This window comes from Heterodontus francisci, chromosome 13, assembly GCF_036365525.1.
Source record: "Heterodontus francisci isolate sHetFra1 chromosome 13, sHetFra1.hap1, whole genome shotgun sequence".
Lineage (NCBI taxonomy): Eukaryota > Metazoa > Chordata > Chondrichthyes > Heterodontiformes > Heterodontidae > Heterodontus > Heterodontus francisci.
The window spans coordinates 115,836,091-115,980,269 of record NC_090383.1 but is presented as its reverse complement, the minus strand read 5'-3'; the positions used below and the strand labels follow the sequence as shown (position 1 = coordinate 115,980,269).

The 144,179-nt window shown below is 44.9% G+C and overlaps 1 long non-coding RNA gene across 1 annotated transcript; it reads left to right on the top strand.

Moving 5' to 3' along the window:
* The first annotated feature begins 24,471 nt into the window (after window positions 1-24,471).
* On the top strand, window positions 24,472-64,111 carry LOC137376155 (uncharacterized). Its single transcript, XR_010976137.1, has 3 exons — window positions 24,472-24,539; window positions 53,510-53,725; window positions 63,841-64,111. It is a non-coding gene; the product is annotated as an uncharacterized lncRNA (long non-coding RNA).
* The last annotated feature ends 80,068 nt before the right edge of the window (window positions 64,112-144,179 follow it).

Here is a 144,179-nt window from a genome sequence, read left to right as displayed (position 1 = left end):
ACTCTGGTGAGACCGCACCTGGAGTATTGCGTGCAGTTCTGGTCACCGCATTATAGGAAGGATGTGGAAGCTATGGAAAGGGTGCAGAGGAGATTTACTAGGATGTTGCCTGGTATGGAGGGAAGGTCTTACGAGGAAAGGCTGAGGGACTTGAGGTTGTTTTCGTTGGAGAGAAGGAGGAGGAGAGGTGACTTAATAGAGACATATAAGATAATCAGAGGGTTAGATAGGGTGGATAGTGAGCGTCTTTTTCCTCGGATGGTGACGGCAAACACGAGGGGACATAGCTTCAAGTTGAGGGGTGATAGATATCGGACAGATGTGAGAGGTAGTTTCTTTACTCAGAGAGTAGTAAGGGCGTGGAACGCCCTGCCTGCAGCAGTAGTAGATTCGCCAACTTTAAGGGCATTTAAGTGGACAGTGGATGGACACATGGATGAAAATGGAATAGTGTAGGTCAAATGGTTTCACAGGTCGGCGCAACATCGAGGGCCGAAGGGCCTGTACTGCGCTGTAATGTTCTAAATTCTAAATTCTAAATCTTAACGAGGAGGAAGAATCTCCATTTAGCATCTCGACAGTGCCTCCAACAATGCAGCACTCCCTCAGTGCTGCACTGGGGTGTCAGGCTAGATTAGATGCCCAGGTCATAGAATGGGCCTTACCTTTGCAATCTTTGATTCAGAGGCAAGAGCACCACCAACAGAGGCAAATTGACTCTAGCTAAGCACCTCCTCTGCACTGAGTTCACTAACTTGATATAATTGACCATATTAGGGTCACTGTAATAGGTCTTACCACTCCTGGGCTTCAGAGGGTGTTGGAGAGAGTGAAATTGTAGGTTCTCATTCAATAAATTGAATAAATAAATAACCTGCCAACTGGGCTGACCGATCCTTTGTCCCCTTCACCGTCAGGTCAGGCTACCTGAAGGTACTGGGGATATGGTTCGGAAGGGGCTGGGGCATGCGCCAAAACCTGGAAGGAGTGAGTAGTCAGGGTACACCACAAACTGAGTATGTGGGAGCAGCCATCCCTCTCCATTGTGGGTAGGAACCTGGTCATCAGGTGCGAGGCGCTCACGTTGTTAATGTACGTGGCGCAGGTCTGGCCCATACCCCACTCCTGAGCCATGGTGGTCACCCGAACCATCTTCCACTTTATCTGGAGATCCAAAATGGACCGGGTCCAGAGGGACACGATGATCAAACCTCTGGATAAAGGGGAAAAAACATACCCAACGTCGCCCTTATCCTGATGGCCACCTTTGTGTGTGGCTGCATCAAGCTGTGCGTGGAAGCCCCGCACACAAACACCAAGTGTCACTACGTGCTGAGGTTCTATCTGTCCCCGGTGTTGTGAAGGATGGGCCTGGTCACATTGCCACGGAACGCTCCATCCAGTTGGACCATGCCGTACCACCTATCCTTTGTGGAAAGGTTTGTGCAGAAAAACACCTTTGACCACCAATCCATCAGGCAGCGGTCTACACAGAATGTCCTCAAGGCCCTACGGGAAAAGGAGATGGTGGATCCTGTCGGATGGTTCCCCGAGCAGACCGCCAAAGTCATTTGGCAGAATGGCTCATCACCAGAACTTTCAAACAAGCACCAAGACGTAGCTTGGCTGATGGTGAGAAGGGCCCTCCCCGTCAGATCCTTCCTGCACGCCTGGAATCTCAACGCCTCCGCACACTGCCCTCGAGGTGGCTGTGGCGGCGAAGAGACGATTGCCCACCTCCTTCTGGAACGTGCCTTTGCAAAGCAGGTGTGGAAAGAGATGCAGTGGTTTTTATCGAGGTTCATCCCGAGCAGCTCTGCAACACAGGAGTCTGTGCTCTACGGGCTGTTCCCAGGGACGCAGACCGAAATAAACATCAACTGCTGCTGGAGGACCATTAACTCGGTGAAAGACGCTCTTTGGTCTGCCCAAAACCTGCTGGTCTTCCAGTGTAAAGAGTTGTCCATGACCGAGTGTTGCAGACTGGCACATTCCAAGGTCCAGGACTATGTGCCGAGGGACGTACTAAAACATTGGGCAGCCGCTGCGAAGGCTCAATGGAGAAAGACCACAGTGTAAGATCTTTCCGCCATAGTGAACTGAGCGGCTGGAACCTGTGTAAAACCCCTTGGGTTGCATGCACCAAAATATGGTTTTGCTGTGTAATACAAATGTACATTGCATGTAAAATGGAATGGAAGGGTTGTGAGACAACTCACGTTCTGTATCGAAGAAAACTGATTTCTTTTGCACTTTCTGGAATGTCAACTCGGAACTGTTTTGTAATGTATCTTTTACAGATTTTTATGAATAAAGTAAATGTTTGGAAAAAAACCAACCTGCCAGCAGTCACCGTCTAGCTTGGATTAGTTGATACTCTGAGAAGGTTGTGGGTTCAAGTCTCAAAGCCTTAAGCACATTGCCTAGGCTGATATTTTAGAACAATATTGAGAGAGTATTGGAGGCTCTGTCTCTCAGATACATATCAAATAGAAGCTCTATCTGTCTGTATAAGTGGCAATTAAAGATCCCATGGCACTATTAGAGTTGGCCTGACTGGCATTTATCTTTATTATTATTTTTTTATTTTGAGATGAAGCACTGAAACAGGCCCTTCGGCCCACCGAGTCTGTGCCGACCAACAACCACCCATTTATACTAACTCTACAGTAATTCCATATTCCCTACCACTTACCTACACTAGGGGCAATTTACAATGGCCAATTTACCTATCAACCTGCAAGTCTTTGGCTGTGGGAGGAAACCGGAGCACCCGGAGAAAACCCACGCAGTCACAGAGAGAACTTGCAAACTCCACACAGGCAGTACCCAGAATTGAACCCAGGTCGCTGGAGCTGTGAGGCTGCGGTGCTAACCACTATGCCACTAACACAGATTAGCTCGTCATTTTATCTCATTGCTGTTTGTGGAAGCTTGCTGTGCTCAAACTAGCTGCCTCTTTCCGACTTCATAAAGAAAGAATGGCTTGCATTTGTATAGCACCTTTCACAACCACAGGCGCTTTACAGCCAATTAAGTACTTTTGAAGTGGAGTCACTGTTGTAATGTAGGAAACGGAGCAGCCAATTTGCGCACAGCAAGCTCCCACCAACAGCTATGTGATAATGAGCAGATAATCTGTTTTTGTGATGCTGACTGAGCAATAAATATTGGCCAGGACACCGGGGAAAACTCCCCTGCTCTTCTTCGAAATAGTGCCATGGGATATTTTACATCCACCCGAGAGGGCAGATGGAGCCTTGGTTTGATGTATCATCCGAAAGACAGCACCTCCAATAGTGCAGCACTCCCTCAGTGCTGCCTTGGAGTGTTAGCCTTGATTTCTGTGCTCAAGTCTTTGGAGTCAGACTTAAACTTTTTTGCAACCTTCTGGCTTCGAGGCGAGAGTGCTACCGACTGAGGCACAGCTGAGAGAGCAGTACATTACAATAGCAACTGCACTGCATTCATTGGCGGTGAAGTGCTTTGGGATGTCCTGTTGGAAGTGTATGCAGCTCAGGTCTGAGCCTTCAGGAAAGGAGGGGAGCAAATCAGAGAGGGATTTCAAACTGGAAAAAAGAACAGGACCGTCTGTAAATGGAATTTTTTTTAAAGCTTAATAGAAGGATTCTATAAGGACACAAACCCATCATTTTATGCATTGCTCTCATTCACACTCCTTTGATGTTTAGCTGTCCTTTTTATTGCATTTTTCTTCAACTGCTTTGAGGTTGTTGCGATGTTAATAATGCAGCTAATTACACGAGACACACAGATGTCAGATGTGGGGATGGGGAAGGAAGGGTGGTTCAATGGGAAATTCTGTGATCTTTTGTGACTTTCACAACAATGGTGACAGTCACCAGGGTCAGCTCAGGCAGAACTTAATGGGCCAGCCTAATAGCATGGAGCACCAAATCACAGACAATTTCAGCACAAAAGGAGGCCATTCTGCCTCTTTACTGGGGCAATCCAAAACTAATCTCAAACATCTGCGCTTCCCCCTCCACCCCCTTCCCGCATTAGCCCCATATAGAAATTACATGCAAATTTACATACAAACGTACAAATTAGGAGCAGGGGTAGGTCACTCGGCCCTTCGAGCTTGCTCTGCCATTCAGTAAGAGCATGACTGATCAGATTGTAACCTCAGCTCTGCATTCCCACCTACCCCCAATAACCGTTCACCCCCTTGCTTATCAAGAATCTATCTATCTCTGTCTTGAAAATATTCAAAAACTCTGTTTCCACCTGCCTTTTCAGGAAGGGAGTTCCAAAGACTCACGACCCTCTGAGAGAAATTTTTTTTCCCCTCATTTCTGGCTTAAATGGGCGACCCCTTATTTTTAAACAGTTACCCCTAGTTCTAGATTCTCCCACAAGGGGAAACATCCTTTCCACATCCACCCTGTCAAGACCCCTCAGGATCTTATATGTTTCAATCAAGTCGCCTCTTACTCTTCTAAACTCCAGTCTCACCTTGGCAGTGTGCGGTAGGGAACCTATTGCAATTTTAACTAGAGGGCAGGAGGAAGTTCATACTGCAACACTTTCATGGCTGGTGTCTGTATTTGAATTCAAGGGAAATTGGGAGAGAAGCCCAATCGAGGTTGCTGGTGTGTTTCTCATTATTCCCAGATTCGTTATCACCACGTCGAGGCACCAAGCAGAGCCCAGGACTTCCCCCACAAGAGCAACAAGAAAGGTCAGTTGGGAGCAGAAGCGTGACCCCAGGGCTACTCATGCACACCGTCGGCCATCTGGTTTCACGTTAGTATTGGTGGAGGCCTGTGGCAGGAAGCCTGCACACCGTCTCATTTTTGTTTTATTCGTTCATGTGAGCTTCTTGGACAAGGCCAGCATTTATTTCCCATCCCTAATTGCCCGTGAGAAGGTGGTGGTGAGCTGCCATCTTGAACCGCTGCAGTCCATGTGGTGTAGGTGCACCCACAGTGCTGTTAGGAAGGGAGTTCCAGGATTTTGACCCAGCGACAGTGAAAGAACGGCGATATACTTGCAAGTCGGGATGGTGTGTGACTTGGAGGGGAACTTGCAGGAAACATTACAGCACAGAAGACCATTCGACCCATCGTGTCTGTGCTGGCTCTCCTAAGGAGCAATTCACATACTGCCACTCCCCTGCCCTCTCCCCACATCCCTGCACATTCCTCCTCTTCAGATATTCGGACTACATTCTGACTGATCTGTGGACATTCACTCCAAGGTCCCTCACTTCCTCTACACCTCTCAGTATTCTCCCATTTATTGTGTAATCATTTGTCATGCTTGACCTCCCCAAATGCATCACCTCACACTTCTTCAGGTTGAATTCCATTTGCCACTTTTCTGCCCACCTGACTAATCCATTGATATCTTACTGCAGTCTACAGCTATCCTCCTCACTATCAACCACACAGGCAATTTTTGTGTTGTCTGCATACTTTTTGATCATGCCTCTTACATTTAAATCCAAATCATTAATATTTGTCACAAAAAGCAGGGGACTTAGTACTGAGCCCTGCGGAACCCCACAAAAACACCCATCAACAATTACCTTTTGTTTCCTGCCACTGAGCCAATTTTGTATCTAGCTTTCTACATTCCCCAATCTTCCCTTAACAAATCTATGCTGACTGTCCGTGATTACTCCGTGTGTTGTGTTGCTGGATATATTATGTATGCCTGATTTATCTCAGCGCAATGCAGATATCACACTAGTATTAAATCACCAACTGGTTAATTTACTGTAAAATATCTCAGCACTCACTAGATCTCAGTACTATGTCTTCTCAGGACAGTCTGTGTTCAGTAGAACATTTTAGGTCTTTCTCTTTTTAGTTTCAGTTTCAAACTCTTCAGCTCCACCTGTTGGCTTGAGCAAACACACACAGTGAACACAGATAAGACTAATACAATCAAACCCAGGTCAATCAAACACTACACCATGCCTTTCTAAGTGACAGTTTGTCCTGTCTCTCAGAATTGATTCCAATAATTTGCCCACTACCAAGGTAAGACTGACTGGCCTGTAGTTATTCAGTCTATCCCGAGCTCCCTTTTTAAACAAAGGTAAGTTAGCAGTCCTCCAATTCTCCAGCACCACACCTGCGGTTGCAGATTTGGAAGGTGCTGTCGAAGGAGCATTGGTGAATTGCTGCAGTGCATTTTGTAGATGGTACACGCTGTGTGTCGGTGGTGGAGGGAGTGACTGTTTATCGGGTAGATCGGGTGCCAATCAAGCAGCTGCTTTGTCCTGGATGCTGTTGAGCTTCTTGAGTGTTGTTGGAGCTATACTCATCCAAGCAAGTGGAGAGTATTCCATCAGACTCCTGACTTGTGCCTTGTAGATGGTGGACAGGCTTTGGGGAGTCAGGAGGTAAATTGCACGCTGCAGAATTCTTAGCCTCTGACCTGCTCTTGTAGTCACAGTGTTTATATGGCTGGTCCAATTAATTTTCCAGTCAATGATAACCCCCAGTATATTGATGGTGAGGGTTCAGTGATGGTAATGTCTTTGAATGTCCAGGGAGATGGTTAGACCCGCTCTTGTTCGAGATGGTCAGTACCTGGTACTTGTATGACACAAATGTACTTGATACTGATCAGCCCAAATCTGGATGTTGTCCAGGTCTTGCTGCATGCAGGCATGGACTTCTTCAGTATCTGAGGAGTTGCAAATGGAGGAAAATCAATGGCAATAAATAAGAATTTCTAGACTGTCTGGGGAAGGGGGACACTAGTAGCTGAAATATTGGAGTCCTGTATTGATGCTTGCAGAGCAGGTGTAATCTCCATTAAATTGGTAATTCTGTTTAAGAATACTCTGGGATTACTGTATCCTGTCTAATTGGTACTCTGCTTGCTTTTTGTAAACACACAGATAGCATAAACCAATTGTAAAGTGAGTGCTCGAAGGTGGAGTGTACATTTTCCAGCCTCCAGAGTTGCTGCCTTTGTGTAATGTATTTATTAGTCTCTCTCTTTCTCTTTGGCCTCCTTGTCTCGAGAGACAATGGGTAAGCACCTAGAGGTGGTCAGTGGTTTGTGGAGCAGTGCCTGGAGTGGCTATAAAGGCCAATTCTAGAGTGACAGACTCTTACACAGGTGTTGCAGATAAAATTGGTTGTCGGGGCTGGTACACAGTTGGCTCTCCCTTACACTTCTGTCTTTTTTCCTGCCAACTGCTAAGTCTCTTCGACTCGCCACTCTTTAGCCCCGCCTTTATGGCTGTCCGCCAGCTCTGGCGATCGCTGGCAACTGACTCCCACGACTTGTGGTCAATGTCACAGGACTTCATGTCACGTTTGCAGACGTCATTAAAGCAGAGGCATGGACGGCCGATGGGTCTGATACCAGTGACGAGCTCGCTGTACAATGCGTCCTTGGGGATCCTGCCATCTTCCATGCGGCTCACATGGCCAAGCCATCTCAAGCACCGCTGGCTCAGTAGGGTGTATATGCTGGGGATGTTGGCCACCTCGAGGTCTTCTGCGTTGGAGATACGGTCCTGCCACCTGATGCCAAGGATTCTCTGGAGGCAGCGAAGATGGAATGAGTTGAGACATCGCTCTTGGCTGACATACATTGTCCAGGCCTCACTGCCGTAGAGCAAGGTACTGAGGACACAAGTTTGAAACACTCAGACTTTTGTGTTGTCAATGCACCATTTTCCCACACCCTCTTGGCCGGTATGTCTCCAGAAAAGATGTATGTACACATTACATGGGCTGGGGGCTTTGAACCCATTTGCCTCAGTTGAGTGAATTTCAACAGATATCATCAAATGCTGCAGATGAAAGCGTCATTTCAAAGAGAAGGAAGAAAGCAAAGTTGACAATACTCAGTCTTTCACTTGACCAATCATCTCCCTTTTCCACTAAAATGAAGATACTCAGGGTTCCAGTGAGCCCCTGTTAACAAAAAATAGGGGAACCAACAAAGCTCAGTTTATGCAATGGGAGTAAGTCCACACTTTTCCAATACTCACCATGCACTTATATACTGATGGACGGTTAATCACACACACCATTGCTATCCTCAGCTCACACTAATAGACAGCTGCAGGGACAATCACATGCCTGGAGAACTCCCAACTCTTCTTTGAAGAGTACCATGAGTTTATTTATGCCTACCTGAGCAGATAGACGGGGCCTCGGCTTAATATCGCATCTGAATGGGCAAACCCCTGATAATGCAACATTCCCTCAATACTGCATTGAATTGTCAACCTAGATTCTGTGCCCGGGTTCTGGAGTGGAGCTTGAATTCTCTATAACTCCTTGAACATTTCCCTACTCTGAAATGTCTCTGTTAAATTGGAAACATCAGTTTTATTCAACTTGGGCCAACTTGGATTCAGATCTTTATTCTGTCCAATTTTTACGACCAAGTGTTGCCATTGCCAGTTCCCTTCATTGCCAAGACAAGAACTCTACAGATGTAGAATTTTTCCAAATTCAGCTATTCAGTTTTTAACCCATGTGCCAGTCTAATGGGGACATGCATTTGCAGACAGTCTAATGTAAGGCACACGATTTCCCATCAGTCAGGAAAAATAACTTTCTGTTCATTAAGAAACAGCTTATCCAGAAGGCTGGTTGTTTATTTAGCCCATGGGAGGCATTGAATACCTCAGAAATGTATTTCCTAAAGTTATTAATTGAAGGGGTAGGAAGTCAAAGGGAACAATATTCTGTTGAAATCTATCTAATAGTATATATGAATATTGCTTGAATGTGCTGTTCAGCAGAATCATACCGTCTTGGTATCTGTACTCCTCTGATTCTGGCCTTTTCAGCATCCCCACTTTTAATCTCTCCACCATTGGTGGCCATGCTTTCAGCTGCCAAGATCCTAAGCTCTGCAATTCCCTCTCTAAATCTCTCCGCCTCTCTATCCTCCTTTAAAGCTCTCTATTATTACGTTAAAGGTTTCATTTAAATACAAGTTATTGTTGTTGGGTTCCCTCTGGAGCTACTTATTTATTTATTTAGAGATACAGCACTGAAACAGGCCCTTCGGCCCACCGAGTCTGTGCCGACCAACAACCACCCATTTATATTAATCCACATTCATCCCATATTCCCTACCACCTCTCCACCATTCTCCTACCACCAACCTACACTAGGGGCAATTTACAATGGCCAATTTACCTAACAACCTGCAAGTCTTTGGCTGTGGGAGGAAACCGGAGCACCCGGCGGAAACCCACGCAGTCACAGGGAGAACTTGCAAACGCCGCACAGGCAGTACCCAGAACGGAACCCGGGTTGCTGGAGCTGTGAGGCTGCGGTGCTAACCACTGCGCCACTGTGCCGCCCCTCTTGTTCTTGTTCTTATTCTTGTAAATCTCTTTGCACCCTCTCAAGGACCCTCACATCCTTCCTAAAATGTGACCAGAACTGGATGCAATTCTCTAGTTGGGACCTAACCAGAGCTTTATAAAGATTCAGCATAACTTCCCTGCTTTTGTATTCAATACCTCTATTTCGGAAGCCCAAGATCCTATATGCTTTGCTAACCACATCTCTCAACATGTCCTGCCACCTTCCAAATTGCACATGTACCCCAGGTCCCTCTGTTCCTGCTCACTCTTTGGAATTGTGCCATTAAGTCATAGAGAGACTATTGCCTCACCCTATACCCCCTGCCAAAATGCATCACCTCGCACTCATCTGTGTTAAATTCCATCTGCCACTTGTCAGCCCACTCTGCTATCCTATGTCCTGTTGCAGGCAGCTCGTATCATCCCAACTGTTTGCCACTCCTCCCAGTGTGGTGTCATCGGCTGTCTTCCAAGATCCAAGTCATTCATATATCGCAAAGCCAGCAGTGGTCCGAGCACTGACCCTTAGGGAACACCACTATCTACCATCCTCCAGTCTGAAAAATAACCATTTACCACTCATCTCTGTTTCCTATCATTTGGCCAATTTCGTATTCATGTTGCCGCTGTCCTTTTATTCCATGGGCTTCAGCTTTGCTGACAAGCCTATTACGTGGTACTTTATCAAATGCCTTTTGGAACTGCATGTACACCACATAAACTGCATTATCCTCATCAACCCTCTCTTTTACCTGATCAAAAAACTCAATCGTTGATTAAACACAATTTGCCTTTCACAAATCCATGCTGGCTGTCCTTAATTAATCCACACTTGTCCAAGTAACTGTGAATTTTGCCCCAGATTATCGTTTCTAAAAGCTTCTAGTGACATCATTGATGAGAAAGCTAAAAAAAAGGAAGGCTGCTTATAGTGACACCATTTTCCCTGCTTGAATGAAGATGATTGGGCAAACATCCTGTCAATCACTCCTGGAGACCCCACTGCTGTAAGTGACCGGGATTGATTTTATGCAATAATTTGCTTTATGTATCTATTCTACACTCACTGCATTTTGCTGTAGAAATCATCCTACTTTTACCAGGAGACATTGCTATAGCTTCAGCCATGAGTTCTGTTTGCTGTAGTTTGTAAAGACTATGTTTGAATAGACACTGTAGACTAGTTGTTGTAGTGCGCTGTTTAAACAGGTTCTTATGAGTAAATGGACTTACACAATTACATAGAATTATGTTATTTAGGCAAGGTGCAGCTGACACTTTGCATAAGGCATCATCTCAAATAGAAATCAGATGAATAACTAACTAACTGAAATGCTGATGGTGTCAGCTTTCGAACGAGAGGTTATACCAATGGAGATTATTTTTAGGAACACCTCCATTCAGTCAGCAATCAGGGCCCTGAGCTTCCGGTTGCTTGTCATTTTAATTCTCCGCCACTCTCCCTCTCTGACCTCGGCCTCCTACAATGAAGTTCAACAGAAGCTCAAGGAATAGACTTTACCTTTCGATGAGGCACTTTAAAATCTTCCAGGCTCAGCATTGAGTTCAACAAATTCAGATCATAACCACTGCCCCCATTTTTTCAGACAGCAGTTATAGAGAGATACAGCACCGAAACAGGCCCTTCGGCCCACCAAGTCTGCACCAATTTATACTAATCCTACATGAATCCCATTTTCCCTCTCACATCCCCACCTTCCCTCAATTCTCCTACTACCTGCCTACAGGGGCAATTTTTATAATGGCCAATTTACCTATCAACCTGAAAGTCTTTGGCATGTGGGAGGAAACTGGAGCTCCCGGAGGAAACCCACACAGTCACAGGGAGAACTTGCAAACTCCACACAGGCAGTACCCAGAACCAAACCCGGGTCGCTGGAGCTGTGAGGCTGCGGTGCTAACCACTGTGCCACTGTGCTGCCAAGTTGCTGGCACTGATTCTGCTTTTGCCATTTTCACATCTCACAGAATCACAGAATAATACAGTGCAGAAGTGGCCCTTTGGCCCATCGAGTCTGCACCGATACATTAAAGACACCTGACCTGTCTACCTAATCCCATTTGCCAGCACTTGGCCCATAGCCTTGAATCTTATGACGTGCCAAGTGCTCATCCAGGTACTTTTTAAAGGATGTGAGGCAACCTGCCTCTACCACCCTCCCAGGCAGGGCATTCCAGACCGTCACCACCCTCTGAGTAAAAAGGTTCTTCCTCAAATCCCCCTTAAACCTCCAGCCCCTCACCTTAAACTTGTGACCCCTCGTAGCTGACCCTTCAACTAAGGGGAACAGCTGCTCCCTATCCACCCTGTCCATGCCCCTCATAATCATGTACACCTCGATAAGGTCACCCCACAGTCTTCTCTGCTCCAGCGAAAACAACCCAAGCTTATCCAACCTCTCTTCATAGCTGAAATGTTCCATCCCAGGCAACATCCTGGTGAATCGCCTCTGCACCCCCTCCAATGCAATCACATCCTTCCTATAATGTGGTGACCAGAATTGCACACAGTACTCCAGCTGTGGCCTTACCAAAGTTCTATACAACTCCAACATGACCTCCCTGCTTTTGTAATCATTGCCTCGATTGATAAAGGCAAGTGTCCCATATGCCTTTTTCACCACCCTGTTAACCTGCCCTTCTGCCTTCAGAGATCTATGGACAAACACGCCAAGGTCCCTTTGTTCCTCGGAACTTCCCAGTGTCAGGCCATTCATTGAATACTTCCGTGTCACATTACTCCTTCTAAAGTGTATCACCTCACACTTTTCAGCGTTAAATTCCATCTGCCACTTTTCTGCCCATTTGACCATCCCGTCTATATCTTCCTGTAACCTGAGACACTCCATCTCACTGTTAACCACTCGGTCAATCTTTGTGTCATCCGCGAACTTACTGATCCTACCCCCCACATAGTCGTTTATATAAATGACAAACAATAGGGGACCCAGCACAGATCCCTGTGGTACGCCACTGGACACTGGCTTCCAGTCACTAAAACAGCCGTCTGTCATCACTCTCTGTCTCCTTCAGCTAAGCCAATTTTGAATCCACCTTATCAAGTTATCTTGTATCCCATGTGCATTTGCTTTCTTGATAAGTCTCCCATGTGGGACCTTGTCAAAGGCTTTGCTGAAATCCATGTAAACTACATCAACTGCACTACCCTCATCTACACACCTGGTCACATGCTCAAAAAATTCAATCAAATTTGTTAGGCATGACCTCCCTCTGATAAAGCCATGCTGACTATTCCTAATCAAATTTCGCATCTCCAAGTGGTGATAGATTCTCTCCTTCAGAATTTTCTCCAATAGTTTCCCTACCACTGACGTGAGACTCACTGGTCTGTAGTTCCCTGGCTTATCTCTACAACCTTTCTTAAATAGTGGGACCACATTAGCTGTTCTCCAGTCATCTGGCACCTCCCCCGTGGCCAGAGAGGAATTAAAAATTAGGGTCAGAGCCCCTGCAATCTCCACCCTCACCTCCCACAGCATCCTGGGACACAAATCGTCCAGACCTAGAGATTTGTCCACTTTTAAGCCTTCCAAAACCTCCAATTGTCCCTATGACAATTTGCTCAAGAACCTCACAGTCTCTCTTTCTGAATTCCATATCTACATCCTCATTCTCTTGGGTGAAGACAGATGTGAAGTATTCATTCAACACCCTACCAATGTCCTCTGGCTCCACCCACAAATTTCCCCTTTGGTCCCTAATGGGTCCTACTCTTTCCCTGGTTATCCTCTTCCCATTGATATACTTATAGAATATCTTGGGATTTTCCCTAGTTTTACCAGCCAGAGCTTTCTCATATCCCCTCTTTGCTCTCCTAATTGCTTTCTTAAGCTCCATCCTACACTTTCTGTACTCCACTAATGTTTCCATTGATTTGCTCTCCTTGTATTTGCTAAAAACCTCTCTTTTCCTTCTCATTATACCTTGAATGTTTCTGGTCATCCATGGTTCTCTGGGCTTGTTGCTCCTACCTATTACTCTAGAGGGAACATGTTGGGCCTGTACACTCCCCCCCCACCATTTCCTTTTTGAATGCCCCCCACTGCTCTTCTGTAGATTTCCCGACAAGTAACTCTTTCCAGTCTACCTTGGCCAGATCCTGCCTTATTTTACTAAAATTTGCTCTCCCCCAATCCAAAACCTTTTTTTGCAACTTGTCTATTTCTTTCTCCATAACAAGCTTAAATTGTACTATGTTATGGTCACTATCACCAAAATGCGCCCCCACCAACACATCAACCACCTGTCCAGCTTCATTCCCCAGAATTAGGTCCAGCACTGCACCCTTGCTTGTTGGATCCTCTACATATTGAGCTAAAAAGTTCTCCTGTATGCATTTTAAGAACTCCACTCCATCTAAGCCCTTAACACGATGACTATCCCAATTAATGTTGGGAAAGTTGAAATCACCTAATATAATTACCCTATTATTTTTACACATCTCTGCAAATTGTGCACATATTTGCTCCTCAATTTCCCGCTGACTATCTGAGGGTCTATAACAAACACCTAGCAATGTGGCTGTCCCTTTTTTATTCCTAAACTCTACCCATAAAGCTTCATTTGATGCCCCCTCCAAGATATCATCTCTCCTTACTGCAGTAACTGACTCCTTAACTAATATTGCAACACCCCCTCCTCTTTTACCCCCTCCTCTGTCTCACCTGAAGATTCTATATCCCGGGATATTGAGCTGCCAATCCTGCCCCTCCCTCAACCATGTCTCCATGATGGCTACTATCTGTTTCTTAACTTGTTCCATTACCAGACCCTTTTGCCTTGCACTGTCAACCTATTTGTATTTAATCTCTCCTGCCTTTCACCCTATCACAGACCTTCCCTTTTGTTCCTTCCCTCTGTCCCTCTTTCCCTGCCTCCGTATTTGCTTTAAACTTGTGTCATGCTAGGCCCTTACCTGCCAAGAATGAGGCATATTGATTTTGTCATGAACATTGATTTTAAACTGTTACTGGAGTGAAGAAAGGACTTATTAAACAGATCAGCCATGGCTGGAAAAGACATTTGCATATTAACAGACAGTGCTTGGAAGGACAAAGGACCATTCCCTGACACATTCAACCCACAATGGACCTTGATCACCAGGTATTGTGTGTAAGAGGAGCATTTCAGAGACTGCTAAGGTGATACAATCCAAGACGTGGTCAGACCAGTTAATCACATGACTAACCTGCTTGGCAACCTGGGTTTTCTGAATTGTACAAACAGTTTGTACAGAGAGTGTCTGTTTGCTCCTGGACTGAGAAGATCTCTCCTGTCTGCTCCCATCTCTTTCTCACAAGGCTCTGAATTCACTGAAGACACATGAAACCCAAAACAGAAAAATCTCCTACAGTGACCAAGGTTTGAGAAGAATACTGCGCCCCAACGAAAAGCAAGATCTATCTACAATCAAGGACTCTATAGTGAGCTTGAAGAAACATAACAAAAACTTTTCAGATAGTGCTTCAAACTTTTACACTTTATTTTTCTTCTGCTCTTTTCTGTCTCCATTTGCATGTGTGTATCACGTATGCATGCGAGCATGGGCATGTCGTGTATCCGTAGACGTCAACCAAATTAGAGTTTAAGTTTAATAAATTTCAACTTTTCTTCTTTAAACCCAAGAAAGCCTGTTTGTGCTAGTTTCTTTGCCATATAATTGGAAAGCAGTGAACAAGGATTCATCAAGGAGAAGCTAAAAACAGCGTGTTTAAAATTAAGCCCTGTTATAGTAAGACCAGGTGAAGGCAGAGAGGGAACCCTAGACACCTTTCTCAGCTGGTTGTAACACCTGTCCTAGCTCTAACATTTTCCAGTTCTGATGAAACATTAACTCTGTTTTTCTCTCCACAGGTGCTGCCTGACCAGCTGAGTATTTCCAGTATTTTCTGTTTTTACTTCCGATTTCCAGCATCTGCAGTATTTTGTTTTGGGTTAAACCAAGGTTCTGTCTTCCCCCTCAGATCGATGTAAAAGATCCCACGGCAGTATTCGAAAAAGTGCAGGGAGGTACTAGCGTCCTGGCAAACCAACATCAATAAAATGGATTATCTGATGGGAGCTTGCTGTGCACAAATTGGCTGCTGTGCTTCCCTGCATAACAACAGTGACCACAATTCAAAAATACTTCATTGGCTGTGATGAACTTTCAGATGTGCTGGGATTGTAAAAGCTGCTAGTTCAGCACAGGCACGATGGGCCAAATGGCCTTCCTCTCTGCTGTATCATGCTATGATTCTGTAACTTTCTTTCTTTCCTCTGTGTTTGATGGTGTTGGAATGGAAATTGGAAGAATTCCCTGCTCTTCTTCCAATAATGCCACAAGATACTTAATATTCAGGAACTGCCTCAGTTTAACATATCATCTGAAGGATATCACACTCCATAATTACCGCTTCCTCAGTTGTGCACTGAAGCTTCAGCCTAGATGGTGTACAAAAGTTCAGGAGCTCCAACCTACTGCCTCCTAATCAAGGAGCAAGTCAAGCCAGGCTAACACTAACGAAGAAGTATCTTAATCTGGAGCCAACTCACCCTGCAGAATTTACATTCTTTCTAACCAATTACGATCTTAACAAATATTTTAAATGTTAAATCAAAGGCAGAAATCCAAACTATAATTGAAACCAGACCGATGGGTGTCGAGTTTTATACAGTAGGAGGGAGTGCTTCAATCTTTCAAAGGAGGGACAGACCAAGCAGACTTTGAAATTATGTCATATCGCACCGCCAGCTAGTCTAACTCAAAACTGTGGAACTCCTGACCTACCTTGGTCTTTCCTTAATGGGGTAGACCTTGCGCTTTTTGTAATGGTGTAAAATGAGTGATAGCAAGTTGGCAGCTCAGTTTACATCTCTCCTGATTTTATAATTCAGACTGAAGTCAGTGGAATAAAAACCCGGGGTCGGGGGATGTGAAACAGGCTGATGATTCATTATCACCATTCTTACACAGTTGTTTTACACAAAGTTACAACCTCCCCGAATCATTCCACAATCTACAGGCTTTTAAGATCCAAATTGGATAAGCACCCGAAGAGCAAAAATTTGTAGGGTTAAAGGGAAAAGACAGTGGAGTGCAGATTGCAAGCAGAGTGTGGAGATATGAGTTTGGTGAGTGGGGAGTTCAGTGAAGAGGGGAGGAGGTGCTCCTTTTTTCTAATTTTTACACCCTCCAGTATTTGGTTCTTACTTCGGTGCAGTGGAAGGAGCTGTTTGGTGAGTAACTGGTAAGCTTATAATAAATAGTCTGTAAATTTAAGGTACAGCGGAGCAGCTCTGCCGAGTGGAATGTACAGCCTGTAGCATGTGGGAAGTCATGGATGCACCCCGTGTCCTAGACAAACACATCTGCAGGAAGTATCACCAGCTGCACAGGTTTGAGCTCCGGTTTCGGAACTCGAGCGGCGGCTGGAGTCACTATGGTGCACTCGCAAGGCAGAGAACTACGTGGATACCATGTTTAGGGAGGTGGTCACACCGCAGGTTAGGAGCATGCAGGCAGATAGGGAATGGGTGACTGCCAGGCAGTCTAAGAGAACCAGGCAGGTAGTGCAGGAGTCCCCTGAGATGATAGCACTCACTAATCAGTTTTTCATTTTGGATACTGGTGAGGGTGAGGGTTCCTCAGAGGAGTGCAGTCAGAGCCAAGTTTGTGATACCACAGGTGGCTCAGCTGCACAGGAGGGGAGGAAGAGGAGTGGAAGAGCAATAGGAATAGGGGATACATTAGTCAGGGGATCAGACAGGCGTTTCTGCAGCAGTAAACGTGACTCCAGGATGGTGTGTTGCCTCCCTGGTGCCAGGGTCAAGTATGTCACGGAGCGGCTACAGGGCATTCTTCTGGGGGAGGTGAACAGCCAGAAGTCATGGTCCATGTTTGCACCAATGACATAGGTAAGAAGGGGTCCATCTCCGACACTTCCCTTCCCTTCCTCGACTTCTCTATCTCCATTTCTGTGGATAGGCTGTCTACTAATATCCATTATAGGCCCACAGCTACCTCGACTACGCTTCTTCACACCCTGCCTCCTGTAAGGACTCCATTTCATTCTCCCAGTTTCTCCATCTCCGACGCATCTGCTCTGATGATGCTACCTTCCATGACGGTGCTTCTGATATGTCTTCCTTTTTTCTCAACTGAGGATTCCCCCCTACTGTGGTTGACAGGACCCTCAACTGTGTCCGGCCCATTTCCCGCACCTCTACCCTCACCCCTTCCCCTCCCTCCCAGAACCATGACAGGGTTCCCCTTGTCCTCACTTTCCACCCCATCAGCCTCCATATCCAAAGGATCATCCTCCGCCATTTCCGCCACCTCCAGCGTGATGCCACTACCAAACGCATCTTCCCCTCCCTTCCCCTGTCAGCATTCCGAAGGGATCGTTCCCTCCATGACACCCTGGTCCACTCCTCCATTACCCCTACCACCTCATCCCCTTCCCATGGCACCTTCCCCTGCAATCGCAGGAGGTGTAATAGCTGCCCATTTACCTCCCCTCTCCTCACTATCCCAGGCCCCAAACACTCCTTTCAGGTGAAGCAGCGATTTACTTGTACTTCTTTCAATGTATTATACTGTATTCGCTGCTCACAATGTGGTCTCCTCTACATTGGGGAGACCAAATGCAGACAGGTGACCGCTTTGCGGAACACCTCCACTCAGTCCGTGCGCAGGACCCGAGCTTCCGGTTGCTTGCCATTTCAACACTCCCCCCTGCTCTCATGCTCACATCTCTGTCCTGGGCTTGCTGCAGTGTTCCAGTGAACATCAACGCAAGCTCAAGTAACAGCATCTCATTTACCGATTAGGCACACTACAGCCTGCCGGACTGAACATTGAGTTCAATAATTTCAGAGCATGATGGACCCCCCATTTTACTTTTATTTTTAGTTATATTTTTCTTTTTCCTTTTTTAAATATTTTTTGTGTTTATTTTATTTTATTTCATCTTAGTTTGTTCAGTTTGCTTACCCACTTTTTTTTCATGTTTGTACTTGCGGCTGTTCAATTTTCAGTCCGTTAACACCCTATCTGTACTAATACTTTGTCTTTCAACACACCATTAACATATTGTTTGCCTTTGCTCCACGATCTTCTGGTCAGCTATTCTGTGACCTTGTCCTATCTACGCCTTCTCCTTTGTTATCTCTTGCCCCACCCCCGCTTTACTTGCTTATAATCTTTTACATTTCTAATAAACTCTGCTTCTCTTTCCACAAATGCTGCCAGACCTGCTGAGTATTTCCAGCATTTCTTGTTTTTATTTCAGATTTCCAGCATCCGCAGTATTTTGCTTTTAGGTAAGAAGGGGGATGAGGGCCTGAAAGCAGATTTTAGGGAGCTAGGAAGGAGATTAAAAAACAGGACCTCAAAAGCAGTAATTTCAGGATTACTCCCAGTCCCACGTTCGAGTGAGCATAAGAATAGGAGAATTGAGCAATTGAGGGCATAAGATTTCTGAGGCATTGGGACCGGTTCTGGGTCAGGTGAGACCTGTACAAGATGGACGGGTTGCATCTTAGCAGGACCCGGACGACTATCCTCGCAGGGAGATTTGGTAGTGCTGTTGGGGAGGGTTTAAACTAGATTGGCAAGGGGATGGAAACCTGAGAGAGAGTTCAGATTGGAGGGAAGCAAAACTGGTAACTTCTCAGGGGTGTGGGAACCAGGAGCAAATATCAGAGAGGAATACCAAAGAGCACAGAATTCTGGGGGAGATAGATAGATTGAGAGTAGGGAATCATAAGTTATTAGGTGGGGTCAGAGTAAGGGAGAAAGTAATAAAGTCTAAATCAGGGTTAACGTGCATGTATGTGAATGCACCGAGTGTGGTTAATAAGATTGGTGAGTTATAGGCGCAAATTACCATGTGGAAATATAATGTTGTGGCTATAACAGAGACCTAGCTCAAAGAAGGGCAGGACTGGGTGTTAAATATTCCTGGATACAAGCTCTTCAGGAAAGATAGGAAAGGGAAAAAAGGGGGAGGGATGGCAGTATTGATTAAGGAGAGCATTGCAGTGCTGGAGAAAAAGGATGTCCTGGAGGGGTCGAGGACAGAATCAATTTGGCTAGAGCTAAGGAACAAAAAAAGTGCAGTTACATTGCCTGGTGTTGTCTATTAGCCACCAGCTAGTGGGAAGGAAATGAAGGAACAAATTTGCAAGGAAATTACAGAGAGGTGCAAAGATTATAGGATAGTTATAATGGGGGACTTTAATTATCCAAACATAGACTGGGATAACAGTAGTGTAAAGGGCAGTGAGGGGCAAGAGTTCCCAGACTGTGCTTAGGAAAATTTTCTACAGCACTATGTTGCTAGTCCAATGAGAAAGGAAGCACTGTTACACCAGGTTCTTGGGAACGAGGTGGGCCAAGTGGATCAAGTATCAGTAGGAGAGCATTTAGGGGATAGTGATCATTGTATCAAAAGGTTTAGCCTGACTATGGAAAATGACAAAGAACAACCCAGAGTAAGAATAATTAACTGGGGGAAGGCCAACGTCAGTGGGGTAAGAATGGAGCTGGGGCGAATAAATTGGAGTAAAAGGTTGGCAGGAAAAATAGTAGCTGAACAATGGGCACCTTCAAAGAAGAGCTAGTTCGGGTACAGTCAAGGTATGGTCCCTCGAAGGGGAAAGGTTGGGCAAACAAATCCAGAGCTCCCTGGATGACAAATGAGGTAGAGGTTAAGATAAAGAAGAAAAAGTGTGCTTATGACAGATGCCAGGTAGAAAATACTATTGAGAACCAGGCTGAATATAGAGGGCCCAGAGGGGAAGTGAAAAAGCAAATAAGAGAAGCAAAGAGAGAGCATGAAAAGAGACTGGCAGCTAACATTAAAGGGAATCCCAAAGTTTTCTATAGACATTAAATAGTAAAAGGGTGGTAAAAAGAGGAGTGGGGCCAATTAGGGACCATAAAGAGGATTGACACATGGAGGCAGAGGGCATAGCTGAGATACTAAATGAATACTTTGCATCTGTCTTTATCGAGGAAGAAGATACAACCCAGGTAATGGTGAAAGAGGATGTAATTCAGACACTAGAAGGGTTTAAAATTGATAAAGAGGATGTATTAGATAGGCTGTCTGTACTTAAAGTGGATAAAGCACCAGGGCCGGATGAGATGCATCCAAGGATACTGAGGGAAGTGAGGGTGAAAATCGCAGAGGCACTGGCCATAATTTTTCAGTCTTCCTTAGACTCAGGGGTGGTGCCAGAGGACTGGAGAATTGCAAATGTTACACCCATTTTCAAAAAGGATGTAATGGTAAGCCCAGCAACTACAGGCCAGTCAGTTTAACTTCGATGATGGGGAAACGTCTAGAAAAAATAATTTGGGACAAAATTAATAGTCACATGGACAAATGTGGGTTAATTAAGGAAAGCCAGCATGGATTTCTTAAGGGAAAATCATGTTTAACTAACTTGCCGGAGTTTTTTGAGGAGATAACAGAGAGGGTTGATGAGAGCAATGCTGTTGATGTGGTGTACATGGACTGTCAAAAGACATTTGATACAGTGCCACACAACAGACTTGTGAGCAAAGTTATAGCTCATGGAATAAAAATGACAGTAGCAACATGGATACAAAATTGGCTGAGTAACAGGAAACAAAGAGTATTGGTTAATGGATGTTTTTCGGGCTGGAGGAAGGTTTGTAGTGGAGTTCCGCAGGGGTCAATGTTGGGACCCTTGTGTTTCCTGATATATATTAATAACCTAGACCTTGGTGTACAAGGCACAATTTCAAAGTTTGCAGATGATACAAAACTTGGAAGCATTGCAAACTGTGAGGAGGATAGTGTAGAACTCCAAAAGGACATAGACAAGTTGGTGGAATGGGCAGACAGGTGGCAGATGAAGTTCAATGCACAGAAATGTGAAGTGATTCATTTGGTAGGAAGAACATGGAGAGACAATATAGAATAAAGGGTACAATTCTAAAGAGGGTGCAGGAGCAGAGGGACCTGGGTGTATATGTGCATAAGTCATTAAAGGTAGCAGGACAGGTTGAGAGAGCAGTTAATAAAGCATACAGTATCCTGGGCTTTATTAATAGGGGCATAGAGTACAAGAGCAAGGAGGTTATGTTGAACTTGGATAAGACACTAGTTTGGCCTCAGCTGGAGTATTACGTCCAACTCTGGGCCCCGCACTTTAGGAAAAACATGAGGGCATTGGAGAGAGTACAGAAAAGATTCACAAGAATGATTCCAGGGATAAGGAATTTCAGTTATGAAGATAGATTGGAGAAGTTAGGACTGTTTTCCTTGAAGAAGAGAAGGCTGAGAGGTGATTTGATAGAGGTATTCAAAATCATGAGGGGTCTGGACAGAGTAGATAGAGAGAAACTGTTCCCACTCGTGAAAGGATCAAGAACAAGAGGGCACAGATTTAAAGTAATTGGTAAGAGAAGCAAAAGTGACATGAGGAAAAACTTTTTCACGCTGAGAGTGGTTAAGGTCTGGAATGCGCTGCCTGAGAACGTGGTGGAGGCAGGTTTAATTGAAGCATTCAAAAGGGAATTAGACAGTTATGTGAAAAGGAAGAATGTGCAGGGTTATGGAGAGAAGGTGGGAGAAAGGAACTGAGTGAATTGCTCCTTCAGAGAACCGGTGCAGACACGATGGGCCGAATGGCCTCCTTCTGCACTGTAACAATTCTGTGATTCTGTGAGTGGAATGAGCTGAGTTGCTCTTGCACAGAACTGGCACAGGCACAACCAGCTGACTGGACTCCTTCTGTGCTATAACCATTCTATGATTCTATGAAATTTGGTGTTGCCGAACCACTATTTTCTGATTTATCTTGTCTCATCCATGCCTTTGTTACCCCTTGATTTGACAATTCCAATGCACTCCTTGCTGGCCTTCCACATTCTACCCTTCATAAAATTCGAGGTCATCCAAAACTCTGCTACCAATGTCTTTACCTACACCAAGTCTCATTCACTTGTCACCCGTGTGCTCTCTGTTCCATATAGGTTCTTGGATAAGTAGTGACTTGATTTTAAAATTCTCATCCTGGTTTTCAAATTCCTCCATGGCCTCACCCCTCCCTATCTCCTCCAGCCCTACAACCCTCTGAGATATCTGCGCTCATCTAATTCTGGCCTCTTGAGCATCCCCAATTTTAGTCACTCTACCGTTTGTATCCCTGCCTTCAACTGCCAAGGCCCTAAGCTCTGGAATTCCCTCCCTAAACCTCTCTGGTTATCTACCTCCCTTTTTCCTTTTAGTCGTGGCTCAGTTGATAGCACTCTCACCTCTAAGTCACAAGGTTCCAAGTCCAAGTCCCATTCCAGGTCATGAATGCAACAATCAAGGCTGATACTTTAGTGTAGTACTGAGGGAGTGCTGCACTGTGAGCGATATTGTCTTTCAGTAAGATGTTCGGGTGCATATAAAAGATCCCATGGTGCTAATTTGAACAAGAACAGTGGAGTTAGCCTTGGTGCCCTTGGCCAATATTTATCCTTCAGTCAACATCACAAAACAGATTATCTGGTCATTACCACATTGCTGTTTGTGGGAGCTTGCTGTGCACAAATTGGCTGCCGCATTTCCTGCATTACAACAGTGACTACACTTCAAAAAGTACTTAATTGGTGGTAAAGCGGTTTGAGACATCTGGTGGTTGTGAAAGGTGCTATATAAATGCAAGTCTTACTTTTTTTTAAGACGCTCCTTAAAAGCTACTTCTTTAACCAAGCTTTTGGCCATCTCCCCAAAGATCACTTACTGTGGCTCAGTCTCTAATTTTGCTTTATAATGCTCCAATGAAGCACCTCGAGACATTCTATTACATCAAAGGTGCTATATAAATATAAATTGTTGTTGTTGTTGTCTCCTCTCCTAATCTCTCCACCAATCAATTGTGATATCCTTGGGCCTATAAGTGAAAACAAAATTACCACAGTGTGAGGAAGGTTCCACCATAATTAACTGCTTGATTGCTTTTGCGTTAGACCATCCTTATCTTTATTATGTAGACATGCATTGATGGCCCACATGTAAATCTATTGTTAACACATCCTATTCAAATTGGGATGGCATGATGTGATGGTAACACGAACAGTCAGAGATTATTATGGGTTTTTTTTCAGGTTTACAAAAGACCCTGCAGGGATAAATGAGTTATGAAGACCTCTCAACAGGTAGATGAACCTTAGTAATCACTCCTCCTCGGGAAGCTGTTCTGCTTGTTATATGGGCTCTTATGCTCTTCATTCACTTTAAACTAATTTGGAAACTGTTGATTTACACTCAAACAACTGTTATCTTAAAAAGGCAAGCTGCCATTCTTGCGCAGAAAGAGAAGCCACAAAAATTAGCTCAGGATACAAACCTTAAAAGAGATGTATGATTTTTATCATTGGCCAAGTCACACAGAGTCATGACCCTGTTATTTAGACTTGTAATTGTCAACAGGAATCCCTGAAATATTACTCATTCACGATGCTGGCACACGGAAACATGCAGATATTGTTGTTTTTGTATCTTCACGCTCTTCACTCTTAGCATAGTGTGCAGTAATGGAAGGATTGGCAGGCTGATTAACAGCCTGACAGGCCGCAAGGTGAACCCTCCTTCCATATAAAATTGAGGCCCCATCTGGCCTCTCAGGTGGATGCAAACGATCCCATGACACTGTTCGAAGGAGAGTAGGGGAGCTCTCCCCACCTCTCCCCCGACCACCCACCACTCACGCCACCTCCTCCCTCCCCTCTGCAATATCCTGGCCAATATCTATTCCCTCAAACAACACCTGACAACAGATTATCTGGTTATTTCACTGCTGTTAGTGGAACCTTGCTGTGTGCAAATTGGTTGCAGTGTTTCCTACATTGCGACAGTGACTACACTTCTAAAGCTTTTTGGGGCATCCTGGCGATGTGAAAGGCACCATATAAATGCATGTTCTTTCTTTTTCTTTCTTTAAGCGAGTTTTATATCTGGTATAATGAAGTGTTTGTGTCACCGGCCCCTGATGCTGGAAGATGCTGGAAGAACAACAGATCTTCTCAGCAACTACCCTCGGTTGCTTGAGGTTGGGGTTTCCGCTGACTATCCGAGACCAACGTGGCGGAAAGACACCACGAAAGCCAACATAGAAATGGCTGAACACTTTACCGCTCTGAACTCCATATGATCTGTTCTCACAGGTAAGATGTCCCTATGTTCTTAAGATCTTGCCTTGGCTCAATTGGTGGCACTCTCCTGTACAAGTAAGAAAATTGTGAGGTTAGGCGGATGATCTAGGCCGGTATTTCAGCGTAGTATTGAGAGAGTGCTGCACTGCCAGAGGTGCTGTCCTTTGGGTGAGCTGGTAAATCATGGTCCTGTCAGCCTGAAAGATACACTGGGGAGATGGTGGGGTTAATTTGGAAGCGATGGGAACAAATGGGCCGAAGAACCTCCTTCATCTGAATTTATCCTTTGTTAGGCATTTAAGCTCATTGATTTAACAGCTAGACCAGATGCAATAGTTCTGAAAGCAGCCATAATAATATATAGGTTGTAACACAAATCTTCCTTTTATGTTGCTTTGTATGGCCTGCAGGCAGCAGTCTACCTAAGACCCGTCTGAATGACATCCCGAATGCCTGTTAATTTAATTCACAGCAGCCGGCATTTGTGTGCTTAGTAATCTTTGAGGACACATATATTACAATAGCGACAGAAACATTTAATTACACGTTTCAATCCTTATGGATTTCATTTTCCTCTCTTCCTACATCAACCTGGACAGTCAGGGAGACTAAACATTGCAAGTGCAGTAATTTATGTCCGGGGAGCTGCAACACAACAGATCAGGTTTGCACACTAACAGATTATTGTTAACACATATGTCTTCAGAGATTACTAACTGCATACACAGGCTTACTGCAAGCATAGATCTGTTGGTAGCATTCTCACCTCTGGTCCTTCACCAGGACCTGAGTACATAAACTACATTGACACTCGAGCCATGTATTGACAGACATTGTATTCCTTAGACATGGCCCTTGTTACCTCTTCCAACGGGTGTTAAAGATCCCACTGTGCTACCTAAAGAAGAGCAAGACGTTCTCCCAGTCCAGGCCTCCTTCCCCTCCCTCAATCAGCACCACTAACCAAGAGGTTGACTAATCATTCACTTCACTCACTGTTTGTGGGTCAGAATGGTTGCAGCATTTGCCTAAAGAAATGGTCTGTTATACAGCGGAGTTATGCAAGTCAGGTGTTGGAGGAACCTTCTCAGATGTGAGGGCAACATTCAATCCTGGAATGGTCTCGGGCTTTATAAATAGTTCATTCTACTGTGAATTCAATGAATGTTTTGTGTTTTATCAATTTTGCCAACAGTCCAGTTTTGCATTGTCGATGAGTTCCTTACCTGCCTGTTGAGCTGAGCTCCGCCCCACTGGACTACCGACTGCTTCTTATGAGTGAAAGCTGGAATGAAGAATGTGTACACTCAATAATTGATAGTGGGAATGGAGTTGAATTACAGAAGAGGCAGGTAGCTCATTCATTTAGTAAGGGCCTATGACAGTGTTCATAACATAATTACACATGACTGTACCGCACAGTTTTTCTTCCTACCCTTTCCCTACTCCTTGCTGGGGTCAAACTCCGTACATGGAGTTAAATCGCAGGTCAACCATGATCTCATTGAATGGCAGAACAGGATCGAGGGGCTGAATGGCCTTCTCCCGATCCTATGTTCCTATAATCGCACCATCAGATATGGTATGGAGCAGAGAAATGTGTTAAATTTCCCCATGCTCACTGATCGTAGTTACGATTGTAACTAATTCATCCCAGATCAGTATTGAACCTGCGATATTCCTCATCTGTAGGCGTCAGCTACTCAACACCAACTTGCATTTATATAGCACCTTTGACATAGAAGAAAAATTCCCATGCTGCTCCACAGGAACGTAATGAGACAAAATCTGGCACTGAGGCACATAAGGAGATATTAGGACAGGCGCCCAAAAGTGTGGTCAAGGAGGTAGGTTTTAAGGTGGAGAGGAGGAGAATTTTATTAAGGGAATTCCAGAGCTCAGGACCCAGAGAACTGACGGCGTGGCCGCCAATGGTGGAGCAAAGGAAGTAGGCAACGTAAAACGCTCACTGCCTTAACCAGCTGAGCTATTGGGGGAAACCATATCATTCCCCTTTTGTTTGGAAAGCAACTGAAGGCAGTCCTGTGTGTCAGTAGTTTCGGTCCTGATACTGTTCCATATGTACATTTACAGCACTGTTGTGTCTTGGTTTTAATATCCTTTGAAACCGCAGCCTTCTGCTGGAGGCAAACCATGCAGAAGCACTTAATTGCTGAACCACGCAGCACTACATGAGGAACTGTTTTGTTGGTATGGGCTGCATGATGCAGTGTAGTACACGTTACATTGCAAATGCCCAGAGGATGTGTAATATGAGTAATCAGTGGCCTTCTTAACAACAGAACTACAAAGCATTTACGTCAATTGTGGCAAGTGAGGTTGCAGTGTAACTGAAAATTGAATTGGGTGGGGAGACGTAGCCAAATGTTGCCTTAAATTAAGAGTTCAAGGGAAGCTCCCTCATGGGCTTAGCGCTGTTCCAAGTCTGTACATGCCAGGAAGTCCCAAGTTTCCTGATCTCCGCTGGGAGAGGCTACAAATGCTCTCAGCATTTCCAGCCATGGGAGAGGGAATAACTTGAGTGTGGGCAGGCTACTTAACTAGTATTGTAAGGCAGCCCTCACCCAATGCCAGTATGAGTTCCTTCTAGCAGGCGATCGTTAGCGAGCAATCAGTCGTGGGAATACTGAGTGGCTGTTCTCCCCTCATCCTTAGCACTGGTGTGCTAAAGCTAATTGTAGATCCTTGGTTCAGGTCAAACAACACAGCACACAGCAGTGATCAAGCCTCAGGCATGTGTGGCTCCGTAGGATATCAGGCAGGACACTTCTGAACTGAGCTACTGTGGGAGTTAGACTTTGTCACAGAACTGACTCAATGAAAATCTATCAGCTGTGGCTCAGTGTGTAACACATTCACCTTTGAGTCTGAAGGTCATGGGGTCAAGTCCCACTCCACAGACTTGAATGCAAAGTCTAAACTGACATCTTGGTGCAATTCTGATGTGCTGTCTTCGGGCTGAGATGTTAAACTGAAGCCCTGTCTATTCTCTCAGGTGAATACTGACAATTCCAATACACTATTTCAAAGATGAGCAGGAAAGGTGTCCTGGCCAATATTTATCCCTCAACCAACATCACAAAAACAGATTATCTGGTCATTATCCCATTGCTGTCTGTGGGAGCTTGCTGTGTGCAAATTGGCTCCTGCATTTCCTACATTACAACAGTGGCAACTTGTCAAAAGTACTTCATTGGGTGTAAAGTGGTCTGGGATGTCCTGACATTGTGAAAGTTGCGATATAAATGCAAGTTCTTTCTTTCTTTTAAAAGTCAAGATGTAGTAAACTCGAATAAAAACAAGAAATGCTGGAAATATTCAGCAGGTCTGGCAGCATCTGTGGAGAGAGAAGCAGAGTTACCGTTTCAGGTCAGTGACCTTTCTTCAGAACTCACTGCAGAAAACTCACCTTGACCCAAATGCTGCAAGCACATGGGCCAGATACTACCATTTTCTGGCCAAAAGCATTTGAATAAGGTCCAGCAGTTGAATTCAGTCAGGGCCTCGAACAATGGTCCTGAAGAATGGTCACTCGGCTGAGACACCAGATGGCAGTCAGCACTCATCAAACCCACTCCAACGTGGGTCAGTGTGTCCACCAGAGGCAAGGGGAAAATCATAGGACAGAAAAAAATGCAGCTGTTTGTGAAAAGGACTGAAGGTGTTGTGGGAAAAATTCTCTTACAATCAAGTCTTCCTGACATCGGGATGCGCGCAACAGAGCGAATACATGCGGGGAACTCAGGTATGGAGCTCATCGTGCTCAAATTCTTAACCCGTGTGTAATCATGTGGGCCCAAAATCACAAACCGCACTCAAATTCCAGAGACAACCCTCTTGTCAGGCAAAGCTCTGTGCCGTAAAATGTGGAGCAGTAGCATTTCCCTCAGTCCTCCCACTCTTACAGCTGACCTACCCCTTCTTCAGTTTAGGGCCTTGGTATAACATCTCAGCCAAAAGGCAGCACCTCAGTACTGTGCTGAGGTGTCAGCTTAGATCTTGTGCACAAGTCTCTGGAGTGCAACTTAAACCTAGGACGCTCAGATTCACAGGCAAGTGTGTTACCCACTGAGCCAAGGCCGACACTGATAATAGGCTTTCATTGTGTCAGTTCTGCAACAAAGTTTAACTCCTGTGGTAGCTCAGTTCAGAAGTGTACTGCCTGATACCCTATTGAAGCATACGTGTCTGAGGCCTGATCACTGCTCAGTGCTTTGTTTTGTGCCTATGTTACAATGGATTGTGACACTGAATGGAGCGTAGTGGATTGATATAAATGCTAATGTATATTACAAAGCTTCTGAACACAGCCACCATGTAGTACGCAGGACAGGCCATTCGGCCCATCTGATCCATGTTAGTATTTATGCTCCACACGAGCCTCCTCCCACCCTTCCTCATCTCACCCTATCAGCATAGTCTTCTATTCAAGAAGTTCTCCCCAGTGTCCTGGCCAATATTTATCACACAATCAACATCACAAAAAACGGATTATCTGGTCATTATCACATTACTGTTTGTGGGAGCTTGCTGTGCACCAGTTAGCTGCCACATTTCCCACATTACAACAGCAACTACACTTCAAAAGTACTTAATTGGCTGTAAAGCGATTTGGGACATCTGGTTGTCGGGAAAGGCGCTATATAAATGAAAGTCTTCTTTTTTCTTTTCTCCCTCATGTATTTAATTAACTTCCCCTTAAATGCATTATGCTGTTTGCCTCAACCAGTCCATGTACGATCATATATCAGCCTTTGGCTGAAAGCTGTTTAACTACAAGGCATGCTGTTGTTTGAGTGCCAGGACCCTGGGCACAGCCACCATAATGTTCACTCACTGTCCACCAGCCCCCCAACTTCCACCATTTGCTGGGAGTTGGCCATAATTAATTGCTCATGGTGAACTCTTGGTCCACATTTAGATCTTGTGTACAGATCAATGCTGTGGCCAACATTTATAAACAGAAGGACTCTTAGGAGCACGAACATTACCTTTGGCCACATGTATGACACCTACATCAGCTCCCAGTTCAGCAATTTTAAAATTCTCATCCTTGTTTTCAAATCCCTCCATGGCCTCACCCCTCCCTATCTCTGTAATCTCCTCCAGTCCCACAACCCTCCAAGGTCTCTGCATTCCTCTAATTCTGCCCTCTTGCACATCCCTGATTTCAATCGCTCCACCACTGGCGGCCCTAAGCTCAGGAATTCCCTCCCTAAACCTTTCTGCCTCTCTACATCCCTCTCCTCCTTTAAGATGCTCCCTAAAAACCTACCTTTTTGACCAAGCTTTTGGTCAGCTCCCCTAATATCTCCCTATGTGACTCGGTGTCAAATATTTGTTTGATTACGCCCGTGTGAAGTGCCCTGGGGTGTTTCACTATGTTAAAGGTGCTATATAAATGCAAGTTGTTGTCGTGTGGAAGCATCAAGAGACTCCAAGCCAGGCAACTGTGAGATCCACACAGGTAGGGATTCTGTTTACCCGTCTGGGTTCTCTCCCTGTACCGACACACCCCACTTAGCTAAGGCTAAAGATATTAAAAGATACGACAGAGCAGTATTTACTTCAAGACACAAGGGAAGACTTTTCATTTTGACATTTCTGGTGCAGAACCACACCCGAAAATTTGTTACAGATGGAAAATCACTGGCTGGCTAGGGCCACACAATTTCCCAAAATCTCATATTTCTGGACTAGCAATACACAGGCTTGGACTAATAATCGTGATGAGAAACTGAGTTCAAATTTGAGAAGTTGGATTCAGTTAGGGAAAATAATCTGGAAATAAAATGCTGGTCTCAATAAAAGTGACCATGAAACAATTGGATTGTTGGGAGAATCCAGCTAGTTGACTAACGTTCTTTAGGGAAGGAAACCTTACCCAGTCTGGCTGATATGTGACTCCAGCCCCACACCAATGTGATTGACTCCTAATAGCCTCGCGTAGCGGGCCAGACACAGCTGTATCAAACCGCTACACATCAGTTCATGACGAATGGCCCACCACCATCATCTCAGGGAAACTGAGGATGGGCAATAAATGTTGACCTTGCCAGCAGCACCCACATTCCGAGATTCACTTTTTTTTTTAGAAGATACACACAGCCAAGAACCTCCAAATATTCTCAGGGGTGCTTCCTAGAGTTTAACCAGCTAAGCCTTTTTTTTTAATCCTTTCATGGATGTGGGCATCACTGGCAAGGCCAACATTTATTGCCCAAAACTAATTGCCCTTGAGAACTGAATGGCTTGCCTAGGCACAAAGCTCTGGAATTCCCTCCCTACACCTCTCTGCCTCACTTTCCATCTTTAGGACTCTCCTTAAAACCTTTGCCTTTGACCAAGCCTTTGGCCATCTGCCCTAATATTGCCTTGTGTGGCTCAGTTTTGCTTTATAATGCTCCTGTGAAGTGCCTTGGGATGTTTTATTACGTTAAAGATGTTATATAAAATTGTTGTTGTTATATTTGTACCCTTTGTGAATAGTCTGTTTTGTCAAGTTCCTTGATCTCTGGAGTTTTGATTAATTTTGGGGACCATGGAAGATTTGTGCAGGTCTTTCCCTCAGAAGCTTAGATGGGTGAGTAAATTGTTCGGAGGCCTTTCTGACACCAAGTCCCTTGAGGCAGCACAGCCTCACCATCTCCTGTTGTGCAAATGATAAGGCGTGGTTCACAATTAAACCACCTAGGACTGACGGGAGTAACCTAGGTGGAAGGAGATAGAAGTTACTGGCCAAGGATCAGCAGTGAGGATTCCATAGGGTAGATTTTTAGCTTTGTCACCTGGGCAGCCACAGAAAGCTCTGGCGAGACAGGTCCGCACACCTCCTGTAGAAGCCTCCATCCCCTCTTGAAATTGCTTCCATACATTTCAGTAGAACTGGAACAACTCAGCTTGGAACTTCTCCACTAGATCTTGCTCTCCGCACCAAGGTCTTCACACCAAAGGATCTAAACCCAAAGAACTTTCCTTGAATCAAAGCACCAATTCTGACAGTGAGCCACATGCCAACTCACCTGCTGTGTATTTCCAGTAACTTTATTCTCGTTCTCCTCTTCCACTGCTCACTGTTTCACTTTTTTGTCAATCTGACTTTCTTCCAAACTCCATGTCTCCCTTCCTTCACCATTATACCAATAGTATCCAACAGAGGGAGCTGTTGCCTTACAGACCACATGTCCCCGGGCCAATTTTCCTGACATTTGCCTCCCCCTCCCCTTCACCTGACGGGAATTACCATTTTCTTGGGACCAAATATTAGGTAAGAGGGGCGGAAATCACCTGCCGAATTCTGGGAACTTTCCCAAGAGAATGTGGGCTGGGCCTACTCCCTCCATGGGCAAAAGGCCACCCCAGCTGCAGAAATGAGGTGCATGGGATGACCTCCCACCTGCTTCATCACTGGCACCCAGTGAAACATGGCGCTATGGCCCGTCCTCACAAATCCTGCCAGACTTACAGTGCTGGGCACAGGCTATGACTCCGAGTGGTCTGGAGGATTATTGCACATACCAGTCTACCCTGTAAGTTTACAGGAAAATTTGCTGAGCGAGGCAGGAGATATTTTTATGCTTTTGGGAATTGTTTGTTGGGAATTGTGAGTGTGTGTGTGTTAGTGCTTGGGCGTAAGTTGAAAACAGGTATGGGGCCCCCGACCCCCAACACCCCTGGTTGAATTGCACTGAAGTGTCAGCCAAGATTTTTGTACTGAAGTCTTTGAAGTGGGGCTTGAACCCATAGCCTCCTGACTCAGCGAGGAGAGGGGAGAAAATTGTGAAAGAATTAGCACATAGCCTAGAAATTGAATTCTGTCCAAATTAGGACTCGATCCTGATGCAGCACATACTGTTCCTGCTTGATAAACCCATTGACAAGAAGATGGAAAATTGGTCCCTTTTTTCTTATGCGAGACAGACGGGCTGCGGGTGCCAGAGGCAGTTCACCAGTCCTCAAGGGGGTGGGGGTGTGTGGCAGGGGTGGGGGGGGTGGCGGCAAGTAGTGGCTGACAGCAGCCGACAGATTTAACATGGAGGAAGGGGGAGCAATCCTTCTTCCCCCCGACTTCACAACAATATAGATAAGAAAGGCCAAACTTAGCTCTCTGGTAGCAGCCCTTTTAGGCATTGCTGCTTTCGGCTGTCAAACGCCTGCAGAAACTGACTGCAGCACATACAAATTTTGCAAAGTGAGAGTGTGGGGGGTGGGGGGGGGCCTCAGAATAGGTGGTAGCCCCTCCATTTGCACATGCAAAGCCCCAGTGCCTGTTTCAGGTGTGAGCCATAGACCCCTTTACTAATAGCGCAGGCAACAGATGTCCAGCAAGGAATGTGCATGTTCACAGCAATCACTTTTCACCTGTTACATACACGTGGTACAATCCGATCTCTAGGCCGAAGCAATAAGCAAACTTTTCTGCAAATGAACAGAAAAGATTTACGAGTATGTTCCAGCTATGAGGATAGATGGGAGAAGTTGGGCTGTTCTGGAAGAGAAGGTTGAGAGGAGATTTGATAGAGGTGTTCACAATCATGAGGGGTCTGGACAAAGTAGGTAGGGAGAAACTGTTCCCATTGGCAGAAGAACTGAGAACCAGAGGACACCGATTTAAGGTGATTGGCAAAAGAACCAAAGGCAGCATGAGGAAAAACCTTTTTACGCAGCGAGTGGTTAGGATCTGGAATGCACGGCCTGAGAGTGTGGTGGAGGCTACAGCATGGCTACCTGACCCGAACGCAGCGGGACCCGATGACGTGTATTGGGTTCTGGTCAGGTCGGGTCACTCTTCCGGGTCCGGCATTCGGGCTTGGGTCGGGTCGGACTGGGTCGGACACAGTGACAGCCAGGACATCAAGGCGGGGAACACTCCGCACTGGTCTGCAGTGAGCAATTCCATCCAAGGTAGAGCACAACCTCTTCAATAAAGTTGATTTTATTCCGGTGGTCAGGTCGGGTCAGGTCGGGTCGGGGGACGGGAAAAACTGAAAGGACTCGGGCCGGGTCGAGCTCGGGATCGGATGGGGTTCTGTCGAGCTTGGGTCGGGTTTCATTTGCAGACCCGAGCAGACCTCTGGTCGAGGCAGATTCAATCATGGCTTTCAAAAGAGAATTGGATAATTATCTGAAGAGAAAAAAATTGCAGGGCTACAGGGAAAATGCGGTGTGGTGGGGGGGAGTGGGCTTAGCTGAGTTATACCTGCAGAGATCCGGCACGGACATGATGGGCCGAATGGCCTCCTTCTGAGAGGTAATCATTCTATGATTCTATAATTAACGGAAGACTTTTGAAGGGAGGGAGAGAGAAGGGGCTTGGTAAGGGAGAGAGCATGACTACCCAAGGCTTCACCACTAATAGCGGAGCAATGGGCAGCGAAGTTTGAGAGTTTGAAGAAAGAGGGGTGAGTGTGAGGATAAAGGCTTGAAGAAGATTGCAGGCCTAAGGTGATGTGTAAATGGTTATTAAGATTTAGACCTCACTGTGCTGAGGAACCAGGAGCTAAAGCAGGTCAGTAAGAATGCAGGTGATAGGATTGCGTGGGTTAGTGTGGGATAGGTTACTACTGAGGTGTCCTGGGTGAGTGGGGTTTGTGAAGTGGAGTTTGCGATGTGGGTGAGGAGAATGTTGAAGAAGTTAAGCCACAAAGTGACATGACCACAGAACCACAAAAGGCATTGTAACGCTGTGGAAATTTGCAGGGCAAGGTGCCGTGAGCAACAATTTAGCAAAATTTCACAACAGCTTTCTATCATTCTCTCTCAGTTTGAAAATAATTTCTTGTGGTGCCTAATCTCTATTGAGGCTTGTTAATTTTGTATAGTAATTACTCTGTACTCACAGGTCAAATTAATTAACTTGCTGACATAGAATCTCACAGCTCAGAAGGAGGCCATTCAGCCCATCGTGCTATGCCAACTCTTTGAATGAGCTGTCCGATTAATCCCACTCCCCTGCTCTTTCCCCACAGCCCTGCAAGTCTTTCCTTTTCAAATATTTCTCCAATTTTGTTTTGAAAGTTACTATCAACTCTGCTTCCACCAGCCTTTCAGGCAGCGCATTCCAGGTCATATGAACATATGAACTAGGAGCAGCAGTCGGCCATTCTGCCCCTCGAGCCTGCTCTGCCATTCCAAAAGATCATGGCTGATCGGTTTGGGACACAACTCCACTTTCCACCTACCCCCGATACCCTTTGTCTCCCTTGTTTATCAAGAATCTGTCGACCTCTGCCTTAAAAACATTCAGCGATCCTGCCTCCACCGCCCTCCGGGGAAGAGAGTTCCACAGACTCACAACCCTCTGAGAGAAAAAAATTCTCCTCATCTCTGTCTTATTTTTAAACTGTGCCCCCTAGTTTTAGTCGCTCCCACAAGAGGAAACATCCTTTCCAAATCCACCCTTTCATGTCCCCTCAGGATCTTATATGTTTCAATAAGATCTCTCATCCTTCTAAACTCCAATTAATTCCAGCCCAACTTGTTCAACCTTTCCTCGTATCATAAGTGAGTCACAACAATGCATAAGAAAATAGTCTCCTCATCTCACTCCTAGTTCTTTTGGCATTTCCATCTCCCACCAGGCTGGGATTATACCTTGTCAAATTTCTCCAGTTTCCAGTTCCCACATTCAATTATGTGAATCTTTTTTCACAACTTCGCACTTTAAGTCCAAGAATCATATTCACTGCACCTTCCTGAACCCTCTCTGTATAATGCAGACAGGGGTGGTGGTCATTGTCTGTCTGAAACAAGAGTGGTCTAAATTCCACACAACACATTCCAAGCGTGGCCTTGCCAATCAACCTCACAAAGTTGGGATAACTTGTTTTGACATATAATCAAATGCCCTGAAGATGAATCCTGATATTTGGATAACCTTACTGATAACTAGTGTTCCACTGACTGGAGATTCTGCTAAAACAATCAGCATTCATTTGCAAATCCCTGTCCACTTGTGCCTTTGTTAATGAATCGCTGATTGGTGGGGACCACATGAAATCTTGTATTTCATTTCAATTTTGTGTATGTATTCCTTGTTTAAAATTTCAGTTGTGGCTTTGGAACACAGGAACAGGAGAAGGTCATTCAGCCCTTCAAACCCTGTTGTGCCATTCAGTTAGATTGGGCCACCTTTAATATGAACATAGGAAATAGGAGCAGGAGTAGGCCAATAGATCATGGCTGATCATCTAACTCAATGCCATTTGCCCACACTATCCCCATACCCCTTGACATCTTAATATCTAGAAATCTATCGATCTCGATCTTGAACATACTCAATGACTGAGCCTCCACAGCCCTCTGGGGTAGAGAATTCCACAGATTCACCATCCTCTGTGTGAAGAAATTCCTCCTCATCTCAGTCCTAAATGGCCTACCTCTTATTCTGAGACTGCATCCCCTGGTTCTGGGCCTCCCCTGGCCAGGGGAAGCATCTACCCTGTTGAGCCCTGTAAGAATTTTGTATGCTTCAATGAGATTACCTCTCAAAGCTGTAAACTCCAGTGAATGTAAGCCCAGTCTCCTCAATCTCTCTTCAGAGGACAATCCCACCATCCCAGTGATCAGTCTGGTGAACCTTCATTGCATTCCCTCTATGGCAAGTATATCCTTCCTTAGGTAAGCAGAGCAAAACTATACACAATATTCCAGGCATGGTCTTACCAAGGCTCTATACAATTGCAGCAAAATGACTTTACTCCTGTACTCAGATCCTCTTGCAACAAAGGCCAACATTCCATTTGTTTTCCTAATTGCTTGCTGCACCTGCATGTTAGCTTTCATAGAACATAGAACAGTACAGCACAGTACAGGCCCTTCGGCCCACGATGTTGTGCCGAACATTTAACCTACTCTAATATCAAACTAACTACCTACCCTTCATTCTACTATCATCCATGTACCTAACCAAGAGTCGCTTAAATGTCCCTAATGTATCTGCTTCTACTACCACCGCTGGCAGCGCATTCCACGCACCCACCACTCTCTGTGTAAAGAACCTACCTCTGACATCTCCCCGAAACCTTCCTCCAATCACCTTAAAATTATGCCCCCTGGTGATAGCCCTTTCCACCCTGGGAAAAAGTCTCTGGCTATCCACTCTATCTATGCCTCTCATCATCTTGTACCCCTCTATCAAGTCACCTCTCATCCTTCTTCGCTCCAATGAGAAAAGCCCTAGCTCCCTCAACCTTTCTTCATAAGACATGCCCTCCAGTCCAGGCAGCATCCTGGTAAATCTCCTCTGCACCCTCTCTAAAGCTTCCACATCCTTCCTATAATGAGGCGACCAGAACTGAACACAATATTCCAAGTGTGGTCGAACCAGGGCCTTATAGAGCTGCAGCATAACTTCGCGGCTCTTAAACTCAATTCCCCTGTTAATGAAAGCCAACACACCATACGCCTTTCAGTGACTTATGAACAAGGAACATTTAGCCTTTCTGTCATGAAGAAGCACTTGATAGAGGGGAGAGAAGACTGCATGGACATTGCCAGTGTGAGGAGATGTACTGGTTGATGTTGTGCTCCATTTTGTGCTCCTCCTACCAAATTGATTTGTATAGTTGCAGATCTACCCAATCTCGCACACACTGGCCATATCCAACAACAATAACCATGCTGACAACAGCAGCAACCTGCATTTATATATCTCCTGTCACCTAAAGGCACCTATTTCACTGTTCCTTCAGTGTCGCTGGGTCAAAAACCCAGAACTCCCTCCCTAACAGCACTGTGGGTGTACCTACACCACATGGACTGCAAGACGGCATCTCACCACCACCTGCTCAAGGGCAATTAAGGATGGGCAATAAATGTTGGCCTTGCCAGCAATGCCCACATCCCATGAAGGAAAAAAAGCATGTGACAAGGTGCACCACTGATGGGTGATATGGAAAACAGACACGCGTGAAAATTCACCAGCCCCTGTTTTTGGGTCCACTATCGGTGGTGTGTGGGCAGCCCACGCCCTAATTGGGCTTTAACTCTCCTTCAAATTTTTGACAAGTTGCCTGCACTGCTCATGCCTGCACAGGCAGCTCATTCTTTTACTTAGCAGAATATACTGGGGCAGTTATCTCACCAGCAGTGACCTGAAGGTACGTTTCAGGAAATGGGGGTGCAGGGGGTGAGGGGGTGGTAAGGACGATCGTAACAACTGTGGAGTCTGGACAGACAATATTTATGGGTCCTTGTGCCCTCTTGAGCCTGTATTGTGCCTGTAATTTCTACCCCACTGAACTGGATGGGAGAGGAGAGGAGGGGTGAGCAAAGGCTTACGGGATTGGCATTGCCACATTTCCACAAGTGCTGCTCCGATCCAAAGATAGCACCACCACCCCTCCCACCGCCTACCTCCATGTACATAAGTTTCAGGTCATCCCTTCACTTTCTCTTCCACCTTGATCTCCCTCCCTTCCTGCACTGACTCACTCAGTTCCTTTGAACACGATCACTCCCCCTTTGAGCTGTCATCTGGCCACACAGCTCTGCATCGTCAGAAAAGTTATTTCTGTAACTCCCCTCCTCCTCCATGTTGTTTATGAGCAGTGCGACCTGCAGGGTCCCTGGAACAGACCCCTGCAGATTGTCACCAGTCACTGCCCCTCCTGATGGAGCATCATCCATTTATCTCTCTTCACAGGAGCAACTGACTCATATCCCCCATGAGCACAACAAAAAAAAGGAGCCTTAACCTTTCACAAAGGTGAGTCACTCCCTTTTGACAAGCCAGACGTGATTCTTTGCTCTGAAGGAAATATTGTACCAGGGTCTCACCTGGTCTCTCGCCTCTTTCGCACTGAACGCTTTAATTTTCTTGCTTTCTTCTCCTCCATTTCCTGTGACTGGCTCAAAATACATCATGCTCTTCTTGTTTCATTATTTGCCAAGGCAAAAAATAGTGTGTCATCTGTCCAAACAGCAGGTACGACCCAGTTTGACAAGTATCAGCACTAATGATGGCTGCCAGGCATAAGGCAGCCACCGTTCCCATTACACCAGATCACCATAACAACCCATCCAACCAATTAAAGGGGCCACTGTATGCCAGCAAACCATCTCACAGCTTTGACTTACATTAAGACAGCCCTAATCCTGTTGAGAAATAGAAAATAAGCAGAAGATGCATTTATATAGCTCCAGTCTCAGGACAGCCCAAAGTGCTTGACAGCCAATGAAATATTTTTTGAAATGTGGTCACTGTTGTAATGTAGGAAACTCAGCAGCCGATTTGCACACAGCAAGATCCCACAAACAGCAATGTGATAAACCCAGATTATCTCTTTTTAGGTGTTGGTTGAGGGATAAAATATTAGCCATGGACACTTCTGCTTTTCTTCAAAATAGTACTATGGGCTGTCTTCATAGCGTCACAGAGAGATACAGCACTGAAATAGGCCCTTCGGCCCACCGAGTCTGTGCCGACCATCAACCACCCATTTATACTAATCCTTCATTAATCCCATATTCCCTACCACATCCCCACCTTCCCTTTTGTATTCATATGAGGAGGCAGATTTACAAGAACACAAGAAATAGGAGCAGGAGTAGACCATACGGCCCATTGAGCCTGCTCCGCCATTCAATACGATCATGGCTGATCTTGGGTTTCAATTCCACTCTCCTGCCCGCTTCCCATATCCCTTGATTCCCTGCAAGAACAAAAATCTGTCTATCCCAGCATTAAATATATTCAATGATGGAGCATCCACAACCCTCTGGGGTAGAGAATTCCAAAGATTCACAACCCTTTGAGTGAAGTAAATTATCCTCATCTCAGTCCTGAATGATTGATCCTTTATCTTGAGACTGTGTCCCCGTGTTCTAGATTCCCTGACCAGTGGGAACAATCTCTCAGCTTCTACCCTATCAAGCCCTTTCGGAATCTTGTATGTCTCAATTAGATCATCTCTCATTCTTCTAAACTCCAGAGAATATAGGCCCAATTTACTCAGCCTCTCATCATAGAACAACCCCTTCATCGCAGGGACCAATTGACTAAATCTTCACTGTACTGCCTCCAGTGCAAGTATATTCTTTCTTAAATGTGGAGACCAAAACTGCACACAGTATTCCAGGTGCAGTCTCACCAAAGCCCTGTACAATTGTAGTAAGACTTCTTTATTCCTGTACTCCAATCCCCTTGCAATAAAGGCCAACACGCCATTTGCCTTCCTAATAGCCTGCTGCGCTTGCATGTAAACTTTGTGCATTCCTTTTACGAGTACATCCAAGTCTCTCTGAGCATCAACATTTACCAGTTTCACACCTTTTAACAAATATTCTGCTTTTCTATTTTTATGACCAAAGTGTATAACTTCACACTCCCCTACATTATACTCCATTTGCCATCTTTTTGCCCATTCACTTAACCTGTCTATATCTCTTTGAAGCCTCTCTACATCCTCCCCGCAGCTTACCTTTCCACCGAGCTTTGCAACATCAGCAAACTTAGATACATTACTCTCTGTCTCTTCATCCAAGTCATTAATATAGCGTGTGAATAGCTGAGGCCCCAGCACTGATCCTTGCGGCACCCCACTATTCAATGCCTGCCAACTTGAAAATGCCCCATTTATGCCCACTTCTGCTTCCTGTCTATTAACCAATCCTGTAACATGCTAATACATTACCCCCAACTCTACGAGCCCTTATCTTGCCTATCAATCTTTTATGTGGCACCTTATCGAATGCGTTTTGGAAATCCAGGTATACAACACCTACTGGTTCCCCTTTATCGACCCTACTAGTTACATCCTCAAAAAATTCTAATGAATTTGCCAAACAGGATCTCCCTTTAGTAAAACCATGCTGACTTGTTCTAATCATACTATGCTTTACCAAGTGCAATGTTAAGACTTCTTTAATAATAGTTTCCAGCATCTTCCCAATGACTGATGTTAGGCTAATGGGCCTGCTGTTTTCTCTCTACCTCCTTTCTTGAAAAGCGGTGTAACATTTGCCAACTTCCAATCTGATGGGACATTCCTGAATCTAAGGAATTCTGGAAAATCATAGCCAGCGCATCCACTGTCTCTGCAGCTATCTCTTTTAGAACCCTAGGATGTAGGCCATCTGGTCTCAGACATATTTGTCAGATTTTAGTCCCTCAAGTTTCTCCAATACCTTTTCTCTGCTGATATCAATTTCCTTAATTTTCTCACTCTTTTTAGCCCCTAGGTTACTGCCTATTTCTGGTATGGAACTTGTGTCTTCTACTGTGAAGACAGACACAAAATATTTGTTCAATGCCTCTGCCATTTCCTCATTCTCCATGATGATTTCTCCTGTCTCTGTCTCTAAAGAACCAATGTCTACTTTAGCTACATTCTTCCTTTTTATGTACTTACAAAAACTCTTACAATCTGTTTTTATATTGCTGGCGAGTTTAGTCTCATTCTATTTTTCCCTTTTTATCAACGTTTTGGTGGCCCTTTGCTGGTTTCTATAACAATCCCAATCCTCAGACTTGCTACTATTTTTTGCAACATTTTTTAAGCCTGTTCTTTTAGTCTAATACTCTACTTAACTTCCTGAGTGAGCCACGGATGGGTCTGTATTGACGCGTTTTTGTTTTTGAACGGAACGTACTTTTGTTGAACCCTTTGAATTGTTTCTTTAAATATTTCCCACTGTTCATTTACCACCAGACCTTCCAAGTTCTCCCCTCATACCTTTGTAATTGGTTTTGTTTAAGTTTAAAATTGAAATGTGTCATTTTCAAACTCAATATGAAATTCAATAGTATTATGATCACTATTTCCCAGTGGATCTTTTACTATGACATTGCTAATTAACGCTGTTTCATTACACAATATGAGACCTAAGATAGCTTTATCCCTAGTTGGTTCTACAATGTAATGCTCCAAGAAACTGTCACAAAAACATTCCACAAATTCATCTTCTAGACCACTGTTGCCAATTTGATTGTCCCAGTCTATATGCAGATTAAAGTCCCCCACAATTAATACATTACCTTTGTTACAAGCTCCAATAATTTCCCATTTAATGTTCTGTACAATAATAACAACTACTGTTAAGGGACTGTAAACTACTCCCACCAGTGTTTTCTGACTCCTGCTATTCCTAATTTCCACCCAAACTGATTCTACTTCATGATCTTCTGAGGCCATATCCCTTCTTATTAATGTCCTTATGTCATCCTTTACTGTCAGGGCTACCCCTCCTCCTTTGCCATTCTGTCTGTCTGTCCGAAATATTGTGTACCCTGGAATATTCATTTCCCAACCTTGATCTCCTTGTAACCATGTCTTGGTAATGGCAATTAGATCTAGATCATTTACCTCTATTTGTGCCACTAGTTCATCTATCTTATTACAGATGCTTCGTGCATTCAGATTTAGGAACTTTAATTTCATTTTTTTACCTCTATTCCCTGAAATCACCTTATTTGCTGATGTACATATTTTGTTAAACTCTCTGTCCCTTTCTGTCCCATTCTGTTGGCATTTACCCACATCATTATCCTGCTCCGATGCCCTGACCTCTCTCTTTGGATTTCTAAGTTTCCCTTGACCCAAACCCTCCCCCCACCACCACTCTGAGTTGGTTTAATGTCTCATCCAGAAGATGACACCTCCAACAGTGAAGCACTCCCTCAGTACTGGGCTGAACTGTCAGCCTGAATTATGTATCCTAGTCTCTGACGCGGGACTTCTTGCCTCAGTGGCAAGAGCACAACGGACTGAGTCATGGCTAACACCAACTGTACCTCAGCTCACAGTAATGCTGGTTCACTGTGATATTGGATAGTGGGAAAGGGGCGGAAAGCAGAGAGGAGTTCAGAATTTCTTCACTAATGCTAATTATTGTGCAAAAACGTTGCACTCATGGGGCAGGTTGGAACAAAAGCAGCAATGTCACAATCAGATGATAAAGTCTGTGTCAAGTCCTCCCCCTTCACAAAAGACTGTCATCATCTTCATTATATCTGAAAGTTGTTTTTTCTTTTGTTTTTAATTGAACAAAGGAATTTTGCAGGGCTATGAGGAAAGAGCAGGGGCTAGGTGGGACTAATTAGCTCTTTCAAAGAGCTAGCACAGGCACAATGGGCCAAGTGGTTGCCTCAGGTCTATAAGATCGTATCAATGAATTATTTTGAGGAGGTTGAATTGGTTGAGTGTGCAGTTCCTTCTGCACTAGCTCAACATATTAACTGGATTCCATATGTCGGGACAGCTGTTCCATTAGTCTCTATTGATGTAGCTCTGAATTGTCAGAAACAGGCACTAACCACTCCTTGGAGTCTCTCCTCAATTATTTACTTGTTCCTTTAACATTCATTCTGAAGCCAAGCCCATTTTTAAAGCTCTCTCTCCCATCTGTGTTGAGAAAGGTTACGACAGTGCAGGGCAGCGAGAACACCACTTTTTTATCAGTGTTACACCAGTTAACTAGTATGTCAACACAAATAACTCCTTGACTGTGTCCTGCAAAGGAGGCAGGTTGAGTCACAGGGTTACCACCCCGACAACACTCCCAATCTTCCTGGAATCTTGAATAGATGGAGAAAACGAATCAGAGCCACCTTATTATGCCAAAAAGGCGACAGTGCCCATGAATAGGACCCATCCTGCTATAGGTTGAGGTGTTAGCAACAGAATTAATACCGAGGTGCTTTGAACCCTCAAAGTCTTAATTGAAGTTCTCACTGGAAGTAGTTTCACAGCCTGGCTTGTTTACCCCATGTTCCAGATTTACCAGGACATTGCATGGGCCGCCTCTTATACGCCCCATTCAACGTTCAGCTCCTATTGTGGAACTGAATATCTGCGGGACAGCTGATACAGAACTTGTGGGTCCTTCTTCGAAATAGTGCTGTGGGATCTTTTACCTGAGAGGGTAGACGGTGCCTCGGTTTATTGTCTCATCTGAAAGACTGCACCCCAAACAGTGCAGCACTCCCTCTGTACTGCCCTGGAGGACAGCTTCGATTTTGTCTCATTTACCCTGGGGAGGGGAAACTGCTCCTCAGTGATATCCAGCATCCTCTGCTGTAACTGCCCATTTGTAGGTGAGGGGTAAAGACTTATTTTGTAACCTCCTCCAGCCCTACAATCCCTGAGATCTCAGCTCTCCTCAAATTCTGGCCTCTGGTGCAGACCTAATTTTAATCGCTCCTCGCTAGGTGGCCGTGCCTTCAGCTTGGAAGAATATTATGAAGGATCTTTGTCACAAATGGACACAGTCTGACTTTGAACTAATCAGCAACACTGCAGCCACTTCAAGTGAAATCCGTTAGCAAAGAAAAGGTTGTGCAAATGTTTGAGGAGTTTCTGTGTTGCCTGTTGAGTTTTCATACAGTGACTAGTGACTAATATTGGTCCTTTTTAAATATTTATTTGTCAAAAACAGAAGTAGTATGTTATTGTTTTAAGCTCTAAGCTCTGGAATTCCCTGTCTAAACCTCTCCGCCTCTCTGACCTCTCTTTCCTCCTTGAAGATGATCCTGAAAACATATCTGTTTGACCAAGCTTTTGGTCATCTGTCTCATTATCTCCCTATGTGACTCCTGTGAAGCACATTGGGATGTTTTACCATGTTAAAGGTTCTATACAAATGAAAGTTGTGGTTGTTATTATAGATTCTGGTTCAGCTGTGATCAAATGGCTTGCCTATGTCCATTATCATGGAGCTTTGGTGAGGCACTATGGACTATGCAGCACCTATGGAATCATCTTTCGGGGGAATTGGTAGGGGGGAATTGACAAAACAATAACTTACAGTTGTTGTTTAGAGGGATAAGTACAGACTAGGTGGGGAAATGCTCAATGGGCACCATGGAAGTCATTTTCACTTTGTCACATGAGTGGTGTTGTGGCAGAATGGATTGCATGCCCATTGTAGAACCCACTCAATTTTTTCTTTCCCTTTGATTTTAATATCGGGCTGCTTCTACAACTGGGCGTGTGATCCACTCAGACAAGTCGGCACCCAAGTGGTGAACGTGAAAGATCCCCCCGCCACCCACCCCCCCTCCCCGTTAACCCCGTGTCTTGTGTGAAGCTGAGATGGGGGTTGGAGTTTCCTGCAGAATGTTGTAGGCTGGGGTTGAGCAGGGAAGATTTAAGGATGGTTGAGTCTCACGGTCTGGTGCTTGATAAACTTTGGGGAATTAGAAAGTTTTATGTAGAACTCCCCTCGGGCGCTTAAACTGGATCAAGTTCATGATAGGGCTGATGGTGCATGCTCTTAAAGAGCCAAACACACACAAACAAACAGACACACACGACTGCAATGGGTTATATTCTCTGGAGTTTAGAAGAATGAGAAGAGATCACATTGAAACATATAAAATTCGACAGAGTAGACGCTGAGAGGCTGTTTCCCCAGGCTGCAGAGTCTAAATCTAGTGGGTAACAGTTTCAGAATAAGGGGTCAGCCATTTAGAATCGAGATGACGGGAAATTTCTTCCTTCAAAGGGTTGTGAATCTTTGGAATTCTCTACCCTAGAGAGCTGTGAATACTCAGTCGATGAGGCAAGGCTCTGATTAATAGATTTTTGAGCACTGAGGGACATTGGGATAGGGTGGGAAAGTAGAGTTGATGTAGAAGTTGAGCCATGATCTTGTTGAATAGTGGAGCAGGCTTGAGGGGCTGTATGGCCCTATTTCTTATGTTCAAACATGCCCACACAAACATGCACAAAGAAACAAAAACGTACACGCACAAAGCCGCACAAACAAACAAAAAAAGCACACACAAACGCACTTAAAATATCAAGATTCTTTAGGATTCCTTAAGTTAATGATTGCACCCAGTTCCCGGGACATCAATTCCTCAGAGTTAATGTTGGGCCCAATTTGAACTCAGTGTAAGTGAATACGTTTTGAGTACGTTAAAGTAATGTCTCTGATATCCGACTTTCACTATTTAAGCATAAAGTACCAACTACCCCTGCTCAACAGAAACAGGGGAAAGTGAACAGAAACAAAGGGCTGGATTTTGCGGGGCTCCTGACATTGGGCTCCATGGCAGGGGAAGGGGCTGAAGATCGTTCCAGCAGCAGCTCACCAAGGAGCCAAATGCCAGGAGGGCTGGGCCCGATCTTCCCGGTGGTGGTGAGGCTCTGTGGCCACTCCCCCACCGCTGAGTGACGGGACCTGGATTTAAATATGTCAATTAATTAAATGAATAAATTGAACTACACTTACCTGCCATCTTACCAGCCCACCGCGATCTTCAGAGTGGCGGCCGCAACTTCTGTCTGGGGAAAGCAGGCGCCACGCTAATGGGGAAGGGGGGAATATAACATTTTTAGTGCGGGGAGGAACGGGGTCAAATCATCGTCAATAGAGTAGGGAATGGTGGGAAGGGGTGAACTGTGAACTTTGTACAGTTTGTGGGGGGAAGGTCATATTTGTAAGGTAAGTCTTTTGGAGGGAGAAAGGGCAGACACTTAATTTTAATGTTATTGGGGGGGTGGGAAAGGGACGTCAGAAAATTGATTTCAACAGTGTGGGGGCGGGGGGGGGGGGGTGTGGTTCCCTTTAAAAATTTTAATTAGCCAGCAGGGCTGGCTGTCCTTTAAAAATGGCTCCAGCAGCTGTGCACAGGCAGCTGACCCCATTTCCAGCGTCGGAAAGCACGCCCCCTCCACATGATTGGGGGGGGGGGGGGGTTGGGCCAACTGGGATATTTAAATGAGCCGCCATGCGGTAGATCGCTTAAAATCCAGACCAAAGTTGTCAGTAGATTAATTAATTGCTGGGGCTGTGCATTGGTCCTCAGTGTCAGTGGTCTGGGATGGTGGGAGGTGGGGGAATCAGCCATGACTCCTGCTCCTGTCCAGTGAAACTATGCTGGACAGTGCATGTATGTGGATACCAGCCTCCTGTGGTTGAGTAGACTGCTGAGACTCTCATTGTTTTGGCTTGCACTTGGAACATGGTCACTTGGATGAGGGCGCAGAGGGCGTCCAGCTATATCCAGGCGAGAGGTAGCGGCTGAGATTAGTTGGAGAAAGGGGTGTGTGTACTGATGGTCGGACCATCTCTTTAAGCTGTCTGAACGCTAGGCTGATGGGTCAGGACCTCACTGGATTGCCTGTTTCTGCTTTCTGGCAATCATATGATATGTTTCCTTGATACAAATGACCTTTTATCCTTCAAGCAAAAAAAAATCCACTGAAAGAGAGAGAGAGAGAGAAAAACAAGATCTGCATTCCCAAGGCAGGGCCAACACATTCTGCTGAACACTGTAACAGACCAGTTCTATTTATAGAGCTACGTGCTGACAGTGTTCTCTAGAAACTCTGAGCAACAAATACCAAACATCAGCAAATACCGATGATGGTACATAACCATGTTTCTCCTCTTTCCTTCCTTCAAGGCAATTAACTTTCCGCAGAGGGGAACCTACCCCCTCCACTGCGCTCACCCGAACACCATTCTCTTGATCAATAACCACTCTTCAAGTCTAAGCCTAGAGAGTGAGCGTGAGCAGGCTATTCGATGGGGGAAGGCGACACAGCCTTTACCAATCCTGTCCTCAACTGATGCCCCTACTTGTGCATGTCCGAGCAAGTAGCCTGGTATGAGCAGCAACAAGGAATCTGGCTGATTTCCAGCACACGCCAGCATAGGGCGGCCGAGGTTAAGTGCAGCCTCCCTCATTGCCATTGATGTGATTAAATAGAAAAGAAAATTATTTGTATATTAGTGGATCACACCTGTTTCTTCTGGTAAGTCAGAGGAAATGTTGTTCCAGAAGGATAGGAGAACTACACCATGAAAGGCACCGTGTATTATTCTGCCGCTAAAAGGGTAGCTGAGTGAAGCTCGGTGCGTCCATTTGCAGTCAAAAGAGAGAAATTCTACTCTCTTCCTCGGGCTAATTAGAAGCTGATTGGTCAGTATAGAGACTGAAGCCAATTAGAGGCTGATTTTTTAATTTATTATTGGGATGTGGGCATCACTGGCCAGGCCAGCGTTTATTGCCCATCCCTAATTGCCCTTGAGAAGGTGGTGGTGAGCTGCCTTCTTGAACCGCTGCAGTCCATGTGGGGTAGGTACACCCACAGTGCTGTTAGGAAGGGAGTTCCAGGATTTTGACCCAGCGACAGTGAAGGAACGGTGATTTAATTCCAAGTCAGGATAGCAAGTGGCTTGGAGGGCAAATTGCAGGTGGTGGTGTTTCTATGCATCTGCTGCTCTTGTCCTAGTTTGTAGAGGTCGCGGGTTTGGAAGGTGCTGTCTAAGGAGCCTTGGTGCATTGCTGCAGTGCATCTTGTAGATAGTACACACTGCTGCCACTGTGCGTCGGTGGTGGAGGGAGTGAATGTTTATGGATGGGGTCTCAATCAAGCAGACAGCTTTGTCCTGGATGGTGCCAGGCTTCTTGAGTGTTGTTGGAGCTGCACCCATACAGGCAAGTGGAGAGAATTCCATCACACTCCTGACTTATGCCTTGTAGATGTTGGACAGGCTTTGTGGAGTCAGGAAGTGAGTTACTCACCACAGGATTCCTAGCCTCTGACCTGCTCTTGTAGCCACGGTATTTATATGGCTACTCCAGTTCAGTTTCTGGTCAATGGTAACCCCCAAGAAGTTGATAGTGGGGGATTCAGTGATCATAATGCCATTGAATGTCAAGGGGAGATGGTTAGATTCTCTCTTGTTGGAGATGGTCATTGCCTGGCACTTGTGTGGCGCGAATGTTACTTGCTACTTATCAGCCTAAGCCGGTATATTGTCCAAGTCTTGCTGCATTTCTACACTGACTGCTTCAGTATCTGAGGAGTCACGAATGGTGCTGAACATTGTGCAATCATCAGTGAACATCCCCACTTCTGATCTTATGATTGAAGGAAGGCTATTGATGAAGCAGCTGTAGATGATTGGGCCTAGGACACTACCTTGAAGAACTCCTGCAGTGATGTCCTGGAACTGAGATGATTAACCTCCAACAACCACAACCATCTCCCTTTGCGCTAGGTATGACTCCAACCAGTGGAGCGTTTTCCCCCTGATTCCCATTGACTCCAGTTTTGCTAGGGCTCCTTGATGCCGTACTCGGTCAAATATTGGTCAGTATAGATCCTCAGGTCAATTATCGGCCAAGTGGTTAGAAGAGATTTTCAGGTCTGTTGTAGGATGACTTTAAGGAGCTGTAAGTGAAGATCACTGGAGGAAGTGCAACTATTCTACCAATCCATATACTGAAGGGCATGTATCTAAAGAAATGGGAATCTATGGTGCAACCCACCATGGCTAGGCCGACTACAATGGTTCTACAATCAAGTGCATTGGAATGATGACCTTACAGTGCAGCTATGGGAGCTCCAAATGGCTACCACAAATTTTTTATATTGTAGAAACAACTGGACCACCTGAGGTAGGACTTCCAATATGCCAAAGTCTATGAATTGTCACAATACATGAATTCAGTAATGCACCGAAATACCCAAGTTGAGTGTATCGGGTCGGTCCATGTAAGGGATGACACAAAGTCTGGGAGTCTTGACACGAAGTGACGATATGACCAAGATTCTCTCCTCGGACTTCCGTTCGTTGCAGCACAAGTGCCAGATAATGACCATCTCAAACATGAGAGAATCCCACCATCTCCCCTCGATGTTCAAGGAATTACAATCGCTGAATCCCCCATATCAACATCCTAGGGGTTACCATTGACCAGAAATTGAACTGGACCAGCCACATAAATACTATGGCTACAACAGAAGATCAGAGGCTGGGAATTCTGTGGTGAGTAACTCACCTCCTGACTCCCCAAAGCCTGTCCACCATCTACAAGGTACAAGTCAGAAATGTGACGGAATACTGTCCACTTGCCTGGATGGTTGCAGCTCCAACAACATACAAGAAGCTCGACACCATCCAGGACAAAGCAGTCCACTTGATTGACACCCCATCCACCACATTCAACACTCACTTCTTTCACCACCGACAGTGGCAGCAGTGAGTACATCTACAAGATGCATTGCAGCAACGCACCAAAGTTCCTCCAACAGCGCCTTCCAAACCCGCGACCTCTACCGCCTAGAAGGACAAGGGCAGCAGATGCACGGGAACACTACCACCTGCAGGTTCCCCAAGTCACATACCACCCTGACTTGGAACTATATCACCGTTCCTTCACTGTCGCTGGGTGAAAATCCTGGAACTCCCTTCCTAACAGCACTGTGGGTGTACCTACCCCACATGGACTGCAATGGTTCAAGAAGGCAACTCACCACCTTCTCAAGGGCAATTAGGGATGGGAAATAAAATGCTGGCCTAGCCAGAGATGCCCAGATGCTATGAACGAGTAACAAATAAGCAAGTACCCAGAGGCCAGAGGGATTGCTGGTGATTGGTGATGTTGCTGGTCATCATTTTCAAAGCTTTCCAAACAAAGGAAGGGGTCCACAATAACCAGATTGGAGCGAATAAGCAAACCTCCTTTACATTTTAGGGAGTTGTTATGAACAGATGAAGAGGGGTCGAAAGGCTCCCCTCTTGTCCCTCTCCTTGTTTGACTGCAACAGGGTTTATTTCTTTTTAACAGTGGAAAAGCTTACCAATTCAGTGAGTGTTTAACCCTTTATGTGCTATGATCATAAAAGAACCAAACGGTTTTCTTGAGTTTAAACAAGAGGTTAGTTTATTGTACTTAAAAATCAAAACCCGATCTGAGTAAAAATAATAAACTACACTCAGACTTTCACGCACACACATGAGAATCACACACACAGACAAATAGGTTACAGAGTGAAGAAGGATTGTTTTGTTAGAGTCAAGAACAAATAAAAGAATGTACAGTCTGTGGAGTCTGGTAATTCAGTTGTCTTCCAGCTGAACGCGTTGTCCTGAAGTTTCTGGCTGGTAGAGGTGGCCACCTGGTTCAGGGTTTTCTTGGAGACAGTGATGTAGATGGCTTTCTCCTCCAGGGTCTCTGTCTGCAGGAATGATAGACTTGGATGTCTTGCAGCCTGCAGACAATGTTCAAGCTTACAGCATTGCCTGGAGAGAGAAGCAGACAAACAGACCACTTGGGTCACGCACTGGTTAAACTCAGGTGCATGTCTGATGCATCCAAAAGAACTCCAAGTTTTCAGAAAGATAGAGAGACCGTCACATGATTGTCCAAGTGTATTCTCTTTTGCACTTTAATGAGATCCAAGTTTAAGAATTCCAATCTCTCTCAGGTCTTATTGTTTCAATGTTTACCCTTTGAAATTCATCTCCACTAATGTTAATGTTCCAAGATGGCTTTGAATGACTTGCTAACAAAGGTGGTACCAGGTCGCTCATTCACTACTCAAGCCATTGTTCTGGATGAGGGCTATTCAGACATGCGTCTCCACCTTGATACTTGGAATGTGAGGTATTTCAATGTAAATTGCAGTGCCCATCTTAGCTGCTTTCTTTGTAAAAGTTGAATTTAGGTTTCCAACTGATGAATTTTAAAAAATCACCATTCAGAATAGCACGTTCATGACAGAGCGTCAAATTTGTAAATAACATTTTGTTTTAATCATGTATATTTAGTCCAAACCGTAACATCGTTGTTTATTGTACATATGTTTTTATCTTTGGAAAAAAGGGGGATAGTGTGGGACAACCTTAAGAGCAGACCACCTTAAGGAGCTGCAAATAATGATCACCGGAGGAAGTGATGTCATGTTACACATGACAAGTCAGTTGTGGTGGAGTTCCACAGAGCAAGACATGTTTAGATGTGGCTCCTAGAGTAACTGTGTGTATAGATATACATATGTGTATATACATATGTGTATATATATATATATATATACATAATAGATGTCACAGTTAAAGTATAATAAAACCCACATTTACTTTGAACATGATTTGTAGTCCTGTGAGTCTTACAATAGATTACACACCAAAGGATCAAGTAATATTACAAGGTCAATTAGGAATCAGGCCCTGACATCTTTGAGAATGTATATGCCTTCCTCTGGTCCATATGTCCCAGCAGATGCTGAGGTTCACCAGAATCCAGACATACTCTCATTTCTCTGTTTGTAACGTGACATAGAAATTTTGCAACAGAAACTGAAAGTGCTGGACAAACTCAGCAGGTCTGGCAGCATCTGTGGAGAGAGAAACAGAGTTAACATTTCAAATCCAGTAGCCTTTTGTCAGAACTGGAAGAAATCAGAGATTTAACAGTTTTCAAATGTGTATCGAGTCAGGGAAAGGTGGGGGGAGGTGTGGGGAAGAGAGGAAAGAACAAAAAGGAAGGTCTGTTATAGGGTGGAAGACAGGAGAGATTAAATGACAAAAGGGATGATGGTGCAAGGCAAAAGGCGATGGTAATGGGTCAAGTAAAGAAATTAAGGGGAAAAGAATTGCAGGGATGTGGGGAAAGAGCAGGGGAACGGGACTAACGGGTTTGCTCTTCAAAAGAGCTGGCGCAGACTTAATGGGCCAAATGGCCTCCTTCTACGCGATACTGCTCTATGATTCTATGAAAAGTTGGGTCGAGAGGAGCTATAAATGACAACAGCAGAACCATTACCAACAACTGCTTTCCAAAATATGGGAGCAATGGTTATGAGCTAAAGTTATTGAAATCAGTATTGAGTCCAGAAGGCTGTAAAGTGTCTGACTGAAAGATGAGCTGCTGTTCTCCAAGCCGCTATTAAAATTTGCAAATGTGGCAGGAATGGAAAGTGTGATCCAGTCAGTTGTAAGCCTGCCACAGAAATTTGCATATATAAATTCAAGGTGACTGACATGATAGTTTTCTTTTGCTCATTAGCAACAATGTGAGCACTCCCCTCTGCCCTTGCACAGAATGACGTCCCTCGTCACAGCAACAAATACTTATATAGCGCCTTTAACATAATAAAATATCCCAAGGCACTTGACAGGCACATTATTAGGCAAAATTAAACACCCAGCCACATAAGGTGATATTGGGGCAGATGGCCAAATGCTTGGTCAAAGAGGTAGATTATAAGGAGCGTTTTAAAGGATGAAAGAGAGATAGAGACACAGAGAGGTTTAGGGAGGGAATTCCAGAGCTTAGGGCCCAAGCAACTAAAGGCACAGCCGACAATAATGGGAGTGATTAAAATCGGGAATGTTCAAGAGGCCAGAATTCGAGAACTGAGATAGGGAAGGGCGAAGCCATGGTGGGATTTGAAAATAAGGATGAGAGTTTTAAAACCAAGGTATTGCTGGACTGGGAGCCACACTCTGAGCTGCCTACTGAAGTGGCATTTTCTCTGTACCCACCATCCTGTGCCATGCTCCCAGTCTCGTGACACTCAGCGTTGTCCCAGGGGTGTGCTGGCTGGTAGTTTTGACTATTTCCCCTCTCCCAGCCCTCCATGGATTTATCAGTTCCATATTAGTGACAGTAGCATCGATGCTGAAGGGCAGTCCTGCCTAGTTAGTGAGGCAATTCATCGTGCTTTCCCTCAAGTGTGAGAAATCCTTAACTTCAGCAGGCTTCCAGTGACTTCCAACAGTCTTTGACATTGCAGAAGGATTTCTTGGAATATCTCATCATTATTGTGGAGCCTGCAAAGTTGCTTGTAGGGTTTTAAAGGGGCAATACCTCCAAAGAAAAATAAAATTGGCATTTTTTTACATTTCAGGAAGAAGTGCGACGACAACTTGTATTTTTATGTTGGCCTTTTGCATCTCAGGACAAGTGAGAAAGATCCAACATCAGAAATTGGCGCTGCTACCTGACCACACGCATCAAGAGCACAGAACTGACATATCTGGCAAGGTGGAATATAAAATAGGAAAGGCATTCTCCATGATGTTTATTTTGCCCTGAGGAGCATAGTGGCTTTCCACAGTGAATGCAAGATAGGTTCATAAGGAGCTGTTCACAGTAATTAGGGAGATAGCAACATTGAACCAAAGGCTATCGGATTTAATAAGGGGCCATTTGGGGGTGGATTTGCTCTTTCAGGAAGTAAATTATCTCATTCTCCCTTTTTTTTTATTTACAGTGACACTGTTTATGGATTAAAATTGTCAATACCATAAATTTGTGTCTGCTGAGCTAAGGATGGACCAATTCGCCAGAGGAATCCTCAAACAGGTGTTGAAGAGTCCAGACCTAAAAGACGAACTTTTATCTCTTTGGTGTAGTACATGGTGATCCCTGGTACAGAGTGCTTAAATCTCCGGCATGAAGCTTGAACCCACAACTTTCTGACTCAGAGGTGAGACGACTACCCATCTTGGGATATTGTACTCTATTAAAGGTGCTATATAGATGCAAGTTGTTGTTGTAGAGTAGACCAGCCTGACTAAATCAACCAATTAGCATGGTTTTTGAACAGTATTGTATCCAGAAGCAAGGGATAGAGTTTCCATGCAACCGGCAAAACTGGGCTGTACGAACTATCACTGGGATGGTGTATTAATCTTCCTACTGGTAGGGTCAGTCATTCTTGAGGATCTCCACTCTTCCAACTTTTCCAACCAACATTGCCAATTATTTCCTCCACTGCAGGCTTGATCCATGACCAAATCAAGGAGTCTTTTTTTTTTATATCCATTTCCGGGATGTGAGCATCGCTGGCCAGGCCAACATTTGTTGCTCTTCCCTAATTGCCCGTGAGAAGGTGGTGGTGAGCTGCCTTCTTGAACTGCTGCAGTCCATGTGGTGTGGGTACACCCAGTGCTGTTAGGAAGGGAATTCCAGGATCTTGATGAATGAACAGTGACATATTTCCAAGTCAGGATGGTGTGTGACTTGGAGGGGAACTCAGAGGTGATGATGTTCCCATGTGTCTGCTACCTTTATACTGTCGAAGAAGCCTTGGCAAGTTGGTGCAGTGCATCCTGTAGATAGCACACACTGCTGCCACATTTGGAAGCATTTGTAGTGTGACTGGAGTGACATTCAGGATTCAGCAGATTAGCACTCTGATCTTTCCCCACTTGGAGATGATTTCAAATCACAGACTACTGGGAGCAGCCTGTACTTCCTCTCTCGCTGCCAATTTAAGTATCCAAGAGTTTAATTTTGTGAGGTCCTGCATGGCATTGAGGCCCACTAGCAGTGAGAAGTTGGAAAAACAACAACTTGCATTTATTTAGCGCCTCTAACATAGTGAAACATCCCGAAGTGCTTCACAGAGGCATAATGAAACAAAATTTGACATCGAGCCACTTAAAGAGAAATTGAGGTAGGTTTAAAGAGGCATCTTAAAGATGAAGTGTGAGGTGGAGACGTTTAGGGAGCAAATTCCAGAGCTTAGGGATTCAGCAGCTGAAGACACGGCCATCAATGGTGGATTAAAATCAGGGATGCACAAGAGGCCAGAATTGGAGAGGTGCAGAGATCTCGAAGGTTTGTAGGGCTGGAGGAGGTTAAAGAGATAGGGAGGGGCGAGGGGCCGTGCTCTGCATTTTTCTATATTTATCACAATACCTGCACATTATTTCTGTTGCTGTACATTAAACAAACATTCTTTGCGGTGAGAGCACACTATTTCCCTGGGTACCTGGCACTGTCTTTCAGATATTATGGCAGGGATCAGCATTTAGGCGGCATCCCTGCAGAGTGTTTAAGCCCTATCTCTGACCTATCTCCAAACCTCGTGCAGTGACCCACCCCTCTCAGATGAGAGGAGTCTGCACGGTATTAAAGCAATTCCCAGTGTAGTTCATTCAATCCAATTGACACTAAATGGTACATATTACCCCAGACAGGCATTAGAATGACCGAAAACAAAAACACACTGGTGTGATGGGGGGGGAGCTCTGCTGAGACTGGGCTTAAGGCACATTGTTGATACACAGTACAGGGTGTATTATTTTGCATCTTACCACACAGTGCCTGACCTGGGAGTGCTTGTCTCAGAGTTGGTGTCACAATGTTCTATTCTGTAACACAGACATCACTGATCAGCACAAGGACTGATTTCGAACACGTACAAGTTCTGCTCTAAGACTGCCTCTAACAAGCAACATTACAGCATAAAATCCCCAGCGATGCAGGAATGATTCAGAGGCACCAACAAGTGTGCAGGCATCTCCCTCTAAAATATTCAGGGTTATGCAACCGTTCCTTTAGAAATAAAAGGGCCAGTTTTCCACTTATTATAAACATATACATCACCAGAATTGAAAATACATCAACTTCATAATTTATAAAAAAAATTACCTCTTATCTACGCCTTCTCTGTTCCATTTGAAACAGTCCTAGTATCTGAAGACTCAAAAGGTATAAAGAACTTGCATTTATATAGCGCCTTTCACAATGTCAGGACATTGCATAGTGCTTTATAACAATAAGGACAACTTGCATTTATATAGCATCTTTAACGTAATGTAATGGCGCTTCACAGGAGAGAGTATCAGACACAATTTGACACCGAACCACATCAGGAGATATTAAGCCAGGTGACCAAAAGCATAGTCAAAGAGGTAGGTTTTAAGAAGCGCCTTAAAGGAGGTAAGGGAGGTAAAGAGGTTTAGGGAGGGAATTCCAGAGCTCAGGTCTTAGGCAGCGGAAGGCACAGTTGCCAATGGTGGAATGAAATTCAGGGAATGCAGAAGAAGCAGTGCAGATATCTCAGAGGGTTGTAGTTATGGACAAAGTTACAGAGTTAGGGAGGGGGGTGAGGCCATGGAGGGATTTGAACAGGAGGGTAAGAATTTTAACACTGAGGTGTTTCCTATGAGGGAGCCACTGTAGGTAAATGAGCACAGGGATGATGAGTGAGTGGAACATTGTGTGAGTTCAGTAGAGTTTTAGATGAGCACAGGTTTACTGAAGGTGGAAGGTGAGAAGCCAGCCAGGTAGCTTTGGAAAAATCTTTTTGAACCTATGCCGTCTGCTCAATTAGGACTTAATGTCCTTTCTATAATAGAGCATCTATAATGGACACAGTACAATACCCTGTGACCTAACCTTTGCCTTGCTCAAATATATCACTACCTCTTTTACTTTTGTATTCTATTGTTTATAAAACCCCAAAATGCTGTAACCATTGTCAGGTCTCACTGTAACACTTTCTTGATAATGCTCCTATCGCTATTTTTTTCATTCATTCACAGTGTGTAGGTACATAGGTAACCTATGTGTGGAGGCGAAAGATGTTGGTATGGTTCTTAATACTACTTTGCATCTGTCTTCACAAAAGAGGGGGACGATGCAGATATTGTAGTTAAGGAGGAAGAGTGTGAAGTATTGGATGTGATAAACATAGGGAGAGAGGAAGTATTAATGGGATTAGCATCCTTGAAAGTTGATAAATCACCAGGGCCGGATGAAATGTACCCCAGGCTGTTAAAAGAAGCAAGAGAGGAACTAGCAGAAGGTCTGACCATCATTTTCCAGTTCTCACTGGATACAGGTGTGGTGCCGGAGGATTGGAGAATTGCTAACCTTGTACCTTTGTTTAAAAAGGGAGGGAAGGATAGACCGAATAATTACAGGCCAGTCAGCCTAACCTCAGTAGTGGGAAAATTATTGGAATCTATTCTGAGAGACAGGATAAACTGTCACTTAGAAAGACACAGGTTAGTCAAGGATAGTCAGCATGGATTTGTTAAGGGGAGATCTTGATTGACCAACTCGACCACATTTTTGAAGAAGTAACAAGGAAGATAGATGAGGGTAGTGCAGTTGATGTGATAGACTTGGATTTTAGCAAGACTTTTGACAAGGTCCCACATGGCAAACTGGTTAAAAAAAAAAATCCTATGGGATCCAGGGAATTGCAGCAAGGTGGATACAAAATTCGCTCAGTGGCAGGAAAGAAAGGGGAATTGTTGACAGGAGTTTTAGCGACGTTAGTGCTGTTTCCAGTGGCGTTCCACAGGGCTCAGTACTGGGACCCCTGCTTTTTGTGGTATCTATTAACGATTTGGACATAAATATAGGGGGCATGATCAAGAAGTTTGCAGATGACACAAAGATTGGTCATGTGGTAGATAGCGAAGAGGATAGCTGTAGGCTGCAGGAAGATATTGATGGTCTGGTCAGATGAGCAGAAAAGTGGCAAATGGAATTCAACTTGGAGAAGTGTGAGGCGATACATTTGAGGAGGTCAAACAAGGCAAAGGAATTTACAATTAATGGGAAAATACTGAGAAGTGTAGAGGAAGTGAGGGAGCTTAGAGTGAATGTCCACAGATCCCTGAAGGTACCAGGACAGGTTGATAAGCTGCTTAAGAAGGCATATGGAATCCTTTCCTTTATTAGCTGAGGTAAAGAATATAAGAGCAAGGAGGTTATGCTGGAACTATATAGGTCATTGGTTAGGCCACAACATGAGTACTGTGTGTAGTTCTGGTCAGCTCATTACAGAAAGAATGCAATTGCAATAGAGAGGGTACAGAGAAGATTAACAAGGATCCACAAACGGGACTGTCCCGGCAGACCCATTGTGTCAGCCTGCTCCTGCCCAACTGAACTTATTTCTTCCTATCTAGACTCTATCTTTTCTCCGCTGGTGCAGTCTCTTCCCACCTACATCCGTGACTCTTCTGACGCCCTACGTCATTTTGACAATTTCCAGTTTCCTGGTCCCAACCGCCTCCTCTTCACTATGGACGTCCAATCGCTCTACACCTCCATCCCCCACCAGGATGGTTTGAGGGCTCTCCGCTTCTTCCTGGAACAGAGGCCCAACCAGTCCCCATCCACCACCACCCTCCTCCGCCTGGCTGAACTTGTTCTCACATTGAACAACTTCTCCTTCAACTCCACGCACTTCCTTCAAGTAAAAGGTGTCGCTATGGGTACCCGCATGGGTCCTAGTTATGCCTGTCTTTTTGTGGGATATGTCGAGCATTCTTTGTTCCAGTCCTACTCAGGCCCCCTCCCCCAACTCTTTTTCCGGTACATTGATGACTGTATCGGTGCCGTTTCCTGCTCCCGCCCCGAACTCGAAAACTTTATCAACTTTGCTTCCAATTTCCACCCTTCTCTCACCTTTACATGGTCCATCTCTGACACTTCCCTTCCCTTCCTCGACTTCTCTGTCTCCATCTCTGGGGATAGGTTGTCTACCAATATCCATTATAAGCCCACTGACTCCCACAGCTACCTCGACTACACTTCTTCACACCCTACCTCCTGTAAGGACTCCATTCCATTCTTCCAGTTTCTCCGTCTCCGACGCATCTGCTCTGATGATGCTACCTTCCATGACGGTGCTTCTGATATGACCTCCTTTTTCCTCAACCGAGGATTTCCCCCCACTGTGGTTGACAGGGCCCTCAACCGTGTCCGACCCATTCCCCGCACCTCTACCCTCACCCCTTCCCTTCCCTCCCAGAACCGTGACAGGGTTCCCCTTGTCCTCACTTTTCATCCCACCAGCCTCCATATCCAAAGGATCATCCTCCGCCATTTTCGCCACCTCCAGCGTGATGCCACTACCAGTCGCATCTTCCCCTCCCTTCCCCTGTCAGCATTCCGAAGGGATCGTTCCCTCCGTGACACCCTGGTCCACTCCTCCATTACCCCCACCACCTCGTCCCCGTCCCAGGGCACCTTCCCTTGCAATCGCAGGAGGTGTAATACCTGCCCATTTACCTCCTCTCTCCTCACTATCCCAGGCCCCAAACACTCCTTTCAGGTGAAGCAGCGATTTACTTGTACTTCTTTCAATGTAGTATACTGTATTCGCTGCTCACAGTGTGGTCTCCTCTACATTGGGGAGACCAAGCGCAGACTGGGTGACCGCTTTGCGGAACATCTCCGCTCAGTCCGCAAGCAGGACCCTGAGCTTCCGGTTGCTTGCCATTTCAACACTCCCCCCTGCTCTCATGCTCACATCTCTGTCCTGGGATTGCTGCAGTGTTCCAGTGAACATCAACGCAAGCTCGAGGAACAGCATCTCATCTACCGATTAGGCACACTACAGCCTGCCGGACTGAACATTGAGTTCAATAATTTCAGAGCATGACAGCCCCCCACTTTACTTTCATTTTTAGTCATTTTTAGTTATTTTTTCTTCCTTTTTTTTGCATTCCTTTCTACATTTTTTGCATTTATTTCATTTCATCTTAGTTTGTTCAGTTTGCTTACCCACTGTTTTTTTCAGGTTGTTTTTCTTCAGGTTTGCACTTGCTGATGTTCTATATTCAGTATATTCACACTTAATCTGTACTAATGCTTTGTCTTTCAAAACACCATTAACATATTGTTTGCCTTTGCTGTGTGACCTTTTGGTCAGCTATGTGGCCTGGTCCAATCTGCACCTTCTCCTTTGTTATCTCTTGCCCAACCCCCACCTCACTTGTTTATAATCTGTGACTTTTCTAATATTTGTCAGTTCCGAAGAAGGGTCACTGACCCGAAACGTTAACTCTGCTTCTCTTTCTCCAGATGCTGCCAGACCTGCTGAGTGAATCCAGCATTTCTTGTTTTTGTTTAACAAGGATGTTGCCAGGACTGGAAAAATGCAGCTATGAGGAAAGATTGGATAGGCTGGGGTTGTTCTACTTGGAACAGAAAAGGCTGAGAGGAGATCTGATTGAAATGTACAAAATTTTAAGGGGCCTGGTTAGAGTGGAGGTGAAGGGTCTATTCACCTTAGCAGAGAAGTCAGTGATGGGGGGGCATAGATTTATAGTGATTGGTAGAAAAATTAGAGGGGAGATGAGGAAAAGGTTTTTCACCCAGAGGGTGGTGATGGTCTGGAATTCACTGCCTGAAAGGGTAGTTGAAGCAGAGACCCTCAACTCATTTAAAAAGGAGTCTGGATATGCATCTCAAGTGCTGTAATCTGCAGGGCTACGGACCAAATACCGGAAGGCGGGATTAGAATAGGTGGATCGTTTTTCAGCCGGCACAGGCACGATGCGCCGTGGCCTCTTTCAGTGCCTTAACATGCTATGATTCTATGTGAATGTCAATGGCAAGGCCAACATTTATTGCCCATCCCTAATTGCCCTTGAGAAGGTGGCAGTGAGGCACCTTATTGAAAACAGCTGAGTGACTTGCTAGGCCATTGCAGACGGCAGTTAAGAGTCAACCACATTGCTGTGGGTCTGGAGTCACATATAGGCCCAACTGGGTAAGGACAGCAGATTTCCTTCCCCAAAGGACACTAGTGAACCAGGTGGATTTTTAATGACAATCCAGTAGTTTCATGGTCACCATTACTGATTCTAGCATTTCAATTTCAGATTTATTTAATTAGTTGAAGTTAAATTCCTAGCTGCCATGGTGGGATTAGAAGTCATGTCTCTGGATCATCAGTCCAGGCCTCAGTATTACTAGTCCAGTAACGTAACCACTATGATATAAGAACAAAGAACAAAGAACTGTACAGCACAGGAACAGGCCATTCGGCCCTCCAAGCCTGCGCCGATCTTTGATGCCTGCCTAAACTAAAACCTTCTGCACTTCCGGGGACCATATCCCTCTATTCCCTTCCTATTCATGTATTTGTCAAGATGCCTATTAAATGTCATTATCGTACCTGCTTCCACCACCTCCCCCGGCAGCAAGTTCCAGGCACTCACCACCCTCTGTGTAAAGAACTTGCCTCGCACATCCCCTCTAAACTTTGCCCCTCTCACCTTAAACCTATGTCCCCTAGTAACTGACTCTTCCACCCTGGGAAAAAGCTTCTGACTATCCACTCTGTCCATGCCGCTCATAACTTTGTAAACCTCTATCATGTCACCCCTCCACCTCCGTCGTTCCAGTGAAAACAATCCGAGTTTATCCAACCTCTCCTCATCGCTAATGCCCTCCAGACCAGGCAACATCCTGGTAAACCTCTTCTGTACCCTCTCCAAAGCCTCCACGTCCTTCTGGTAGTGTGGCGACCAGAATTGCACGCAATATTCTAAGTGTGGCCTAACTAAAGTTCTGTACAGCAGAATCTCCCCTGACTCATCTACGAGCAACACCACGGGAGGTCATCGCAGCGTACGTACTCGTATCTCATATGCAGCAGTGTGCCCGTAATGTGAGGTGGTTGGGATTCCTGGTCAGTAGAAATCATACATGGCAACGGTTCAAGAACATTTGAACAAACAAGGCACCCAGCAACCGTGTCATATTATGATTACAATAACAAATCAGATCTGTTGGATGACAGCAGCATGGAATCAGCAGTACTTTGCACTCAGCACTTCTTCCTGGTTTATTTATAGCAGCTGTTGACAATTTCTTTTTCCACGTAAACAGTGAGCCTTAAAAGGAGTGATACGAAACAGATGACATGTTTAGCTTGTTCAGACAATGAAGCTTTAAATAACCATGTTCGCAATTCCTGCCTAGGTAGAATGGCCCTTAGCTGTTCCTGGGAATGTGTTACTTTTGACATTGTTCACTACTCAGTGAATGGGGTTATGCTTTTTCTTTGTCTTTTCCTCCACCCCTGCTGGAGTTGAGTCATACTGCTGTGTAGTTCCAGTCAGCCTCCAGTACCTTGCCTAAGCAGCTGTTTATCATGTAACAACATTAGATAAGAGTGTTGTCAGCCCATTTGACCATGAGAACCCTATTCTGTCCCTCTCTTGGCATACGCACTCACACAAGTTGACACACACTCAGTCACACAACTCAATCACACGCAAACCCACTCATCCCCACTCTGATACACACACACGCTCTCTCCAGGGTGGGGGTTACGGTCGTCATTGATTAGAAAGTCCACTGATTTCTCCCTCCTTCGCCAACACGGCACAAATGCCAGTGAACTCAGCCCAGACAACAACTTGCAATTATATAGCGCCTTTAACATAGTAAATCATCCCCCGGCGGTTCACAGGAGCGTTTTCAAACGAAATTTGACGATGAACCACATAAGGAGATATTAGGGAAGATGGTCAAAAGCTTGGTTAAAGAGGTAGATTTTAAGGGGGGAGGTGAAAAGCCAGCCAAGAGCGTGTTGGAATAGTGAGGTCTAGAGGTAACAAAGGCATGGATGAGGGCTTCAGCAGCAGATGAGCTAAGGCAGGGATGAAGATGGGCGATGTTACTGAGGCAGATGGAGGTGGTCCTAGTGATGGAGTATATATGTGTTTGGAAGCTTGTCTCGGGGTCAAATACTATACCAAGGTTGCAAACAGTCAGGAGATTAAACCTGGGGCTTTCCCTTTTGAAAGTAGGGTGCAAAGTTGTAACGCCTAAAGGGCAGTGGGTTTCGCTCTCCCAGACTCTCAGATTGTAAACAGGGAGCCAGAGGCTCTAAAAATGCAGATTTGGTTGCAATTTTTAACACCTGGAAAAAAAGGAAGGCCCAGGTGGTTTTGCTATGGTCAGATTGTGAGAATTGTAAAAGGCAAACGACTATTGAGTTTTGAGCAGGATAAATCCAAAAGGCTTTTCTGGGTCTAGAGACAGGCTGAAAGGAAGACCAACAGAGCTGCACAGCAAAAATGAGAAAGAGAAAGAGAGAGAGAAAAACAGCTGCTCTCAGATCACCAATACAGCAAAAGGCAGCTAAGGTTTGAACCCAGTTTGAAAGTCGAGGCTTGCAGAGGAGAAAAGACTAACGGGGTTACCCGAGATTGCCTTATTAATGGAAGTCCAGTCGAATGTGCTCGGAAGAAGCAAGCAAAGAGGACATTGGCTTTGAGAGGAACACTGGGAGATCCAACCCACTGCAGCTGGGAGGAGTTTGGGATTTTTAAGTGCAAGGATACCTTTTCTGCTGAGAACACTGTGTATTGTATAAATATGCTGTGGGGTTTTGGGGTTTGTTAATAATTTAATGGGAAATACCTTTCTCTGTAATTTAGTGTATTAGCTACCTACTAAATACTGTTAAGTTAATGTCGATTTTTAGTTTAGTTGTTATAGTCAAATTCTTAAAACTTGAAATCTTGTGTGATTCTTTAATCAGTATGGGGAGTTCATCTCTCTTGTTTTAAAGCTAATGGTCTCAACTAAAGTTGCAACACAAGTGAAAGCGGGGAGGGTGGGAAGAAGAACAAAAGGGAAGGTCTGTGATAGGGTGGAGGGCAGGAGAGATTAAATGACAAAAAATGTCATGGTGTTAGCCAAAGGGAGCGGTAATGAAACAAGTAATGAAACAAAAGATGTGTCCAGAGGAGGCAAAAATGGCAAGATGTTGAATAGCTCCCATCTGAAAGCAAAGGAAAGGAAATAAGACAGAAACAAGAGAGTAAAAAAAAACAGTAAAGAAAAAGAAAACAAATGGCGACAGAGGTTATGATCTAAAATTGTTCAACTCAATGTCGAATCCAGAAGGCTGTAAAGTGCCCAGTTGAATGATGAGGTGCTGTTCATCGAGCTTGCTTTGAGAACTTGGGAACTTACCTTAGTTTGATTGACTTCCCTAAATTGTCTTTCAAATCACCAATAAAAAGAAAATCTTCCACATTTCAGATGAAATTCTTCAGAGTAACTCACCTCCCGACTCCCCAAAGCCTGTCCACCATCTACGAGGCACAAGTCAGGAGTGTGATGGAAAGCTCGCCACTTGCCTCGATGAGTGTGGCTCCAACAACACTCAAGAAGCTCAACACCATCCAGGACAAATCAGTCCACTTGATCAGCACCCCATCCACAACCTTAAACATTCACCCATTCCAAACCGACACACAGTGGCAGCAGAATGTATCATCTACAAGATGCACTTGCAACTCGCCAAGTCTCCTTCGACAGCACCTTCCAAAGCCACAACCTCTACCACCAAGAAGGGCAAGGGCAGCAGGCGCATGGAAACACCACCAGTTCCCTTCCAAGTCACACACCATCCTGACTTGGAACTATATCACCGTTCCTTCGCTGTCACTGGATCAAAATCCTGGAACTCCCTCCCTAACAGCACTGTCAGTATACCTACCCCACATGGACTGCAGCGGGTCAAGAAGGCGGTTCGCCACCAACTTCCCAAGGACAATTAGGGATAGGGCAATAAATGCTGGCCTTTCCTGCGATGCTCACATCCCTCAAATGAATTTTACAAAGTGAGAGATATTAAAGGTACACACTTTTCACCCACTATCACACAACAGGGTCTCCCTAGTGAAGTACCGCATTAGTAAATAAAAGAAAAAAAGAATGTTTGTATTTGTATATCGCCTTTCACAATCTCAGGACATTCAAAAGTGCTTTATAACCAATGAGACATTTTTATTGAAGGGTAGTCACTGTTGTAATGTATCAGACCTCTGCAATCCTATCCCAATGCGACATAGGAACTTCAGAGACATTATAGGGAAAGGGAGAATGCAGGGTTTTTTTCTCTCCAAAGATTCTACAATGCTACTTTTCTTCTCTTATGAAGTTTTACAATTTGAAACATTTAATCTGTTTGCTGTCACTGTCTGATTATTTAGATTGCAAAGCACTTGATCAAAGGCTCAGAAACCATGGAAACCGGCCTACCATTTTTAGGCTGCAGCTCAGCCAGGGCCCTCAACTATTTGTACCTGTCAAGGAAGCTAGTTTCTCCTTGTGTTAATTGTTGCACACACTGAAATCATGTCTTTCCCCCTCGCTGTGTGATTTATTAAAGCACAATTAGACCGTCATTAATATATGCTCACTGATTAACAAAATGCCTTACCAAACAGCTGCTTTAATTAAATCAAACAATTACCATTTCAATATTCCAAAATAATTTTGATGAACATCCTTTTTACCCAGACTAATGAAATATGTCCTTGAGATGACATCGGTGGCAGATATATAATCATCTTCATTCTTCATTCCTGAGACAACATGTGAATCATTTGCATGGCTTCCTGTAGGACAGCTATCAGAGTTAGCATTGAAAATCATTTCCAAATTTCTGCCTCCTCACCTGAAGGTACTGACTGATGCTGGGCTACAATTCCATGCCCCTCCGTTGTCCGACCACTAACGCCTACAAATATAATTCCTCATGTGGAATCCTAAACATTAATGTTAGCTATTCAACAGTGAAGGCAACTAAGGCTAACCTTCTCCAAATTCACACACAGAGAGTATGCAGCAGGTGTCTTCAGTCGTCTGGGCCCTAAGCTCTGGAATTCCCTTCCCAAACCTCTCCACCTCTCACTCCTCCTTTAAGATGCTTCTTAAAATCTACCAAGCATTTGATCCCCTGTTCTAATTGTTCTTTGGCTTGGTGTCAATTTTATGTCTGATTATGGTCCTGTGAAGCACCTTGGGATGTTTTATTACATTAAAAGGTGCTATATAAATGCAAGTTGTTGTTGTTGCTGAGTGACTGGTCAGTTTTTCGGAGCAGGAACCCTAGCTGTTTTCACGCCGTGGGTTAATGAGACCCTTGTGGTTGAATCAGCTGCTGCTACAGGTGGGGTCAAGCTCAGCACAAACAAAGAGAGAACCTCGTACCTTCCTGGTACTGACTGGGTCAGTTCAACACTGGAGAGTGCATTTACTGACTGAGGCAGCAGGGGAACAATATCAGTTTAAAAGAAGATTATATTTTGGGGTAACAGTGTTAATGTGTCTAAACTCAGCACCATGTAGCAGGGATTGGGTTGATCAGGTCCTTTAGGGTCAGGGTGAGCAGAGACTGCAGCATCTCCAATCCGAGGGGATGGTCACACTTGGCCAACGTCTAGCAAGGTCATTGTTGGCAGGCAGGGAACACATTGTGCACCTGCCCTCTTGGCCATAAGGGTGGAATAATCAACTTCAAGTTCCCCTCCAAATCACAAACTACCCTGCCTTGCGCATATAACCACTGCCCCTTTCCTCAGTGCTGGGTCATAACTTGGGAGCACACCATCAGCACACAGACTGCAAGAAGCCCGACTACCACCTTCTCAGGGCAACTAGAGATGGGCAGTAAATGTAGCCCGTGTCAGAATCATCCACAATACCAAGAATAATTTTCCTTCAGAGGCCAAGGAGGCAAAGGAAAATTATAGGGAAAAAAAAGTGGATTAGATGAAACATTGGCTTTTCATGTCCGGAAGTATGGTTCAAATACAGCTCAAACTGTTGGATCTGAAGTTTTTTTGGCTACTGTCCATAAGAGATCGTCTTGGGCAGGCTTAAGCCAATTCCTAAAGGTTTACAAAAAAAAAAGCACGATAATTCAGCACTAATTTGGCATTAAATTGTCAATCTCACTTGGAGGAGCTAAAGGTGACTCACGTGTGAAGAAATTGCTCATTAAGGGGTGCTTTCAAAGTTTGCTATACCTGACAAGATGACAGGTGACCTGAGAAAAGAAAGGGCATGATTCCTTAACAGTAACATCCCTCAACTTGCTGTCAATTAACAGGCCAGAAATGGAGAGTATGCAACCCCAAGGAAAAAAAAGCCAAGTTAAATTAAGACTCTGTATTCTTCACTTTAATTTTGAACCAACCTAAACAGTCTTCTTTTAATCTAATCTAGCTGGCCCACTGTGGCATTGCTCACAGATAATATAACAATTATAAAAGAAGAAATAATAACAAAAGGACAATTAAAATTGGGATAAGGCCACTGGAGCATATGCCAGATAAACTCAAGCAATAACAAATAGATGGTCAAAGTGTTGAATAATTACTTTGCCTCAAGTTTTACTGAATATGGTAAAACAACATTCCAATAAAGGCTAAGCTTAAAAAGATTGTTAATACAGTGGGATAGAAAGAGAGAAAATAGTTGACAAACTAGCAAAGCTAAAAAAAGAGGATGAAATCCCAGGTCCAAATAGTATACACCCACACACACTCATGGAAACTAGGGAGGAACTGGTAGAGGCACTAGTTTATATGTGAAAGGCTGAGATGAGGCAGATGAAATGGGAGGAGGCTCATGTAGAGTATAAACACCAGCACAGACTAGTTGGGCCAAATGGCCTGTTCCTGCACTGTATAGTCCATGATTTCTATGTAAGGTAGAGTCATGTCTGGAGCATGATTGTGAAGTTAAACTGCCAAGAGGGAGCTTCAGTTTAATAAAGGCAAAGTGCTGCAGATGCTGGAAGTCTGAAATAAAACCAATAAAGTGCTAGAAATACTCAGCAGGTCTGGGAGCATCTGTGGAGAGAGAGAAGCAATTCATTATTCTGTCATTTAACACCCTCTCTGCACTAACGCTTTGTATTTCACCACACCATTGACACTCTCTTTGTCTTTGCCCCATGACCTCCTCGTCAGTTATTCTCTGTGACCCTCTGTCCTATCAACACCTTCCCTTTTGTTCTCTTTTGCCCCACCCCCGCTTTATTTGCTTAAAAACTATTACATTTCTAACCGTTGCCTGTTCTGATGAAAAGTCACTGACCTGAAACATTAACTCTGCTTCTTTCTCCACAGATGCTGCCCAACCTGCTAAGCATTTCCAGCACTTTTTTGAGCTTTAGTTTAACCTGGCCTGTGTCTTCAATTCACAGCCCAGGTGCTGCCCGTGGAAAGCTGATCTAATCAGGCACATGCTGGGGGGTCTATTGCTGACTAATTAAAGCAGGAGGTTTCTGTAGATTGGGAGCTTGCTAATCCTTGACACCTGCTTTAGCAGAGATGGCAGCTATCAAGGCCAGAAATGTCAGCAGGAAATGACCCTTGACCCTTTAATGCGTGACATCTGAGGTTGATGGATAGACACTAGATGTAATTCTGTCTATCTATCATACCTATAGATATCGAGAGATTGATTCAGTTCTGAGTGAAATTGTGTCTGTCATGGTGAAATGCACAGGAACTGGGAAACAGTTTTATATTTGCCTGAGTCATAAGTGCAGAATCATTGTTCTTCTTCATACACAACACATTGTAACTGCAGCAGCCTGAGGCAAATATAGACCAAATGGGACAATGGGCAGACAAATTATGTCCTATCTTTAGCATGGAGAAGAGGTAGGGTACAGCAGTGTCGTGGCTGTGTTTTTGGGCACATAATTCTATAGCCCAGAAGTTCAATTCCCACCACTGGAAATTTCAGAGTTTGAATTCAGTCTTTAAAAAGTCTGGAAATAAAGAGCTGATACCAGCACATGTATCTATCCATGACAGTATCAGCAGGAGTGACCACCATATAGTCCTTGTGGAGACCAATTCCTACTTTGCCAGAGGACATTCCCCATTGTGTTGTGTTGGACGACAACCATGCGAAGTGGGAAAGATTCAGAATTGATCTAGTAGCTCACAACTGGGCATCCATGAGGTGCTGTGGGCCATCAGCAACAGAAGAATTATATAACGCCACAATATGTGGCCTCATGTTCCTCACTCCTCCATCACCATCAAGCCACATGACTCTTGAATCATAGAATGGTCACAGCGCAGAAAGAGGCCATTTGGCCCATCATGTCCAGGCTGGTTCTCTGCAAGACCAATTCAGCTAGTCTCACTCCCCCGCCCTTTCCCTAGAGCCTTGCAAATTTTATTCTCTTCAAGTGCTTATTCAACTCTTTTTTGAAAGCCATGGTTGAATCTGTAGTAAAAGGGCCTGAAAGGGCTAATTATGAGAGTGTGTAAAGAATACCTCCTACCATAAGAGATCATGTGAAAGAGACTTGAAGCTAGATGTAGTGTGGCTTTTGGTGGCGTCACACAGACTACTGTCAAAATGTATATAGTTCCGATAGAACAAATATCAATGTTCTAACCCAGACTGAATTATCTCCAGCAGCTAGACTAAGTAAGGTGGCAGTGTACCAATAGAATAAAAGCAAAATACTGCGGATGCTGGAAATCTGAAATAAAAACAAGAAATGCTGGAATCACTCAGCAGGTCTGGCAGCATCTGTGGAAAGAGAAGCAGAGTTAACGTTTCGGGTCAGTGACCCTTCTTCGGAACTGACAAATATTAGAAATGTCACAGGTTATAAACAAGTGAGGTGGGGGTGGGGCAAGAGATAACAAAGGGGAAGGTGTAGATTGGACAAGGGCACATAGCTAACCAAAAGGTCATGGAGCAAAGGCAAACAATATGTTAATGGTGTGTTGAAAGACAAAGCATTAGTACAGAAAAGGTGTTAACGGACTGAATATTGAACAGCAGCAAGTACAAACATGAAAAAAAACAGTGGGTAAGCAAACTGAACAAACTAAGATGAAATGTTTGCTTTTGGTCAGCTATGTGGCCTTGTCCAATCTACACCTTCTCCTTTGTTATCTCTTACCCCACCCCCACCTCACTTGCTTATAACCTGTGACATTTTAAATATTTGTCAGTTCCGAAGAAGGGTCACTGACCCGAAACGTTAACTCTGCTTCTCTTTTCACAGATGCTGCCAGACCTGCTGAGTGGTTCCAGCATTTCTTGTTTTTATTTCAGATTTCCAGCATCCGCAGTATTTTGCTTTTATTTTAGTGTTTAATTCACTGCCACTTCTCTTCCAGGAATGCCTACCTTGAAGAAGTTCTGCTCTTCTCTCCGACGGGATTTTCGTTTGTCTCTTTTACCTTGTTCACCTTCATTGCTTTCTATTTCCCTCCTGGTGTTTGATAAAGTTTCTACCAAAACTCGTTTTCACAGCCACATCTCCTTCCTCAGTGACTGTCTCCGGCTCCGACTTATTTCACGTGGATTCCAATTGCAGTTTCACCCATCATGCTTTGAATCCGCCCAGGATCACAGGTATCTCCGAGAAATACAACGTTCCTCGGACTGCTACTCTCGCCGCATCCTGAGATCCACACTCAGTACTATGCGCCGCCACATGCACACACTGGACCTCTCTCTCCAGCAGCACCGTCTCACCTTATCTCAAAGCTGTTCTACTCCACAGTTTCCTTTCATCTTTCGTCTCATCCGACGCATTAACAAAAAACGTTTTTTCTTCCTTTCAGGTGTTAAGGAACACAAGCTCCAGCAGCTGAGGGGGACGAATGCTCCTCCAAATCCTCCTTCCGCTTCACTTCCCTCTGACCCCACCCCTTCTGATCTGACCCCTTGCCGTGTATTCACTATACCCTCTGACCTCCCCCTCTCTGATGCTGAACATTCTGTACTCAGCAAAGGTTTCAGTTTTATCCCCTTACGCCCCCCACCTCAATGAATTTCGTGCTCGGCATGACGTTGAGCTCTTCTTCCGTCGCTTCCGCCTCCGGGCTCACTTCTTTGACCGGAAGTCCTCCTCCCGACCAGCAGATCCATTCACCCGCCTCCAGCATTCTCCCTCTACCTGGACCCCTCCCCCTGGCCACTTACCCGCTCTTGATCTCTTCATTGAAAACTGTCGGCGAGACATTGGTCATCTCAATTTCTCTGCCCCCCTCACTCACTCTAACCTGTCCCCCTCTGAACTTGAGACACTCTGTTCTCTCAGGTCTAACCTCAACATGGTCATCAAACCTGCAGACAAGGGTGGTGCTGTTGTTGTATGGCGTACCGACCTCTACCTTGCAGAAGCTCAATGCCAACTCACAGACACTTCTTCCTACCTCCCTCTGGACCATGACCCCACCACCGAACATCAAGCCACCCTCCAAAGGACTGTCACTGACCTCATCTCCTCTGGAGATCTTCCCCCTACAGCTTCCAACCTCATCGTCCTGCAACCCGGAACAGCCCGCTTCTACCTCCTTCCCAAAATCCACAAACAGGACTGTCCCGGCAGACCCATTGTGTCAGCCTGCTCCTGCCCCACTGAACTTATTTCTTCCTATCTTGACTCAATCTTTTCTCCGCTGGTCCAGTCTCTTCCCACCTACATCCGTGACTCTTCTGACACCCTACGTCATTTTGACAATTTCCAGTTTCCTGGTCCCAACCGCCTCCTCTTCACTATGGATGTCCAATCACTCTACACCTCCATCCCCCACCAGGATGGTTTGAGGGCTCTCCGCTTCTTCCTGGAACAGGGCCCAACCAGTCCCCATCCACCACCACCCTCCTCCGCCTGGCTGAACTTGTTCTCACATTGAACAACTTCTCCTTAAACTCCACACACTTCCTTCAAGTAAAAGGTGTCGCTATGGGTACCCACATGGGTCCTAGTTATGCCTGTCTTTTTGTGGGATATGTCAAGCATTCTTTGTTCCAGTCCTACTCAGGCCCCCTCCCCCAACTCTTTTTCCGGTACATTGATGACTGTATCGGTGCTGTTTCCTGCTCCCGCCCCGAACTGGAAAACTTTATCAACTTTGCTTCCAAATTCCACCCTTCTCTCACCTTTACATGGTCCATCACTGACACTTCCCTTCCCTTCCTCGACTTCTCTGTCTCCATCTCTGGGGATAGGTTGTCTACTAATATCCATTATAAGCCCACCGACTCCCACAGCTACCTCGACTACACTTCTTCACACACTACCCCCTGTAAGGACTCCATTCCATTCTCCCAGTTTCTCCGTCTTCGACGCATCTGCTCTGATGATGCTACCTTCCATGATGGTGCTTCTGGTATGACCTCCTTTCTCGTCAACCGAGGATTCCCCCCCAGTGTTGTTGACAGGGCCCTCAACCGTGTCCGGCCCATTTCCTGTACCTCTGCCCTCAACCCTTCCCCTCCCTCCCAGAACCGTGACAGGGTTCCCCTTGTCCTCACTTTCCACCCCATCAGCCTCCATATCCAAAGGATCATCCTCCGCCATTTCCGCCACCTCCAGCGTGATGCCACTACCAAACGCATCTTCCCCTCCCTTCCCCTGTCAGCATTCCGAAGGGATCGTTCCCTCCGCGACACCCTGGTCCACTCCTCCATTACCCCCACCACCTCGTCCCCGTCCCATGGCACCTTCCCCTGCAATCGCAGGAGGTGTAATACCTGCCCATTTACCTCCTCTCTCCTCACTATCCCAGGCCCCAAAAACTCCTTTCAGGTGAAGCAGTGATTTACTTGTACTTCTTTCAATGTAGTATACTGTATTCACTGCTCACAATGTGGTCTCCTCTACATTGGGGAGGCCAAGCGCAGACTGGGTGACCGCTTTGCGGAACACCTCCGCTCAGTCCGCAAGCAGGACCCTGAGCTTCCGGTTGCTTGCCATTTCAACACTCCCCCCTGCTCTCATGCGCACATCTCTGTCCTGGGATTGCTGCAGTGTTCCAGTAAACATCAACGCAAGCTCGAGGAACAGCATCTCATCTACCGATTAGGCACACTACAGCCTGCCGGACTGAACATTGAGTTCAATAATTTCAGAGCATGACAGCCCCCCATTTTACTTTCATTTTTAGTGATTTTTCTTTTTTCTTTTTTTCTTTTTTACATTTTTTACAACCTTTTTTTGCATTTATTTCATTTTATCTTAGTTTGTTCAGTTTGCTTACCCACCGTTTTTTTCATGTTTGCACTTGCTGCTATTCAATATTCAGTCCGTTAACACCCTATCTGTACTAATGCTTTGTCTTTCAACGCACCATTAACATATTGTTTGCCTTTGCTCCATGACCTTTTGGTCAGCTATGTGGCCTTGTCCAATCTACACCTTCTCCTTTGTTATCTCTTGCCCCACCCCCACCTCACTTGCTTATAACCTGTGACATTTTAAATATTTGTCAGTTCCGAAGAAGGGTCACTGACCCGAAACGTTAACTCTGCTTCTCTTTCCACAGATGCTGCCAGACCTGCTGAGTGGTTCCAGCATTTCTTGTTTTTATGGCAGTGTACCAAACTAGCAAACACCAGAATCTGCTTCTACCACCCTCTCAGGAAGTGCATTCCAGATCCTAACCACTCATTGTGTAAAAAATGCTTTTCCTCATGTCACTTTTGGCTCTTTTGCCATTTATTAACCTACTGAAGCTACATGCATGCTAAAAAGTGGATACAACATGCTATAGACAGAGCCAAGCAATCCCACACCAACAGATCAGATCAAAGCTCTGCGGCCCTAATAAATCCAGTTGTGAATGGTGGTAGGTAATTCAGCAACTAACAGAAGGAGGAGGCTTTCTGAACATCCCTATCCTCCGTTGTCCAGCACCTGAGCATCTGCATCCACCTTTAGCCAGAAATGCTGAGTGGATGATCCTTCTCAGCCTCCTCCTGATGTCCCCACCTTCACAGATGCCAGTTTTTGGCCACTTTGATTCACTCCACCTGACTAGGAACTTGGATGTGGGACGTTGAGATTTGGTCAAGGCCAGCAAGGAGAACATTGACAAAATTTAGTCTACAATGTGAATTCTTTTCCCATAATAAATGCCTGTCACCCTTCATACGAACATACGAATTAGGAGCAGGAGTAGGCCACTCAGCCCTTCGAGCCTGCTCCACCATTCAATAAGTTCATGGCTGAACTGATTACTCCACATTTCCACCTACCCTCATCCTCACTGACCTATGTTGGTTTCCTGTCTTTCAACACTCTGAATTAAAAATCCCCATCAACAAACCTTGCATTCCTCTGATTTTTTTAATTCATTCATATCATGTGGGCATCACTGGCAAGGCCAGTATTTATTGCCCATCTCTGATTGCCCTTGAGGAGGTGAGCCACCTTCTTGAATTTAACTGAGTGGCTTGCTAGAGGGCAGTTAAAAGTCAGCCGCATTGCTGTGGGTCTGGAGTCACATGTGGGCCACACCAGGTAAGGATGGCAGATTTCCTTCTCTCAAGGATATTAGTGAACCAGATGAGTTTTTTTTGACAATCCAGTACTTTCATGCTCACTAATATAGCTTTTTGTTCAATTAATTGAAGTTAAATTGCTGAGCTGCCACGATACAATTTGAACTCATTTCTCCAGATCATAAATCCGGGTCTCTAGATGACTAGTCTAGTAACATAACCACAATGCCCTCTAATTTGACCTTCTGCATATCGTCCCACCCTCACCCCACTATTATGGACAAGGCCCTCAGTGACTTGACGTATATTAGGCATTTCGGAGTGAAATAGGGGCTGAGGTGAGTAATGTTGCTGAATCGATGCATATGAAGCGATGTTCACTGTTTGAAACTCAGCTCTGGGTTGAACTGATTGCCAAGGCTTTGTACGTCTTCATTCAGTCTGAGCGCATGACCAGGAAGTGGGATGGAGTCAGCGGTGAGGGAGCAAAATTTATGAATGGCCCAAATAATCACTGGCTTCAGTTTTCCTAAAATGCGAATTGGAGAAACTTCTGGCTCAAACTAGGACAGGCAATGTCAGCAGCACAGTGAGGCGGGTGTGGAGTCGAGGGAAGTGGCAAAGAGGCAGAGCTGGGTATATCGAAGGTGTAGATGATGGGCTCCGAGGGGCAGCATACAAATTACAGGAACAGAGGCCAAGCATGTTCCCTTGGGGAATTCTGGAGGTAACTGTGTTCAGGACGGGAAGAGAAGCCATCTCTGGAGATGCACTGGCTGTATTAGAACAGCTGGGAGTGGAACCAGGCAAGAACAGCCCCATGGAGCTGTAGAATAGAGGTGAGGCAATGGAGGGCAGTGTTGGCCTTGTCGAATGCCACAAAGAGATCTAGAACAACAGGAAGGAATGGCACAACATGGATGCTTTCATTTCTCACTCCATGTGCCACTGACGCTGAGGCCAACTCTAACTGAGAATACCGAACTCAGCACCGACTGGAGATGGAAAGTGGGAGTTTCCTGGTGTATCTGATTTTGTTGCATACTGGCCAATGCACTTACCAACTGACCCATCGGGGGAGCTGATTGCAAACAAACTTTTGAAATTTATGATGCTGATCCTTTGCCAATATAAACAGTGCAGCAAATTCTTTAATTAATGAAGAAAAGGACACACTGACCTTGCATGAAGGCATTAGAGAGCAACAACACTCTCCTTTTGTTTCTGTTTATGTAATTTTTGCTTCAGTGACTTAGAACCATTTTTCTTCAGTCTTTGGTGGCTTTGCATCTCTGGATGAGAGAACGATTCACAATAATGCATCACTCTGAGTCTGAGTATTTAGAACTGTATAACACACTCTGCATTGATTATTCGCCACTACAATGTGCTGATTTTGTGTGCACTTAACTGGCGTTAATGGGGCAGTAACAGCCTCATAGTCGCCTCACTGCCCCTGTTAAAGGGACGAGTGTATGAATAAAGAAGCTTTACTGCAATTGTATAGGGCTTTGGTGAGACCACACCTGGAGTATTGTGTACAGTTTTGGTGTTCTTTCCTTTGAGGAAGTGCAACTAAGATTCACTAGACTGGTTTCTGGGATGAGGGGATTGCCCCATAAGGAGAGATTGAGTAGAGTAGGTTTATATTCCCTAGAATTTGGAAGAATGAAAGGTATTACCATTGAAAAATCTATAATTCTTAAGAGGCTTGATAGGATAGACACAGGGAGGATGGGAACCCGGCTGGGAATCTGGAACCAGAGGTCACAGTCTCAGGGTAAGGGGTCGACCATTTAGGACTGAGATGCGACAGTACATTGTAACGTCTGAAGTAATTTATTGCCTCGTACCCTATCCCGAGGATGGCATTATGGCATTCTTTATCTTTTTCTGAACCTCATTGATTCTGTAATTATTGTCCCATTGATTATATAATTTGTAGTTCTTCCAGTTGAATGGTAAACTGTACATTACGCTTTCCAAAATAAATTGAGTTGAATTGAATTGCGTCAGATAACTCTACAATTGTAAATCCATGGCCCCATTCCTCAAACAACTGACATTTCTTCTCAATGGCCGACTTACCTTAATAGGTTTATTAAATTGTCTAAACCTATGATTTTCATCTGAGGGCACTGTCCACTCGACCCTGAACGACCTCTGTGTTGTCAGGCCACTTGACCAACGCACAGGCCTGGATGGTGCAATTTCCACCAATGAAACATTGGGGAGACCAAAGCCATCGTCTTCTGGCGGGTGTGGTTTGCAGGTGCCAGTTGGCCCCTTCACACCTCTTCAGTTCCTAATGTGTGAACCTAGACAGTCAATGTAAGCAGGCTGTTTGACCATGATGGGATTTCAGCCATAACAAATCCTATTGAATAGCCCTAGATGGTAGGGTTGTCCTAAATGGACAAGAGGAGGAGATCTGCGCTGGTAATTTGGTTAGTTCAGCCAGCTAAATTTCCACTTGCAGACCCATGGCATTGTTCTCTGGACTTAGTGTGCATTGTGCACAATCTGTGAAAAGAAAACAGGCTGAACAGCCTTCCCTTGTTCCAGCCATCTGTCATGAGAAGGTTTTTTTTAAATTCTTGGGTGTCACTGCCCATTCCAATATGCTCTTTTGTAAAGTTAGTGGTGAGCTGCCTTCCTGAATACAACTGCTTGGTTTGCCAGGCCACTTTAGAGTCAACCACATTGCTGTGAGTCTGGAGTCACATGTAGGCCAGACCAGGTAAGGACAGCAGATTTCCTTCCCTAGAGGACATGAGTGAACCAGGTCGGTTTTTATAACAATCCAATTGTTTCATGGTCACCATTACAGATACTAGATTTTTTAAAATTCCAAATTTATTTAATTGAATCTAAATTCACCAGTTACTATGGTGGGATGTGAAATCATGTGCCCCAGATTAGTAATCCAGCAACATAAGCACTATGCTACCATACCCCCAGGTTGCAAAGCCTAGCTCTTTTTTCCCTTTTCTGATTTTGTATAATTCAATTTTTTTTTTACAAAGGAGAGTGTGCTAGAACTATTCTGATGGTTCAATGGGTAAGTGTTTCTTGTGAATCCCCGCTTCACTCTGCCCACCATTGGTGGCTATGCCTTCAACCATCTAGGCCCTAAGCCCTGAAATTCTCTCCCCAAATCTCTCCACATCTCCACCTCCCTCAGCTTTTAAGACCCTCCTTAAAACCTATCTCTTTGACCAAGCTTTTAGTCACCTACCCTACTTTCTCCTTCTTTGGCTCAACGTCCATTCTCATCTACTTACGCACCCCACATTAAAAGCGCTAAATAAATGCAAGTTGTTTTTGTTGTGGAGTGTTTTCTAAGCCATTCAGAGCAGGAAGGTTGTTATTGTGGTCGCTGTTCTGTGCTGAATTAGTGCATCTCAGTCCAGTCACTAGGTTGGCTGAGCATCTATAGGAACGGGACACAAACCAGGGTACCTCCTCCTATTTGGTATCCACCGTGAACAGGTTTGGCTTGGCTGTGCTGCCCCTTATTGTCAAATAGCCAGTCAACAATAACCGCTGACACTTGTATATGGAAAATAGCCAAAACTCTGGACGTCTGGAAACTGTGCGACTGAGCTCCAGAAAAGGGAGTCACAGAAACTGGAGGAAGAAATTCAACTGAAGATGTGGGGGAGGAGGTGAATACTCTTGGGTTTCCTTCAACTGTGCTGCTACAGAATCTATCAAGCCCGACAGCTTAAGGAAGACAGATGAAATGTGCAGTTGGACGGACAAGATTGCTGGATTGGATTACTAACTATCTCCAACGCTGTTAATTCAGCTTCTTTGTACCATTGAGCTCAGTCACTGTTCAGATCTTATCAGCATTCAGCATTTAAACAAGGATACAATGAACAAAAATATATTAAAATTCAATTGAAGTCTTTGGTAACATTTCTCCTAACTTGGACTGATAATTTCATTCACGTTCTGAGTGTACAATAGATTTTTTTTTTTTACAGCTTTTAAATATTCATCAAAGCAGGCACTGACGACTGGCGTTGCTATTTTATTCTAAAAATGTTTCATATCTGTAATTATAGAGTTTGTAGCAGCCTGAATAACCTCAACAGCTCCCTCCCTCCCACCACACACACTCGCATGTGCAAACACACACACACATCATCACACACACATCGTAACACACACACACACATGCACCTTAATTAAAGGTGATTGGATGGTACAGTGAGATAGCTCACAGTGACCTTTCACCTGTGGAATCGGGATTTGAATTCCACCCAGACTACTGGAGTTAACATTTCTTCTCTCTCCCAAAATATAAGGATGCTGCGTTTATCGTAATTTAAAGCCCATTCTTAGAGCAGGAGCCTGCCAACATCACAGCATCAAATCGATCGTTTCAGCCAGAGAGGCAGTAAAGATGCACAGCTGATGCGTTGAGCAGTCACATGGTGGCTGCAGGGGCCTTTACTGTGGTTGGGTTTGAAGTGCATTGAAGGAGAGGAACTCTTCATCTAATCAGTGATGTTCTACTAACAACGAGCTCTAAAACAAGAAATATGTTCCTTTACCCAGAGCAGACAGCTCTCATCATGAGATCACATTTTCACAGCTCAATAAGTCCATCCCCACTACTGTAAACCTTTTGCAATTCAGACCAAGGTGTAAAATAATCTATGTGTGCTTTGCATCTTATTGCTAGATCCATAATTTCTCCTCTCAGTCTTCTCAAAGGACTCTTCCACTATATGACATCATCATAATTTCCCTCTAAACCAGGCTTACTCCACCACCCTATCTCGCCCACCCAGTGGAAAAGTTCATGTAAGAGGATAGAAAGACTTGTGTTTCTGCAGCACCTTTCACAACCACAGGATGTCACAAACCTCTTTACAACCAATAAATTGCTTTTGAAGTGCAGTCACTGTTGCAATGTAGAAAATGTGGCAGCCAAATTGCACACAGCAAGCTCCCACAAACAGCAATGTGACAATGTGCAGAGAGTCTGTTTTTGGCATTGTTGATTGAGGGACAAATATTGGCTAGGACACTGAGGCGAACATCCCTGATCTTCTTCATCCACCTGGTATTAAGGCAGACATTGTCTCAATTTAATGTCTCATCCAAAGGACACCCAATTCTGAGATATGAATTAGGAGCAGGAGTAGGTCACTCGGATCCCTCGAGCCTGCTCCGCCATTCAATAAGTTCATGGCTGAACTGATTACTCCACATTTCCACCTACCCCCGCTAACCTTCCACCCCCTTGCTTCTTCTTCTTTGGCCTCCTTATCTCGAGAGACAATGGGTAAGCGCCTGGAGGTGGTCAGTGGTGTGTGGAGCAGCGCCTGGAGTGGCGATAAAGGCCAATTCTAGAGTGACAGGCTCTTCCACAGGTGCTGCAGAAAAATTTGATTGTCGGGGCTGTTACACAGTTGGCTCTCCCCTTGCGCCTCTGTCTTTTTTCCTGCCAACTGCTAAGTCTCTTCGACTCGCCAAACTTTAGCCCCGCCTTTATGGCTGTCCCTTGCTTATCAAGAACCTATTTACCTCTGCCTTAAAAATATTCAAAGACTCTGCTTCCATTGCCTTTTGAGGAAGAGAATTCCAAAGACTCACGACAATCTGAGAGAAAAAATTTCTCCTCATCTCTGTCTTAAATGGGCGCCCCCTTATTTTTAAACAGTGACCCCGGTTCTAGATTCTCCCACAAGGGGAAACATCCTTTCCACATCCACCCTGTCAAGACCACTCAGGATCTTATATGTTTCAATCAAGTCGCCTCTTACTCTTCTAAATTCCAGCGGATACAAGCCTAGCCTGTCCAATCTTTCCTTGTAAGACATCCCTCCCTTTCCAGGTATTAGTCTAGTAAACCTTCTCCGTACTGTCTCCAACGCATTTACATCCTTCCTTAAATAAGGATACCAAATGTGGTTTCGCCAATGCTCTCTATAGCTGAAGCATAACTTCCCTACTTTTGTATTCAATTCCCCTCGCGATAAACGATAACATTCTATTAGCTTTCCTAATTACATGCTGTACCTGCATACTAACCTTTTGCAATTCATGCACTGGGACTCCCAGATCCCTCTGCACCTCAGAGCTCTGCAATCTCTCACCATTTAGATAATATGCTTCTTTTTTATTCTTCCTGCCAAAGTGGACAATTTCACACTTTCCCACATTATACTGCATTTGCCAGTTCTTTGCCCACTCACTTAACCTACCTATATCCCTTTGTAGCCCCCTTATGTCCTCTTCACAAGTTACTTTCCTACCTATCTTTGTGTCAGCAGCAAATTCAGCAACTATACCTTCGGTACCTTCATCTAAGTCATTCATATAAATTGCAAAAAGTCAAGGCCCCAGCACAGATCCCTGTGGCACATCACTCGTTACATCTTGCCAACCATAAAATGACCCATTTATGCCTACTCTCTATTTCCTGTAAGCCAGCCTTATCAAATGCCTTCTGAAAATCTAAGTACAATACATCCACCGGTTCTCCTTTATCCACAGCACATGTAATTCCCTCAAAGAACTCCAATAAATTGGTTAAACTTGATTTCCCTTTCACAAAACCATGTTGACTCTGCCGGATTACCTTGAATTTTTCTAAATGCCCTGCTATAACGTCTTTAATAATAGCTTCTAACATTTTCCCTAAAACAAATGTTAAGCTAATTGGCCTAGTTTCCTGCTTCCTGTCTCCTTCCCTTTTTGAATAAAGGAGTTACATTCGCTATTTTCCAATCTAACAGAACCTTCCCCGAATGGAGGGAATTTTGGAAAATTAAAACTAACACATCAACTATCTCACTAGCCACTTCTTTTAACACCCTAGGATGAAGTCCATCAGGACCCGGGGACTTGTCAGCCCGCAGCTCCAACAATTTGCTCAGTACCACTTCCCTGGTGATTGTAATTTTCTCCCTCCCTTCCATTTCCTGACTTACAGCTAATACTGGGATGTTACTTGTATCCTCAATAGTGAAGACCGATGCAAATATCTGTTCAGTTCATCTGCCATCTCCTTATTATCCATTATTAATTCCCCAGACTCACTTTCTATAGGACCAACGCTCACTTTGTTAACTCTATTCTTTTTTAAATATCTATAGAAACTGTCTTTATATTTCTAGCTAGCTTTCTCTCGTACTCTAATTTTATTTTCCTTATCAATCTTTTAGTCATTCCTTGTTGTTTTTTATAGTCTGTCCAATCTTCTGACCTGCCTCCCATCTTTGGGCAATTTTGATACTATCTTTAACTGTTTTAGTTAACCACAGATGGCGGGTCCCACCCTTGGAATTTTTCTTTCTCGTTGAAATACATCTATTCTGAAATATCCCCTTAAATGTCTGCCACTGCATCTCTATTGACCTATCCCTTAACCTGATTTGCCAGTTTACTTTAGCTAGCTCTGCTTTCATGCCCTCATAATTGCCCTTATTTAAGTTTAAAAGTCTTGGACCCACTCTTCTCTCTCTCAAACTGAATGTAAAATTCAATCATATTATGATCGCTGCTACCTAGGGGTGCCTTAACTATGAGGTCATTAACTAATCCTATCTCGTTGCACAATACCAGGTCTAGCATAGCCCACTCTCTGGTTGGCTCCAGATGTATTGTTCCAAGAAATTATCCCAAAAACATTCTATGTACTCCTCATCTAGACTACCTCTGTGCATCTAATTTTTCCAGTCTATATATAGGTTAAAATCCCCCATAATTATCATGTACCTTTCTGATAACCTGCCATTATTTCTTATCCTATATGTGTGGTTAATGTTAGTGACAGTGTTGCACTCCCTCAGTTCTGCAGAGGAGTTTCAGCCTACATTTTGTATTTATGTTTCTGGAGTGGGACTTAAATCCACAATGTATCAGAGATCGAGTAAGTATGAGTGCTACCCACTGAGCCAAGACTAACACTAAGAGCTTTGTCAGCTGCTTTGCAAGTGGGAAGATCTTCCCACCAATGGCCTCAGTCAATCTCGGAAAGTTTATTTCTAGGTAGCCACCAGCTGCAGGAAGTTTCCTGTAATCAGGAGTCAGCAGCTCCTGGCACAGGCCTCACACAATGTAAGAGCATATTGAGGTCCAGAGGCAAGTGTGCTCCTAATCCACCCAAGCTGACATCAAAGGAATCCAAGAACCACCAGGTTTAAAAGCACGTGGTTAGAGCGCTGACTTGCTGTCAGTGTAACATTTACAGTCGCAAGACTTCTGGCGGTTGGATATTAAATGTTGACTTGTCAAAACAACCACACTTAAATTAACAATTAGCAGATTATCTATTACAGAGGGTTAAATGGGGGCTATTAATTAAGCATTTAGGTGTGCAGCCTGACAGACTAAATTAAAATTAATTAGAAATTAATGTTTCTTGTTTTTTTCTTCCTAGAAAAGCAGTGCCTATCTGAATTATCTGGGATAAAAACAGAAAATGCTGGAAATGCTCAGCAGGTCAAGCAGCATCAATGGAGGGTCAATCATTTCGGACTGAGATGAGCGTTCTGGATCTTTGGAATTCTCTACCCCAAAGAGCTGTGGATGCTCAGTCATTGAGTATATTCAAGTTTGAGATAGATAGATTTTTAGACTCTAGGGAATCGACAGATATGGGGAGCAGGTGGGAAAGTGGATTTGAGGTCCAAGATCAGCCATGGTCTTATTGAACGGCAGAGCAGGATTGAGGGGCCATATGGCCTACTCCTATTCATATTTCTTATGTTCTTGTGTTCTTAGAAACAGAGTTAATGTTTCAGGTCGATGACCTTACATCAGAACTCAGGTTGAACCAATAACATGCCTGTCTTACATCACTTTTGGACCAATAAAACAGTTCTTCATTGGAGAGGACAATAGGGCTTGTCTTCCGTTAGACAGCACCTCTGACAATACAGCACTCCCTCAGTAGTGCGCTGCTCTGTCAGCCGAGATTATGTGGCAAAGTCTGAGGCCGTGCTAAGGAAATGCATAGGCCCTGTCAATGAACGATACTGGCCACACATATACACCTCACTGTGGGTCATCTGTAGCATGTAAATTCTAGATAACTCAATTTAAATAAAGAATGCTTTGGACCTGGATTCAGAAGATCAGACTTTCAAATAATCTGCAGTTAGAGTCACCAATCAAGATGACATCTTTCAGTGTCGTTGCTATGGTAACAACTCAGGCTATTCTCAGCTTCCAGAGCTACCCTCCCGTTGTTTCCATATGCTTAGCAGTCACGGAAACCACTTTTGAAATGTTTCTCACATTTAAGTTAAACTTTCTGCACTGGTTCAAGAAGTTAATACCTCTGATGGTGGTTTTTGCTTTGATAATTTGCCACCACTGACACCCAAAAATGCAATGGAGGCAAAACCCCCCACCATCATCCGGGATTTTAAGTCTTTGTACTATGTGAGCCAGTGTGAAATATTGGCTTCCAATCTGATTGGGCCTGATAGTGTGCTTCTCATAATAGGACTATAGCAACAGGAGTAGGCCATTTGGCCCATCGAGCATGTTCCACCATTCAGTTATATCATGGCTGGTCTGTGCAATAGCTACCTCTAGCCGCCTTGGTTCCACATTTCTTGCCTAACAAAAACACAGCAATCTCAGTTTTGAAATTTTCAATTGACCCCCAGCCTCAACAGCCTTTTGAGGGAGAAAGTTCCAGATTTCCACTACCCTTTGTGCGAAGAAGTGCTTCCCCACATCACGCCTGAACGGCCTAGCTCTAATTTTAAGGTTATGCCGCCTTGTTCTGGACTCCCCTCAGCACAGGAAAGGGTTTCTCTCTCACTACCCTAACAAACACATTAAGTAGATCATCTCTTCATCTTTTATACTCAGAGGAATACAAGCCGAGTGTACGCAACCACTCCTCATAGTTTAACCCATCTAGCCCCGGTATTCTGATCAGCCTGTGCTAAGCTCCCTCCAAGGCCATTATATCCTTCCTGAGGTGCAGTTTGAGAATCACTGTCCCAGCTAGTAGTGTGGAGGAGTTCTGTAATGTGATCAGTTTAGCTGGATGTCATGATGCTAATGGATTTACTATTGTTAGAGATTGAAACTGTTCAGAACTATATTGAGCGTGTGACTCACTGTTACATGCAGCACAATTCTTTTTATTAAAGTGTTTTTTCTTGTATTCCTTCTTGATTGTTCTCTCCTCTACTTCGCTCTGAAGGGCACAGTCCATGTGCCTCAACAAGCCTCAGCTGCTTCAATCCACATGACCATTTTTCACCCGTTAACCTGAGCAGATTGCCATCAGGCTGTCCAAGGGGGATACGGGTGTCACAGAAAAGCCGAACCCAAGTGGACCACGAGCATTCCAGCAGCAGTCATCAGACGGATACCGTGGGGTGGGACCGTTGGCCGATTTTTTTCTCCCCTCCCCTTTGCTTAGGGGCACTGAGGACACATTGGAGCATTCCGACAGCTCCCCAGGCTGAGCTCAGCTATCTCAATTCAAAGCAGACTCTTCCTGGTCTGATCTAACAAGAGCATCAGGACATTCACCAACAACATGGGGAGGCAGTGGCGTAATGGTATTGTCACTAGTAACCCAAAGAGCCAGGTTATTTCTCTGGGGGCATGGGTTCAAATCCCACACCAGCAGAAAGTGGAATTTGAATTCAACTAATCAATCTGGAATTAAAAACTAGTCTAATGATGACCATGAAACCATTGTCGATTGTTGTAAAAACCCATCTGGTTCACTAATGTTCTCTGTCCACTAATAATCTGCTGGCACAGCAATGTGGTTGACTCTTACATGCCTCTTGAAATGGACTAGCAAGACATTCAATTGTATCTAACCGCTATGAAGTCAATAAAACTGGATGAACCACCCGGCATCGACCTAGACGCTGGAAATGACAATGGGAAACACAGCCCTGTTGACCCTGCAAAGTCCTCCTTACTAACATTTAGAGACTTCTGACAAAGTTGGAAGAGCTGTCCCACAGAGTAGTAAAGCAACAGCCGTACTCATACTCACGGAATCATACCTCACAATGTCCCAGACGCTGCCATCACCATCTCTGGGTATATCCTGTCCCTCCGGCAGGACAGATCCAGCAGAGGTTGTGGCACTGTGGTATACAGTTGGGAGGGAGTTGCCCTGGGAGTCCTCAACATCGACTCTGGAATCTCATGGTATCAGGTCAAACATGGGCAAGGAAATCTCCTGCTGATTACCACCTACTATCCTCCCTCAGGTGATGAATCAGTACTCCTCCATGTTGATCACCACTTGGAGGAAGCACTGAGGGTGGCAAGGTGCAGAATGTTCTCTGGGTGGGGGACTTCAATGTCTATCACCAAGAGTGGCTCGGTAGCACCACTACTGGCCGAGTCCTAAAGGACATAGCGAGTAGACTGGGTCTGCAGCACGTGGTGAGGGAAAAACATACTTGACCTTGTCCTCACCAATCTGCCTGCTGCAGATGCATCTGTCCATGACAGTATTGGTAGGTATGACCACCGCACAGTCCTTGTCCTGCCTTCACATTGAGGATACCCTCCATCGAGTTGTGTGGCACTATCACAGTGCTAAATGGGATAGATTTCGAACAGATCTAGCAATGCAAAACTGGGCATCCATGAGGCGCTGTGGGCCGCAGAATTGTACTCAACCACAACCTGTAACCTCATGGCCCGGCATATTCCCCACTCTACCGTTGCCATCAAGCCGGGAGACCAACCCTGGTTCAATGAAGGGTGCAGGAGGGCATGCCAGGAGCAGCATCAGGCATACCTCAAAATGAGGTGTCAACCTGGTGAAGCTACAACACAGGACTACTTGCATGCCAAACTGCGTAAGCAGCATGCGATGGACAGAGTTAAGCGATCCCATAACCAACGGATCAGATCTAAGCTCTGCAGTCCTGCCACGTCCAGCCATGAATGGTGGTGGACAATTAAACAACCAACTGGAGGAGGTGGCTCCACAAATATCCCCATCCTCAATGATGGGGGAGCCCAGCACATTAGTGCGAAAGATAATGCTGAAGCATTTGCAAAAAGCCTTTAGCCAGAAGTGCCGAGTTGATGATCCATCTCGGCCTCCTCCTGAAGTCCCCAGCATCACAGATGCCAATCTTCGGCCAGACTAAAGGCACTGGATATTGCCAATCATCAGTAAAGTGATGGAAGTTGTCATCGACAGTGCCATCAAACGGCACTTGCTTAGCAATAACCTGCTCAGTGACACTCAGTTTGGGTTCCGCCAGGGCCACTCAGCTCCTGACCTCATTACTGCCTTACTTCAAACATGGACAAAAGAGCTGAACTCGTGAAGAGAGAGTGACTGCCCTTGACATCAAGGCAGCATTTGACCGAGTATGGCATCAAGGAGCCCTAGCAAAACTGAAGTCAATGGGAATCGGGGGAAAACTCTCCGCTGGTTGGAGTCATACCAAGCACAAAGGAAGATGGCTGTGGTTGTCGGAGGTCAATCATCTCAGCTCCAGGACATCACTGCAGGAGTTCCTCAGGGTAGTGTCCTAGGCCCAACCATCTGCAGCTGCTTTATCAATGACCTTCCCTCCATCATAAGGTCAGAAGTGGGGATGTTCGCTGATGATTGCACGATGTTCAGCACCATTCACGACTCCTGAGATACTGAAGCAGTCCATGTAGAAATGCAGCAAGACCTGGACAACATCCAGGCTTGGGCTGATAAGTAGCAAGTAGCATTCGCACCACACGAATGCGAGGCAATGACCATCTCCAACAAGAGAGACGCTGACCATCTCCCCTTGACATTCAATGGCATTACGATCACTGAATCCCACCACTATCAACATCCGAGGGGTTACCATTGACCAGAAAATGAACTTAAATAGCTATATAAATACCATGGCTAAAAGAGCAGGTCAGAGGCTAGGAATCTTACGACGTGTAACTCACCTCCTGACTCCCTATAGCTTGTCCACCATCTACAAGGGTCATGGAGACAACTTGGTGCTGCCGTGGTAATTTCTCGCACTACCTTCGGATGCACCCGAGCCTGTGGGAGTAGAATAAGATTAACATTTAAAAGTTCCAGGCAAATCTGTAAACTAAAATCGTTTGTGAAAAACTACTGAAGGGTAAAAATAACATCAAATTAAATCGTTATATAAATGCTCACCTCAGACGTGACTGGCATGTGACTGCTCTTCTGTCTAATGATGTCTCTCTTTCACATTACACGCCCCCTGAGCTTATCAATGAGACAGTTGCCTGGATCAGGAGTAAAGCTACTTTTGGAATCTGATGGAGGAGACATTAAACTGAAGCCCCACCTTTCCTCTCACGTGGATGTGAAGGATTCCAGGGTGCAATTTCAAAGAAGAGCAGAGGTGTTCTACCCAGTATCCTGGCCAATATTTATATCTCAACCAACATTGCTCCTTATGTGACTCTCGGTGTCAAATTCTGCCTGACAATCGCTTCTGTGAAGTGTCTCGGAACATTTTACTATGTTAATGACCCTACAGAAATGCAGGTCCTTTCTTTCTATCAACAACAACTTGCATTTCTATAGCGTCTTTAACATAGTAAAACTTTCTAAGGCACTTCACAGGAGCAATTGTCTGGCAAAATTTGACACTGAGCCACATAAGGAGATATTAGGGCATATGGCCAAATGCTTGGTCAAAGAGGTCAGTTTTAAGGAGAGAGAGAGGTGCAGAGGTTTAGGGAGGGAATTCCAGAGCTGAGGGCCCAGGCAGCGGAAGGCACGGCCACCAATGGTGGAATGGTTAAAATCAGGGATGTGCAAGAGGCCAGAATTGGAGGAGTGTGGAGATTTCGGAGGGGTGTAGAGATGGAGAAGATTTGAGAGATAGGGAGGGGTGAGGCCCATGGAGGGATTTGTAAACAAGGATGTGAATTTTACAATTGAGCCATTGCCAGACTGGGAGCCAGTTTAGGTCAGTGAGCACAGAGGATGAACTCACACTGCACGAGGATTGTTGTTGCCACTAAATTCACCAAAATTAAAATCAAACAGCTTCTGGTTGCAGCTGTATCCTCCCCCTCCCCCACCGCTGCTGGAATTAGGCTGAACAAGCTTGTTATAGCCAGCTGTTAAAGATTACAATGACTTGTGTCCCCATGCCCCAAAATTTCCTCTTCCACTTCTGGGTACATGGTTGGCCATTCCAACTCAATTCTCCGTTCCATCCCCCCATCCTCCCTTTCGTCCTTGGCTAAACAAGGTGGTGATCTGAGTCCTGGTTTATTTGTCATTAGTTATCAGCATGTATGTACCTTCCTCACATTGTTTATACTGCAAACCACAGGCTTGAACCAGCTCGACATAATGACTCACAGATTCCAGCTAATTACCCGTGTTCACTCTCTCTCTGTGCAAGGATGCCAGTGTTTCTTTGTCTGTCATAAGCAATTACTGTCAGCAATGGGGAATTCTGAAACACAGAGAGGTTTCTTTACTCTCTGAAGCTTATGGTATTAATTTCCTTTCTCTCCAGCAACCCTCATTTTACCCCTGTGACGAGCGAATGTTTAAGGAACTGCACAAACCGCATGGTGAGCCTATTCTTTCAGCCCTAACTCCTCTTTTGCTTGTTTTATCTCTGCCTCTTTCCTTTCTCTTCTTCTGAAGTCCTGTCTGGTCTCTCAGGTGGAATGCAAAAGATCCCACAGCACTATTTCGAAGAAGAGCAGGTGAGTTCTCCCCAGTGTCCTGGTCAATGTTTATCCCTCAATCAATATCGCAAAAACAGATTATCTGGTCATTATCACATGGTTCTCTGTGGGATCTTGCTGTGCACAAACTGGTTGCCGTGTTTCCTAAGTTGCAACAGTGACTACACTTCAAAAGTACTTCATTAACTGTAAAGCGTTTTTGGGACATCCTTAGGTCATCCAAGCCCTTTCTCTCCTTTCTATTTCCTCCATCCAAGGTCACCACCAGTATCTCATTCATCTTTCTTTAATTTGTCCCTTCTCTTGTTCCCCCCCATGTCATCCCCTCTCGCTCATCTCCCTTCGCCCTCATTCTCTCTCTGCTTCTCTCCTTCTCCTGTCCCTCCTCTCTAATCTCCCATCCCCTTCTCTCTCGCCACGCCTCTTGTCTCCCCCGTCCCTTATTCTTTCTCTTTCTCTCATTTCCTTATTTCTCTCTGAAAGAACAGCCCAATTCTTAAAGTCACCAGGAATTGTGAGGAATAACCAGCGCCCAATAACTTTCCAACACTGTAAATCAAGGCATTACATTCCGGTATCATCATACATGACAGGGACACAGTGGTGACTTGTTTTTAAAATTTTCTTCTCGCTTCTACGTTCCTTAAACAAAGACTTGCATTTATATAGCACCATTAACACCAAACATTGAAGTGTAGTCACTGCTGTAGAACAGGCGGCAGCCAATTTGCACACAGCAAGCTCCCACAAACAGCAATGTGATAATGGCCAGATAATCTGCTTTCATAATGGTGGTTAAGGATAAATATTGTCAAGGACACCAGGGAGAACACCACTGTTCTTCTATCAAGGTGGTGACGTGGGCTTCAGTTTAACAGCATATCTGAGAGATGGCACCTCCAGCAGTCAGAACTCCCTCAATACTGCACTGGAGTTTCAGCCTGGATGTGTGCTCAAGTTACTGTAGTAAGACTTGCACCCACAATCTTATGATTCAGGGGCTGGAGAGATACCTACTGAGACACTAAAATAAAAGCAAAATACTGCAGGTGCTGGAAATCTAGAATAAAAACAGAAAATGTTGGAAATATTCAGCAGGTCCGGCAGCATCTGTGGAGAGAGAAGCAAAGTTAACGTTTCAGGTCTGTGACTTTCATCAGAACTGGCAAAGGTTAGAAAAAAATTAGGTTTTAAGCAAGTGGGTTGGTGGGGGTGTTGATGGGGAAGAGAACAAAAGGTGTGTGATGGGGCAGAGGGCAGGCGAGATTAAATAACCAAGAGCCACAGCCTGTGCTGGAGGCCCTGCTTCATGGTTGCCAATAATTCCTAAATTTGAACCAGGCATCTGGTTTGTAAATCAGAAAGATGCTTTTACTTTTAACTACTTGTTTCAGTGGAATGACAACATCTGTATTTTTGACATCATCTTCAAAATAAGAAACAGTAAAAGTTTTTTTCCACAGCCCTGGGCCCCTAGTGGGGCAACCACACTTAAAGGGTGCACTGGTTGGAGATAGGAACACAGCAGTGCTGGCCCAATTTTACACTATATTCACACGGTAACTCACACGATTTGAAATCCTTGCGCTCTGTCAAGCCGTTACTAATATTACTGTAAGAATCAATGACATACAGTTCAAGAATGACTATCTGAGTTATTTAATTGGGGTCCTTTAAGATCACTTGTACAACGTTAGTCTGTGGTCCTCTTGCTAGAGGCTCACTCAACATGACTTCCTCCTCTGTCCCTCCCCCACCAACAACAACCAAAACCACATCCCAGGCAGAGAAAGTCGGCTGACTCAGGAAGGGGAAATAAACCAGCTGCAGCACATTGCCTGAAGCCAAACAGGGGCACTGGCCCCAAGCACCAGGACCACCGGCTAAAAGAATATGCGAGACCACCCGCCTTTTCCTCTCTGATTCTATCCCCCACCCCTCCCCCTTGCTTTTGTCTGCTTTACGCAAACACGAGGGAAATGATACAGAAACAATTCCGGCCCATGGCCACTTTCTAATCATTGCTCCTCCCCATTGCACACTCCCCCCACCCCCAACTCCCCTCTCTCCTGTCTGTGTATCTCATTCATATTCAACAAGTTGGAGCAATATAAGGGAAACACAGTTCTGAAGCAGAACCTTTCAGGGAGAGGCTGCAGATGACTATTGGGATCTTTGAATCTCCATTGCTCCTGAATTGCTGCAGATAAAAGTTTCAAATTCCCTATGATGCAGGTCGGAAGGGATTTAGAGGATTGACCAACCAGCTAAGCACGGAAGAAAGACTTGCATTTATATAATACTTTGCATGACCACCAGTGCCTCAAAGCTTTACTTTTGAAGTGTCGTCACTGTTGTAATGTAGGAAACACAGCAAGATCCCAGAAGCAGATAATCTGCTTTTGTGATGTTGGTTGAGGGATAAGCATTAGACAGGAGGACTCTGAGCAATAACTACCCCATTCTACTTTAAAATAGTGGGATCTTTTACATCCACCTGAGCAGCAGATGAGACCTTGATTTAATGTCTCATCTAAAAGGCAAAACTTCCAACAATGCAGAACTCCGTCGGTACTGCACTGGAGTGTCAGCCTTGATTTTTGTACTCAAGCCCTGGCGTGGGACTTGAACCCAGAGGCGAGAGTGCTACCCACTGACCCACAGCAGTAGGATGATCTTTGAAAGGAGACTCTCCTCTTGCACGGCAGTTGTCAATGTCGACCTTCTGTAGCGCAGCCTGTGAGCGCTGTGTGAAAAGCTTGTGTTATAAATAGCGATTGGATCGCTTTGCCAATGAATCATTTAATAGATGCACTTCCCTATGTGGTATAGCCAAACAGCTCCAATTTCCAATCAACCACGTGACTATAGGAAAGTATCAACTGAAAATTTGCATTATGGACCAAGGGAGGGGTGGGGCTATTTCCTTATTTCCCTGTAGGTTTTCATTACATGGGGTGGAAGGTGTTTCACACTTTGCCATGGGTTGTCTATGAGTGAGAGAGCTCGACACTAATGAGTTTCATTCCTGCAAGTCATGTTTGTGTTAAGGTCACTCTACATACGTTGGGAGTGAAACCACTGTGCACTACTAATCAGTCAGTTAGGAACATAAGGTCAGGAGTAGGCCATTCAGCCCATCGAGCCTGACCCGTCATTCAATATGATCATGGCTGATCATCCACTTCAATGCCTTTTTCCCACACAATCCCCATATGGGGTGGCACAGTGGTTAGCACTGCAGCCTCACAGGGACCCGGGTTCAATTCTGGGTACTGCCTGTGCGGAGTTTGCAAGTTCTCCCTGTGACCGCGTGGGTTTTCGCCGGGTGCTCTGGTTTCCTCCCACCACCAAAGACTCGCAGGTTGATAGGTAAATTGGCCATTGTAAGTTGCCCGTAGTGTAGGTAGGTGATAGGGAATATGGGATTACTGCAGGGTTAGTATAAATGGGTGGTTGTTAGTCGGCACAGACTTGGTGGGCCGAAGGGCCTGTTTCAGTGCTGTATCATAAAATAAAAAAATTCCCTTATGTCATTTGTATTTGGAAATCTGTCAATCTCTGCTTTAAACATACTCAATCACTAAGCTTCCACAGCCTTCTGGGGTAGAGAATTCCAAAGATTCACAACCCTCCAAGTAAAGAAATTCCTCCTCATCTCTGTCCTAAGTGGCTTCCCTCTTATTTTGAAATTGTGTCCCCAGGTTCTAAACTCCCCAACCAGGGGAAACATCTTAGCTGCATCTACCCTGTCTATCCCTTTAAGTATTTTGTAGGTTTCAATGAGATCACCTCTCATTCTTCGAAACTCTAGAGAATACAGGCCCAGTTTCCTCAATCTCTCTTGGTAGGACAGTCCCGCCATCCTGGGAACAAGTCCAGTGAACCTTCATTGCACTCCCTCTACGGCAATGATATCCTTCCTAAGGTAAGGCAACCAAAACACAGTCCTCCAAGTGCGGTCTAACCAAGGTTCTATACAACTGAAGCAAGCCTTCACTACTGCTATATTCAAATCCTCTTACGGTAAAGACTAACATACCATTAGCCTTCCTAATTGCTTGCTGCAGCTGCATGTTAGCTTTCAGTGACTTATTGACAAGGACACCAAGGTCCCTTTGTCCATCTACACTTTCTAACCTCTTACCATTTAAGAAATACTCTGCATATCTGTTCCACCTACCAACGTGGATAACCTCACATTTTTCCACATTATATTCCATCTTGCCCACACACTAAGTCTGTCCAAATCCCCTTGAAGCCGCTTTGTATCATCCTCACAGCACACGTTCCCACCTAGTTTTGTGTCATCCGCGGACTTGGAAAGATTACATTTAGTTCCCACATCCAAATCATTGATATATATTGTGAACAGCTGGTGCCCAAGGACTGATCCCTGCGGTATCCCACCAGTCACAGCCTTAAGAAACGCAAGAATGACCCGTTTATTCCTACTCTCTACTTGCTGCCTGTTAACAAATCCTTAATCCATGCCAGTATATTACCTCCTATCCCATGTGCTTTAATTGTGCTAACCAACCTCCTGTGGGGGACTTTATCAAAAGCCTTCTGAAAATCCAAGTATACCACGTCCACCTACTCCCCTTTATCAATTCTGTTAGTAACATCCTCAAAAAACTCCAACAAGTTCATCAAATGCCCATTCATAAATCCATGTTGACTATGCCCAATCAGATCATTATTATCCAAATGTCTATTTATCACATCTTTTAGAATAGATTCTAGCATTTTCCCAATGACTGATGTATTGCTAACAGGTCTGTAATTCCCTGTTTTCTTTCACCCTCCCTTCTTAAATAGTGGGATGACATTTGCGACCTTCCAATCAGCAGGAACCACTCTAGAATCTATAGAATTTTGGAAGATGATCACCAATGCATCCACTATCTCCATAACTACCTCTTTCAACACTCTGGGATGTAAAATATCAGGTCCTGGGGACCTATTAACCTTCCGCCCTATTAATTTCTCCAATACAACTTTCTTACTAATACTAATTTCCTTCAATTCCTCATTCCCCCTAATCCGTTGGATCTCTAATTCTGGGAGATTTCTTGTATCTTCCTCAGTGAAGACAGACAAAAAGTAATCATTTAGCTTCTCTGCCATTTCTCTATTCCCCATTATAAATTCTCCTGACTGCCTGCAATGGACCCACATTTGTCTGAGCCAACGTTTCGTGTTTACATACCTGTAGAAGCTTTTATAGTCCACAAATATATTTTTTGCTAGCTTACATTCATATCCTATTCTCCCTTTCTTTATCAGTTTCTTGGTTGTCCTTTGCTGTATTCTAAATCCTCCCAATCCTCAGGTTTACTACTATTGTACATCTTGTACAGGTCCCACCTGCTCCAGAACCATTCCCAATGCCTCAGAAGTCTGATGCCCTCCCTCCTACACCAATCCTCCAGCCATGTGTTCAATCGATCAGTCCTCCTGTTCCTATGCTCCCTAGCACGTGGCACTTAGAGTAATCCTGAGATTACGGCTTTGGAGGTCCTGCTTTTTAATTTCCTTCCTAACTCCCTAAAATCTGCTATCAGTACCTCATCCCTCTTCCTACCTATGTCATTGGTACCAATGTGGACCACGACCTCTGGCTGTTCAACCTCCCCCAGAAGGATGTTCTGCAGCCGCTCCATGATATCCTTGACCCTGGTACCAGAAAGGCAACACACCATCCTGGAGTCACATTTACTGCCGCAAAAACACCGGTCTGATCCCCTGACTATCGAATCTCAGATTACTATTGCTCTTCCATTCTTCTTCTTCCCTTCCTGTGCAGCTGAGCCACCCGTGGTGCCACAGACTTTGCTCTGGCTGCACTCCCACGAGGAACCATCGCTGTCACCAGTATCCAAAATGGAAAACCGATTCACAAGCAGGATAGACTCAGGCACTGCCTGCCTGGTTCTCTTACACTGCCTGGTGGTCACCCATTCCCTCTCTGCCTGAATGCTCCTAATCTGCGGTGTGACCACCTCCCTAAACATGCTATCCATGTAGGCCTCTGCCTCACGGATGCACAACAGTAACTCCAGCCGCCGCTCGAGTTCCAAAACCTGGAGCTCAAGCTTCTGTAGCCAGTGATACATCCTGCAGATGAGTTCATCTAGGACACGTGTGCATCCATAACTTCCCACATTCCGCAGGACGTACATTCCACTTGGCCAAGCTTTAGGGAGGTGATCACACCGCAGGTTAGGAGAGTGAATGGGCAGTCTAAGAGGCAGTCTAAGAGAACTAGGCAGGAAGTGCAGGAGCCCTCTGAGTCTCTCTTGCTTGCGAATCGGTTTTCCATTTTGGATACTGGTGACAGCAATGGTTCCCTGCCATAATGTAACTTTAAAGACTTTTTATTACAATGAGAAGTAAAATAACTTACCAGTTACGCACCAATCAACTTCTTCGCCTGTACCTGGAGAGAGGCAGCTGCTGGAGGCTGAAAAAAGGTAAAAGAAAGAAAGAAAGAAAGGAGCCCCTCCCTCATGCACCAAACTCCCACTTTACACTCTGTGCATTCAAATTTATTTTCTTCTTAATTTATAGTTCCCCTCCTTACCGAACTTCCTGTTTAACCAAACTCCCTCTATTACCAAACTCCCTTCTTCACACTCTGTGCCCTCCAGCAGCACTCAATGCAGACAAGCAGCACTGAGAGTCCCCTCAATTTATATTCTGAAAACAATGCTGTGTCTGCTCTGCTCGAGCTCTGCTACAGCTCAGAAACCAGTTTAAGCTAGTTACTTAATTAACTAGCTACAGTTACTCTCAGAGTGTTAGTATACCCCTGTTTAAAACTGCAAGAAACCGAACTTCTCAACTAAAACAGGAATTTCAATTAATTGCTAGATGTAAACAAAACAAAAACTAGTCTTGAGAGATTAGCCGTTAAAATTCACTCACTTACCAAACTCCCTTCTTCGCACTCAGTGCAGAGTCAAAACCTTCGACTGAGATTCTTCTGCCACTGTTTCAATGAAGGCATTTAGCCCCTTTAACATCAACAAATTAACCTGTTTTGTTAGGCAGAGAAAGGAATTCGGGATGTTACTAATCTCACGCGGCCAATTACGGGCCACAAGGTGTTAAATCATCAATTCATTCAGATTCTCCTAAAATGATTTCATCTATAACAAGCTTCTCCCTGACCCTGTTCTCCTCAGAGATTCAAACATTACAATCTGTATTGTTCAATCCTGACGGCTTAAATTCCACAGATAGCACCCCCCATGGTCCCACCAGGCTTGTGACTCTGGTGTTGCAGGGAGGGTTTCATCCTCTCTGCTTAAAGATGTGCAAATATCCCCTTGACTCAGCTGGTAACATTTTCACCTCTAAAAGTTCTTCCTTTGACCCCTCCCCCCCCCATCTCCCCCTAATTAAAGACAGGCTAAAACTTGAGTGCATTACCAAAGGAATGCTGTACTGTTGGAGGCCCTTAGGTGGCCTTGTCTGCCTGTTCTGGTGAATGCCAAAGATCCCTGCCCTTTCCCGGGACCTGAGGACATTAACATTATCCAGTCACGCCCCCTGCACGTGTTAGGAATCAGATTGAATTAGGGGTGAAGCCTACAGCTACAGGCCTGGCCACAGTGATCAAGTCCTTCTGGCTGCTGAAGGCACCTAGGCCCGAAGATCCATCACATACTGTGAAGGGAAGGGCAATTTTCCTCTACAATCCTCTTTGCCTGGTGGCTGGACTCCCTCAGACCCTCCAGTCTGAGAAGGATCCTGAAACAAGACCTAGAGCCAGCATCCACTGCAAGTGGCTATTGCAAGCACATGCCCTTCCTTGACTAAAAAAGGTCACCACCTCCTTTTCCTTCCTGTAGCACCCAGAAAACAAGCATTCCACCCAGCACCAGAGTGTAACATCAAGGCTGGGAAGAGTAGGAAGTTGTCCTGGTGGCCTAGTTATCCTGCTGAAACAAAACTAAAGTCTTTCTTTGATTTATATTTGGATTTATCTGGTACTTTATCATGTTGTCAAACTCTCTCACACAACTATCTACTTCTGAAGTGCTGTGAACTGCTGTGTAAGCTGATAGAACATCCATTCTGCACCAGCTACAATGGAAGACAGGCCATATATGGGAAAACGGGAGATTCCCTGAATGTCCCTGGGTCATAGCACCGTATATCAACGTCCTTCCTTGTCCTGTGAAAATTCCATGCCGCTTTGTGGAGCCAGTCTGCCTCTGACCAATAATGAGAAGATTGACCGGTCAGTGTCATTTTTCTTTAACTTGTCCATTTCTCCTTCAACCCTGGCCTTCAGCAGGTGGGCAGGTTTCCGTGTCCTGGCCATACACAATCTCCAATGGTTACGACGTCCTGTGCCTCTACCCAGACGTTAAGTGCAACAATAAGGAGTCATTTTACCATATCCTGCCAGAGCTCCTGTTTGAAGGAACTAGCCTCATGGGAGAACTGGAACATTGGCAGAGTTGGCAAAAAGACATGCCCACTTAAAGGGAAGTGGCCGCATAGGAAGGAGGAACATCTTTACATATGACATAGGAGGGTGATAGACAGGAAAGGAGCCACTGCTCCATCCGGCCTGCCTGATAAAGTTACGATGCCTTATGAAATTTCCTGAGAATTTTATTAGTATAAACCAGAACATTAAAAAAACAAGTGAAAATCAAGGGAAAGAATTGGGGCCAGCTTTACCCCATATTCCTCCTTTAAGTTCCTCTCTATTGCATGACAATTAAAGTTTGACTTCCTACATCCATCATTTATGCATATTTAGCGCAGTATGTTTAAGAAAATGGGGTCACAGAAACTCTTCCATTTTTAACAAAATCATTCTAATCCCAAGAAGCCTCATTCAAGGGTACAAAATAATACATTGCATGTGAGACGAAATGAAACAAATCGCTTTAAAGAATCGCTGAAAAATGGCCGAATTGTGATTTTGGTCCTTGTTGGCACCTAAAAGGTTTGATGCAAATTTAGAAATTAGGAAAGACTTCTTCACACAAAGGGTGGTAGAAGTTTGGAGTTCTCTTCCGCAAATGACAACTGATGCTAGATCAATTTTTATTTTAAATCTGAGATAGGTCGGTTTTTGTTAGCAAAAGATCTTGCATCCTATATTAATAATTTATTCAGCATTGTTTCTCTTTGGGTACCTAATACTTTCTTTCAGGAGAAAGGAAGGAAGCCCCTGGAGTATTTCACTGTATGTAGGGGTCTCAGAGTTTGTATCAATATTTGCAGGAATCCATGGATAAATGTATTAATTTTCTTTTTATTCATTTTAGGGTTGCGGGCGTCGCAGGCTAGGCCAGAATTTATTGCCCATCCCTCGTTGCCCTTGTGCAGGTGGTCATGAGCAGTCTTCTTGAACCGCTGCAGTCCATGTAATGAAGGTTGTTCTGGAGGGAGTTCTAGGATTTTGACCCAGTGACAGTGAAGGAACGGCGATATAGTTCCAAGTCAGGATGGTGTGTAGTTTGGAGGGGAACTTGCAGGTGGTGGTGTTCCCATGCATCTGCTGCCCTTGTCCTTCTAGGTGACAGAGGTCACAGGTTTGAGAGGTGCTGTCGAAGGAGCCTTGGCCTTGGGCTATTTAAGCTGATGGATGGGATGCCAATCAAGTGGATTGCTTTGTCCTGCATGGTGTTGCGATTCTTGAGTGTTGTTGGAGCTGCACTCATCCAATAAGTGGACAGTATTCCATTTTGTGTCTTGTAGGTGGTGGACACGCTTTAGGAGTGAAAAGTTGAGCCACTCAACACAGAACACCCAGCCAAACGTTCAACCAAAATATATTCCATTAAAAAACAGAAACTCAGCAAAAAAGATCCATCCGTGGCATAGTAAAGGAGATAAGGATAGCATCAGATTCAAAGAAGACGCTTATAATGTGACAAAGCAGAGTAAAAAGGGCCACCAAAAAGTTGATAGAAAGGGGGAAAAAAAAGAATGAGAGTAAACTAACCAAAAATATAAAAACACATTGGCAGGAATTTTACAGCCCCATGGGAATGCACTAGGAGACAGGGGGCTGTAAAAATGAGTGGGGGGGGGGAGTGCATGCCTGTTGCTTACCCTCCCCCGCTGCTACTTCACCAATGGCGGGGGAGGTGGCAAGCGGCCCGTCCACCCTTAGACCAATTGAGGCCCTGAAGTGGGCAATTATTGGCCACTTAAGGGCCTCTTCCCGCTGCTGCTGGTATTTTACCAGTGGCGGACGGCCACTTCAGCACCTGAAGAAGCCACCCAGTAATACCTGGAGGCCTCCTTGTGGGGGGGAGCCTTCTGATTGGGCACCCTGTGCCCCATGGAAGGCCCGCCAGCAGAACGGGCCACCCCCAGGAAAACTAACCCCCTCCCCTGCTCTCCAACCCATCCCCCTCTCACCAGAGCTTAGCTGATTGTCCCTGGTGAGGCCTGACCCCCATTTATCTCTTTCAAGGCCAATTTCCATGGTGCTCCTCATACTGGGTGCAGTCTCATCAGTGGCCACTGCTCCCAGGTGGTGCTGCTGGTACTGAAGAGCTGCAGGCTCTCTGATTGGCCAGCAGCTCTTGGAGGCGGGACTTCCTGTCTCAGAGGGGCAAAAACCCCGAAGCCTGGGCCACGCAAAAGGGTAGCATGGCTTCCAGGCCCAGCTGGACTTTTCAACAGGTGGTGCAGGGCCACTGCCTCCTGGTAAAATCCCCCATTTTTACAATATATAAAAAGGAGAGTAGCTAAAGTAAGCATTGGGCCCTTAGAGGCAGAGACAGGAGAAATCATCATGGGGAATGAGGAAATAATAGAAATATTGAACAAATGTTTTATGTCACAGTAGAAGACAAAATTACATACCAGAAATAGAGGGTAGGAAGGGGTTAATTAATAAGAGTGAGGAACTGGAAGGTAATTAATATCTGCGGGGAAAAAGTATTAGAGAAACTTAAGGGACTAAAATCTGAAAAAAAATCCCCAGGACCTGATGGCCTACATACTAGCATTCTTAAAGAGGTAGCTGCAGTGATAGTGGATGCGCTAGCTATGATTTTCCAAAATTCCCTAGATTCTAGAACGATCCCAGTGGACTGGTAGTTAGAAAATGTAACACTGCTTTTCAAGAATAGAGCGAGAGAAAAAACAGGGATCTAAGGCCAGTTTGCCAGACATCAGCCATTGGGAAAAATGCTGCAATCCATTATTAAGGAAGTCTTAATGCACTTAACAAATCATAGTAGAATTAGACACAGTCAGCGTGGTTTTACGAAAGAGAAATCATGTTTGACAAACTTATTAGAGCTTTCTGAGGATATAATTTGTAGGGTAGATAAAGGGGAACCAGTAGATGTAGTATACCTGGATTTCCAAAAGACATTCAATAAGGTGCCACAGTGGCGCAGTGGTTAGCACCACAGCCTCACAGCTCCAGCGACCTGGATTCAGTTCTGGATACTGCCTGTGCGGAGTTTGCAAGTTCTCTCCGTGACCACGTGAGTTTCTATCAGGTGCTCCAGCTTCCTGCCACAGCCAAAGACTTGCAGGTTGATAGGTAAATTGGGCATGGTAAATTGGCCATTGTAAATTGCCCCTAGTGTAGGTAGGTGGTAGGAGAATGGTGGGGATGTGGGAGGGAATATGGGGTTAATGTAGGATTAGTATAAATGGGTGGTTGTTGGTCGGCACAGACTTGGTGGGCCGAAGGGCCTGTTTCAGTGCTGTATCTCTAAATAAATAAAAAGGTTAATATGCAAGATAAGGGCTCATGGTGTTGGGGCAATATATGAGCATGGATAGAGGATTGATTAACAGGCAGAGAGTAGGGATAAACAGACATTTTCAAGTTGGCAGGTTGTGACTAGTGGAGTGCCGCAAGGATCTGTGCTGGGACCTCAGCTAGTTACAACCTATGTTAATGATTTAGACAAAGAGACCAAGGGTAATGTATCTAAGTTTGCTGATGATACAAAACTGAAGAATGTACAAATATGAGGAATGGGCGGGAAATGTAGGCTGTGAGGAGGAGACAAAGAGGCTGCAAAGAGATATGGACAGGTTAAGTGAGTGAGCAACAAGATGGCAGATGAAGTATAGTGTGGGCAAGTGTGAAGTTATTCACTTCAGTAGTAAGAATAGAAAAGCAGAATATTTTTTAAAAGGCGTGAAACTTGTGAATGTTGATGTTCAGAGGGACTTGAGTGTACTTGTAAACAGAAAGTTAGCATGCAGGTACAGCAAGCAATTAGGAAGGCAAATGGCATTTTGGTCTTTATTTCAAGAAGAAGGAAATCTTGCTACAATTATACAGGGCTTTGGTGAGACCACACCTGGAGCATCATGTGCAATTTTGGTCTCCATATTTAAGGAACGATGTACTTTCATTGGAGGCAGTACAGCAAAGGTTCATTAGATTGGTTCCTGGGATAAGAGGGTTGTCCTATGATGGGAGGCTGAGTAAATTGGGTCAATACTGTCTGGAATTTAGAAGAATGAGAGGTGATCTTATTGAAACATACAAGATTCTGAAGGGGCTGGATAGGGTAAACACTGAGAGGTTGTTTCCCTTGGCTGGGGAATCTAGAACACGGGTGCACAGTCTCAGGCTGAGGGGTCGATCATTTAGGACTGAGGTGAAGAGAAATTCCTTCACTCAAAGGACTGTGAATCTTTAGGGATTCTCTGCCCCAGAGGGTTGTGGATCCTCCATTGTTGAATATATTTAAGGCTGAGATAGACAGAGTTTTGGCCTCTCAGTGAATCAAAGTGATATGAGGAATGGAGGGGAAAGCGGAATTGAGGCCAAGGATCAGCCATGATTGCAGGCTTGATGGCTGTATGGTCTACTCCTGCTCCTATTTCTTATGTTCTTTCCATTCGGTCTCTGGAAATGTATCAATATTTGCAGGAGGTACCAGGGCTATATTCATATTTCAACATGGTGACCCCATACACATGAGATTAACACACACTTAGCTAAAGGAACTTGCACAGGGCTACATTCCAAAACAATGAGCATCTCCTCATTACACCTTGAAAAGACAAACAGACATATCATCATATATCACTTCTGATGAATGGTCATTAACCTGAGACATTAACTGTTTCTCTCTCCACTGATGCTGCCAGACCTGCTGAGTATTCCCAGCATTTTCTGGTCTTTTTTCCAGATTTCCAGCATCTGTGGTATTTTGCTTTTGTTGACATATCATCCAGGTGAGTTATGAACGGACTTTCACAATAAGGAAAGAACTTACATCTATATATCACCTTTCACAATCTCAGGATGTCCCAAAGTACTTTACAGCCAATAAAGTAATTTTAAAGTGTAGTTACTGTGTATCCCCAATTTCCTTCCTTCAAACATTGGTAACCGTGCCTTCAGCTGCCAAGGCCCTAAGCTCTGAAATTCTCTCCCTAAACGTCTCCACCTCGCTACCTCTCTTTCCTCCTTTAAGATGCCCCTTAAAACCAGCTCTTTGACCAACCTTTTGGTCACCTGCCCTAATATCCACTTATTTGGCTCAGTGTCAATTTTTGTCTGATAACACCCCTATGAAATTCCTTGAGGGCATTTTACTACATTAAAAGTGCCAGATAAATGCAAATTGCTGCCATTATTGTTGTAATGTAGGAAACGTGGAAAACAATTTGCGTTCAACAAGCTCCCACAAACAGCAATGAGGTAGTCGTTTAGTAATGCAGAACTTGACTATTGCTGAAAATAGAGACATGTTGTCGAAGCTTTTCGTCTTGCACTCATCAGGACAATACGCAAGAATAACCGAAGTAAGGGAAAACAACAACTTATATTGCATGAGAAGAGGGTGCTGATTGGTTGGCAAGTGAACTCTGATTGGTAGAGACATTGCCATGGTGAATGCACCAGTTTATGGTGACTGATAGTTAACTGCCAAGCTTACCAATCAATCAGCACTCTCTTCTTATACAGTATAAGTTGTTGTTTTCCCTTATAGTGGTTATTCTTGCGTATTGTTCTGATGAGTGCAAGATGAAAAGCTTCGACAACATGTCTCTATTTTCAGCAATTCTCAAGCAGAGATAATGAACAGATAATCTGGGCTTTTTTAGGTGATGTTTGTTGAGGGGTAATTGTTGACCAGGACACTGGTTCTCCTTCAAATAGTGCCATGGAGTCTTTGATGAAAGCATAAGAGTGAAGACAGGGCTTCAGTTTAACAGAGGCAAGAGTACCACCACTGAACCCTGGCTGAAACAATGCTTCACGGTTGAGATAGAGAGTGCTCTGAGCATCGGAAATTTGTCAAACTGTACCACCCTGCCATCACTCATAAAAAAAGAGTGACTTGCATTGAAATAGCAACTTCCGTGACCTCCCAAAACACTTTGCAGCTAACAAAGTACTTTTAAAGTGTAATCAGTTATAATGTAGGAAACACAGCAGCCAATTTTGCACACAGTAAGCTCCCATGAACAGCAATGAAATAATAACCAGATAATCTGTGTTTGTACGTTGATTGAAGGATAAATATTGGTCAGGGCACTGCGGAGAACTCACCTGCTCTTCTTCAAATAGTGCCATGCAATCTTTTGCATCCACTTTAGAGCACAGACAGGGCAACAGTTTAACATCGCATCCGAAAGACGCCTCCAACAGTGCAGCACAGTCTCGGCACTACACTGGACTGTCAGCCTAGATTTTGTGCTCAAGGGCAGAATTTTGGGCTTTGGGTCAGGACCCCAACGTCAGGGTCAAATGGAGGTCCCAACCCCATGATTTTCCTCGAATTGGCCAATTAGTGGCCAGATGGCGTGTTCACCGTCCAGCAGGGAAGGAGCTGCAGCCTGCCATTGCAGGTAAGGGAGAGAGAGGGGGCCTCTCAGCAACTTTTAAAAATCTTGAATTAAAAAAAAGGGCACAGCTCCCGGACCACCATTGAGAAGGGGGAGCCCCTCCACAGGGCAGTCTGTGGCCACAGCTGTGACCAGGTAGGCAGGGAGGGCCTCAAAGCCTGCAGGACCGATGCTCCCCTGCCGCCAGTCTGCCATCGGGGAGGCCGCTTCCAGGCAACTACCGTGCTGCTGACGCCGTAGTGGGTGGGGTCCTGGAGAGAATTCCAATCAGATAATTATCCTTCATCTTACCTTAGTTGGCTACCTGCAGGCAGTTGGTCCTTCTGCCCCCAATCCCACCTCCAGGAAAATGGTCTGGGAGCAGGATGGTGGTGACAAACCAGCATGCAGCATGAAATTACACACCCACCCACCTCCTTTCTCGCCCCCATATCGGGGCAAAAAGTTCTGCTATTGGACTCCAGAGCAGGATTTGAACCCACAATCTCCTAATTCAGGGACAAGAGTGCTACCAACTCTGAGCCATGCCTATTCCAATAGGCTGGTCTCTGAGCATCAATTTTCAGTGGATGTCCCACCACCAGTTTGCAGTTGAAATGAATTGGTTTCTAACTTGCTGGGGGAAGCACTGTGAGATGGCTCTGTGTTGCAGTTTCATCTCCGAAATTTATTTAGGATTATGTAGAATATACAGCACAGAAACAGGCCATTCGGCCCAAACAGACTGTGCTATCATTTTTGCTCCACTCAAGCCTCCTCCGTCCTTCCTCATCAGCATAACCCTCTAGTCCCTTCTCCCATGTGTTTATCTAGCCTCCTCATAAATGTATCTATACTATTCACCTCAACCACTTTGTGTGGTAGCTAGTTCCACATTCTCAACACTCTCTGGGTCAAGAAGTTTCTATTGAATTCTCTATCGGATTTCTTGGTGACTTATTTTGATGACCTCTAGTTGTGCTCTTCACCATAAGTGGAAACATTCTCTCCGTATCCACTCTATCAAAACCTTTCATAACTTTAAAGACCTCTATTTGTTCACCCCTCAGCCTTGTTTTTTCAAGAGAAAATAGACCCAGCCTATTCACCCTTTCCTGGTAGGTATAACCTCACAGTTCCGGTGTCATCCTTGTAAATCCTTTTTGCCCCCTCTCCAGTGCCTCTATATCCTTTCTATAATATGGTGACCAGGAATTTTCACACAACTTCTCTACTTTTCAATTCTATCCCTCCAGAAATAAAACCTAGTTGTTGGCTTGCTTTTGACCTCTGTTAGGTCACCTCGCAGCCTTCTCTTTTCAGGGAAAAAGAGTCCCAGCTTTTTAATCCTCACATATTCCAGAAAGGTGGAATATTCTGCCTTGATCTGCTAGGTTTTCTCTCTGATTGTCTTTGCTTACATACAAATATCGTCAAAACAATTGGGCAGAGTGCATTCACATTGTATTGGTGGTTGGGATGAAGTTCATTGTGGACAAAAGTGCAAACAGGGGCAACAGTGAATCAACAGCCTGTCTTAAACTGTGTTGACATCAGTGGAAATGAAAATGGACTTGGGTACAAAAGGGGTTCTGGTTCATTTTGCACTTCCACCAGGGTAAAACTTCCCACCCCCCGCCCATTTGTCTTTGGAGGAAATAAACATGAGCTCTGTGGGCTGTTTTGCTGAGAGGTTCATCAAAATTCCTACAATTCCTCTGTAATTGACACTTGGCAACATCCACTGAATTCCAAAGACAGTACACATATCGAGGTCTGGTATCTCCGTGATTAGCACAATAGAAAATGGCAGAAAAATTGTAGCGTTACCTTATTCTAGACAGGCTTGCTCTGTAATGACTGGTGGGATGGTGTTTTAATTATTGGATAATACATTGAATCTATGTTTAACTCACTGAGGGAAAAAGGAGTTTGGAGTAATTAAGCCCAAAGGAGAGGTATTGCTGAAAATAACCTTACTATTCTGAGTCCCGACTGGGTGGTAACAGTCCACATTCCTGACCAAAGATTTCGTGAACTTTTATATCTGTTTGTCTTTACTTTTCTTTTAACATCTCCTGAGCAGAGACCATGACACAAGTCTTTAGAGTAACGGGAATAGTTAAGAGTTTAATTTGGACTCTGGGAGCAGACCGATAGGACATAGCAGACCGAAGTGAAATCACAAATTAAAATTCTTTCTCCTCACCCCACAGAGCAGTGAATGTGGCAGTAGGCTACCGCCATAAGTAGTTAATGTGGAGTCAATTAACCTGCTTCAAAAAACAGAGCTGGATGGATATCGAGTTGGAGGGTAAAGAGAAAAGAAAGACTTGCAATTGTATAGCACCTTTCAGGGCCTCCAGACGTCCCAAAGTGCTTTGCAGCCAAGGTTGTACTTTTTGAAGTGTGGTCACCGTTGTGATGTAGGCAGTGCAGCAGCCAATTTTGCGCACAGCAAGCTCCCACAAACTGCAATGTGATAGGGCAGCACAGTGGCGCAGTGGTTAGCACCGCAGCCTCACAGCTCCAGCTACCCGGGTTCAATTCTGGGTACTGCCTGCGTGGAGTTTGCAAGTTCTCCCTGTGTCTGCGTGGGTTTCCTCCGGGTGCTCCGGTTTCCTCCCACATGCCAAAGACTTGCAGGTTGATAGGTAAATTGGCCATTAGCAATTGCCCCTAGTATAGGTCGGTGGTAGGGAAATATAGGGACAGGTGGGGATGTGGTAGGAATATGGAATTAGTGTAGGATTAGTATAAATGGGTGGTTGATGGTCGGCACAGACTCGGTGGGCCGAAGGGCCTGTTTCAGTGCTGTATCTCTAAACTAAACTATCAGATAAAAGGAAAGGTAGAGAATGGAACACAGTGGGAGTCTTTTTCAACTAGGCCACAATGGGTTCTGACCTGTCGAGGTAGATCAGTCTCCCGTTTTATTACCTCCTCCAGCCCTACAACCCTCCTCCAATTCTGGCTTTGCGCATCCCTGATTTTAATCGCTCCACTATTGGCGGTCTTGCTTTCAGCTGCCGAGTCGCTAAGCTCCAGTATTCCCTTTCTAAACCTCTCTGCCTCTCCACCTCTCTGCCTCTCTCTCTCCCCCTTTCAGATGCTTCTTTAAACCTACCACTTTGACCAACCTTGTGGTCACCTGTCCTAGTATCTCCTTATATGGCTCGGTGTCAAATTTTGTTTGATAATCCTTCCTCTGAAAAGCTTGGACCGTTTCACTACATTAAAGGTGCTATATAAATGCAAGTTGTTGTTGCTGCTCAAATAGCAGATGGTGGAATTTGATGAATGAAAGAACAAATTTATATAATACCTCAGGACATCCCAAAGTCCCAAATGCTATCAGTGTTTTTAAGTCAATAAATGCAGCATCTCAGGCCCTCAACAAGTAAATGAGATGAATGACCAGTTAAAACGTTGTTGCTGGAGGGAAGAATGTTGGCCAGGACATTGTAAGAACTCCCTGCTCCTCCACCAATAGCATCAGAGAATCTTTAAAGGCCAGCTGAACCAAGAGACAGGGCCTCGGTTTAAAGTCTCATCCAAAAGACGGCACCTCCGATAGTGCAGCACTCCCTCGCTACTGCACTGGGAGTGTCAGCATGGATTATGCACTCAGGGCAGGATTTTCCCTGCAATTTCTGAACCCTACTGTCAGGCTCAAATGGGGGTCGGAACCCGAACCCGAACAAGTCAATCACTTGTGACATTCCGCCAATTGGTCAATTAATGTCCAAAGGATGGGCTCACCATCCAATTAAGGATGGTGGGTGGTGAGCAGGCTCTCAAAGCTGGCTGCTAAATTACAGAGAGGATGCCCCAAAATGGAGGATCCCTCTCTCCAACTTCTTTTAAATTGAAAGTGAAGGATTTAGCAGCCTGGCCACCATTCTCACAGGGAGAGCCTCTTCACAGGGCAGCCTATTGGCCGCTGCTGCACCCAGGCAGGCAGGGAGGGCCTGTAAGCCTGGAGCACTGCCCCCCTAATAACCCCACCCCGGTTACCCCAAGTCTGCTTCCAGGAGGCTGCCTCCAGGCAGCTAAACTGTCCCCCGCCACCTGCAGGAACCTGGAGGCCAACTGGAAAATCCCAGCCGGCTTCCGACAATAGGCCTCAATAGACCTTTAATTACTACAATTGGCTACCCACTGCTTTCAGGCTGGTCGCCCTTCCCCCCACCCCCATCTCGCCTCCGGGGGCAGGATGGAGCCAGGGAACTGTCACGCAAACCGACGGCATAAAATTCTGTGCCCGCCGATCTCTGTTCCCAGCCCCAGCAGGAGCTAAAAATCCAGCCCAGGTCTCTGGAGTGGGATGTGAACCCAATCAATGCAGTGACTCCATGAAATGGATAATGAAGTCAATGATTAGATAATTAGATAATGAAGTCAGTGTGACTAAGGGGAAGAGCAGGCAGGGAGCAGATGATGAATGTAAAGGGACTGGTGGTCTGAGGTGCATTTGTTTTAATGCAAGAAGTGTAGTAGGTAAGGCAGATGAACTTAGAGCTTGGATTAGTACCTGGGAGTATGATGTTATTGCTATTACTGAGACTTGGTTGAGGGAAGGGCATGATTGGCAACTAAATATCCCAGGATATCGATGCTTCAGACGGGATAGAGAGGGAGGTAAAAGGGGTGGAGGAGTTGCATTACTGGTCAAAGAGGATATCACAGCTGTGCTGAAGGAGGGCACTATGGAGGACTCGAGCAGTGAGGCAATATGGACAGAACTCAGAAATAGGAAGGGTGCGGTAACAATGTTGGGGCTGTACTACAGGCCTCCCAACAGCGAGCGTGAGATAGAGGTACAAATATGTAAACAGATTATGGAAAGATGTAGGAGCAACAGGGTGGTGGTGATAGGAGATTTTAATTTTCCCAACATTGACTGGGATTCACTTAGTGTTAGAGGTCTAGATGGAGCAGAATTTGTAAGGAGCATCCAGGAGGGTTTTCTAGAGCAGTATGTAAATAGTCCAACTCGGGAAGGGGCCATACTGGACCTGGTGTTGGGGAATGAGCCCGGCCAGGTTGTTGAAGTTTCAGTAGGGGACTACTTTGGGAATAGTGATCACAATTCCGTAAGCTTTAAAATACTCATGGACAAAGACGAGAGTGGTCCTAAAGGAAGAGTGCTAAATTGGGGGAAGGCCAACTATACCAAAATTCGGCAGGAGCTGGGGAATGTAGATTGGGAGCAGCTGTTTGAAGGTAAATCCACATGTGATATGTGGGAGGCTTTTAAAGAGAGGTTGATTAGCGTGCAGGAGAGACATGTTCCTGTGAAAATGAGGGATAGAAATGGCAAGATTAGGGAACCATGGATGACAGGTGAAATTGTGAGACTAGTAAGAGGAAAAAGGAAGCATACATAAGGTCTAGGCGGCTGATGAAAGACGAAGCTTTGAAAGAATATCGGGAATGTAGGACCAATCTGAAACGAGGAATTAAGAGGGCTAAAAGGGGTCATGAAATATCTTTAGCAAACAGGGTTAAGGAAAATCCCAAAGCCTTTTATTCATATATAAGGAGAAAGAGGGTAACTAGAGAAAGGATTGGCCCACTAAAGGACAAAGGAGGAATGTTATGCTTGGACTCAGAGAAAATGGGTGAGATTCTAAACGAGTACTTTGCATCGGTATTCACCGAGGAGAGGGACATGACGGATGTTGAGGTTAGGAACAGATGTTTGATTACTCTAGGTCAAGTCGGCATAAGGAGGGAGGAAGTGTTGGGTATTCTAAAGGGCATTAAGGTGGACAAGTCCCCAGGTCCGGATGGGATCTATCCCAGGTTACTGAGGGAAGCGAGAGAGGAAATAGCTGGGGCCTTAACAGATATCTTTGCAGCATCCTTAAACACGGGTGAGGTCCCGGAGGACTAGAGAACTGCTAATGTTGTCCCCTTGTTTAAGAAGGGTAGCAGGGATAATCCAGGTAATTACCAGAGTGTCAGTGCTATCTGAGGGAGAGTGAGGGAGAGCGTTAACTGAGGGGAAATGAAAGGTGGGAACAAAAACAGAAAATGCTGGAAATACTCAGCAGGTCTGGCAGCATCTGTGTCGAGAGAAACAGAGATAATGTGCTGGATTTTAAGAGCCCACTACTGACCTCGGCGGCGAGCTCAGAAAATGCGGGCCGCATGCCAAAGAGCTGCCGCAATCTTAAGCATGGTGGCTCATTTAAATAGCCAGGGCTGCCAGACCCCGCCCCCAATCTCATGGAGGGGCCGGGCTGTCCATCCCCGGCAATGGTGTCAGATGTGCCCAGGCACTGGCAGCATTTTTAAAGGGCAGTCAGCCCCGCAGGCATATTTAAATTTTTAAAGACAGTCCCTCCATAATGAAATAAATACATTTCTAATGCCCCTTTCCCACCCCCCAATAACAATTACAATAACTATTTGCCCTTCCCCCCCAAAACACTTACCTTAAACATCTGGCCCTCCCCTGCCAAACTGCACAAAGTTTACAGTTGAACCCTTCCCACCATCCCCTACACCCATTACATTTATTTGACCCCGTTTCCACCCCCCCCCCCCCCCACCCTCGCATTCTTACCTCCTCCCCCTGCCCCACCAGTGTGGCACCTCGCTTCCCCAGATGGAGATCTGAAGGTGCGGGAGGACCAGCCGCCGCGCTGAAGATCATGGTGGGCTCTCAAGATCTCAGTTAAGTGTATTTAAATGTACTAATGTTATTAATTTGAATATTTAAATTGTGGCCCCGTCACCCAGCAGCAGGGGCTGGGCGGCCGTCAGGGAGCCTCGTTGCCGCTGAGAGGATCGGGCCGGGCCCTCAAGGCGTCAAGGTCCGTGACGGGCTTGATCCGGAGCCATCTTCAGGCCCCCCTCCCATCACAAAACCCGACACCTGGGAGAGAACAAAATCCAGCCCAGTGTTTCAGATCAGCGACCTTTCATCAGAACTGGCAAAAGTTGGAAATGTAACAGGTTTTAAGCAAGTGAAAGTGGGGAAGGCGGGGTGGGGGGGGTGGGGGTGGGGGGGGAAGAAGAACAAAAGGGAAGGTCTGTGATAGGGTGGATTCAGGAGAGATAAATGAACAAAAGGTTTCATGGTGCAAAGCCAAGTCGTGCAACAAAAGATGTGTCTGGATGAGGTGTAAATTGCAGAATAGCAGTGGTCCAAACACTAAATAAAGGGATGAGGAAAGAAATGAGGTGGCAGGGGGTATGAACCAGCGAGAAAAAACATGAAATAAGAAAAAAATGGGGGCGGAGGTTATGATCTAAAATTATTGAACTGAATGTTGAGTCCCGACAGCTGTAAAATGCCCAGTTGAAAGATGAGGCAGTTCCTCGAGTTTGTGTTGAGCTACATTGGAACACTATTAGCAGGCCAAGGACACAAAGACCTGCTGAGTATTTCCAGCATTTTCTGTTTTTGTTTCAGATTTCCAGCATTCGCAGTAGTTTGCTGATGAAAGAAGGTGAGTTGGACGGAGTGACTGTGTGAAGTAGACTAGGGTGCGTGTATGTTGAGGTAACTTTCAGGGCCTGGTGGTCCAGACTGGCTGCTCTGTTGAAAAGGTAAATGTCACTTTGCTTCTTTGTTTATTTGGAAGAGCGATCAATGAATTGCGAAGTATAACTGTGCGTAAAAGTGATTGGAATGCACCATAGTAAATATAAAAATCCTACACCTTACAGGAAAGCATGGATAGCCTACCCCAGGAAGAAATACATCACCTCCTTGGTGCCTGCAGTATTTGCATTTCTTCTTTCAGCCTTTCCTGTGTTTAGGCTTTATTCTCTGCCACAAGTGTAGGCATGTTGGGTACAGCCTGCAGCTCTGGTTACAGGCCTCTGGAATTACTTGGTTTCACATGTCACAAACTGATAGTCAGGATATCTCATGAGGTGTCAGGTTTGGGGGTCTCTGTCAACTCTCCGGAAGCTGTTGGTCAACTCTTGTCAGTCTTTTATTTGGCTTTTGCATCCACAGGTTTCTAAATAAATGAACAACTTGCATTCATATTGTGCCTGTCACGAGGGGTGTCGCAATCCACTTCACAACTAATCACTTTTGAAGTGTATTCACTGTTGTTTTATCGGCTTAGAGAGCAGCCATTTTAAACACATCAAAGTCCCACAATCAGCAAATACGATACAGCAACAGTTAAGCTATTTTGGTGATGTTTATAATGGGATAAATGTTGACCAAGGCACTGGGAGATCACCCCTGTTCTTCTTTGAATACTGTTTTTTGAAATGTGTTGAACAGGTAGCTGGAACTCAGTTTGATGTCTCAAGTCAAAAGATGGCACCTCTGACAGTGCAGTATTCCCTCAGTACCGCACTGGAGTGTCAGCATAGATTTAACAAATATTTTGTGTCTGTCTTCACAGTAGAAGACACAAGTTCCATACCAGAAATAGGCAGTAACCTAGGGGATAAAAAGAGTGAGGAAATTAAGGATATTGATATCAGCAGAGAAAAAGTATTGGAGAAATTTGAGGAACTAAAATCTGATAAGTCTCTGGGACCAGATGGCCTACATCCTAGGGTTCTAAAGGAGATAGCTGCAGAGATAGTGAATGCATAGGCTATGATTTTCCAGAATTCGAGGAATGGGCCTGTCAGATTGGAAGTTGAAAATGTTACGCCGCTTTTCAAGAAAGGAGGTAGAGAGAAAACAGGGAACTACAGGCCAGTTAGTCTAACATCAGTCATTGGGAAGATGCTGGAAACTATTATTAAAGAAGTCTTAACATTGCACATGGAAAAGCATAGTATGATTAGAACAAGTCAGCATGGTTTTACTAAAGGGAGATCCTGTTTGACAAATTTATTAGAGTTTTTTGAGGATGTAACTAGTAGGGAAGATAAAGGGGAACCAGTAGATGTAGTATACCTGGTTTTCAAAACGCATTCGATATAGTGCCACATAAAAGATTAATAGGCAACATTAGGGTTCATGGTGTTGGGGGTAATATATTAGCATAGATAGAGGATTGGTTAACAGACAGGAAGCAGAGAATGGGCATAAATGGGGCATTTTCAAGTTGGCAGGCAGTGAGTAGTGGGGTGCCCAAGGATCAGTGCTGGATCCTCAGCTATTCACACTCTATGTTATTGACTTGGATGAAGAGACAGAGAGTAATGTATCTAAGTTTGCTGATGATACAAAGCTCGGTGGAAAGGTAAGCTGCGGGGAGGATGTAGAGAGACTGCAAAGAGATATAGACAGGTTAAGTGAATGGGCAACAAGATGGCAAATGGAGTATAATGTAGGGGAGTGTGAAATTGTCCACTTTGGTCGCAAAAATAGAAAAGCAGAATATTTTTTTAAAGGTGTGAAACTGGTAAGTGTTGATGTTCAGAGAGACTTGGGGATACTCGTACAAGGAATGCACAAAGTTAACATGCAGGTGCAGAAAGCTATTAGGAAGGCAAATGGCATGTTGGCCTTTATTGTAAGGGGATTGGAGTACAGGAATAAAGATTCTTAATAAAATTGGACAGGGCTTTGGTGAGACTGCATCTGGAATACTGTGTGCAGTTCTGGTCTCCACATTTAAGAAAGGATATACTTGCACTGGAGGCAGTGCAGCGAAGATTTACTAAATTGGTCCCTGGGATGAAGGGGTTGTCCTATGGATGAGATACTGAGTAAAAACTCTCCGGAGTTTAGAAGAATGAGAGATGATCTAATTGAGAAAAGACTCTGAAAGGGCTTGATAGGGTAGAAGCTGAGAGATTGTTCCCACTGGTCAGGGAATCCTGAACACGGTGACACAGTCTCAGGATAAGGGGTCAATCATTCAGGACTGAGATGAGGAGAAATTACTTCACTCAAAGGGTTATGAATCTTTGGAATTCTCTACCCCAGAGGGTTGTGGATGCTCCATCATTGAATACATTTAAGGCTGGGATAGATAGATTTTTGGCCTCGCAGGGAATCAAGGGATATGGAGAGCGGGCAGGAAAGTGGAATTGAAGCCCAAGATCAGCCATGATCATATTAAATGGCGGAGCAGGCTCGATGGGCCGTATGGTCTATTTCTGCTCCTATTTCTTGTGTTCTTAAGTGCTGAGGCCCCAGATTGGGACTTGAACCCACAACCTCAGAGGCAAGAGTCCTACCTCTTAGCCAGTCTGAAGCTTAAAGGCCAAGCTTAAGCCATGACTTTTTTGACTTAAACTTTCTAACACCTGCCCCACCCAAACTGCTGTGGTGCTGGTGCGGCCAGACTCACCAAATCACACTGTGGTCTTTTGCCATCTCCTCTGGCACCTTCTCCTCCGTCAAGCATCTTTTCATCATCCGTCTTTTGGATGAGACGTTAAACCGATGCCCCATCTGCCCTCTCATGTGGGCAAAAAAGATCCATGGCACTATTTTGAAGAAGAGCAGAAGAGTTATCCCCAGTGGCCTGGCCAATATTTATACTTCAATCAACATCACTAAAACAGATCTGGTCATTATCACATTGCTGTTTGCGGGAGCTTGCTGTGCGCAAATTGGCTGCCACATTTCCTTCATTACAACGGTGACTACAATTTAAAAGTACTTAATTGACTGTAAATTGCTTTGGGATGTCATGAGGTCATGAAAGCACTATAGAAATGAAAGCATTTCTTTTTTCTTTACATCTTGTTCCACCTTTCTCGGCTTCCTTCAAAATCCTCATTCACTACTGTCTCCCAAAGCCCATTCCATGTTTCTCCACAATAACGCCCCTCCTTTCCTCCTCACTCTCCACACTGAGAAACGTTTCCTCCTCAGTGAGTGCAGCCTCCATCTCAACTCACCTTGCCTTCTCTCCTCTGATTTCACTGTCCTCCTTAAACCTCTGCCTCCTTATTAACTCTTTGACCCCCATTCACGACTACCCTGACAATGCTGCCATCTCATGTGGCCTTTCTATTACTGGCAAGGCCATCTCTGCCCACTTCCTGTATCCCTCAGCCTCACTCATACCCTCTTACCCCATTTCCAGCCTCACTTCTTCTGCATCTGCCCCTGGAAAATATTTTGATCCAAGTCACTTAGAAACTCCATCTTCAAACCTCTAACTGGCTTGATGAACAAGGTTAAGGCAGAGAAGAAGCAGAGACAGCTAATAGGATGGTCTCAATGTTAGTGATGAAGATTGCTACTAAAGATTGCCATCACAATTTGGTTTTCTGTTAACTTCAGAACTTCTGCAACTGTTGATTAGATCAACCACTGCCTTGCATACACCTCTGAAGTTCTTGTTCCACTAAAACCATCTCTCTCTCTCTCTTCCATCCTGTCAATTCCCCTGGTATGGCCCTCATATATTTGCTCTCTCTAGTCCATGGGGCATATCTGGAGCACAACTGGTTTAGCTATCAATCACCAGATCTGGCTGGGTCACAGTGTTATTGGGCCTAAGTCTCCTCAGGCAAATCCGCCTGCTAATCCATGATCATCCTGCAGGGCACAGAAAATCCCCGGCTTCTTTTTACAATTACCAAACGTCTCCTTAAACCTCTCTCCCCTGCCTTCTCCACTCTCACCGCTAAAAACAAGTGTAATGAACTCAAGGACTTCTTTAGCACTAAGATTGAGACCATCCTGTCAACTGTCTCTGCTCCCACAAACAGAAATGTGATAATGACCGGGTAAATAAACCACTGACCACCTCCAAGCACTTACCCATTGTCTCTCGAGACAAGGAGGCCAAAGAAGAAAAAGAAGAAGAAGAAATGTTTTAGTAATGTTGGTTAAGGGATAAATATTGGCCAAGATACTGGGGCGAACTGCCTGCTCTTCTTCAAAATAGCGCCATGGGATCGTGCATGTCCACCTGAGAGAGCAGATGGGGCCTCAGTTTAATGTTTCATCCAAAAGAAAGCACCTTTGTCAGTGGGCTGAATGACCATCTATCTGTATGATTCTATTATTCTATATAATATGGAAGTTTTCTTGACTATAGTTAGAACAATGGCAACATTTTGCAGAACTGTCCCTCAAGTAGCTCAATAGGTGGGATAGAGTGAATGAGACAGCAGATTCTGCACAGTCTGTGTCACCATATCACACAAGAGCTGTGCCATTTTGTATTAAGCCTGTGGGGCGGCACAGTGGCGCAGTGGTTAGCACCGCAGCCTCACAGCTCCAGCGACCCAGGTTCAATTCTGGGTACTGCCTGTGTGGAGTTTGCAAGTTCTCCCTGTGTCTGCGTGGGTTTTCTCCGGGTGCTCCGGTTTCCTCCCACAGCCAAAGACGTGCAGGTTGATAGGTAAATTGGCCATTGTAAATTGCCCCTAGTGTAGGTAGGTGGTAGGAGAATGGTGGGGATGTGGTAGGGAACATGGGATTAATGTAGGCTGACTATAAATGGGTGGTTGTTGGTCAGCACAGTCTTGGTGGGCCGAAGGGCCTGTTTCAGTGCTGTATTTCTCCATCTGTCTAATTAGTATGGTAATAGCTAACCTTTTACTTCCAGACCCTCTAAAACATTCCAGTCAAAAGAATAACAGAAATATTAACAGCAAACCTGAGTGGTTATGTGATACCAGAACTGAGAGGTTGGGGCTCTTTTCTCCAGAAAACAGAAGACTTGAAGGGGTGACCCAATGGAGTTATTTCAGGTTATGAAGAGGGGTTAATAGGGTAGACATAGAGAAGATGTTTCCACTTGTGGCCGAGACTAGAGCCAGGGATCATAGGTATAAGATGGTCATCAATAGCTCCAATAGGAAATTCAGGAGAAACTCCTTTACCCAGATAGTGTGAGAATATGGAACTCACTTTTGAATTCTGTGATTCAATTCTGTGACAAGGAGTAGTTGAGGCAAATAGTTTGATGCACTTTAGGGGAAGCTAGAAAAGGGGAAGGAGATTGGAATAGATGTTGACGGGATTAGATGAAGAGGGGTGAGAGTAGGCTGGCGTGGAGCAGAAACACCAGCATGGACCTGTTGGGCCAAATGGCCTATTTTTGAGCTGTACATTGTATGTAATTCTATGTAATTACAAGAGAAGGTATTGGCGTTTGTAATTGCTACAATGTGCTTACTCCCTGCAGGTACCCATCTAGTGTAGAGTTAACAACAGGCATGTACCCTGCTTATCATTGCATGCAGGAGGCATGGATGGTTAGTACATGACAGACACACACTCCATCCAAGCTGCTAATTAATGCTAATTCTACCAATATACCTGATCCTACCTCACGTCAGCCTTTCAGCATTCCTTTCTATTCCTTTTTCTCTCATGTACTCGTCTAGTTTCCTTTTGAAAGTATCTAAACTATTCGCCTCGGTCACTTTATTTATTTTATTTATTTAGAGATACAGCACTGAAACAGGCCCTTCGGCCCACCGAGTCTGTGCCGACCAACAACCACCCATTTATACTAACCCTACAGTAATCCCATATTCCCTATCACCTCCCTACACTAGGGGCAATTTACAACGGCCAATTTACCTATCACCTGCAAGTCTTTGGATGTGGGAGGAAACCAGAGCACCTGGCGAAAACCCACGCAGACACAGGGAGAACTTGCAAACTCCACACAGGCAGTACCCAGAATCGAACCCGGGTCCCTGGAGCTGTGAGGCTGCGGTGCTAACCACTGCGCCACTGTGCCGCCCTTAGAATCACAGAAAGTTTAAAGCACAGAAAGAGGCCACTTGTCACTTCGTGTCAGTGCTGGCTGAAAAACGATCCACCTTTTCTAATCCCACCTTCCAGCATTTGGTCCGTAGCCCTGCAGATTACGGCACTTGAGGTGCATATCCAGACTCCTTTTGAATGAGTTGAGGGTCTCTGCCTCAACTACCCTTTCAGGCAGTGAGTTCCAGACCCCCACCACCCTCTGGGTGAAAAAGTTTTTCCTCATCTCCCCTCTGATTATTCTACCAATCACTTTAAATCTATGCCCCCTCGACACTGACCTCTCTGCTAAGGTGAATAGACCCTTCACCTCCACTCTATCCAGGCCCCTCAAAATTTTGTACATTTCAATCAGATCTCCCCTCAGCTTTCTCTGTTCCAAGGAGAACAACCCCAGCCTATCCAATCTTTCCTCATAGCTGCATTTTTCCAGTCCTGGCAACATCCTCATAAAAACAAGTTCCACATTCTAACCACTCTCAGTAAAGAAATTTCTCCTTATTTCCCAGCTGGATTTATTAATAGCTATCTTGTATTTATGAGAAGGTCGCAGAGAACTAAAATGTTAACTCTGTTTCTAACTCCACAGATGCTGGCTGACCTGCTGAGTATTTTCCAGCATTTTCTATTTTTATTTCAGATTTCCAGCATCTGCAGTAATTTGCTTTTGTATTTATGGCCCTGGTTTTGGATTCTTCTATAAGTGGAAACACTCTCTCCACATCTACCCTGTCCAACCCATTCAGAATTTTAAAGACCTCTATTAGATTATCTTTAAGTCTTCTGTTTTCGAAAGAAAAAAGCCCCAATCTTTCTTAATGGTTATAATCTCTCAGTTCTGGTACCGTCCTTGTAAATCATTTTTGCACTTTCTCCAGTGCTTGTTATGTCCTGTTTTATGGTATGGAGACCAGAACTGTGCACAGTAGTCTTAAGTGCAGCCTGGCCAGGGTCCAATACAAGTTTAAAATAACTTCACTACTTTTGAATTCTATAACCCTAAAAATAAATCCCAGTGCTTTGTTAGCATTTTTAATTGCTTTGCTGACCAGTGATACTGCTTTCAATGAGTTGTTCACCTGTAACTCCAGATCCTTTTATTTCACTCCTCCATTTTCTAAAGGGTGACAAGTGTGAGGAGTTCATGCACTTTTGTGTCACAAAACTCAGGACCATCCCATCAGCCACCTCTGCCGCTTCCCTCCCTTCTCCTAGCCCACCCGGCCAAACTCCCCCTCATGTTTCCTGTTGCCCTATCCCTGAATTCACATTTTATCTAGTTTCTGTCCCATCTCCTGCTCCCTTGACCCTATTCCTATCAAACCGCCGCCCAAAATAAAGGCTTGCACTTAAAAAGCAACTTTCACAACATCCCAAAGCACTTTACAGCCAATGAAGTCCTTTTGAAGGATAGTCCCTGTTGTAATGTAGGAAATGCTGCAGCCAATTTGCAGGATCCCACAAACAGCAATGTGATAATGGCCAGATAATTTGTTTTAGCAATGTTGATCGGGGATAAATATTGTCAAGTCTCTGCCGACCCCGCCAGGTTTATTAGCCAACCCATCCTCGCCATGGGCTGGACACTGGGATAACTCTGCTGCTCTTCTTCGAAATAGTGCCATGGGATCTTTTACCTGCACCAGAGAGAGTAGATAAGGACTCTGTCTCGTTTGAAAGATAGCACCTGCAACAGTGCAACACTCCCTCAGTACGACACTGAAGCATCAGTCTAGAATTTTGCACTCAAGTCCTGGAGTGGGACTTGAAACCACAATCTTCACACTCAGAGGCAAGAGTGCTACCAACTGAAAGACTTCCTTCTCTTCCTAGCAACCCCCCACCACCTCCCATGCTAGTTGATGTTAACAGTTCCCTCTCCTCAGGTACTGTCCCCATCTTCTTCAAATCTGCCATCGTCACCGCTCTGCTCAGAAAACTCACTCTTGACCCCTCTGCCCTTGCAAATTACTGTCCCATCTCCAACCTCCCTTGCCTCTTCAAAGTCCTTGAAGACGATGTTGCCTGTCAAATCGGTGCCCATCTTCCCTACAATTCTGTGTTTGAATCCCTTTAATCAAGTTTTGCATAAAAATGGAAAGAGATGTAAAACAGGCCATCATCCAAAGTACAAGATCTACTCCCAATGTTCCAGCTGTTCAGAGGAACCTTTGAAGAAGGGGCTCAGCATGAAACCTCGACTGCCTTTTTCCTCCTCAGACAGTGACTGATCTACTCTGCGTCTCCAGCACTTTATGGGACGTAGGAATAGTTTCTTTTGTTTCAGAAAGTAACTAACTGTGTGTGAAGCACTTTGGACCATCCTGAGGATGGGAAAGGGTGCTAGTAAAAAGCATATTTCTATCTTGTTATACATTTTCAAATATAGGAACATAACATTAAGCTGGACCCTGGTTTCTGACTGGTAACATGTGCTGGAATAACAATACAAATCAAAGACTCTCAATGTTCAAGAAAGGTTTTCCTTGAGGCAAACCTCCCAGCATTGCCCTGCAGGGAAGGGACATTTTCTACTGGATGCACTGAGCTACGTAACTGGATCTGCTCAGAGGACACCGTTGTGCCCTGACGTCTGCACAGAGAGGGAAAGCTGTCAGGGTGCATGTGGTGAAATGGAGTGACTGGCTGCTTTTGCTGACAGAGATTATTATCCGGATGTCTGCAGGCACAGCCCATGGAGAGGGTGGGTTGGCTAATAAACCTGGCAGGGTTGGCAGAGACCTGACATGATTCCCTACTACCCCCCATCATCAAAGCAGCACAGAATGAAGCCATTCGGCCCATTGTGCCTGTGCTAGCTTTTGAAAGAGCTGTTCCCTGAGTCGCACTCACCCCCACCCTAGCCCCTGCTCTTTCCCCATAGCTCTGCAAAATTTTTCGCTTTAAATGTTTATGCAATTCCCTTTTGATAGTTACTATTGAATCTGCTTCCACCGCCCTTTTAGACAGCGCAGTCCAGACCATAACAACTTGCAGCATTAAAAAAACAATTCTACCTTGTCTTCCTTCTGGCTTTTTTGACAATTATCTTGACCCTCGCATGCTAATTCCCAGGAAAGGAATATGGATCAGCTGCCGAACACACCTCCCTCTCTACCCTAACTCTATCACGTCATCCCAAATCAGGTTTTAACATGAAGTAAAGCTACGCTGTCACAACACATACTCCCAGGTCAGCTGTAGAAACAGACTGATGCACATAAACGTCCCTCACTGTCAGAGGCACCGACTTTCAAATGAGACGTTAAACCCTGTCTGCTCTTTCAGATGGATGTAAAAGATCCCTTGGCACTATTTCAAAGAAGAGCAGAGAAGTTCACCCCAGTGTCCTGGGCCAATATTTCTCCTTCAACAACATCATAAAAACAGATTATCTGGTCATGCTGTTTGGGGGATCTTGCTGTGCGCAAATTGGCTGCCATGTTTCCTACATTACAACAGTGACCACACTTCATAAAATACTTCATTGGCTGTAATTCGATACATATCCCAAATCCCTCTTTCTTTCTTTACCCTGTCCCATTAGCCTGGTTATACCCAATAAACTGGCAGCATCCCATCCCCGAGACCCAGCCAGGCATCTGGAGAATTTTGCCCAGAAACCACTCCCCACCCCCCACCCTCCCCCACTCCATATTATCAGCAAATACTATGACGCAGAGCTGTTAAAGTACAGTCCTGGAACAGTGTGTACTGAAGCATCAATCAGTGATGCCTGCCTGACATCAGCAAGCCAGCCCTCCTACCGAGTCCCTCCCAGATAATCGCCTTTTGCTTTACTGGTTCACAGCTTCGTACTGTTCTAGATGGTTTAATTTCGAGTTCCAAAGGTGCAGGGTCATATTATTCACCCCCAGTGGACCTTTCTTGTGACAAAATCTTCGGCTCAAAGGACATTCTATAACAGAGTAACAGGACGCTGTTTCAATCTTTGGCACAGTTTATTCACCACGAGATGTAATGGCCTTGTAACAATCTAACAAAAGATGTTTTTTTTTGAGTGGGGGGGAAGGGTGTTGGGAGATGTTTGTTTAAGAGGAAAGGGAGAATGATGTGGCATTTAAACTTTGGAAGTACTTGAATAACGGGTTGTGTAGCACATTGGTCTCCTGATGGCATGAAGCCCCTCCCTTTGTATGGTAAGGTTGATTCCAAAGAACAACAACAGCTTACATTTATATAGTGCCTTTAACGTGCTAAAAATTTCCCAAGGGACTTCGTAGCAGCATTATAAAGCAAAGTTTCACGCCAAGCCACATAAGGCGATATTAGGGCAGATGGCCAAAAGCTTGGTCAAAGAGATAGGTTTTAAGGAGCGTCTAAAAGGAGGAGAGAGGGAACAGAGAGGTGAAGAGGTTTAGGGAGGGAATTCCAGGGCTGAAGGCCTGGCCACCATTTACGGAAAGATTAAATTTGGGGCCATTCCCCTGCTTGCTCCCAGCACACTTTAACTCTCTTCTTTAAATATTTATCCGATTCCCTCTTAAATGTTTGCCACTTTGGCTCAAGTATTCCTTCACCCAATACCTCTTTGTGCCACATAGCACCTTCTAACCCTTCGCACCCCCACCCCCTTAAGCTTCTAATACTAGTCCTGAGTTGTGCCTCCTTGTCAATGGTTCACTGGCCAGTGAATATAATCTTTCACTGTTTACTTTCTCAAACACCTTTCGTAACTTGAAGCAACCACTGAAGGTTGGCTGTGAGTGTCAGTCTATCTGATGTGGCATATCCTACAATCTGTTCCTGAAGATCCTTGATTTTTACTGTCTCCTCCTCTGAGAGATCAGGCTCCAGTGCTTTTTATTTTATAGCAATAAAGTTAACGACTTGTTTTATTCCTTATTTTTGCAATTAATGTAAAATATTTATTTATTTACCTTGCTATTGCTCATTAATGTAACAGTTTCCTTTCAATCTCCTCAGCCTTCAACCTTTAATTCCCCACCCTCCCCCTGCAACCTTTCAGGCAGCTAATCAGTTATGATATTATATTCATAAAAAATATTCTATTTGCCTTGAAGCAATCCCGTGTCTTTCTCTTTCAGACTGTCCGAGAGCATGTGAGGCTCCAGGTCCTGATACTTTGGATTCTGCATTAAGCAGGTGTCTTCTCTCATACCATATAATTCACTGATAGATTTAATTTACGACTGATGCTACTTTTCGGGAGCAACTTCAGCTTTTTTGTTGCCTTGGTATCTAAGGTGGTGCCATGTATGAAGTCTGAACTCTCTACTGCTCCAATCCTGGCTCCATGGGCATCCTCCTTCACTCCATCCCACCACTGACAGCTGTGCCTTCAACCATCTAGGCCTCACACTCTGGAATGCCCTCCCTCTCTGCCCTTTCTCTGCCCTCTAAATCTCCCTCTCCTTCTTTAAAGCCCTCCTTAAAACCCACCTCTCTGAACAAGGTTTTGATCACCCCTCCTAATACCTCCTTCTTTCGCTCAGCATCTATTCTTTTATGCCTTTGTGGAGCACCTTGGGACGTTAATCTACATTGAAGGCACTATATATGTGTAAGTTGTTGTTAATTTATATTTGCATAGAACTCAAGTTATCAATAGGAACAACTCTTGGTATTTTGATTTAGGATTTATCCAGTAATGGGGAGAAAAGCATTAGAAATAACCCTTTCCAAATCCGTCAAATCCAAACGCAGCATGCCAGCAGATGAGAAACAGAAGTTCAAACAGGATCCAACAGTTACTCAGGCTTTACCACCTGGCTTACTAGTACTGGGGGAATGGAGGACACAAGTGCCATAGGCCACATATCCAACACCCCTGACATATTTGGTACCTTAGACAATGGTAGGGCCACTACAATTGGCATCATTCCTCATTGCTTCCCAATGATTGCTGCTTGACAAAGCATACCCTTAAAAGGACAGATCAGAGAACCTTCCAAATGGTGGAAAACTAGAAAACAGTGGAGGTCAAAAGAGACATGGGGGCTCAGGAACTTAGATCATTAAAATGCCATGAACAGGTACAAAAAAAAAATCTAAAAGGCTAAAAGAATGCTGACATTTATGTCTAGGGGGCTAGGATACAAGGGGGCGGAAGTCATGATGCTGGTATACAAATGCCCACACTTGGAGTCCTAGAGGCATTTCTGGGAACCTTAGTAAGGATAGATTGGCCTTGGAGGGAGTGCAGTACAGATTTAGCAGAATGAATCCTGGACTCCAAGGGTTAAATTATGAAGAGATTGCAAGAACTAGGCCAAGAAAAAGCAAAATACTGCAGATGCTGGAAATCAGAGATACAGCACTGAAATAGGCCCTTTGGCCCACCAAGTCATTGCCGACCATCAACCACCCATTTATATTAATCCTACATTAATCCCATTACCCTCTCACATCCCCACCTTCCCTCAATTCCCCTACCACTTACCTATACTAGGGGCAATTTATAATGGCCAATTTACCTATCAACCTGCAAGTCTTTGGCTGTGGGAGGAAACCGGAGCACCCGGTGAAAACCCATGCGGTCACAGGGAGAACTTGCAAACGCCACACAGGCAGTACCCAGAATCGAACCCGGGTCGCTGGAGCTGTGAGGCTGCGGTGCTAACCACTGCGACGCTGTGCTGCCCGAAATGATGAAAGGTCACCAACCTGAAGCATTAGCTCTCCACGGATGTTGCCAGACCTACTGGGTATTTCCAGCATTTTTTGTTTCTATTGCATAACCTAGGATTGTATTCCCTGAGACTTAAAAGGTTAAGAGGTGATTTGATCAAAGTTTTCAAGATATTAAAGGGAACAGGTAGGGTAGATTGAGGGAAACTATTCCCATTGATTAGGGAGTTGAGGATGAGGGGGTGTAGTCTAAAAATTAGAGCTCGGCCTTGCAGGAGTGAAATTAGGAAACACCTCTACACAGTTTGGAACTCTCCTCCGCAAGCAGCATTTAATGCTCGGTCAATTGTTTATTTTAAATCTGAGAGTGATAGATTTTTGGAATCCAAAGGTATTAAGGGATATGGGGCAAAGGTAAGTATATGGAGTTAGGTCGTAGATCAGCCGATGGCAGAACAGGCTCAAGGGGCTAAAAGGCCTACTCCTGCTCCTGTGTTCCATATGTGAGAAAGTCAGGTGATGTTTCTAACAGTCAACCATCCTGTTAACACTCACTTTCCGGGCTCACATGTAAAGCATTGGTACTTAGGCAAGGTACTAGAGGGTAACTGGCACCCAGTCATAACTTGGGATTTGAGACGATGTTGCCATAAGGAGGCCTTGGTATAATATTTCTTTAAAACTGCTACTACTGAGCTAAACTTTATCTCAAGGGTTTAAATTCATGGGATAGGAAATGTGGAGATGTTGTTTTAGATTCAGATGGAGTATTAGAATCAGCGTGCTTCAGACAATGTATATTATTTTAGATACCGCAGTGATCATCTACACCTAGTCTGTTTTACATTACCTGTAGTAGTCGATTGGGTTGCCTCATGGGATTCTGCTTCCTGTGGTCAAAGTTAACAACAAAGAGAGGAGAACCCACGTTCAGGGCCAGTCAGGCCTAACCGAGGCCAAGAGAAAGGTAAATCTGGGCTAGTTTTCCAAGCCAAAGACTGTCCCAAAAGGAAATAAAATAAAAAGGGAATACTCAGTCTGCTACTCAAGATAGCACAGTCAGTATTTGTTGTTATGGAAAATTATGAACTTTGGATTTTCTAATTTTGTTTGAAAGAATGAATGTGAGTTTTCACAATCTCAGGATGTCCCAAAGTGCTTTACATCCAATGAAGCACTTTTTGAAGTGTACTCACTGCTTGAAAGCAGCCAATTTGTGCACAGCAAGCTCCCACAAACAGCAATGTGATAATGACCAGATACTCTGTATTAATGATGTTGATTGAAGGGTAAATATTAGCCAGAGCACCGGGACGAACGCCCCTGCCCTCCTTTGAAATCATGCCATAGGCTCTTTTGTGTCCACCTGAGAAGGGGCTTCGGTTTAACGTTTCATCTGAAAGGTGGCACCTTCTACAGTGCAGCACACCTTCAGTACTGCATTGGAGTATCGGCCCGGATTTTGTGCTCAAGTCTCTGGAGTGGAACTTGAAGCCACAACCAATGACCCTTCTATTTGTTCAAGTGTATGGGCCTGTAAATCTTTAGGTACGACTGCACACACACAGTTACTTTAATGGTTCAACTTGTGCGTAGCCTGCGCGGGTACTTTCAGGTTACTTTGCGGCTGTCTGGCTGTGCAACTTGAAACATTGGTTACAACCTCCTGAAATCAGGCAGGATGGTTATCCACTGAGTCACAGCTGACACTTCTGCTGTTGTATGTATTCTGCAAAATATACCAACCTTGTGACTTGTCATAAACCTGATTTCACAGATGGTTCTCTAATAAATTGGAGACATGTGCCTGGGTAGATGTGTGGATTTACAGAATCTAGTGTGTGTGTTAAGGTTTTGTATATTGTTCCAATTCCGAGGTTATTTTACAGGTAGATAACTGGCTATGTAAGTCAACTCTGGAATGAGAGGGGTGGTGAGATGTGTTTACAACAGCGACTGACTCCACCTAACTTGAGCTTTCTTTTATTCATTCATGGGATGTGGGCGTCACTGGCTAGGCCAGCATTTATTGCCCATCCTTAATTGCCCTTGAGAAGGTGGTGGTGAGCTGCCTTCTTGAACCTCTGCAGTCCTTGGGGTGTAGGTACACCAACAGTGCTGTTAAGAAGGGAGTTCCAGGATTTTGACCCAATGACAGCGAAGGAACGGTGATATAGTTCCAAGTCAGGATGTTGTGTGGCTTGGAGGGGAACTTGCAGATGGTGGTGTTCCCATGCATCTGCCGCCCTCGTCCTTCTAGATGGTAAAGGCCATGGGTTTGGAAGGTGCTGTCGAAGGAGTCTTGGTGCATTGCTGCAGTGCATCTTGTAGATGGTACAGCAGACCCGAGTTGTTCTGACCACTAAGGGGTCATCTTCAGGAGATGTGAGGAGAGGATTAGAGAGGAACAGTAATCTGTGGTTGCCACTACTGCACCAGAACAGCAGTGCTCCCAAAAACAGTGACCAGATGAAAGCAGTGATCAGGTGGGAACAGTAACTGGTGGCAGCAATAGCTACAGAGTCATAGCAGTAACTGGGTGGTAAGGTTTACCAGGTAGTTTCAGTAACCGGGCACTAGGTTGACTTGGCGGTTTCATTAACCGGACAGTAGAATAACATTACTATAATCCTCAGTACCTTGCTCTATGGCAGCGAGGCCTGGACAACGTATGTCAGCCAAGAGCGACGTCTCAATTCATTCCATCTTCGCTGCCTCCGGAGAATACTTGGCATCAGGTGGCAGGACCATATCTCCAACACAGAAGTCCTCGAGGCGGCCAACATCCCCAGCCTATACGCACTACTGAGTCAGCGGCGCTTGAGATGGCTTGACCATGTGAGCCGCATGGAAGATAGCAGGATCCCCAAAGATACATTGTACAGCGAGCTCGCCACTGGTATCAGACCCACCGGCCGTCCATGTCTCCGCTTTAAAGACAACTGCAAAGGCGACATGAAGTCCTGTGACATTGATCACAAGTCATGGGAGTCAGTTGCTAGCGTTCGCCAGAACTGGTGGGCAGTCATTAAGGCGGGGCTAAAGTGTAGTGAGTCGAAGAGACTTAGCAGTTGGCAGGAAAAAAGACAAATGCGCAAGGGGAGAGCCAACTGTGTAACAGCCCCGAAAATCAATTTTTTCTGCAGCACCTGTGGAAGAGCCGGTCACTCTAGAATTGGCCTTTATAGCCACTCCAGGCGCTGCTCCACAAACCACTGACCACCTCCAGGCGCTTATCCATTGTCTCCCAACACAAGGAGGCCAAAGAAAGAAGAAAGAATCTGGCTGTGAGCAGCATTGTTCTGGAGCTGGATTTGGAGAAAGAAAAGAAGAAAAGGTGAGACGAACATTTAAATCTCAGATCAGTAGCAGGAAATTTTGAAGGAGTACAAGGCTGGGAGTCAGCTGTGTATAATGCATAAACAGTCCTGGAGGGGGAGTGTTGAGGGAGGATATTATAGAGGGGTTGTCAATAAAGATCGGTGGGGGCTAGTCATGAGAGAATATCTAGGGTGGGGAGAGAGTGAAAACTACAAGGGAATAAACTACAGTGATTATCACTTTCTGTCCCAATCTGTTCAAATTGAAGCTGAATCCAACAGCAACACAGAATGAGAAGGAGAAAATTAAAATACAACAAATCAGATCGAGGGAGCAAGAAAACAGGGACAACCAGAGACACCCGGATAAATCCTTATTTTATGTCACATTGTGTTATTAAGGGTTAATTTTAAAAATATTTTCAGATTAATATCACAGTAATAAATCCGCCCCTGTTATTTGAGTCATTTTATTACTGTAATGTTAGTTTTTACCCCCGTGTCACAGTGCATCAGCTACAAGTTAATGAAATCAGTCAGCTCATGAAAACTGGAGAATGCCTGAACCCACTGGGATGTTGCACGTGGGTTAAGCAAAGCATTTGCAAGTCTCTATTGTAATCGGTGGTATTGCTAACCTTTGTCCAACCAGCTAGGTGACAGCATGTGTGACACAGAATATCCTGAGGGTGGAGGGTTTAGTTTTGGTAGGAACCAGCATTCTACCAGTATCTGACACTTTGCTTCTCATTTACAAACAAGCAGAGGAACTGTGTTTCCCTGGCAACTATATGAAATCGGGCCTGCAATGTTTCTTTGACCAAGGCAGTCACACTAATAGGGCCACCTATAAATCTTTGATGTGATCTGCTATACATAACCAAACTGTGATATGGTGATGCACCACATTTCATCAACCTCCTTTAGCAGAAATATAATTAATCTTTATTGTTCTAAAGGAAGATTTTGTTGCTTGGCTGTGTTAACGGGAAAACTTATACAGGGCCTACACGAACACGTGAACATACCTTCAATCCAAAAGAGGTCATGGCAATGACTCTCCTGAAAATTCCAAAAACTGGCTGCAGGCAGGGATGGGGCATCCAGAATATATATCCTGCATTACCCTCTGACAAGAAATACACCTGTCACTAAACGATGGGGAACAAGGTAAACCCAACCCTGCTAGCTGATGAGTAACCTCAGTGACTGTGAGCTGGGTGGCTCTTTTTGGTCAGGCTGTGGAGTATCATGATAGATGTATATAGGGGGAGAGAGAGAGAGAAAGAGAGATACAGCACTGAAACAGGCCCTTCGGCCCACCGTGTCTGTGCTGTCCATCAACCACCCATTTATACTTACCTTACATTAATCCCATTTCCCTCTGACATCTCCACAATTCTCCTACCACCTACCTACACTAGGGGCAATTTACAATGGCCAATTGTAAATTGGCACCCGGCAGAAACCCACGCGGTCACAGGGAGAACTTGCAAACTCCACACAGGCAGTACCCAGAACCAAACCTGGGTCACTGGAGCTGTGAGGTGAACCACTGTGCCACCCTAAGTGATGGATTTGTCCTATATTCCAAGTATGTTTTTACAGGTAGGGCATGAATCATAGAATCATAAGCAAAATACTATGGATGTTGGAAATCTGAAGTTTAATCTTAAGGCTGTTGCACAAAATAAGACCTCATGGGGTTGGGGTGATATATTTGCATGGATAAAGAATTGGTGAAAGGACAGGTTAGCAGGCTGTAACTAGTGGGGTGCCACAAGGATCAGTGCTGGGGCCTCAGCTATTTGCAATATATATTAATGACTTAGATGAAGGAACCAAATGTAATATACCTAAGTTTGCTGACAATACAAAGCTAGGTGGGAAAGTAAGCTTTGAAAAGGACACAAAGGGTTAGATCTTAACTCACTCAAGACCCATTCACTTGCACAGAGTTGAAATCGAGCACAGAGAGTCTGCAAAGGGATATGGACAGGTTAAGTGAGTGAGCAATAAGGTGGCAGATGGATTATAATGTGGGGAAATGTGAAGCTATTCACTTTGGTAGGAAGAATAGAAAACAGAATATGTTTTTATTTGGTGAGAAACTATTGAATGTTGGTGTTTAGATGAATTTGGGTGTCCTCGTACACGGAACATGGAACGTTACATGCAGGGATATATTATTGAATGATGTTATTGAATGATGAAGCAGGTTCGAAGGGCCAAATGGCCTACTGCTGCACTTATTTCTTACACCCTGCTGTTCTTATAGATGGGGGCACTACATCATTCTCCTGTCGCACCACTGTATACAATAGGTCTCAATGGAAACCACGTGAGTACTAGTTCAGCACTATAATTCAATTTTTGCCACATATGTACCTCGTCCCTCTCTATCTCTGTAACTCCTCTAGCCCTACAACCGTCTGAGAGCGCGCCTCCAATTCTGGCCTTTTGCACATCCCTGATTTTAATCACTCCACCATTGGCGGCTGTGCCACCAGCTGATGGGGGGCCTAAACTCTGGAACTCCCTCCCTAAACTTCTCCACCTGTCCACCCCTCTCTCCTTCTTTAAGATGCTTCTTGAAACCCTACCTCTTTGACCGAGCTTCCTATCATAATATCTCTTACGTGGCTCGGTGTCAAACCTTGTTTGATAACGCTCCTCTGAAGCGCCTTGGGATGTTTTATTGCATTAAAACTGCTATATAAATGCAAGTTGTTGTCGTTATACTGTGGATGTAAATTTGCTACAAAAACTGTAGTGTCCCAACCAATGTTTCTCAACAACTCCAAAAACAGGTTATTGGGCCATTTATATACCCACACCCCACCCCCACTCTCAAAGCTCTTTGTGGGATCGTTCTGTGTGTAGATTGGTTGCTGTGTTTGCCTACAAAACTTACAGAACTGCAAAAGTCGTCCATTGGCTGCAAAGCTCTTTGCGATGTCCTGAGAATGTGAAAGATTCTATTCATGTACGAGTTTTTTCTCTTATTCTTGCTTGAAACATAAGCATTAGAAATAACGGTAAAATAGCTTGCATTGTTGTTGTTGTATTTACATAGCACCTTTCATAACCCCAGGATGTCCCAAAGCGTCACAGCCAATGAAGCCGTTGTAATGTAGGAAACACGGCACCTAATTTGTCACAACAAGGTCCCACTCCAGCAAAGTGATAATGACCAGAAAATCTGTTTTTAATGATGTTAGTGGTGGAATAAATAATTGGCCAGGACACCGGGGAGAACTCCCCTGCTCTTCCTCAACCAGTGGCGTGGGATGCTTTACATCAACCTGAGAGGGAAGACGGGGCCAAGGTTTAACATCTCATCTGAAAGACATGACATCGATTGCCTGAAAGCACTTAGCAAGATGAAGTTGCCACATCTCACCACCACTCTCAATTCAGGAATTTTAAGTCACGAGGAGAGGTTAATGAAGTCAAGCTTGCATTCTTCAGGAAAGGGGAGCCTTTGAGCGAATGATGTTCACCTTTGTAAAGTTGCGATAAACATTGATCCTGGCAAACAGTGCACTGTGGTGAAGGGATGTGGAGTAAAATTCCAGGTAACATCAGCCACACGGACAAGGTAAGTACCTTTAAGGGGGTCATTCAATACACTGCTGAGTGTGCGAGGATTTGTGGCGAGAAGGTTTTACCAAAGTTTCTAAACATTCTTGTCTTTTTCATTCGATTTCATGAAAGGAATACCAAATAAAAAGTTTGGCTACGTGACAGTGCAAATTGTAGCTGTCTCAAGCAGAAAATTGCTACCTTTGGCTGGAGCCCGATCGACAAGTCAAAGAAAAACAACTTAGACTTCATCTGCACTCAAATCAGGCAGATCATATCCAACCACGTTGTGTCACATCCAATCAAACCAGCTATGCATTAGTACCGGCTACCAGACATTCCTGAGGGATTGGGTTGAAATAACCTGAACCAGTACCATTCCCAGACAAGCTCTGAGAATTGCCGGGAGATACTGAAGGCTGAATCTCACTTTAGGGCTCATTCAGTCCTCCCTTCCCCATGAGAAGGACAGACATGCTAACTCCAATAAGGCGAAGGTGAAGGGATTGAACAACATGTATAAGGAAAGTTGTCTCAAACACACAATTCCTCACTACACTGAATATTAAAATGGTGTTGCATTAGGATTATAAGATCACGCAGCACAGAATGAGGCCATTCAGCCCATTGCATCTGTATCAGCTCTTTGAAAGTGCTATCCAATTAGTCCCACTCCCCCACTCTTTCCTCTGTAGCACTGCAAATTTTTTCTTTTCAAATATTTATCCAATTCCCTTTTGAAAGTTACTATTGAATCTGCTTCCACCGCCCTTTCAGGCAGTGCGTTCCAGATCACAACAACTCACTGTGTAAAATGAAATTCTCCTCAACTCCCATCTGGCTTTTTTGACTATTATTTTAACCCTGTGTCCACTGGGTACTGACTCATTGTGTCAATACTTAAAGTCTAACATGACAAAAGTCAATATATATATATATATTCTGCATTGTGCTCACAGGAAAAGGGGATTGGGTTACGGGCTCAGTACGGGACATGTCTGGTTATGTTAGACTTTAGAATCTGGATAAATACATTTTTTGATCTTGGTTCTGGGATAAGGATGTTAATTCACTTTGCCAAGTGATGTCTTCAGGTGTCAGGAGCTGATCTTGCTGAACAGTGCCATGGTGCAAATATTTCTCTACATGCAAATATGAAGATGCCACACTGGCTGAAAGTCCCAGAATGGGCACCAAAATTTCAGCCCATGGGTATAAACTTCCATCTCAGTAACTTCAGTGTAAATCCCACTTTCCATTTTCAATGGGATCTCCTTTGACCTTCCTCCAATGAAGCAGGACCAGCCCTGACAAAACTCCCACAGTTACTTCAAAGCTGCATCCATATGTAATTTTTTTTTAAATTTCTTTCATTGAATTATACCCAGTGCCAGCTTGGGTCAGAATGTTGCGGGCACAAGACCAACTCCTGTGGGGGCATGAACTCGCACTGGGATTTTACCTGTTGCTCCACCCAGACTTCGCAGAAAAGCCGGGGAAACTCTGGGAAATAATGGTGCAGACAACAATTGGATCATTTTTCCCTGGGATTTTCACAGCTGCTGCCAAAGTTACAACGAGGCATTGAGAGATCTCCTGTGGAATTCACTCTCCCTCTCTCCTCCTGCGGGTTGAGCTCTTAGTGCAGCACTGAAACGCCACCTGACTCAACTATTTCAATATTCACTTTGCTGCATTCCCATCTTCCACTTCCCATATACTCCATGGGCTGCATATTGCCTAAACCTACATTAAGTCCAGCGCACCATTTCCCCACTCCTCGCTGGCCTACACTACTCTTCCCACCCGACCCTGGGTCCTTACCACTGGCACTGACCTCCTGTCCGTTTCTCCCTCCTTTCACCCTGCCCTTGGTGACAGAGTCTTCAATCACCTTGGACCTACACTTTGTGATTCGTTCTGCCTCTCTCCTTCTCTCTTCACTTCTACAAATCTCCTCAGGCACTTGCTCACTCCCTCCTGACTTCTCCTTTCCTATCTCACCACCCCTTTTGCTTGCGCCAAAATTAGAAGGCACCGTGGAAGATATCTCTACATTAAAGGCACTATATAAATAACAGCTGTTGTTGCTGGAAGTGCTTTTCTTCAAAGACGATATCAAACTGAGGTCTTCTCTACTGGTTCGGGGGGGGCTTAATTTCCCATAGCTCTTTATGAAGGGCAACCAGACATTGTTGTCCTGGCCAACATTCATCTCTCAAGAAACATCAACAGATTAACTGCTCATTTCATTGGGATCTTGCTGTGTGCAAAACGGCAGTCACAATTTCCTATGTATCCACATCAAAGTAATTCAACATCTATGAAGTGCATTGAGACCCTGCTGGACCTGGGTAGTGGCAGGATTCTAAGAACTTGAAAGCTAGTGATGGAGGAACGTTAATGAAAGAAAGAACTTGCATTTATATAGCGCCTTTCAAGACCTCAGGACATCGTAAAGCACTTTAAAGCCAATGAAGTACTTTTTGAAGTGTAGTCACTGTTGTAATGTGGGAAACATGACAGTAAATTTTCACACAGCAAGATCCCACAAACAGCAATGTGATAATAGCCAGATAATCTGTTACAGTGATGTTGATTGAGGGATAAACTATTAGCATGGAGACTGTGTTTAACTCCTCCACTCATCTTTGAAATAGTGGGACAGGATAATGTCACTGGAGTTTTTACATCCACCTGAGAGGGAAGACAGGGACTCAGTTTAACCTCTCATCCAAAAGATAGCACCTCTAACAGTGTAGCACTCCCTCAGTCCTGAACTGTCAGACTAGCTCAAGTCCCCGGAGTGGAAATTAAACCCACAACCTTTGAACTCAGAAGCGAGAGGTCTAACATTGAGTCAAGACTGATGCATTTTACTATTAAAGCCAACAAAAGACTATTTTCCAAATTCTATAAGAGAAGGACCTTTTCTGATGGGCATTTCTGATTGACATAATGTCCTGCTTCCTGCACTTCTGTGTGCTCATTACATCATAAATAAACCTTGGCATTTATTTCAGCCTGTAAAAGTTCCAGGCAAGGTGATGATGTTAGATTTGAGGAGGTGACTGGAAACATACCTTCATAAATTCCAGTTTTCGGTTTACTACAATTAGTCTAATTGTTAACCCTGGATCACGTAATCTCTGAAAGGGCAAGTCCTATAAACCATACTCTTCAGGATCAAGAGAACCAAAGTCCACTCACTCAAACTGCTGCAAAAGCATTGAAAGAGAAAACAGTACTTTAATTGCAAGAACCAGCTTTATGATAACACAGGGACAAAGGTCTTTTATTGCAGAGTTGGGGCAAAGCTCAACACCAAAGTTAGAAAGTGCACAAGAAAAGAGTAGCATTTAGGTGGCTCCAAGCTTAGGTTTTAAAATGTGCACAGTGTGAGGAAGGCAAAGGGAGGTGAAAAGTTACACAGCTTCAAAATCGATGGGAACTGTGAGACATTTCAATGGCTCAGTTGGTAGCACTTGTGCCTCTAAGTGAGAAGGTAATGGGCTCAATTCCTACATTAGAGACTTGAGCCCAAAATCTAGATGCTGCGACCCACCTCTGAAGGAATGCAGCACTGTTGGAGGTGCTGACTTTTAGATGTGATATTAAATCGAGACATTGTCTGCCCTCTCAGGTGGATGTGAAAGATTCCATGGTGCTATTTTGAGAAGGGCAAGGGTGTTCCCCCAGCATCCTGACCACTATTTATTCCTCAACCAACACCTAAAAACAGAAGATCTGCTCATTATCACATTGCTGTGTGTGGGAGCTTACTGTGTATAAACTGGCTGTTGCGTTCCCCATATTACAACAGTGACTACACTTCAGAAGTACTTCATTGACTGGAAAGCACTTTGGGCATCTTGAGTTCATAATAGGTGCCAAATAATGCAAGTCCTTTCTTTCTTTCCTGAAGTTAGTAGCAGGAAAACTCAGTAATATTATTAAAGCACTTTGAAACATCTGGAGATAATCACATTGGAAAAATGATCACGTGAGAAACAGCAGCAGAAGTCATTGCTTGAAGGAGGTAAGTGGAAGGGAGTTGAATTAACATGAGCACAGTTGATGCAGAAGAATCCCTGGGGTTAATGACTGTATCTACTGATACTAATTAAGCTCCCTCACACTGTCAAGCTCAGTGGCTCCTCCATGTCAGTTCCATGATGTCATTATTGTTCAAAGGTGTAAACAAAAGTATTCAATCGACCAAAAAAAGACACTGACAAAAACATATTTTTGAACGCAGGTATCTCTGGCAAAGCCACATTTTGACATTTAACCCGAAAACAAAGTCAGTTACATCACCGCCCTTTTCACTGTTCTTTACAAAGCATAAAAACACTGTCATGCAGACCCCCACCTGCCAAGAATGAGGCATATTAATTTTGTCACATGAACATTGATTTTAAACTGTTGCTGGATTGAATAAATGACTTGTTTCAAGATCATCAGACACTGTACTGGAAGGATATTTGCATACTAAGAGACACTGCTTGTGGAGACAAAGGACTATTCCCTGATCCAATTAACCCAAATGGTTTTGATCACCAGACATTGAAGGTGTAAGGAAGCGCAATCCAGGGCCTGCTAAAATGATACAATTCACAAAGCCAAGTCTGGTTAAACCAGCTGGTCACATGACTAATTGACTGGTCCAGGTTTCATGAAGTAGCCACAGGACAGTTTGAATTCAGAAGGCTGTTTGAACTGGAAGCTGGAACAAGGAAGCATCTCTCTCTCTCTCTCTCTCTCTTGCTTTCTCCCCAGTCAACGGACCCAATGAAGACACATAAACCTCAAGAGAGAAAAGACTCCGACATCGAAACAAGTTGATATATGAACTGGGCCCCAACGAACAGCAGGACTGACCGGCAACCAAAAACTCCACATTGAACTTAAAGGACTGTAACTACCAGATATTGCCTCAAAATGTTCCCCTTTATTCCTTCTACTTTTTCTTTCTCTATCTGCATGTGTGTTTATCGCGTATGCATACTAGCGTGGTCGTGTCACATATTCGTAGTCATTAACCGGATTAGAGTTTAAGATTAATAAACTTCTATCTTTATATAAAAGCAAAATACTGCGGATGCTGGAAATCTGAAATAAAAACAAGAAATGCTGGAACCACTCAGCAGTGACCTGAAACGTTAACTCTGCTTCTCTTTCCACAGATGCTGCCAGACCTGCTGAGTAGTTCCAGCATTTCTTGTTTTTATTTCAAACTTCTACCTTTCTTGTTTAATTCTAAGGAAACCTGTTTGATTTCTTTGCCTTACAATTGGAGCAGTGAACAAGGATTCACTGAGGGGGAGCTAAAAACATGGTGTTTTAAAATGAAACCCTGTTACAGTTAAACCAGGCAAAAGCTGAGAGGGAACCCCTAGACCCCTTTCTCACCTGTTCGTAACAACGCCAACATCACCAACATGTGTTTCTAAAGCGTAATCAAACAAATTTGGGACCCGGGTTCGATTCCGGGTACTGCCTGTGTGGAGTTTGCAAGTTCTCCCTGTGTCTGCGTGGGTTTTCTCCGGGTGCTCCGGTTTCCTCCCACAAGCCAAAAGACTTGCAGGTTGATAGGTAAATTGGCCATTATAAATTGTCACTAGTATAGGTAGGTGGTAGGGAAATATAGGGACAGGTGGGGATGTTTGGTAGGAATATGGGATTAGTACAGGATTAGTATAAATGGGTGGTTGATGTTCGGCACAGACTCGGTGGGCCGAAGGGCCTGTTTCAGTGCTGTATCTCTAATCTAATCTAATCTAAATTTTGACACCAAGCAGCTTAAGGAGATATTAGGACAGATGACCAAAAGCTTGGCCACAGAAGTAGGTTTTAAGGAGTGTCTTAAAAGATGTGAGAGAGGTAGAGAGGCAGAGAGGTTTAGGGAGGGAATTCCAGAGTTTAGGGCCAAGACAACTGAAGGCACAGCTGCTAATGCCCAGAATAATTTTAGTTGCTTAAGTTTGTACCTTTTAAGGTACAATAACTGTTCTGGGTTTAAGTGACAAAAAAGTGATAAAATGCAGGGTTCTGATGAAAGGTCACTGACCTGAAACGTTAACTCTGTTTCTCTCTCCACAGATGCTGCCAGACCTGCTGAATATTTCCAGCGCTTTCTGCTTTTCTTTCCTATGCCTGATTTTCATCATTCCACCTCTATCTTTTAAGATACTCCTTGAAACCTACCTCTTTGACCAAACTTTTGATCACTCGTCCGAATATTCTTTATAAGGCTCAGTGTCAAAATCTTGGTCAATGTAGTAAACCACCCCAAGGTTCTTCACAGGAGTTTTACGAAAAAAAAACTTGGACACTGGGCCACACAAGGAGATAGGACGGGTCAAAGAGGTCGGTGTTAATGAGTGTCTTAATGAAGGAGAGAGAAACAGAGTTGTAGGAATGGAGGAGGTTACAGAAATAAGGAGGGGTGAGGCTATGGAGGGATTTGAAAACCTTCCTCAACATTCTTTAGGGAAGAAGACCTGCTGCCCTTACCCAGTCTGAGCCGATATGTGACCTCAGTCCTATATCAGCGTGGTTGACTCTTAGCTGTCCTCTGAAGTGGCCAAGGAAGCCTCTCATTTGTGTCAAACCACTCACTACACAGACTGCAACAGTTCAAGGAGAAGACCCACCATCACCTTCTCAGCGTTACTAGAACTGAACAATGAATTCCGACCGTGCCAGCAATGGCCACATCCCTAGAATGAATAAAATAAAGTTTCCAACAAAGTGTTGCAGCTATGAGTAACGGACCACTCCCATTTCGGCAGCCCAAGGCATTATTTCAAAGTTGAGCAGAGGAGCTCTCCTAGTGCACAGGCCAACATCACGACTGAAACTAATTATCTGGTCATTTATTTCAATGCTGTCTGTGGGAGCTTGCTGCGCCCATATTGGCTGCCACCTTTCCTACATTATAACAGCGACTGCATTTCAAAAAGCAATTCACTAACTCTGAAGTGCTTTGGGGTGCCCTAAGATATTTTTTATGGGGTAAATATTAGGATACTTAGCAGAACTGAGAAAAGTAACATGGTATCATGTATATTCACCTGAACAGTTGGCAGAGACTGGGTTTTTTTAGTGATGATGATTGAGAGATATAAATTGGACAGGACACCAGGGAGAAATCCCCTGCTTTTCATTGAGATACTGTCACGGGATCTTCTGCGTCCACCTGAGAGGGGCAGAGTGGTCTTCAGTTTAACATCTCATCAGAAAGACAGCACCCCAGAGAGTGCCGCACTCCCTCAATACTGCACTGGGAGAGCAGGATTTAGTGGAGATGGCAGGGCTCCGCATGGGGCTGAAAAGGCGGTGGGTACCCAGACTTGGCCATTGGGAGTGTCCCCCTTCCCCCCGCCGGCTCTATTTATCAGCCCGAGGCCAATTAACAGCCCGGCTCCAGGATCCCTGTCCCTTCAAAGACGGGGATTCCGCCTTCAAGAAGTGCCAGCTGTCAGAAGGTCAGCAGCTCAGTAGTATCAGCAGTGCCACCAGGAGCGGTGGTCACAGCCAGTACTACAAGAGGCCTTGGAATCAGGCCCAGCTCTGGACATCAGGACCCAAGGTAAGTGAGGCAGGGTCACTGGGGCCAGTCCAGCAATGGGGGCAGGGAGGGTGGGCATTGAGTGCAGGGGTAAGGGGGTTCAGGGAGATGGGTGGTTTTCCACCGGGGGCCCTCCATCTTCTTTGGCCTCCTTATCTCGAGAGACAATGGGTAAGCGCCTGGAGGTGGTCAGTGGTGTGTGGAGCAGCGCCTGGAGTGGCTATAAAGGCCAATTCTAGAGTGACAGGCTCCTCCACAGGTGCTGCAGAAAAAATTGTTTGTCGGGGCTGTTACACAGTTGGCTTTCCCCTTGCGCTTTTGTCTTTTTTCCTGCCAACTGCTAAGTCTTTTCGACTCGCCACATTTTAGCCCCGCCTTTATGACTGCCCACCAGCTCTGGCGAACGCTGGCAACTGACTCCCACGACTTGTGATCAATGTCACAGGACTTCATGTCGGGTTTGCAGACGTCTTTGAAGCAGAGACATGGACGGCCGGTGGGTCTGATACCAGTGGCGAGCTCGCTGTACAATGTGTCTTTGGGGATCCTGCCATCTTCCATGCGGCTCACATGGCCAAGCCATCTCAAGCGCCGCTGACTCAGTAGTGTGTATAAGCTGGGGATGTTGACCGCCTCGAGGACTTCTGTGTTGGAGATACGGTCCTGCCACCTGATGCCAAGTATTCTCCGGAGGCAGCGAAGATGGAATGAATTGAGACGTCGCTCTTGGCTGACATATGTTGTCCAGGCCTCGCTGCCATAGAGCAAGGTACTAAGGACACAGGCTTGATACACTCGGACTTTTGTGTTCTGTGTCAGTGCGCCATTTTCCCACACTCTCTTGGCCAGCTTGGACATAGCAGTGGAAGCCTTTCCCATGCGCTTGTTGATTTCTGCATCTAGAGACAGGTTACTGGTGATAGTTGAGCCTAGGTAGGTGAACTCTTGAACCACTTCCAGAGTGTGGTCGCCAATATTGATGGATGGAGCATTTCTGACGTCCTGCCCCATGATGTTCGTTTTCTTGAGGCTGATGGTTAGGCCAAATTCATTGCAGGCAGCCGCAAACGTGTCGATGAGACTCTGCAGACACTCTTCAATGTGAGATGTTAAAGCAGCATCGTCAGCAAAGAGGAGTTCTCTGATGAGGACTTTCTGTAGTTTGGACTTCGCTCTTCGACGGGCAAGGTTGAACAACCTGCCCCCTAATCTTGTGTGGAGGAAAATTCCTTCTTCAGAAGACTTGAACGCATGTGAAAGCAGCAGGGAGAAGAAAATCCCAAAAAGTGTGGGTGCGAGAACACAGCCCTGTTTCATGCCACGCAGGATAGGAAAGGGCTCTGATGAGGAGCCCCCATGTTGAATTGTGCCTTTCATAGTGTCATGGAATGAGGTGATGATACTTAGTAGCTTTGGTGGACATCCAATCTTTTCTAGTGGTCTGAAGAGACCACGTCTGCTGACGAGCTCAAAGGCTTTGGTGAGATCAATGAAAGCAATGTAGAGGGGCATCTGTTGTTCGCGGCATTTCTCCTGTATCTGACAAAGGGAGAACAGCATATCAACGGTCGATCTCTCTGCATGAAAGCCACACTGTGCCTCAGGGTAGACGCGCTCGGCCAGCTTCTGGAGCATGTCCTGAGGTACTGCTCCCTCGTCCCAGCACAGGCATAGCAGTTCATGTAGTGCTGAGAGTATAGCAGGCTTGGCACTCTTGATTATTTCAGGGGTAATGCCGTCCTTCCCAGGGGCTTTTCCGCTGGCTAGAGAATCAATGGCATCACTGAGTTCCGATTTTGTTGGCTGTTTGTCCAGCTCATCCATGACTGGCAGAGGCTGGGCTGCATTGAGGGCAGTCTCAGTGACAACATTCTCCCTGGAGTACAGTTCTAGATAGTGCTCAACCCAGCGGTCCATTTGTTTGCGTTGGTCAGTGATTATGCCCCCTGATTTAGATTTGAGGGGGGCAATCTTCTTGATGGTTGGCCCAAAAGCTCTCTTAATGCCATCATACATTCCTCTGATGTTTCCGGTGTCTGAGGCCAGCTGAATATGACTGCATAGGTGTTGCCAGTAGTCATTTGCGCACCGCCTGGCTGTTCTTTGTGCAGTGCTTCTGGCTGCTTTAAGTGCCACAGATGTTAACTCGCTGGGGGCTTTCTTGTAGTTCAACAGTGCAGTGCGCTTAGCGGCTATGACAGGTTCCAGCTCTTCATTATGAGATTGAAACCAGTCTGCATTTCTCTTCGCACTTTTGCCGTAGGTGGTCAAAGCTGACTCATAGATGGCGTCTCTGATGTGGGCCCGCTTGGTCTCAGCATCCCCTGTGGGAGTGTTTTGAAGGGCTGTTACAAGTGAATTTAGAAATTTTTGTAACAGCTGTGGATGAGAAATTCTGCTCGTGTTGATGCGCAGGTGGCCCTTCTGTTTGGAATGATGCAACTTCTTTGGTCTGAGTCGAACCTTGCTGCACACCAGGGAGTGGTCGGTGTCGCAGTCCGCACTGTGGAAGCTGCATGTGATTTGAACACTGTTTAAGGAGGCTCGCCTTGTGATGATGAGGTCTAGCTGGTGCCAACGACGCGATCTTGGGTGCCTCCATGAAACCTGGTGACAGGGTTTAGTGTGAAAGAACGAGTTGGTGATGCAGAGGTTATGATAGGTACACAACTCAAGCAGTCTCTGTCCATTCTCATTCATCCTTCCAATGCCACAGCACCCAAGGCAGGAGGGCCATGAGTCATGGTCGGCCCCAACCCTGGCATTAAAGTCCCCCAGCAGGAACAGGTGTTCGGTGTTGGGGATGCTGCTAATGATGTTATGGAGTTCCTCGTAGAACTGGTCTTTAGCTTCAGGTGGGGAGCAGAGTGTTGGAGCATGGATGCTGAGTAGGTGTACTGGACCAGAGGTGGTGAGCAGTCGGATGGACAGTATGCTTTCCGAGCCATTTGAGGGAGGCTCTATCATGCTGAGCAAGGAGTTTCTGATGGTGAGGCCCACTCTGTGCTGTCTTGGTTCTTCAGGATCCCTGCCCTGACAGAAGAAGGTGTAGTCTTTTTTTCATGTTGTTTGGTGCGGTGTTGCAGTCCACCTTTCGGGCAATGACCCTGAGCTCCAAGCACCCATTGAAGCAGGTGGACTGTGGCGGGACAGAACCTTATTGACCGGGGGCTGCCCGGTTTGAGGCGGGCGGTAGCTGTCCAGTGAGATGCGATGACCTCTCCCACCAACAAAGGCAACCCGTGGTGCCCAATCTCTACGCCAATTTAGCTGGACTTATAACCCGTAACTGCTGCCTTCCGTGTTGTTTCAGTCGCTGTGAGGCAACTATGGAGTGACCTCTCCATGGCGCATGCCTGGGCGTGTGGGCCACAAATTTCCCATAGAGGAGAGCTCACACCCAAGCCCGCAGTGAGGTCACCTCATTTTACTTGGTGACCTCCCCTTGTGGCGGAGACACCCCCCCCTCCCCCCGCCCCCCAGCTACTGGCTTAATTCCAGCGGTGGCAGGAAGTGGCCCTTAAGTGGCTGATAATAGGCTTCTTCAGGGTCTCAACTGGCCTCTGGGCGGGAAGGTCGTATTCGACCTATCCCGGCTTCAACTAAATTCTGGTGCGATGGGTCCTCCGCCCACCCTTCCCCCCACCTCCTATTGCAATTCTATGGCCCCCCTACCACCACCACCGCCTAGTAGCCCATCTCTGATGAGGGGGGATGGGGGGGAGGTGTCTTCCATTAAATCCAGCCCAGAGTGTCAGCTTAGATTTTTCTCTGGAGTGGATCTTAAACGTACAATCTTCTGACTCAGAGACAAGAGTGCTGCCACTCACACTGGTCGTGTAACTGCATTTATAAAAGACACAGATGAAGAGATCAGTCATTAAGCTTGAATAAGCACATCCTCAGTCTGCAGATTCAGGGAGCGAGGGGGTAAACCGAATATGTACAAAAGGGAAAAATGATCCAGCACAGAGGTAGAGCAAACAATGCAAAAGGGTGGCGGGGAGGGGAGGGGGGTAGAGAGAAAGAGCGTGAGAGAGAGAGACACGGATACAGAGAGGTCCCAGCACCTCCTTGTTACACCACATCACTTGCCCTATAATCATCATAAACTAGCAGACCCTGCAACTATTTATAATCAAGAGCTGTACATCATCATGCAGGATAATGTACCCCCGGGACCACATTCCTTTAATAGGACCCCTCACAAATAAAACAATTCTACAGCAGAGAAACCGAATTACTCAGAGGAGGTTGTTTGATATATTTATAGCAACATGTCAATTTATAGCAATTGACAGAGCTTACAGCTTTATACTCTAGTTTCCTCCAATTTGTGAAGCTCTGTCTGAGAAACAATTAGCAAATTACAACTGGCGAGGGGAGAAAATCCGGGAGCAGTTAGAGCACTGTCGGAGTTCAAATAAAGAGTAACAATGAAAGAAGAATACTGCAGGCACTGGAAAATCTGATATTTCAAACAGAAAATCCTGGAAACACCCAGCAGTTCAGGCAGCATCTATAGAAAGAGAGAAAAAAAGTAGGGGTCATTCGATGAAAGGTCATCAACCTGAAAGATTAACTTTGCTTTTCTCTCAACTGATGCTGCCTGACCTGCTGAGTACTTCCAGCATTTTTTGTTTTTTACAAATTGTGTGTGCCTGTGTATATTTGTGTGTGTGCATATATGTGTATATATCTATATGTGTGTGTGTGTCTATCTGTATCTCTCTACCTTGCGCAGTGTTGGTCTCCATAGCTTTAGTCTCCATATCCAAGGAAGGATATATTTGTATTGGAGGTTGTACAGCGAAGGTTCACTAGATTGGTTCCTAGGATGAGAGGGCTGTCCAATGTTGAGAGGCTAAGTAAACTGGGCCTATACTCTCTGGAGTTTCGAAGAATGAGAGGTGATCTCATTGTAACATACAAGAATCAGAAGCAGCTTAACAGGGTAGACACCAAGAGATTGTTTGCCCTGGCTGGGGAATCTAGAACACGGAGGCACAATCTCAGTATTATAAGAACATAAGAAATAGGAGCATGACTAGGCCATTCGGCCCCTCGAGCCTGCTCTGCCACTCAATAAGATCATGGCTGATCTGATCTTGGCCTCAACTCCACTTTCCAGCCTGTTCCCCATAACCATTTACTCCCTAATAATTCAAGAATCTGTCTATCTCAGCCTTGAATAGATTCAATGACCCAGCATTGACAGTACTCTGGGGCAGAAAATTCTAAAGATCCACAACCCTCTGAGAGAAGAAGTTCCTCATCATCTCCGTCTTAAATGGGTAACCCCTTATTCAGAAACTGTGCCTCCTAGTTCTAGATTCCCCCACCAGGAGAAACATCCTCTCAGCATCTACCCTGTCAAGCCCCCTCAGAATCTTTTCAGTAAGATCATCTCCAATTCTTCTAAACTCCAATGCGTATCGGCCCAACCTTTACTCATAAAATAACACCTTCCTCCCAGGAAACCTAGTGAACCTTCTATGAACTGCCTCCGATGCAAGTATATCACTCCTTAAACAGAGCAAAACTGTATGCAGTACTCTAGGTGTGGTATTACCAACGTCCTGTACAGTTATAACAAGACTTCCCTACTTTTATAATCCTTCCCCCTTGCAATAAAGGCCAACATTCCATTTGCCTTCCTAATTATTCGCTGTAGCCGCATGCTAACTTTTTGTGTTTCATGTACAAGGACACGCAGATCCCTTTATACTGCTGCATTCCATAGTCTCTCTCCATTTAAATTATATTTTGCTTCTCCATTCTACCTACCAAAGTGGATAACATCACATTTTCCCACATTCTACTCTATCTGCCAAATATTTGCCAACTCACTTAACCTTATATCCCTCTGCAAACTCTTTGTGTCCTCCTCACAACTTGCTTTCCTATCTTTGTATCATCAGCAAATTTGGCTGCAATACACTCTGTCCCTTCATCCAAGTCAGCATTTCAGTGTAAAAAACAAGGCTGAAACACTTGAAACCATCTTCAGCCAGAAGTGCCAAGTGGATGATCCATCTCGGCCTCCTCCTGAGGTGCCCAGCATCACAGATGCCACTCCACGTGATATCAAGAAATGGCTGAAAGCACTGGGTACAGCAAAGGCTATAGGTCC